The sequence below is a fragment of the Astyanax mexicanus genome, chromosome 14, assembly GCF_023375975.1.
Source record: "Astyanax mexicanus isolate ESR-SI-001 chromosome 14, AstMex3_surface, whole genome shotgun sequence".
In the NCBI taxonomy this organism is placed as follows: domain Eukaryota; kingdom Metazoa; phylum Chordata; class Actinopteri; order Characiformes; family Acestrorhamphidae; genus Astyanax; species Astyanax mexicanus.
In genome coordinates, this window is record NC_064421.1 from 31322108 (window position 1) to 31466286 (window position 144179).

General features: G+C 40.0%; 1 protein-coding gene across 1 annotated transcript; it reads right to left on the minus strand.

Annotated features, from left to right (window-relative positions):
- Positions 1-5609: 5609 nt before the first annotated feature.
- htr1d (5-hydroxytryptamine (serotonin) receptor 1D, G protein-coupled) lies at positions 5610-78713 on the minus strand. The gene is made up of 2 exons (XM_007244597.4): positions 78361-78713; positions 5610-8408 (listed from the first exon to the last, which is right to left on the minus strand). Exon 2 carries the CDS (start codon positions 7647-7649, stop codon positions 6486-6488), a length of 1164 nt encoding a protein of 387 aa, XP_007244659.3. The 5' UTR covers positions 7650-8408; positions 78361-78713; the 3' UTR covers positions 5610-6485.
- Positions 78714-144179: the final 65466 nt, after the last annotated feature.

The following is a 144179-nucleotide window of genomic DNA, read 5'->3' on the forward strand; positions in this document are numbered from 1 at the left end:
TCAAACACAGTTTGGAAAGTTTTGAAAGCATAAATCAAAAATCACAGAGTTTCTAAATGTTTACTTTAACTTTCATTAAATGTCAGACAGTATCTGAACCCAAGATGTGTTGTGTTTCATCTGGTCACCTTCATTTCATTTAGTAAAAAAATAAAAAAATCATTCCTGCAATTTAGGCCTGCAACACATTCCAACACCTTCCAAAAAATGTTTGGATGGGTCAATTTAGGGCTAGTATTAAAGAAAAAAATTAAGTAATGACGTATTTCCCAACAGGTTAGACCAGCAGGTGACTAATAAAGGCTACTGGAGAGACTTTGAGGAACAATGAATCTCTAGCTTGTAACAAATATGGGAAGAAAGGATGAAAATGTTTTAAAACAATGTTCCTTAAGGAAAGATTGGATAGCATTCACAAATATCTCCATTTACAGCCAATAATGTAATTAAATAATTTAAGGAATCTGGCGGATTTTCAGTTAGTAATGGTTTAGGGCACACGCCTAAGCCACAGTGGAAATGTGTGTTGTGGTAGCTACGCAGGTGTGCCGTGCGTATGCATCCCCGCTCCTTACACATATGGACGTTACACAAAATAATACACAATAAAATAACATTGCTGTTCCCATAAATTACCTGCTGGCCTACATTCACAGGTCATTTTCCTCTGCTGAGACACACAAAAGCACTGCGCAGTTAAAATAGCAATATAATCTGCCAAAGTCAGAGCACATCTGCCTCTTAAAGGTATTGGCAAGTGAAATGCTGATTGGTTTATTTCCCGTTATGCCCAAAACAACCCGATGATTAATTAAGAGAATTAGTACATGCATTTTGTGCATTTTGCATCTCTATTATACCAAGGACACACCAACATGCCCAAAATCAGGGGTGTCCACGCTTTTTTTGTTGGGGGCCAGAAGGAGAAATATATTTGAAGTCACGGGCCACAGACTCTGAACTATACCATTTTAAATAATACTTTTTTCCTGATTATTTCATTTACACACCATTTTACTTGACTTACTATCTTTATCTTTGACAGTGTTGTGTAAACTAAGATTTTTCAAATTGATGTTTAATTTAATGATGTCTCTTAATATTAAACTCCTTAATTGCAGCAACTTTTAGACTTTGTTTTTCTGCGCTAGAAATGCGCACTCTCTCCGCTTTTAGACTCTTTGGCCTGATTTTTTGTGCTAGAAATGTGCATCCTCTCCGCTTTTGGACTCTTTGGCCCGTTTTTCTGCGCTAGAAATGCGCACTCTCTCCACTTTTAGACTCTTTGGCCCGTTTCTGACACCTAGCGTTCAAACTTTGAATCTCACATTATTAAAACCTGCTTAACAGCGGGCCAACTTTCATTCTATTTCTAAAATACCTCGCGAGCCGCTCCAAAAAAGGAAACGGGCCGCAAATGGCCCACGGGCCGTAGTTTGGACACCCCTGCCCTAAATTAATCAAGGCGATGCACAATTGATATCTCGCCTATAGATCACTACAATAGGGCCCTAAAAAAGTTGTGTCAGTACACTTCTGTGATGCAGCATTAATGCAGAAAATCAGGGCCGTGCAGAGACATTCGGAGAGGCAGGTGCTCAAAGTCGGAGGGGTTTGGGGGGGTCGTTGGGCTGTCGAATGTTTTATTGAAAATGGGGATGGTTAAAAATGAATAAATACATTTAATAATAAGGCACTTTGGGGGCTGTAAGGGAACTAAGACCCAAACAGCCAGGTTCTCAAGCAACCTCTTTGGAATCATCTGCGCCGAGAAGTCTTTTAAGGCAACATTACACAAAATTAATAAATTAATTTTAATAAATTAATTGAAGTTGAGCAGATAAAACATGAAATATATTGGCTTCATTCTGTCTGCAATCAAATAAAATTCAGCAAATGTAAGAAAAACATTATTTTCTCATCTTTTTTTAATTTTAATGCTTAAATGTTCTTGTAGTTTTATAATAATAATAATACTGATAATAATTCATAATTCTGGGTGCTAAAACATTACTATTGCATTTGCTATGTTGCTCAAACAAATCACATACATTGTATTTTTAGCACTATAAGGCACACTTAAAATTACTTAAAATAATTTTCCCAAAAATGATCAGTGTGCCTTATAATCCAGTGCACCTTATGTATGAATTTTAACAGTCAGGTTGTAAAAAGCAGTAAAGGCACTCCACAGAAGTACAGCATTATACAGGAGCTTCAGTTTAGCTCTCCAGCACTGAGACTTGAGACTGGAGCAGCATTAGCATTCCCCGCTAATCACGTTAAGTGCTATCTCTTTCACCATTCAGAGGAGAGCAAATTGGACTGTAGTCTGTGTGTTTACAGTGTTAAAACAAGCTACGTGGGACGAACCGGTAGCTAATATCACCCTGGCTTAATTGAACACTCAGGGTTCCTCAGTGCAGTGCCCTGAGGTGGCATTAGCCACTAACTGCTAGCAGTTAGCTGATAATGCTATGCTGCTGCACCCAGTGGAAATCTGGGAATCTTGGCTTACTGTAAATAAACGTAAAAACACTTTACTCGCCCAAATAAACAGGTTTCAAGAGAGAAATCTGTGTAGATTAACATCCATCACTTGTTTGACTTTAAAAGTTACAGTTTTGTTTACCTAGCTTATATTCATATAACGGTGAAATCTGCTGTATTAGAAGAAAAACATGGTGACACCCCTGTTTCTTACTAGTGTCGCATAATGTGCCTTATAATTCAGTGGGCCTTATGTATTAAAATAAATAGACCAGAAAATAGACCTTTATTGATAGAGCACTTTATTATCTGGTGCGCCTTATAAAAATACGGTATCTTAAAATTTTTGGAAAGACGCTTTTGCGGTTTCAAGGGCCTTCAGTGTCCATGCAAGATCAGCTCCATCACAAGCAATTACACCTGACACTGATCCCTCAACAGCACACATGTTTGGACACCAGGTTGAAATGCCTGAAATAGATCTGGACATGATATCATTCGCTAAAATGACTAATGTTGCTCAAATCAGATCAGGTTAGATACGGACGGGAGATTGGACTCAGAGGTAAAGGCCAGATTCCTGTCATATGCTGTACAGTACAGGGAAATATAATCAGACTTGACTGCCTGCCCAGAGGATCCTCTGCTTGGAAAACATTCTTCACCACATGGATCTTTTATTAATTTGTGGCTTTATATATATACCTAGACTTTGTCTCTGCGAGATATTGCCACTCCGTGACTTTTATTAAGCATTATTTTTCCTGTGTTTCTGGTTTTTGACTCTGTTCCTGTTCTTTGCTATTAACCCTTGTGTGGTGTTCAGGTCTGTGGGACCCATTTTCATTTTTCATCAAATGATACAAAAAAAATATTTCTTCTAACTCAAACTCATTGGCATTGGCTCATTTTTTGTGAAAAACATATATCAAAACACATTTTCGATAAACACACACTGTACACCCACCACCCCCCCCCCCCCCCACCACACACACACATTTATATTACATACAGTATGTTTGGCCAAGGGCTAATAAACATTGCTTCATTTGTAAATTTGAAACTAAAGAAATTTTCGACTCATATCTTGAGTTTAATTCATTTTCTTTTACATTTTATTTAAAAAAACTAATAAAAAAAAGAGTAGCACTTTTTAAAAGAAATGTAACATAAGAAAGGTAAAGGGCAAATATTAACCATGTAAACTGTGTATATTGCTTGCAATTTAGGTGAAGCAAGCATGTGTAAAGCATTTTAATGTAAAATTGCTTAATTTTGCTGAATTAAATACAAGTAACAAAGTAAACGAGTAACAAAAATATGAACACCACACAAGGGTTAAATGTCTCTGCTTTTGCAACCGACTACCTGGTCCAAGTGTTACAAACAGTTGTGAGATCTTAACCCAATATAAACCAATATACTGCCCGACTTCTCAGAGAATTCATTAAACTTCTGCAACCTATTATTTTACTTTTTTTGGTTAAAGACAAACAATATGTCAGCAACATCCTGTTACCCAATTATAGACTAAAAAACAAACTATCGAATCTACTCTATATATTTGAAGCAACAATTTGCTACTCAGTTTAAGTAAATAGGACCTAAATTGAACAGCTGAGACACTAAAAAAAAGTAACCTGTCATTTATTATTACATGTAAATTTCCTATTGGCTCATGGCATCTTTTAATTGCACAATGGCCGTGTCCCCCCAAGCCCTAATTCACCATCATTTATAGAATGGTTGTTTGCCTAGCCACCGTGTTGTAGGCTATAAGAGCAAGTTACCATTTTTGGTATTGAAAAAGTGCGACAAAGTGTGACAAAGTGCTGCTAATACACTAGAAGTACAACACAGTAATCCTGTTCTAGATTAAATTTCCCATGCAATGGGAAAATGTACTGTCAGAGAGGAAGCAGGCACGTTTTTTCCAGTATTAAAATCCAAAAAAAACAAAAGCTAACTTTTCTGTAGAAAGCAATGAAATAAGTGAGCAATGTTTAACAAAGCACACACAAGATGGCAATAAAAAAACTCCTTCAGAGTGATGCTGAAATGGAAGAATTTTATATAATCTTCACCTTCTTGCTGGTCAAAAGTTTTAGAACACCCTTTTTTTGTTTAGTTTTTTAGTCCAGTAGCTGCAGTGCTGTATGGCCCAGACAAGCTGCTATTTTTTTTTCTCATCTCAACAATGACTTTATTACTGCACTTCACCTGTCAGACCTCTAATTCTTCTCTTCACTTCTTAAACTAAGACTTAGTCCAATGAATGTTAAGATGAGCTAAAGGATAAAGTCTGAGCTGTTGCCATGTGGGTCAGCCAGATGTGACTAATCACTGCAGCCCTACTTGATATGTTAAAAAAATCTTCAATATATACAGCTCTGGAAAAAAAATAAGAGACCACTTAAAAATGATAAGTTTCTTTGATTTTACCAAATTGAAATCCTCTGGAATATAATCAAGAGGAAGCTGAATGATCACAAGCCATCAAACCAAGCTGAACTGCTTGGAATTTTGCACCAGGCGTGGCATAAAGTTATCCAAAAGCAGTGTGTAAGACTGGTGGAGGAGAACATGCCAAGATGCATGAAAACTGTGACTAAAAACCAGGGTTATTCCACCAAATATAATTTTTTGTACTCTTAAAACTTTATGAATATGAACTTTGCATTATTTGAGGTCTGAAGGCTCTGCATCTTTTTAGTTGTTTCATCCATTTCTCATTTTCTGCAAATAAATGCTCTAAATGAATATTTTTATTTGGACTTTTGGAGAAATGTTGTCCGTAGTTTATAGAATAAAACAACATTGTTCATTTTATTCAAACAGGTACCTATAAATTGCAAAATCAGAGAAAGTGATTCAGAAACTGAAGTGGTCTCTTAATTTTTTCCAGAGCTGTATTACTGCACTTTGCCTGTCCGACCTCTAATTCTTCTCTTTACTTTTAACACCAATCATGTTAAACTAAACATTTTTTAGGTGTAGGAAAGAGTAATCATCACTCTTTATCTTCATCTGTAATTTTATTTTTGCAGACACGGAGAGCAAGAAATTCTGTGTCAACATATTTTTACAGTCCATGTTGACGACTAATCATTGCAGCCTTACTTGATATGCTAAAATATTTTTGATATATTTATATATCAACAGTTCCCTAGCAGTCCCACTGTGGCCCAGAAGTTGAAAATCGTTTTTTCCTCAACCTATAACAGAAAGAAAACCAGGGACCATTCATGTTTCTAAGAAATATAAAATGTTAAAATCTAATGAGCCATTTCCTAAATTAGGCCTGGACTCAATGGTGAATGACTACTGGCATTTCAGCTGAGCTCATGCGTGTAAACTGATGCTGGGAAAAGCAATCTCAAATCTCATTATCCAAATGACCACAGTGCACAAAAAAACAAAAGTAAATGATATGTATTTCATATTCTTTGAAAAATGAACTCTTTATATATATATATACACATTTTGTCTTTGTAATTCCATATACAGGGTATAGATCCTTTTTTTTTGAGAAAACATTGCATTTTCTTTCAAACCGTTTCAAACTGTTCCAATTGCATTACTACAGTTCCAGTTCACCAGCCTTCCAGCTTATAGTCCTGTTTCTACTTCTTTTTTGGAACAGTCTCTGTAATTGCTTGTAGACACAGAACAAATGTTTCCTAAGGGAGAAGCCCTCACTATGCATGCATACATAAATCTACTGGGTAACATCAACAGTTTGGCAGAAGGTTTTTTTTTTTCTTTTCACAAGCTGTTTCATGGGATTTCAATTGTACAAATATGTACTGTGACCAAACACATATAACCATGGTTTTGTATTTTCAAAGACACTAATACGAATGCCACAGTAAAGGTTCAAGATCCTTCATGGTGTCCTACATCCCAAACATCATTGGTTTTGAGTTCAGATTGGGACTGTTAGAGTATCCACCTTAACAGGCCAGAAGTTCAATGCTTGTTTTTGCAAGGTTCCTTCAGTAGCACTTCTTGAACTTGATGAGTTTTTGGAAGGCCTGCTTGAACTCGTCGTTGAAGGCAGTGTAGATAACGGGGTTGATGAGTGAGTTGAGATAGCCGAGCCAGGTGAAGAAGTCGAAGAGGACCGGATGGAACCAGCAGTCCTTGCAGATGGCCATGACCAGAGTTACCACGAAGAAGGGTAGCCAGCAGACGATAAAAGCCCCCAGGATGATGCCAAGGGTCTTTGTGGCTTTCTTTTCCCTTGCGGCGCACAATCGTTTCCGCTCCAGTACGCTGTCTGCCAGCTTCACCTTCACACTGTTCATGAAGAGTGGAGACCCTCCTCCACCTCCCGATCCTCCAGGGTGAAGATGCCCTTCCTGATTGGATGTGGAGTTGAGGGAGCAGAGGGATGAGCCAGCTGATGTCTGGATCAACTGTGCCGTTGTGAAGCGCTTTCCACAGGACGCTGGAGTCTTGAAGATCCTAGAGCGGGCGGCCACGTAGATGCGCCCATAGAGGATGACGAGAAGAATGGTGGGCACGTAGAATGCTCCGAAAGTTGAGTAAAGCGTGTAAGAGATCTGGTCCGTGTTGACTAGACACTCAGTCAGCTCCTCGTGAGCCTTGGCTTGCCTCCAGAATAGTGGCGGAATGGAGATTGAGATGGAGATGACCCACACCACCCCGATCATCAGTGCTGCCCGCCGCGTTGTCCGCCTCTTGGAGTACTCTAGCGCGTCTGTGATTGCCCAGTAGCGGTCCAGCGCGATCACACACAGGTGCAGGATGGACGCTGTGCAGAAGGTGATGTCCGAGGACAGCCAAATGTCGCACATGATCTGACCTAGGGTCCACGTCTTGCTTACTGTGTAGACGATACTAATGGGCATGACCAGGATGGACACCAGCAGGTCCGTCAGAGCCAAGGAGCCTATCAGGAAGTTGGCGGGGGTGTGCAGTTTCCGCGTCAGGAAGATGGTGGCGATGACGAAGGCGTTAGACAGCATGGTGGCCAGGGTTACGACAGCCAGAAGGGCCGAGAGGGAGATCTGGAGGCCTAGGAGGGTTGCTTCATCCCAGGCCTCGGAGTCCTCTGAATCTCCTGTGATGTTGCGTAGGAACGTGAACTCGGCAGAGCTGTTGTATTGATCCATTACTGCGAATCCGCTGCTCATTGCCACGCTACACTGTGGTAGTACCCTCAATTGACCCAGAGTTCTTTGGGTGATGGGTTAATACGTAGCTTTTCTGTGCTTTTCTTGTCAAACAAAGTCTTTCTGCCCATTTCCACTAACCCTTTTTGTTTAACTCGAACAAATGTCAAACAACTGGGATTTAAGTTCTAAAGATGAATGTCTAAAGTCCAATGTTAGCTTCCCATGAATCTTGTGTAGGAGATTCTTATAGAGTTTGATCTTCTTAGAGTTTGAGACCCTTTGGATATCCCTGATAATCAGTGCAGTCAGAGAAGAGTTTATGGCATTCCAAACATTTCAAACATTTCAACTAGAGGTTAAGCCACTCTTATGCCACTCTTGTTTATTTTTGTGGTGATATTACCCTAGTCCTAGAGTGCCTTTGTCAGTCTTTTGTCTGGGTTGACAGCACACTTTGTGTACACAAAGAACAAACAGTCCTTCAGCGGTTGTTCAGATTAAAAGCTCAAAGAGTCGCCGCATGCCCCCGCCGCTGTTTCAAGTTGAAGACAATTGCTTTTTCCTCGCTCTGTTTAAGATTCACCACAGGCGAAGCCTCCCAGGTGGAGAAGAAGACGTAAGCTGGCATCAGGACTGATCTGCGGTGTTCGCCACACGCGTGCAAGTTGCCGGGCGGCGGCTAATCCTGATGGAAGGCGCCAAACGGCACGCTTGGCCAGAGCAGGATAGGGCTTAGCTTGCAGGAAGCCTGGATGAAATCCATATCGCGGTGAAGATCTAGACAAGAGAGAGAGAGGGACAGGGAGGAGACAGGAAGATAAAGAGAGACATTAGGATTTGGCGGCGGATCCGGAGGCGTGCATGAATAAGCTCATGATAGCTCACATCTCAGTGTAACTGATGTGCCTCTCTGAAGATGCAACAACCCATGAGGCACATGCAAGGCACACTGGGAGCATTATAATGAGGGGCTTAACAAGGCAAACACTTTAATAAAATGCAAATGGCCTGCGTTATCGCTGCTCTTATTATCTGCCACTGCGAAAGCACATAGATGCGAGTGAGCACACACACACATGCACACACAGATACCGCACACACACACATACGCACACGCCCGTCAAAACATGCTATCATTCATCTTCTTCTGCCCCTCAGTGCTTCTCCTCAATGACACAAACATGCACACACACACATACACACAAACATGTTCACTATAGACCACCCACAATTAATTTCCATTTCAGTCCGACAGCCATTCATCAATGCCAGTAGAGGCCTCAGATTGATAACGTTCCACTGTAGCCGCATTCAGAATGTAAATGCATCGTGAAGTCAATGTGCAGCGCTGAAACTAGCAGGGATAGACTGTTAGAAACAGTCTTCAAACACGCTGGTGGTAGTTTCCTCGATGTCTCACAGTGAGCTGAGGCGTACTTGGGTTCTGCAGCAGGACAATGATCCAAAGCGCACCAGGAAGTCCACCTCTAAATGGCTCAAACAAAAAAAATAAATGAAGGTTTTGGAGTGGACCAGTTAAGGACTGATTAAGATGCTGTGGCATGATTTTAAACAGGCAATTTATGCTGGAAAACCTTCCAATATGTCTAAATTTAAACAATTGTGTAAAGAAGAGTGGATCAAAATTTCTCAAACAGAGATATGAAAGACTCATTATCAGTTTTAACCACTTGTGCTTGATTGCAACTCCTCAGTAAGGAAAGTAGCTATTGGCTTTCCTAAAAGTCGCTGGAAGTCGCTAAATGACGTCATCGCCTAATTTGCATAATACATGTTTTTGAAGCTGTAAAGGATTAGGGTTGTGGGAGAGAAAAAAGTGAGTAAAAACACCATAAATGTGTTAGAAATGTTACAAATGAACAACATATGTTGCTGTTTAAATAGGGAGGTCACCAAAAGTCTCCAATAACACCACAAAAACTCGCTAGATTTGTCGCTAGTCGCTTTTTTACAAAAAAAGTCGCTAGAGGGTCTGAAAAGTCGCTAAATATAGCGACAAAGTCGCTAAGTTGGCAACACTGCTTGATTGCAGTTGTTGTCACTAAGGGTGCCTCAACCAATTTATTAGATTTAAGGGGAAATACGTATTCACATAGATTGGTTTGGAAAAATATTTTCTCTTAAATTATCATTAAAACGTTCTTTCTATATTTACTCAGATTATATTTGTCTGATATTAAAAAATGAAAATGTGTTTGGTAATCTGAAAAATGTAAGTATGATAAAAAAACAAAATAAATCTGTAAGTGGGCAAATTCTTTTTTATTATTTCCAAACTGTTTTTGGCAATACAGATATAGCTAGGCTACAATTACTGCTAACCAATTACTGGTTGTTAAGATGATGCTGTAGTAACAGTTAGAGCATGTTTAACAGGCTTGTAATTGGAGTTTAAAAGCTTTAGAAAGATTTTTTTAATCGCATTAAAACATCTAATATTGTTCTGAGCTGAGAAAATAAATAAAAGTTTTAATATAAAAATGTTGAAATATTTAGAACTATGCTTTTACTCAAATCCTCCATTTGAACCTGTGCATTTTCGACTTATGATTCTCTTGTGGGAATTTTCCCCTCTGTGTTTTCTAGTACAGTCTCGAAACATGGTGGAGGTAATTTCATCCAAACTCACAGCCAAAACTATATAATCTAAGTACAAACATGGTGGTGGTATTTTTATCAACAACAAACACCCTAAGCTAGCTAGCCTAAGTATAGTCTCAAAACATGGTGGCGGTAGTTCCTCAATAACTTACAGTGACGGTTAGCCAGAGTAAAGTATAGTCTTCAAACATGGTGGCGGTAGTTCCTCAATAACTTACAGTGAGAGCTAAACTTGATAAAGTGTATCCTCCAAACATGGTGGTGGTACTTTCATCAACAACTCACAGTGAGAGCTAGACAGGTTAAAGTGTACCTTCCAAACAAGGTGGAGGGAAGTTTCATCAACAACTCACAGTGACAACTAGCCAGAATAAAGTATAGTCTCCAAACATAAAATAAAATAAAATAAACCCTTCAAACATGGTGGCGGCAGTTCATCAACAACTTACAGTGATGGTTAGCCAGAGTAAAGTATAGTCTTCAAACATAGTGGCGGTAGTTCCTCAACAACATACAGTGAGAGCTAAACGTGATAAAGTGTATCCTCCAAACATGATGGTGGTACTTTTATCAACAACTCACAATGAGGGCTGGACAGGTTAAAGTGTACCTTCCAAACAAGGTGGAGGGAAGTTTCATTAACAACTTACAATGAGAGCTAGACAGGAAAAAACATAGCCTCCAAACATGGTGGCGGTAGTTCCTCAACAACTCACAGTGACAACTAGCCAGAATAAAGTATAGTCTCCAAACATGGCGGCGGTAGTTCCTCAACAACTCACAGTGACAACTAGCCAGAATAAAGTATAGTCTCCAAACATGGCGGCGGTAGTTCCTCAACAACTCACAGTGAGAGCTACACAGGGAAAAATAAACCCTTCAAACATGGTGGCGGTAGTTCCTCAACAACTCACAGTGACAACTAGCCAGAATAAAGTATAGTCTCCAAACATGGTGGCGGTAGTTCATCAACAACTTACAGTGAGAGCTAAACGTGATAAAGTGTATCCTCCAAACATGGTGGTGGTACTTTCATCAACAACTCACAATGAGGGCTGGACAGGAAAAAACATAGCCTCCAAACATGGTGGCGGTAGTTCCTCAATAACTTACAGTGACAACTAGCCAGAATAAAGTATAGTCTCCAAACATGGTGGCGGTAGTTCCTCAACAACTCACAGTGAGAGCAAGACAGGATAAAGTGTAGCCTCCAAACATGGTAGTATCATATTCTTGTTAATATTCCCAAAGTTCACACAGAACAACATAGAACCTTGCTATTATTAATCGTGTTTGTGTCAACACAGAACAGACTTGTAACAACTCAGTTACACTTTGCATTGTCACATTTTGACTGAACATATTTTTCTAATTCATGGCTGAAATGCTCAGGTTGCTTATAAAAAAAGCAGATGGACCATCTTTTATTCAGCAGTGTTCTATTTTCTACAAACCCTGTATACATATACCGAAACTGTTCAGCAATACACCATATAAATGTTGTAGGAACCTTATCACCTTTTGCAGTGCACTTTTTACCTTTTGAACTCTGGCTTTTATTCACAAGCACTGCTGTACCTTGTGAACTGATTTGTGAGCGTGTACTCTTTCATGCCCACACATTTATTCTTTAAAAGAACTCAGTAACTCGCCTCTGTAGCTCAGAGCAAGACTCTAATGCTTTCATCAGCTGATGTATGTATATATTATAGGCTTTTTTTTTCTCTACAAACAAGCTTTACAATCAAAGTCATCATTACACCAATTCACAGCTGTCTCTCTGAGTATGACCTACTTTTTGGCACCTCCTCTTTTATCTGTGGCCTGATCTCTTCTGGGTTACTCTATTGTTCGAAGCACGTCATAGTCTATTGTTCTGGATCTTTTTAGTGGTCCTCAGGCACATATATATACAGCTCTGGAAAAAAATTAAGAGACCACTTCAGTTTCTGAATCAGTTTCTCTGATTTTGATTTTGCTTTTTTTTATAGGTTTATGTTTAAGTTAAATGAACATTGTTGTTTTATTCTATAAACTCTGGATGACATTTCTCCCAAATTCCCAATAAAAATAGTCATTTATTGCATTTATTTGCAGTCAATGGAAATGGCTGAAATAACAAAAAAAGATGTAGAGCTTTCAGACCTCAAATAATGCAAAGAAAACAAGTTCATATTCACACAGTTTTAGGAGTTCATAAATGTATATTTGGTGGAATAACCCTGGTTTTTATTTACAGTTGTCATGCATCTTGGCATGTTCTCCTCCACCAGTCTTACACACTGCTTTTGGATAACTGTATGCCACTCCTGGTGCAAAAATTCAAGCAGTTCAGCTTGCTTTGATGGCTTGTGATCATCCATCTTCCTCTTGATTATATTCCAGAGCTTTTCAATTTGGTAAAATGAAAGAAACTTATCATTTTGAAGTGGTCTCTTATTTTTTCCAGAGCTGTAGACTCTTTCTTTCAGTCTTTATTCCAGCAGACTAACTTCTGCTCCTTGATAGTAAGCATAGTTTGTGTGAAAACACACAGTTTTTTCAACCTAAAGCCCCAATATTCCAAATTACAGCCCTTTTATTCAATGCTCCCAACAGACTTACAATGCTAGTGATAGGAGCATAGAGTTGCCCATGCAAAAATGGTGTATGTTTGTTAATACACCATTAACAAACTCAAAGTAGCTCCACATTTCATTGGTAGATTTCTGAGGCCCTGAATTTTGTATGATCTCTATAGTCTGGTATGTTGATTCTCTAATTTTCACACAGGGCCAGGTTGCCTTGGATTGCTTTTCTCTCTAATAAATACAACTATATTAAAAAAAAGTGTTTTTTTATATTTACTCAGGTCATCTTTGGCTGGTACTAAAGCTTGTTTGATAATCTGAGAAATGTAATTATGACAAAAAAAGCAAAAAAAAAAAAAAAAAAGAAATCTGTAAGGGGGAAATACTTTTTTACAGTACTGTTTCTTAGTTGTTATGAACGGCTTATGTAACGCTACAAATGCTACCAACTTAAATACATATTTTGAATAAATACTTCAGATTACCAAAACTAGACATAGTTCCCAATCAGTTATAGTTACTTATACTTATAATTAATAGTGAGATCACCCCAATCCTGACAATCTTATTCCCATAACAGAAGCCAAAATATAAAATAAAAAACAAGATCTCCACTGAATAATCTGCTGTAAAGCAGCTGTTGAGCAGCTGTAATCCTCCCCATCGGGGCTGTGTTTGGGAAGGTACTGGGGAAACAGCTGTGTGTGGCTAACTGGAGCAAATACACTCCACTGCAGGTGCTGACAGCTCACAGGTGAGAAATACAGCACCGCCAAAACACACAGTCCTCGTCTGTCAGAACACACAGCTAGCACCTGTTCATCATCGCACTCTGCACCCCCAGTGACAGTCCGTACACTGTGTGTGTGTGTGTGTGTGTGTGTGTGTTTGTGTGTGCTGTCAAATTTAAAGGTTACAGCTCTTTTCCCTTCTAAAAAATGAGCAGGCGTTAAGATCTGAGGCGCTTAAACAAGAATCAGCGGCCTCGTCCCATTTCACCCCTTGGCCCCACCACTCAGCCCTACTCCTCTGTTTTGTGCGTTTATGTGTCTTGTTAGGCTGGAGGGGTAGGTTAGGGGAAGTGTTGAAGCTACATGATACTTCAAACAGAGATTTTTCAGAGGAACACTCAAAGCAGATGCCTACGAGAATTACTAGCAAGATAAAGCACAAGCTACCAAATAATAAAAATACACAAGTATTTTCCTTGTTTTCCTATTTTCTTACATATTTTACGTGTAGTTTCAATGTTTTACTGCAATTTTCTTCATAACAAGTATTAAAAATCACTACTAGTACATCTTAGTAGTTTGCTAGCTTGCTAAATTTCTTTTTACACCTTAAATGGTGTAAGAATTATTATTCATACATTTAGAAAACAGAGAACAGTGGTGAATCTTCCCAGGGAGTGACCGGCCTACCAATATTACCGCACAAGGACATGGACAACTCATACAGGAGGCCACAAAAGAACCCAAAAAAGTGGGGCTGCTTTGCTACTTCAGGACCTGAACAACTTGCTATAATTGATGGACACATGAATTCTGAAGGAGATTGTCCCTCCATCCAATCTAATCCATCAAGCTGTGTTATTATGCAAACCCTGGTAAAAAAAAATCTATACTTAATTGTACTTAAAACATATTGTCTAATGTACTAGAGAGCTATAACAGATTTCTGTACTTACCTAACATATACACACTAAGAAAAATAAGTACAGATTTGTACCTAAAAGAGTACAAAGCTTGTCGCTGGGGCTGTACCTTATATTGAGGTACAAAAAAATACCTTTCAGTGAAAGTCCTTTGTTGTACCCATGGTTTTTGTGCCAGTAAAGATTATAAAGATTATAAACATTATCAGGGGCGTAGCAGCAAATTTTGGGCCCTGTACACTCTCAGTGTCAGTGGGCCCTTATCCATGCCAGTACACAAGGAACATGATTTTCATGGGCCCCTCCCCCTACTTGGGCCCTGGGTAGTCAGGTACACTTTTCCCCCCACTACCACGCCCGTGAACATTATCATCAACTGAATATGGCTAAAAAATGATCCAAAATTGTCTGGCTTTCAAATAAAAAATGTGCAATTAAAATATATATTGTTTATTAGTATTAGTACAGTGATACAGAATACAGAATGTACCTTTGGCTGGTTAAATGGTACACATTTTACTTATTGCTGTTAGGAATTACTTTGTACTTCAGAGGGAACAAATCTGACCCTGTAAAGACCAATATTGTACCTTTGAGTGAACAATTATAAAGAGTGTACCTTTGAGTACAAAAAAGTACTTATATCATACCTCTGTTTTTTTAGAGTGTATTAAAAGTAAATTAATATTGTGCTTTTATCAAATGTTTGAAAGTAAACTTTGATCGTACTTATACAAAAAAATACAATATAGTGTATTTTTGAATAAAAAAAATAGACTGCTATGAAGTACACTTTTAGTTTAATGCAATTCAATATACTTCTAAAATACTTATTTCCAAATATACTTTTGTATATTTTTAGCAAAGTGTGTTAAAAAATCTGTTACAGTAATTCACTTAAGAAAAAATGTATCATGTAACTTTTAGAAGGTAAATTAAATGACTACATTTATAACATTTTAAGAAAATTGCTAAAAGAAACAACATGCTAAAAATTGTAGGACAGTATATTAAAATATATTTTTATACCCAACAAAGTATACAAGATGTGTCCTACTTACAAAAGACAGGAACAAGAAGCCTATTTGTATTCTAATGTAAATAGATCACATATATTTAACATCAATTCTTAGTGAATTTCGAATATACTCGATGTATACTAGTGATACAGTTGTTATACACATTAAATGTATTATATGTATTTTACTGTAAGCATATTTTAAATATGGGGTTCCACACATTTTAGTACAGTTAAATACACTTAGCACAATTTAAGTAAGACTTTTGTACTATTTTTTTTTTTTTTTACAATTAAAGTATATTAAGTACAAAAAAAGTTGTTCCATTTTAGCACTCTTTAAATATACTGATTAATAATTTGGCTACAAGAACACTTCAGTGCACTATAGCATAATAATGCTTGGTATACTAGTATAACCTATTTTTTTTCACAAGGGAATACTGATGAAAAGGGGATATAATAGTGTGATAAGTTGAAGCGCCATGTTACAAAATGAACCAATCGCGCAACCCCACACGTGGCACCAGGAGAAGAAAGAGGTTGGTACTGTGGACTGGTCTCGGGTTTAAAAACAGCTTTTACGCTTTCACAAAACGTACCTAAACAATGGAGCAAGCACACCTGGGTCTGGAAAAAAAGGCTAGATAGCTAAAAGCATTAATTAGAGGTGGTGTCCAAAGACAGAGAATGGGTACTAATTGGAATGGAATGCAGCCATTGTTGTGTACATACAGGACATGAGACGTGACTCTACATACAACCATCCCAATTTGAAGGTGGAAAAATGCAGTTTGCTCTAATTAGCCCGAATTCTTCTCCTGTTTGGTCACTGCTGTTGCATTGTGGTATCATAATTCTTTCAGTGAGGGTGCATTCATAGCCACTGAGGCCCTGAGCCGTGGTGGCATTATTAGGAGTCCTGCGGGGGGCAAAGAGAAAACAGCAGCATGTTGTGAGTATAGGCCTTCAAAGGTTAGCTAAATGTTTGTGCTTGTTTTTTTGTTCCGTTCAGAGTAATTGGTTCTCCAGAAAAACAAAAAGAGGGTAAAAACAGGCCGACTGGAAACTCCGGTCATTAAACTGGAGCAGCGCAGCGCGGAGAGAGATAGAAGAGCTTCGTTTTTCACTCAAATTGCTTCTCCAAAGTATCTCTCCTGCTGTATCTGGACAGCTTTGAATAATCAGTTCCACAACACTGACAAGAGTTCCACAACAAGTAAATAATAAAGTTTTATTTAAGGTTTATGGTAGGTGTTGTTGTTTTTACTGTTTTTTTTACTGGGACATCCTCTGATTGGGAATTATTAAAATAGTAGGTTCCACTTTATAATAAATGTAATACCTGCATAGTTACACACTAACAATCATAAGATAACAGTGTAACTACATGTGAAATAGGAATTGTTGAGCAGAAGTTACACATCTGCACGTGTCAGCATCAATTTTGACTTGTGTTTATTATAGCATAGTGTGTGTGTGTGTGTGTGTGTAGATTTTCCCATGTATTTTTTTTGTGTGTAAAATAAGTTATGTATACATTTTAATTTCCCCAGCAGCTTGTGTATGGTATGTAATTAGGGCTGTATTGTTAAAAAAATAAATAAAAATCCAAACCAGCCTGGCCCTAAGCTCAGGTGTACTCTGCGGTGGGTTCTGCAGCAGGACAATGACCCAAAGCACACTAGCAGGTCCAACTCTGAATGGTCTAAAAAACAAAGCAAAGGTCAAAGGCTGTTCCTACTGAAAAACCCTCCAACGTTTTGAAATGAAAACAATTCTGCAAAGACCTAAAAAAAATTGTGGACCAAAATTCCTCCACAGAGATGCAAAAGGCTCATTGCTCACCAACTCACCAACGCTTGATTGCAGTGTTTTGCCGACAAAAGGATTGATTTTAAATAGATGTTTTCCCATAATAAATGAAATTATTGTTTAAAAATTAGTTTTTATATTTACTTAGGTTATATTTGTCTAATATTAAAATGTGTTTGTTACTCTGAAAAATATAAGTATGATAAAAAAGAAATCTGTAGGGGGTGAAAACTTTTTAAGAACTGTAATTCCTCTGTAAAAGCATTGCTCAGGTTTTGCTCTATACTGTAATTCGTGGATAGGTGGGTGCATGCTTAACTTCTACAGTGTTTATGACTGTCTATAGAAACTGGTGTGTTTTGCATTCATTTCTGATGTAAGCTAGCCGAAATACTAGCTGATTCAAAAGAGTGATTAGAGCTTATTTATTGGTGAGATAACATTAGATAATGCTTTTAAGATCATGGGCCCTATAGTACACACTGCGCAAGGACACACTGCGTCCTTTGCTGTCTTACACCCTGCCAACAGTCTATTTTCACACGTTAACATAGGGTCATAGTTTAGTAGTATAAATCCTCAATGATGGGTGTAGTGATCTGGAAGTAAGATTTGTTCTGGCATGTTTTTAATTTGGTGGTGGAAAACACTGATGTCGGTCAATCATCAAAGTCCATTTCTATAGGTGCACATTTTAATAATTTTATTTCAGATTTTTCCCCATTTTCTCCCAATTTGGATATCCAATTGTCCCAACCCTTTGTGCGTCCCCATCACCGGTGACGCCCGTGACCTTCGGAGGATGCGGACGAGCACACGCCTCCTCCGACACGTGTGAAGTCAATCACCCCTTTTTTCGAGCTGTTGCTGATGAATCATTGCCTGAGCAGCTAGCGCGCTCGGAGGAAAGCACAGCGGCTAGGTCCCGATTCATCCGCTCACAGACGCCTCGTGCTGCCCAGCGCTACCTTAAGTGTGATGGGGAGAGAGCACCATCTACCCACCCCAGAGGGAGCAGAGCCAATTTTGCTCCCTCTGAGCACCGGCAGCTGATGGCAAAGCTGCATGAGCGGGGGTTCGAACCTCCCGCTCATAGTGGCAGCGCATTAGACCGCTGGACCACTCGGCGCCCCCTATAGGTGCACATTTACATTAAAATTTAAGGTATTTAGCAGACTTACAACAGTGCTTCAATGTTACTTCAAATATCCAAAGCTAGTTTGTAGACTAGGATCAAGAGATACACAGAGCTTGATCATGTTTAGAACCCTAGGAACCTTTTTTTATGATTAGTTCAGGAACTCTTTGAAAAGATGTGTCTTTAGTCGACGTTTGAAGACCGCGAGTGACTCTGCTGTTCTGACAACCAGTCGAAGTTCATTCCACCACCCTGGTCCTCTAGCACAGAGAAGAGTCTGGATGTCTGTTTTCTGTGGGTTTTGAGGGATGGAGTTTCGAGCCGAGCCGTACTGAAAGCTCTAAGAGCTCTTGGTACAGATCCGGCTTTGACCATTGCCATCAAGTATGAAGGAGCTGGTCTGTTTTTTTGCCTTGTAGGCCAGAGTTAGGGTTTTGTGCACCATAGAAGCGCTGCGGAGTGCAAATCTGACCTTTAGCTCAACAACAAACAAAATAACGAATAAAATAACATTGCTGTCTCTTAAATGAGCTGCTGGCGTACCTTCACAGCATAAACATGCAGGTTAGTTTCCTCTGCTGAGACGCACAAAAGCACCACGCTGTTAAGTTACGAAAGTCAGAGCTTACCTGACTCCTAGGGTGCTTTCACACCTGCCTCGTTTGGTCCGGACTTTCGGACTTTTCAGTTTGGTCCGAACCAAAGTAGCAGGTGTGAAAGGGGCCGCGAACCACGGTCTGGACCAAAGGACCAGATTTTGGTCCGACCAAGAGAGGTGGCCTCGGTCCGGATCTTCTGAACCATGGTCCGGTTCGCCTGCAGTGTGAAAGTGCTTTTCTGGATTGTTCGAACTTTCGGACCAAATACAGGAAGCTGAGCAGCGTTCCTCAACATTGGCAGCAGAAGAAAAATAACCAACTACTGCTGACTGCAGCCTGCGGGAAGGTGGAGTTGGATGTCCAGCGCGTCCAGTCCCACCCACTTTGTCCACGCCACGCCTGGTCAGTCTCGCAAGCTTGTAGTGTATACACAGTATTTAAGCCGGACGACGCGGCACATTATATAAGTCCGCTAACTGCCCGGTACATTGTTTACTTCAGAGGCAGGGCTAAGACAGGATGCTGACAAAGTGGGCGGGACTGGACGGCATGACCCTAACAAAATGGGCGGAAAGGCTTCCCGCCGAATGAACCACCTTCCCGCTGAATTATCAATACGCCGAAGTCAGACGCATGTCCCTCTAAAACCAATCAGCGTCAAGTTAAGGAAAACGCATCAATACGTAAATGATGATGAAAGGATGTTGGAGTATCACACAAAGATCTTTGGTGCGCTCTCTAAACTGCAGTGTGAAAATATATATAATAACCAAATATATACAATGTAGCAAACACATGAACCTTGGTTCGGACCACAGTCCGGACTTTCAGGTGTGAAAGCACCCTTGAAGGAAATGCATCGTGAAAATTGACAAACGACCAAGTCCAGGACGCTGAAAAAAACTTTGTTTGTACAAGTATCAAAAGAAAAAAGGTATAAGCAAGAGTCAGAAGAGTGAGCGCACTGTCACCTCCTCTCAACAAGTCACTTATATACTTGTAAAAGGGTGCGAAAGCGCATATAAATGAAGTAAGCTTCCTGTCTTTAGCTGCCTGTTTCTGCAAGATATTACCATAAATGGGAATGAGTTGAGCCCCCCACTGGAGTTAAGAGCGTAAACACCCCCCTTTGGTCCGATGCATGTGCCCCTAAAAACAGGAATTGAAAACTTGCACATACCAGGACAAAGATAAAGATGCTGTATCAGTGGGCCATTGGATGGCCCTCATCTGTCTTTATGAAACATACATTCACATCAGAGATCAGGAGTAAAACACATAAAAGTAATATAATGAATAATAAAATTCTGATTGGACCATCAGAATGATAATAAGGATTTAATAATCAATAAGAAAGGAGTAAACTGCTAATTTCGCTCACACAAGTGACACACTGATTGTTTTATTTCATGTTACGCCCAAAACCAGGGCCGCTGCTCTGCATACGCAGACAACGCAGCCAGCGTTAGGCCTCAACCATTTTGCAGTTGCAGGGAGCCAAATTGACTGAGAATGAAATGTGTTGAAATTATGACATTATTAAATTTAAAACCCAATGTGAATTATTTATGATACGCTCATCTTTTTTGTCTTTAAACATTGCATGGGGCACCTACTCTACTACTTAAAAGCGGCACGTTATTATTTTTGTGCATAATATAATGCCCCCACCCCTATTGCCTGAAATGGCACGGCTCGGTTTGCTCTGTTGGTTGTTGCCAGATGTGACATTTTCCAGTCAAATAAATAATCAAAAAATGCATGGAGGCGCTAAATCTTGCGCATGTTTAACCATTTTTAAAGTGTATGTGGCCATTCTATACAAAAACTTGTCCAGTGCAATATTTGTGTAAGTTAAAAACTTAAAATAAAATAAACAAATAGGATGAAAAATCGTAACTTATCTGGCAACCTTAGTCCTAACTAAAGTAGCAACGCTACCTGACCAGTTATGCTTAGGGCCTCCAAAACCTTAGCAGCGGCCCTGCCCAAAACATCATACTAAAGAAATTGACCAGCGCGCTGTATATCGTTTAAATAGGACCCCATGTATTTGGGTGAGAATCCTCACTGTAAAAAAAAAAAAAAACTAATCTAAAGTGGTTTTTGGTTTATCGACTCCAGCAGCCGGACACTGTATTTACACACTGGATTTACTGCTGTGCCGATCTGTATATCTATGTGTACTGGTAGCTTTATCCCCAAGGGCAAACGCAGACTGCAGTCAGAGAGAAAGAGAGAGAGATAGAGAGAGAGGGGCTGAACAAGAGAGATTAGAAGTCATCTAAACGATAAAAAATCACGTCAGTTTGTACCTTAATCAAGATTGAAGGGCAAACTTGCGCGCTCTGTTCCAATCGTGGCAGCACACGGCCAAGCAACAGAATGTGATTAGCGTTCTGGCAGATGGGAAACTGGTCTAATTTAGCCAAAAGATCTACAGGTAGTGCTGGAGGAGCCAGGCACAGCTAACTCACGACCAGCGCAGTGCCCGGTGACGCCCGCTCTCAGGCTCCCTATCTCCTTATAAAGGCATTTTTTCACGGCCGAGTCCCAATTCAACAGCCGGAGCAGCGGGACCGCGACCCTGACAACACGGGTTGGATCCCGCGTGAGGAGCGGTGTGTTTATTTATTAATTTTTTCCTTACCGCATCTGCACAGATCTGATTAACTGAAGAGAGCGTTTGGTGATCTTACCCCACATGTGATTGGTCTGTGAGTTTACTGCGGCTCAAAGCGTGTATACAATCAAATCCTTCTCAGTAGGTTTGGGTCCACATTGGACAACGATTGGGTCTGGACCCGGACCGCGGTCCGCCCATTAGTGACCTCTGTTCTAGAAAATGAATAAATTCACACTCTCAGTTTTTTTTACAAAATCTAGCAACCTCTTCTTTCTTTACCATTTTCTACCTCAGAGTTACCACCTCTGTCCATAGACTGACTAATTACTGAGAGCCATTATTTTACTTAAAGTAGAACTCTGGTGTAAAATGGACTTTTTAGTGTAGTAAAATATGATAAAAAGATAGACTCTGCATAGCGCAGCAGCCGGCACCAGGAGTAATGGCGGCGCTCGGAGCTGAATCTCGCGTTATGTGATGTAAAGAGTGGTTTTTAATAAGCTTCTTGTGCACTTTTCAAGTTATTAATGCCTCGTTTTAAATGTCAGGGCTCTCCAGATTCTAGCAAGGAGGTGTGGAGCTACTTTGAGCTGGATAACGGTGAAAAAAGCGATTTATCGGGGGAAATTATGCCCCGTGTCACCCCGTCTGAAGGGTGTTTGGACAAACGGTTCAAATTTTTGGATCTTGGAACACTGTGGGAGAATGGAGGTGTGCTATTCATCAAAGGTAAGTACTTTTTATCATGTTTTACTACACCAGAAGTCCATTTTACACCAGAGTTCTCCTTTAATTACTTATATAACCAGATCAAATATCAAAAGCAGTTTTTCATCCTAGAACACTAATGAGGTATTTGAGCGCCTGATTTAAACACACAAACACTAACGTCAGGTAAATTACACTCATAAAATATGTTACTCTCTATCACTAACGTTGAATGAACATTACATAGATGGGAGGAGGGAATCAACCATAACGGTAATGACATCAATGAGCGTCCTGAAGCTACCCAAAGTCCCATGCAACTCAGAAAGCAGCAACACAATGAAAATCGCATGAAAAAATTGTGTGGGTGAAAATCACCCGGTGTTGGCGTTCTAGGGTTAAATGATGATTTCATTTGTTAAGGGGAAAAAAAGGCAATCCAACACCCCTTTAGCCTCCAAATGCATTCATTAAAAGTGGTGTCCACAAACATTTGTACATAGAATATCAAAATATCCATATAGTGTATTAACTACCAGTGACAACATTTAACGTGCACAGAACCTTTACTAAATGTATATTTTTAGTGCTGATATCCTTCTGCTTAAACAATATTTGTACAGCTGTCCATTGGGCAGTTCTTTGAGGAACCCAACATGGCTCTTCTGTGCTTTTGGTCTGAAGATCTGCTTCACTTCTCTCTATTTTTAAGAGAGTATGTGGCTGTGAAGATATGGCTGATGTCCCCCAAGACAGAAAGCTGATGCTGCTTTCATCAAGTTGTCTCCACAGGGGAATAGCTGTCGGTTTGAGCCGCCACGTCCCTAAACTGCACAGACTGAAAGTCCCCAAACCCTTCCTTCCCTCCAGTGTTCTCCAGAGTTCAGTACTGCAGCTGCCACTCTGATTCTTCACAATCTGTGAAAATTACGATTGAGGGTTTTAGGATTCTGGTAGAAAAACAACAACATCCATCCATCCATCTTTGCCCATTCAGGTCATCTACTGCACTTTTGAGACCCACTGTAATAGAAATTGTGTGCTGATGTTCATAGAAAAATAAAGAACACCCCCAAAACATCAGGCAGGTCTTGTAGGGCGTTCCTGGTATGCAGTGGTCAGTTCTAACCAAAAGTGCCAAGTACCAAAAGGAATGGCAACCAAGGGTCATTGGTGCCTAAGGCTGATTAATGAGATTGGAATTGAGATGAAATCCACACCTCAGAATTTACAATACTAATGGTGTGTTTTCCACCTGAAACTTTATAAAAAAACTCAGTACTTTGCTTCGTCCTTTCATTGTAACCTATTGTATGCGGGCTACATCTTCCCATACTTTATACTGGTTGCTCTGTAGAAGGGTGTTTGGTCACCAGTGTAATCTGTTGATGCCAAACTGCCAAATTTTGTGTTGACAGTTCGCTGCCGAGATAGCAATGAACATCTGACTGTTGACGTCTGTCTAGATAGTTTTAGGTTTGTTGAGCGCCTGTGTTTTTTTTTTTTGCCAAGATATCAATACATCAGAAATGTATCTGGACACACCTCATTTCCAGACCCCCACACGCATCGGCCCAGATATATTTACAAGAAATGTTGCTATTTTAGTTGTGCAGATGCTTTAAAGGCATGAAAACAAACTGTTGTCAGGATGTAAGATAGCAATGAGCATTGTGAAATGCCTTGAGCAGGGTGTAAAATAGGGCCCTCAGTGCAAACTAAATTGTAAACTAAATCCCAACATTCTGTGTGTTTTTAATCATTATTAAAACCAATTATTCAATAAAAAGCTATATTTTTAGGAGGGGAATAAAATAATAGGGCAGTGAGAATAAGGGGAAGGCTAAAGAGTAGACAAAAATACAGAAATAGTTAACAAAAAGGCAGAAATAAAAATAATTTAATGAGCTGGGTTACTAAGTTTAATAGAGAGCTTTAATAGAGAATATACATTATTTCTTTTTAGACTATAGTTTAGCTCCATATTCCACCTTTAAGAACTTGGAAAGAAAAAAATGTGCCATCATAAAGAGGATAAATTTCAGGAAAAAATAAAAAGTAATGTACCTCCTGAACTCTGCAGTAGAGACGCTACTTTTTATCCCTAAATAAAACCACTAAGGCTCTGTAAACTTTGTCATGTACTGTAATTAGTTTGTGTATGCGTTAAAGTTTCCGCATTAGTCATATGCATTAGAGCGATAAGGCTAACAGCCCTAGTTATGACTGATTGCTACAGTATAATGTGATAATTGTTGACAAGTGTTGGAGATAATCAAGCCGGATCAGATCAGAGTCAGCTCGCTGAACCTCCCACAGTGACCATTACTGTACGAGTGATTCATCAGGTCAGCCTGGACACCTCCGAACACGACTCTCCAGCATTCTCTGTGGGAGTGTTTCACAAACTTGTTTAATGGGGTCTGAGAAACACCACTGGTTTCAAGAGCCCTGAAAGCAGCAGCTCGAAACTTCGGCCCCATCTCTCAGCAGAGAGCGAAGGTCTGACACTCTTTACGGCACGGCCGGGGTCTCGTCCGCAGCTTTGGGGCGGACCTGAAGCAGCAGCTCGGAGAGGAACATCGATCTGATCCTGGGAGGTGAAGAGTGTGAGTCATGCGGAGCACTGGGGCGAGGAGTGTCGCGCTGATAGCCTGGCTTCTACTGCTGATGTCTTTCACTGAGAACATGATGGTGTTCTCTGTTCCAGTCACTGGGAATTTATGTGGACTGACTGATTCCGACAACTAAAGTAAGGGAGTTTTCACACCTGTAGGTCGTTTCTCTGGTTTGAATCTGTTGATGAGTTCGTTTACATTGAACGCTTTCATCCTTTTTCCGCGTAGTTTGGTTTGGTTTGGTTTCACACACGAAAAACTGCAAGGAAAATCATTATGAACCACATGAACATGGAGCTAGAAAGTAGGGCGTAAGGTGTAAGCACGATGTGACTGGCCCCTGGGGTAAGGGGCGTGGCCACTGTGACCCGGTAGTCCGGAAGCTCACAGATACACAGACACAGGGAGTAAATGAAACTCAAAACGTACCTTTATTTGAATTAAATACCCTCCACTACACCCAAAAGAACTCAAAACGAAAGTGCTAGCCCCTCCTTCTCGCCCATAGTGCTCTCTCCTAGTGAGGGCTGACGCCGAGTTTTTAAGCCTGTGCCAGCTATCGGCTTAATCAGTCCGGATGCCGACCAGCTGGGACAGGTAGGGCTGTGCGTCCCAACGTGGGGCAGACCCCCGGCTCCCCCCGCCTCCTCACGCCACAACGATGTGACCACATGACCTCCACATGGTTGGGCACATGCTTGTAAACGCTGTGAATATTATTGAAAATCTGTGGTGTGATTTAAAGCGGACTGTTCATGCTCAGAAACCATCAAACCTGACTCAACTGGAGATGTTTTGTAAAGAAGAATGATCCAAAATACCTTCAACCAGAAAAGCCAGAAAGCATTTAGAGGCTGTTATTCCTGCAAAAGGAGGATCTACTAAATATTGATGGAGTGTTTCTGATGGGATGCCCACTTTCTGTAAATCCTCTAAACCTAATTTCGCTTCTCAAATACCGCTGTGTTCACCTGCTTTATGATATATTTAACTGAAATTTATGATCCAAACAACCAATGATTTAAAAAGAAAAATCATGAAAATTATCAGGAGTGCCCAAACTTTTTCATACCACTGTATAGATGGGATTAGTTGGGGATTTGGGGATGATGAGGTGGGTGGTGATCTTATGAATGCAGTGATGCAGTGATGACTTGCCTGGACAGTAGAGACAGTTACTCCAATACAAGCATTGAAAAGGTTTAATAAAATGTCTGCAGATTCCTGCACTGTAAACCCAGAAGTTTGAACTCAAATAAATTAAGTCTGTTTTACATCAAAATTGAGATTTCTAAACAATACTCAACTATTTTGGGTTAGATGAACATTTGTGGGCACATATATACATTCAAACTGAGGTCTTTGAGTTGAACCAATTTATAATAACTGAGTTTAGTCTGTTGCCATTGGCAGCCTCTTTTCCATTGGCTTCTGTCACAATCGATTTGCATACTGGGTGTGTCCACCAGTTTGTAGCACTCACCATCAGTGTGTAGTGATTCCTCCCAGGCTAGGTTAGGTAAACTTGTAAATCATATAATTAAATACTTGGTCTTTGTGTTGTAGGCTGTAGAATAAGCATCATTTACTGAGCTGCAGTAACTCTGTGTTCTCGCTGTGCTCTCAGTACTTTGAATTATTTACTGTTTTCTTTCATCTACTTAAAAAAGTAGTTGAATGAAACCAGAAAGAAGACTAAATACAAGTTCAGGAAAATATTAATTTTAAATATATATATGTATATGTATTTGTTAAGTTCACTGTACTTAAAAATTATATTACATGGACTTAAAATTTATTAGGTAATCGGATACAACAAAAGTTTTGAATATAGTCAACTTATCGGGTTTTACACACTTAAGAAAAACAACTTGCATTTACATGCTATTTAAAAGTAGAAACAACTCAAGTAAACTGTGTAGATTTAACTATGATTTGAGTACACTTAAATAGCAAGCATAAAGTGAACTTAACTTGAAAATAACAGTAATAATTGCTTAACTTTTTCAAGGCAACCGGTTTCCTCATTTTTTTAAAGTAAGATCAACTTATCACATTTTACAGTGTGCAGAAGACTCCTGAGAAGAATGGAAGCTGTAATGAAGGATAAGGTTGGGCTCTAAACATTCAAACATGTTAGATTGAGATGTTGAGGCTTCTGTGTCATTTTCACCCTGTTGAGCTGATTCTACCTGACAGTGTGTCAAACAGCGAGAGCTGAGCGTGACCTTTTCTGTAAAATGGAGAGAGAGCAGGACGGACTCGTCTTGAGGGCAGAAAGAGAGAGAGTAAGAGAGAGAGATGCTGCTGGGAGAAGGTCAGGAGTTCTGGTGAGGTACGGAGGGGTTTAGAGGAATGCCTTTTCCAAAAATGCTGTAATATGAAGGAATTTCTAAGAAAGGTTTCAGAGCTTTAAAGGGAATTCCGGAGTGGAGGTTTGGTGTGAGACTGTGGTTTATTTTAGAGAACTTTATTTTAGAGATCTCTCTACAGTGGTGCTGAGTTGAACCAGATGTCACCATGACAACGAGAAAAAAATATTATAATTTTACTTTCTGTCCAAACCCACCAGTAAACCTACTAGGGCTGCCCTCTGAATATTGTTATGCGATATGACCATGTGTTTCGTGTGACAATAGAAAAACATCTAAATCCTCTATATTGTGGCAAAATGGAACAGTTTTTTGTTGCCACCAGCAAACCAATCAATTACCTTGGGCCCCGAGCTGGCCTGGGGCCCTCAGAAAACGACTGGTTATGAAATGAATGCAACGACAAGTGCAGGAAAAGTTTTGGTAACACTTTACTTGGATGGTCCATTTGATGGCCACATTGATGCTCAACTGACATTCAACCAACATTCAACTGAGTGTCTATTAACTGCAACCTAACCCTATGTTGAATGTAAATGATTAAAAATAGAACGTAACTCTACACCTAACCCTAACCTTAACCCCTAATTAACCCTAAAATCTAACCCTAACCCTAACCTAAACTTTGAATCTAACCCAATGCTAAAAGGTTAAGATTGGAGTTATAGTTGGATGCAGGGTTACATTCAATAGAGAATCATTTACTTTTACCTTATAGTTCAATTGCATTAAATAGACATGCAGTTGAATGTTAGTTGAATGTCAGTTGAGCATCATCAAATGGACCATCCAAGTAAAGTGTTACCAAATTTGTATCAATGCAGGAAAGTACAACGACACTGTTATCAGAATCCCCCTCAAAGGGGCTCCTCCCACTAGTTACTGACAGCAGCCAGACAGGTTAGTGATTCCTGCAGCCGGCAAAACATGAAACGCCAGTAATCATAAAGCCAGAAAAAAAAAGAAGAGAAAAGAAAAATAAGACAGAGGTAGGTGATCATTTACACTGGATAAATTAGTCCGATATATAGGTATATATAGGTAATGTTTTTGAAGCTACCTGTCTGGCAGTCAGTGCTAATAATAAACTAGAACAGTAAGTGAAGCGTTTTTGGGCATTTTTGCTCGGGACGCCCAAATGCCTTAAAACGGCACTGGTTCAATGTTTTACAATTACAATTATTTGAATTTATATCCAACCTGTCAGTCCTGATGCTTTCAGTCTGCCTGCTCAGGACTCTGATCACATGACGCTACAGCGCTCCCACTCTCCGAGTTACTAATTGGCTCCACCTGTCCTCCCTAGTATACATACCCCCCTGCTTGCTCAGTTCAGTGCTGAGTATTGACTCTAGTTTTCCCAGCTCTTTTACGATGTGTTCTATTGTTTTTTGCATGTTTGTTACTGACCCTTTTTTCTTTCAACATTTATTTCAAACCGTGTCAGGTGTTCATTAATTTACACTTCGGTTTCAATGTAAAAATGTAAATAAAAGAACAAATAAAACCAGCTGTATGACCTGATCTTAAACATTACAGAATGTCGGTAATTAATTTGGACTGCAAATCAGATCATAAATCATATGTTGCAGTGGGTTTTACTGATTTTTAAAAGCTCAAAATTAGGTTTCTGTGACTGCTGACTTTCTTCATGTGATGGAAATCAGCACCGGAACTCATTCCATGTAAATAATAAGGTTAAAAAAATGGATATTGTGCCTTCAGGTGGTACTAGTGGTTAGTGCTGAAGAAATTTGGGAATCTAAGCTTACTGTAAATAAATGGAAGCACTTTACTCAGAGAAATCTGTGTAGATTAACATCCAACGCTTGCTTTACTTTAAAAGCAAGTTTTTTTTTTTTTTTTTTTAGAATTACAGTTTTGTTTACTTAACTTAGCTTTACTTAACTTGGATAGCTATCCAACCACCAAGACCATCCAACAGCAAGACCATCCAACAGCGAGACGTGCTGATTTAGAAATTAAACATGGCGACACCCCTGTTCCTCACTAGGGTTACATAATGCACCTTATGATCTAGTGCATTTAATGTATCAAAATAGACCAGAACATAGACATTCATTGATAACTTGCCTTATAATCCGGTAATACTGTGATATACTAAATAACCACTATATTCAGCTGGTACATTAGAATCACTGGTGGGTTTGGACAGTAAGTACAGTTGTTTTATGTGTGTATTTGTGATGGCTGATGATCTACATCTGAAGTAAATGTAATGTAAATTGACCAAACGTTTATAGGTCTTTTTCCAAGTTGTTATTCAAGCCAGTTCATGTGAAGCTTCTCTTGAGGTCTGTGCTGTGTTGTGCTGTGCTGTGAGCTGCAGGAGCTTCACAAAGTGTTGAGAAATTCTCCACATCACCTGGCAAAACAACCCCCTCCAATACAAAATAACCCCACTCTGTTTGCTGTCGGCACATCCAATCCACCCTACAGAGCATCACAGTTCATCCATATGTCTGCTGGGGATTACGGAAAAAAACATGACTGACAATATGGCACAAAAAAAAAGAATGAACAAATTCATACAATACAATATATATATTTGCAATATATCTGCAGAATCATTGTGACAGGTGCAAAAACTGACTTGCACTATTTTCACCTAAAACAAATTACATCTCTATTGAATAAATCTGGGTGAAGAGTGAAACTGGCTTCTGGAATGATGGTGCTCTGCTCAGTGGAATGATCCAAAATACAGACCGCACTTAGGTTTACCTTGTTGCTGAATGCAAACAAAGCCTCACAGCAATGTTCTGAAATCAAGTATAAAGCCTTTTATGGATGCTAAAGACAGTTACTCCATCAAAAGCAGGATAAACTCTCTACTTTCTTTGATTTCAGAAGATACAATGAGGTGGATCCCAAATATCATAAAGTACTGACCCAAGCTCAGTTGGCGTATGGCAGCATCGACTGAGACGTGACAATGACTTTGCAGAATTGGGCTAAATATGTTTTATACCTGGAAAATTTAGAGCTTCTTGTGCACATTGCTTTATTATACTACTCAGCAAACAGGGTGTTAGCACAAGCAGTGTGGCCCAGTTGTCATATTATACTCAAGTTGGCACACGTGACTCAAACTGACTGTCATACTATACTTGGCAACCGAGGTGTTGGCACAAGCAGTATTCAGCTCAGATGTGAGCTGAGCATTTGGACCAGAATCTGGCCTAGATTAAAACCAGACCTGGGCCGATGCAACTTAGGGTGCTTTCACACCTGCCTCGTTTGGTCCGAACCAAAGTAGCATGTTTGAAAGGGGCCGCGGACCACGGTCCGGACCAAAGGACCAGATTTTGGTCCGACCAAGAGAGGTGGTCTCGGTCCGGACCTTCTGAACCATGGTCCGGTTCGCCTGCAGTGTGAAAGCACTTTTCTGGATGGTTCGAACTTTCGGACCAAGTACAGGAAGCTGAGCAGGCGTTCCTCAGCAACGGCAGCAGAAGAATAAAAATAACCAACTACTACTGACTGCAGCCTGCGGGAAGGAGGAGTTGGACGTCCAGCGAGTCTAGTCCCACCCACTTTGTCCACGCCACGCCTTGTCAGTCTCGCAAGCTTGTAGTGTATACACAGTATTTAAGCTGGACGACGCGGCACATTATATTTAAAGTCTGCTAACTGCCCTGTACATTGTTTACTTCCGTTCAGAGGCGGAGCTAAGACATGATGCTGACAAAGTGGGCGGGGTTGGACGCACTGGACGTCCAACTCCGCCTTCCTGCAGGCTGCAGTCAGTACCCTCTCAAAATAACTGGAAAAGCAGGAAAAATGAGCCGTGGATACAGTTGCTTCAGGACGAGCACGTTCGTTTGGCGAATTTGAACTAACCTAGAGTACTGTGCCTGAAGTTGCTGCTGCTGGTATTAAAACCACAATAGCAGCACTACTATGGAGAAGAAATGAATCTGTTCATTCATTTTATCCTTATCCTGGAAAGGCTTTCGACCGAATGAACCACCTTCCCGCTAAATTGTCAACACGCCAACGTCAGACGCATGTCCTTCTAAAACCAATCAGTGTCAAGTTAAGGAAAACACATTGATACGTAAATGATGATGAAAGGATGTAGGAGTATCACACAAAGGTCTTTGGTGCGCTCCCTAAACTGCAGTGTGAAAACAAAAACAAGCGGACCAAATATATACAATGTAGCAAACACATGAACCTTGGTTCAGACCACGGTCTGGACTTTCAGGTCTGAAAGCACCCTTAGACTCAGCTTGTGGCATTTGGCCCAGAAATGGCTTTAGTGATTTTTGATATGTCCAAAAACGTAATACTTAAGTCTTCCTGTGATAATAATAAACCTTTTTAAGTAAAGCAGCCTCTGTTTTCACCGCCCAGGGGCTGACACAATGAATCACTGACACACAAAGCCTTTCTGACCTACATTCAGAGGAATCTCTCTTTAAGGCACCAGCAATACCCAACGGTCACCTGCTGTCCAGGAAGAGGTCAGGCTCTCCGACAATATGAATATGCATGAAGTCAAAACCGGAGTCATCAGAGCGGAGCCAGTAGGGACAGCGCTGTTTAAAAATGAGCTGTAAACACACGCTAGCCTCACGCCGGCGTCCTCGGGACAAACAGCAGCTCTAATTAAATACAAGATGGGCCAAGTGCTAATAAAGCATTCAGAGCTGTTCTGCTGCCACGCTTAATTAGTGTCACAAGCCCGAGACGTAAGAGCTAGAAGAAGAAAATGAAGAAAAAGAAGAAAAAGACTGGGGTGGGGGTACAGTGTGTGCTTTTTGTTGTATACTTCTGATAGGAGCTGTACAGGGAAAAATACACTAGCTCTTAAAAACTGTATTACACCTTGACCCAATGTCCTAATATAGCAAACCTGATGATCATTAGCGCCATTACTGACATAACATGTTACTGCTTTTGTATGTGCTACTCATTTATGTTTGTACAAAAATATGGGTCCCACTTTATAACAAGTGTCCCTAATAACTGTGTAGTTATATATTAACAATTATATAATAACTCTGTCTGCTGTCACAGAGCTGCTCTACAGACAGACTCAGGAGATCCTTTGTCCCAAGGGCCTACACTGCACTGCATGTGATTCTATTGACACTTTACTGTACATCCTGTACATTCACACTCCTGGACACTATTTACACTTAACTTAAATACAATAATTGCAGAGGTTTATATTCAGTATTATCAAATCTGCTGATACCTGCTTTCCCTTTTAGCTCATGTATTTTGTATTACTGCACTACCTCATATCTTTAGTTAGGTAACGTTCATACTTTGTATAGTTTTGTATTGTTTGGATTTATATATATTCTTGTATATATTATTTGACCACTGTAGTAGGTGAGATACTCATCTCGAGGTTACAGCATTTTTCATTTTTATTTATTTATTATCTTATAGTAAATTTTTCAAGCCTCAGTTATCATCTTCAATATTTTTATATATTTGTAATATTTTCAATATTTTATGTGTGGTGTGTAATTAGGGTTGTGATTGATTATGATTTCTAAAAATCATTATTCCTATTTCCTATAAAATAACATAATATTCTGCTATGTCTAACTGACATTTATACCCATAATCTTATAACCTGCACAATTGTAATTGATCTGTAATATTGCATACTTAACTAACTGTTAACTAACATTGTTATTACATGGATTGTTAATGTGCAACTGCACAGTTATTAGAGACACTTATTATAAAGTTGGACCCAAATATATTCCATATTTTAAAATTGACTATTTTCAATAAGAAAATAAATGTCCAAAATACTTACTTATTTGTCTAGCACTGCTGGAGCAGTATTAGCATTAGCTGCTAATTGCTAACCGCTAGCTAATATCGCCCTTGGTTACTGGGGCACTCAGGGTTCCTCAGTGTAGCGCTGTCGGGCGGCATTAGCCGCTAACCGCGGCTAGCCTAAGTGAAAATCTGGAAATCTAAGCTTACTTTAAATAGAAAGAAGCAGTGAACGTGAAAGTGCAGCATATTTAGTGCATGTATATACATATAAATAAATATATATGCTTTCAAGGTTATTGAGAGATGTACCGATTATTGTTAACTGTACCGCGGAGCTCACCTACTGTCGCGCTCAGCTTTTTAACTGTACCGTGGAGCTCATCTACTGTCGCGCGGAGCTTTTTAACTGTACCGCGGAGCTCACATACTGTCGCATTGAGCTTTTTAACTGTACCGCCGAGCTGACCTATGTCTATTAATGTTTTACCTACCTACCTTAAAGTATTTACCTACCTAACCTACAGCCTAGTGAATAAGCATTAATGAATTCCTTCATAAACTGTTTATAAAGGATCAGTGGCGATTGCTCTAAGACAGCAAGGGAAGCTCAGCTTCCCCTAAAATGTAAAAAAAAAAAAAGTGATTAAATATATACTGTTGTGTACATGTCACTGATTAAATATGCCTTACAACGCGCTGAACTTAGTTCAGAATCAGCTTCTTATCACTGGTAACGCCGCGGCTTTCCTCTCACTCATTCCCGCAGCTTCACAGCGCTGCTTTAAACAGTGCACAGACTTCTATAGCGGATCAAAGCGCGCGGCGAAACGAGACGAGTCATTGGATAAACGCTGGGCTTTGTCCCGCCCATCGGACGCTCAGCGTCTCTGGGGGTCTATGGAGCAGTGGGCTGGCCTCGGTCGGCCCGGACGCTCAGCTTCTGCGTGATGATTGGATGATCTGTCTGAGGCGGAGTCCCTTTTTGATTGACAGCGAAATGAGCAAATCAGCGATCTTTTATTGTAAAAATCCATTTGATAGTCATACCTGTCAAGTTTTAGATTTAAAAATAAGGGATATTTTCCTCTGTCCACTTAAAGCCGTCCCACCAGCCCAACGAAGGTTCAGTATCCCTTACATTTTAAAACAGGTTTACAAAAAATCTAAAATAACCACATGTGAACCACTTACACACTACAATTAGATTATCAGAATCTGAACATGTTGTGGACATTCCTACATATGTCATTCTTTTAATACAGCCAAATTAAAAACCCTTTTCTATATCTTTTTTTATTTTTTGTAATAAACGCACTCTTTTATATGATATATTTTTATTTATTTAATGGATTTAAAATTGAACAAAGGGTGCACAAATTCTGCAAAATGACTGTTGGTGACCTAAAAATGGTATTATGAGCTTTTACTAAAAGGACATGGACCAGATATATTCCATCAGTAAAAATTAGTCCTAAGGGGCCTACACAATAATTTTTAATTAATACTTCTTCCTTTTGATCACTCCACCCCTGATCAGTTCAGTTAATTTCGGTCCTCTCCACATTTCTAGTTAAACTGAGTCACAAGCTGTAATTTTTTTTATTTTAAAAGGTTTAATCTGTGTGTTTTATTTCGGAGTATTTTTAAGCAGCTATCAGAAAAATCTCATCACAGTTTCCATGATTAGACTACCGTTACCTTTCTTTTAGAAAAATCGCTGCATGTTTTAACATCAGCAGCTCCAACTAGCTGCCTGAACTCACAGCGAGGAGGGCGGGGCTTCCCCACACTGACCCTCCTTGCAAGCTGATTGGCTGTTTCTCCTGAAAGGCGGGACTTTCTCCTTGAACCGGCTCCACGATTGGTTAAGAGACACAGAGAGGTCAGTGCCCTGTATCCTCAATAATATATATTTTTTTAGTATAATACGGGAAATTTACGGGAAAATACTAATACGGGAGGACGGCGGGAAAGAGGAGTAAAATACGGTAGTTTCCCGGCCAAAACGGGAGACTTGACAGGTATGTTGATAGTCTTCCTTACGAAGAAAAACAGCAGGGCAGATCAACTGCTCAGATTTATTTGGTGTAAAGGTGGGGAAAAGTAACAGGTATTTTTAGCTGTTCTGGTATGATAAAGTGAGCTGGCTGACTGGAAGTACTGTAACAAATAAAATGTACTGATGGCCATTCTTCTTGATGAAACTATCTCAGGACATAAATGAACAGGGGCCAGTAGTAAGTATTGTGTTATTATTCAAAATAATTTAAATAATTTAAATTAATAAAGGGATTATTTAAGGAAATTTAAAAGGAAATAAATTTACCTGCATTTTTTTCCTTTACCAACTTTAAAGATTTTGCATAATGTTTTTTTTACTGATCATGTCATGTTTATTCATGTCATAGAGTCATTTTTTATGTAATTGTTCAATGTAAAGAATGGGTACCTTTTTGTTGTGTAGTGAAAACTTGAAAATAATGCCTTTTGTTTACAAAAAAAATAAATCTCAGGGAGAGTAGAATTTTTGTATAAATAAAACTACATATGTTAAGATGTAGGCCGAAATTGAGCTTCCCCTCTTTGAAAGACCAGCATCCGCCACTGAAATATATATATGGTGCATCCCTAATATATTGTATAAATCTGCTTCTTAGCACAGTGTAAAGAAACAGTGTTTAAATAGTGATCTGAACTCCTCAGCTGGTTCTTATTGAAGAGCATGACTTGCAGGATATCCCTGCCCCCAACACTCCAGCTGTTTGATTTTCTATATGATCTATAACTGGGAACAACTGCAAAATTGGAAAATCTGGAAAATCCAATTTGGTTTCCAGCAGTCAAATCTTATTCCCAGCTGAAGCAAATATCAATCTCCTATGTATCTTCTGGAGTAACACTGGGGGGCAAATTGGTTAAAGAGCAATGAGTAGATAAGGAGCAGTGTGGGCTTAGATTTTTAATCTTGACTGCTATCAATATCTGAACCAACGCAGCTCAACCCTACACGCATCAGCGCCTGGTTTTCTTAGAAAGGTCTTACCAGAGCAGAGCTCTACTCTCTATTGAATGGGGTTGAAAGATTAAAACTGATAAACAGGTTTCAAACATTTTATAAACAGATCAATAATGTATGTCCATTTTTTCCAATAACAGAAAGCAAGGTCTTTTTTTTCAGCTAGCAGATGGCAACATATAGCAAACCAAATGATTTTATGTCTTCTTATATGAACATGTCTCTGCTAATTGTATAAAACAAGTCAGAACTGTTGCAAAAACAAAAAAGTATCCAAATTCAGTGTACAGACGAGTATATTACAATCTCACATAGTTCTGTAAAAAAGTATTAGCCTCTTAAAGATTTCTTTTGTAGAATCAAGAAACCATTTAAATAGAAACATAGATAAAATATATAAAAAAACAACACATTACGCCCTGGTCTTAAAAAAAAAAAAAAAATCAAGAACAGATGAGAAAACAAAGCACACAGTGAGATTTAACCACAGTGAGGGCTATTATTAACAAATGGAATAAACATGGAACACTGGTCAGCATTTCCAGGAGTGACCGGCCGAACTTACTCCAAAGGGGCACGGACAACTCATCCAGGAGGTCACAAAAGAACCCAGAACAACATTCTAAAAACTGCAGGTCTCACTTGCCTCAGTTAAGGTCAGTCTCACATTTGCCAAAAAACATCTTGATGATCCCCAGGTAAAGAACATCATACTTAATGTCAAACACAGTGGTGGCAGTGTGATGGTCTGTTTACTAAAACATAGTGTACTACAGCACAGTGTACTACAACACAGTGTACTACAGCACAGTGTACTGAAACAGTGTACTACAGCACAGTGTACTGAAACAGTGTACGGCAACGCAGTTTACTAAAACAATTATACAATTTAATATTACCACTACATTCACACACAGTAATAATACAATGTTAATGCACAGTGTACTAAAACACAGTGTACTAAAGCACAGTTTACTAAAACACAGTGTATTAAAACACAGTGTACTAAAACGCAACTTACTAAAACACAGTGTACTACAACGCAACTTACTAAAACACAGTGTACTAAAACACAGTGTATTAAAACACAGTGTGCTACAACACAGTGTGCTACAACACAGTTTACTAAAACACAGTGTACTAAAACACAGTTTACTAAAACACAGTGTATTAAAACACAGTGTACTACAACACAACTTACTAAAACACAGTGTATTAAAACACAGTGTACTACAACACAGTTTACTAAAACACAGTGTATTAAAACACAGTATACTAAAACACAGTGTATTAAAACACAGTGTACTACAACACAACTTACTAAAACACAGTGTATTAAAACACAGTGTACTACAACACAGTGTACTAAAACACAGTGTATTAAAACACAGTGTACTACAACACAGTTTACTAAAACACAGTGTATTAAAACACAGTATACTAAAACACAGTGTACTAAAGCACAGTTTACTAAAACACAATTTACTAAAACACAGTGTACTAAAACACAGTGTACTAAAACACAGTTTACTAAACCCCAGTTTACTACAACACAGTATACTATATCACAGTTTATTAAAACACAGTTTACTAAAACAGTATACTACAACACAATATACTACAACACAGCATACTAAAACATGGTGTACCAAAACACATTGTACTATTACACAGTGTACTACAACAAAATTTACTAAAACACAGTGCACTACAACACAGTGTCCTAAAACACAGTGTACTACAACACAGTATACTATATCACAGTTTACTACAACACAATTTACTAAAACGCAGTGTACTACAACAGTGTCCTAAAACACAGTGTACTACAACACAGTATACTATATCAGTGTACTACAACACAGTATACTATATCAGTGTACTACAACACAGTATACTATATCAGTGTACTACAGCACAATATACTAAAACACAGTGCACTACAACACAGTGTACTAAAACACAGTGTACTACAACACAATATACTAAAACACAGTGTACTACAACACAATATACTAAAACACAGTGTACTAAAACACAGTGTACTACAACACAATATACTAAAACACAGTGCGCTACAACACAGTGTACTAAAACACAGTGTACTACAACACAATATACTAAAACACAGTGTACTAAAACAGTGTACTACAACACAATATACTAAAACACAGTGTATTACAACACAATATAATAAAACACAGTGCACTACAACACAACTTACTGAAACACAGTGTACTACAACACAATATACTAAAACACAGTGCACTACAACACAGTGTACTAAAACACAGTGCACTACAACACAGTGTACTAAAACACAGTGTATTAAAACACACACAAAAAGCAATACATTATTAAACTTACAGTCTCTGAGTGTGTCCTCTCTTGTAGAAGTAGTTACAAAGTGCTCACAGCTTTGATACTGACGGTAGTCTCATGGCACGCATATTCACATGCTTGTGCACACACACATACACAAACGCACACACACACACACACACACACACACATACACACACACATACACAGTGCATGTTGAAGGCAGTCGGCAAAACCACAGTGGGGGGGCCTTTCATGTTCATAGATAAAAAATCTGTTTCTGTCTGTGAAAAAGAGACACTATGGTCTCACTATTCACTATACACACACTGTACTGTCTTCTGAACTACACACACTGTACAGCACTAAAGTACATGTTTTAACTACTTAAATCTTGAAGGTTTATTACCTACTTGTGTTGTATGTATTTCTGTTATGAAACTATAGAGTTATTTGGAAACAATTTTATGATTAAGCAGGTTCTGCATGGCTCTAAATTAGGACTAATGAAGTTAATTATGGCAGTTATTTTACTTAGAGCTGGGCAATATGAAAATATTGTATTGTATCATGATCATGTTTATCCCGTGTCTCCGCCCCTGTCTTCTGTGTGCATAACAGATTTTTGAAGCTCCGCCCCCTTGTTACCCGGTCCCAGGTGTTTCTCGTTTCCTGTCCCCGTTCGTGTGTATTTATAGTCCCTCTTGTTTTAGTGTTCCTCGTACGTCCTACGTTTATTTTTGTTTTAGTTTTTTGGTTCTTTGTTTGTTGATACTTTTTCAATAAATACTTGCAAGTGCATCCTCTCCTGCTCCCACCTGACACCTTTAATTAATGAAATAATTAAAAAACTGATTTTTGTATTTGTAAGGAGGCAAAATGTTTTTCATGGCACTGTTTATCATATTGTCTGAAATTAAGAAATATATATTTTTTTGATGTAAATTTGGCCTTATTGTCCAGCTCTAATGTAATAAGTTACAGTGGGTCTGAGGTTTGCAAACACTTCTACAAGCAAAAACAGAAACAGAAATATTACTACTTATTAAGTTTCAGTAATTAATTAATTTTTTGTTAATGAAGCCGTGCTTTAATTAGTTTTTGGTGTTTATCATTGCTGGAGGTCTCATAATTTAGTTTAGTCGTGCACGCTAGATTGAGATTCAGAGTGAAGTCTGCATGAAGATTGGGTGTTTTTTTTCTGTTTGTTAGGTTGGGAGATGGACGGCAGCTGAATACCAAGAGCTCCTTGGGTCGTTGATGCAACCCTCTGCCAGGGTAACTTGAGGCGAAATCAAATTTATACAGATATCTCAGTTTGCTTAAACGTAGTTGATATGCCAAGAAATGTTTGATGTCTGAAGTTCGAGCTGAACTTCTTCGCGCACACTTGAAATGTGTGAAAAAATGTTAGGACTGGGATGTTGGTGGGTTTCCTCACATTAACTTCCACAACATTTCCATTGGATTAAGGTCAGGACTTTGACTTGGCCATTCCAAAACATTACCTTTGATCTTCTTGAATCATTTTTTGGTAGGGTCGTTGTCCTGCTGCATGACCCACATTCTCTTGAGATTCAGTTCACAGACAGATGTCCTGACATTTTCCTTTAGAATTCTCTGATATAATTCAGAATTCATTGTTCCATCAACAAGAGCAAGCCGTCTTGACCCAGATGCAGCAAAACAGGCCCAAACCATGATACTACCACCACCAAGTTTCACAGATGGGAAAAGGTTCTTATGCTTGAATGCAGTGTTTTCCTTTCTCCAAACATAACGCTTTTTATTTAAACTAAAAAGTTCTATTGTTGCCTCATGCGTCCACAAAACACTCTTCCATCAGCCTTCTGGCTTATTCATGTGATCTTTAGCAAACTGCAGATGAGCAGAAATGTTCTTTTTGGAGAGCAGCGGCCTTCTTCTTGCAGCCCTGCCATGCACACCACTGTTCTTCAGTGTTCTCATGATGGTGGACTCATAAACATTAACATTAGCCAATGTGAGAGAGGCCTTCAGTTGCTTAGAAGTTGTTTTTGATGTTTTTTTTCGAGACCTCATAGACTATTACAGGCCTACATTTGTAGACTGTAATCTGTCTGACTGTGGATTGGTGGAATCCAAACTTCTAAGATAAGATAAGGTTTTGTTTGTGCATATGAAAAACATCCAACAACACGTGTTGGTAAGGAGATCCCTGTTCTCTTTTAAAAAAACAGGCTCCGCCCACTCATCGCATTGTTTGAAAACGCTTGACTCTACACTGGAAAAAGCGTAAAAACCATGTTATTAATTAATTGATTAAAGTGCATTTTATATTGGTCTAATAAAAAAATATGATTTCTGGTTCAAACCTGTTTAGAGAGGTCCAAAGTATATTTTTTTTCAGTATAATTCTAATTTTACCTTCAAACAAACTGCTAACTCTGGGGGTTCACATACTTTTGCCACTCACTAATATGTTACATTAGATCATTTTCTTAGTAAATAAATAAGCAAGTATTGTATAATATTTGTGTCTCATTTGTTTAACTGTGTTTTTTTAATCTATTTTTGTTATTTGTGTGAAAATCTGATTCTGGTCTGATGTTTTAGATTATATTTATCCAGATATACAGACAATTCATACAGGGTTCACAAACTTTCAAGCACCAGAGTGTGTGAATAAACTCACACAGGAAACAGAATCGTTGGCTGTGGTCTAGACATGTTTTGTTTGAGGTTAATTTGATCTGATCTAATCTGATAACCTAATAGTCACTGATAGCAAAGTAGCAAGTTTTTTTTCTTTTCTCACGGTTTTAAGGTGCAGCTGTGTACAACTTGGGTTATAGAAGTCTATGAGTCTAAAGTTTGCCTCAAAGTGACTCCAAGTATATCTGTTTTTTTCTTTCTCCATTTCTTCTTTTCTGTGTCGTTCCGCTGCATATTCAGGTCAGCCTGGAACGTCCCCGCAAGGTCAGCGCTCCTCATCTCTGTGTTTCTTTTGCTAAAACAAGTCATTCCTGTCAACCTGCTGACACAAATGGGGCAGGAAAAAAGCCTTTTTCTTAGACACACACTCCCGGTCAGGACGCAGAGATCCGACCGGTCTCCTCCGCACTTGTTTCCTGCCACTTCCTATGAGCTTTACACACTGGCTTCAGAAACGCCGAGTGGAAGGAACGCGTCTCGTGGTGAAGTGAGCCGCCAGGCCCGGCTTGTCACTTTGATATCGTTTGACCTCTCTGCTCTGCCCTCTCTCCTCCACGTCTCATCCCTCGCTCTGCTGTTTCTGGCCGAGGCGCTGCAGATGTTTGTGAAGTAGGGCATTAGGGACACACACACAGACGGGATTTGTGTGTGTGTGTCTGTGTGTGTGTGTGTGTGCTTGTATTTTTATCCTTATGGACTGAAAGCTCCACACAGCAGGTAAAGTCTCCAAAATCAGATTCTTTAAGGCTGTTCACACATCTTTTTTAATGTGACCTAATTTCTATTAGACATTTATGTTCAGTTCATGCTGTCACCCACTTGTTCAGACGAAATAATTAAAACCCAATCAACATTTTTATTTGTTTTATTTTTTTATTATTTATCTCAAATTTTTCCCATTTTCTCCAAGTTTAGCTAGGCCAATTGTCCCACAATTGTCCCATTTAGCTGCTGGTCAGCTGTATATCCCCCATCACAGGTGATGTCACAACCTCCTCCGATACATGTGAAATCAGCTACTGTCTCTTTTTGAACTGCTGCTGATATAACTTTGCCGAGTAGCATCACATCGCTTTTGGAGGAAAACACAGCAACTCGGTTCCGATACACCAGCTCACAGATGCCTTGTGCTGATCGACATCACCCTTTGGAGTGATCTACCACCTAGAGAGAGCAATGCCAATTGTGCTCTCTCTCAGGGCTCCGGCAGCTGATGGCAAGCTGCATAACCGGGATTAAAACCAGCAATCTCCCGATCATAGTGGCAGTACTTTAGACTGCTAGATCACTCAGAGACAAAAATAACAGGCAAACAAATGAAATATAAATAGAAGAATAGAAGACCTTGAAACACTGTTTACAGACACAGGGCCCTAAATAACACCATGTGCAAGGCGTGTTGCGATGCTCATTGCTATCTTACAGCCCACCTACAGTCTAATTAGTACACAGATGGGCGTGGTGGTCTGGAAGTGAGGTTTGTTTAGGTAAATTTCTAGCATATTAAATTTCGTGCTATCATGTAGGTGGAAAACCCCTGGTCATAACATACACACAAGAACGTGCCGCAGTGCCCAAACACAACTTTTACATCAACAATAAACAGAATACTGAATAAAATGAAATTGCTGTTACTGTAAATGAGCTGCTGGTGCACCTTTACAGTGTGAACGAGTGGGTCAATTCCACTGTTCAGAAACTCAGAAGCGTTGCACTGTTAAAATAGCAATCCAATGACAAAGTCAGAGCGCACCTGACTCTTAAAAGGGATGGCAAACAGTATGCTGATTGGTCTATTTTATGTTATGCCCCAAAAAAACACAGCTATGATTAATTAAAAGAATTAGTTAATGCCTTTTGTGTATCTTGAGCCATGCAAAGCATATTTTTCGTGTCCTCATGACACCAAAGATACACCGTGTCACAAACACAAATCATATATAATCAGATAATTCACGTTGCCATGAGCACACTGGCCAGTGATTAACCTCACTCACAAGACAACACCACACAGCTTATACAGATGTGTCCATTTCCAAGCCGTCTCTTGAAACCTCACTTTTACTCGCAACATATTGTACTTAGTGCTACCCCATGAATTTTGGCATGTCAGTGTACATACAACACATACAATACATTTAACCACCTACACTCTAGGCTTATTATTCAGGTTCTATTAAATGAAACAGACCACCTGACCTTTTAACCCTATTCCCACTAATGCTTCCTTTTATAGCAGGTTAGCAGCTGTTGTAGGGTTGGATTAGCCTTTCGGGACGTTAGCATGTTCTTATTTAACATCATGTGAAGGTTATTGTAAAATATCTATGTTTAGAATGTGTTATTATACTCATGTGTAACTTCACAGTATTAGAATAGAACGTTATGAGCCTAATTAGCTTATTATTTAATTAATCTGTAGCATATGTTCTGTGCCAATTAGTGCCATGCGGGGTCATTTGTTCACACTGCTATTAGACGCACTAATGAGTCACCTTATGGCCGTGGCAGCACAGCCCCCCTGCAGCTGGAGTGATTATAAACATGGTCAATAGTGCTATAGTGATAATTAGCACTGTTGTAAACCATGTGGACAAAAGTGTTGGGACCCGCGCTCATTTATTGTTTCCTCTGATGGAGGTTGGACGATCACCACCACACCACCTTATCTCCAGCTCATCCCAGAAGTCTTGGATAGAGCTCTATCTGTGCTCCACACAGCAAGAGTGTCAGAATTATATAAAAAAGTAGACATTCACTACTTGAAGTATCCACTTCTTTAAGTAAAAGTGTAAAAGTACTGGTATCCAAAATACTTAAAGTATAAAAGTAATGTAATGGGGGAAAATGCCATTATGGACGAATGATTATAATATTCCAGTGGCTTGCAAAAGTATTCATACCCCTTGAACTTTTCCATATTTTGTCACATTACAACTACAAACATAAACATATTTCATTGGAATTTAATGTGAGAGACCAACACAAAGTGGAAGTCACATTCTCGTCCTGTCTCTTGTCTGTCTCAATATTTTTCTCCGTTCTCCACCCCAGTGATCAGTGTTTTCAGTGTGTTCTTATTACCACGCCCCCTTGTTACCTGTCCCAGGTGTTTCCTGTTTTATGTTAACATTTGTATTTTATTATAGCCCCTTTGATTCTAGCATGGTTGATCGTTACTGTGGGTGTTTCACTTCGGTCAGGTTGTTTCTTTGTTTTTTTGTTCTTTGAGTGTTATCCGTGTATCTATGTTGTTGGTTATCGTTTTTATTTCTATATAACTTGTGTTTACGTCCTCCTCCTCGTCTCCCTGCTGTAAATTTGGGATCCCATCCATAAATTTGGGATGCCCTGCTACATATGCACATTTAAAATGAATGTATTGTAGTAGAATGTAAATATATTAAAGAAGCTTAGTTGGACGTTTGGCTCAGGTTCTCTTGAGTCTCTGCACGGATCATCTTCATACTAGGCTACAAACAGGGGTTGGACAATGAAACTGAAACACCTGGTTTTAGACCACAATAATTTATTGTCCCGACAGACAGTTCTGGTGGAAACAGGAGAGTTGAGGTGCACATTGAATTCTGCCTTGATTTGGGCAGCCGTGGTTTTATGTTTTTTAGATACAAACTGGGTTAGCACTTGAACATCCCTTTCAGACAGCTTCCTCTTACAGCGTCCACAGTTAATCCTGTTGGATGTGGTTCGTCCTTCTTGGTGGTGTGCTGACATTACCCAGGATACCGTGGCTCTTGATACATCACAAAGACTTGCTGTCTTGGTCACAGATGCGCCAGAAGGATGTGGACCAACTATTTGTCCTCTTTTGAACTCTGGTATGTCACCCATAATGTTGTGTGCATTGCAATATTTTGAGCAAAACTGTGCTCTTACCCTGCTAATTGAACCTTCACACTCTGCTCTTACTGGTGCAATGTGCAATTAATGAAGATTGGCCACCAGGCTGCTCCAATTTAGCCATGAAACCTCCCACACTAAAATGACAGCTGTTTTAGTTTCATTGTCCAACCCCTGTACATCTGCTATAGTCTTGCTGGAGTGTGACGGCGTGAAGTGTGCTGGTGTGATGGATTGTATATCAACCAATAGGGAGTCGGAATGGTATATATTTATATTTCTCTACATCCAACCAAAGTTATATTCACTGTATCTGGATGGAGAGATTTATCTGTATAGGTCTGAATGAAAACAAGCTGAAATGAAATAGGAGTAACGAGGCTCTTTTTAAAAATGTAAGGAGTAGAAATTTCAGATAACTGTGTGAAAATCTAAGGACTAGAAGTAAAAAGTCGCCTGAAAAAAAAAAAAAACTATACATAACCTACATTTCTCCTTAAGAAGAAGAATTTGTACTTGGTTATTTGACGCCTCTGGAACACAGTTCCACTAACAGATAGATAGATATATAGATCAGTCTCTCTTTCAGCAGTGTTCTGCTGCTCTTCATGTTAATCCCGGTGCTCCGCGCCCTGTCTTAATGAAAGCAGTAGAATTGATTTAGCTGGAGCAGATCAGGGATGGAGCACGCTCCCAGATCCTCCACAATAATCATAATCATGGAGATCTATCGGCCAGCAAACACGCTCTAACACTCACCCTGCTGTTTAGTTGCACCCGCATTGCTTTCAGTACACCAGTATCCTCTCTACAGCTGCCCAATGTATGTGATTATACACGTACAAGCAGTTCACAGCTAGACTCGAGTGTGTAAGTGTGGGGAGGAGGAGGAAGCCAGTGTGAGAATCAGGTTAGCATAAATAACAGGTTTAGCCATATTTAAGCATATATTTCCAGTTCCAGTTCATATATTTGAGCAAAATACACAGTGATCTACAGGTAAGCCAACAACCGTGCAGTGTGCAACTTGATTAAGGGCGTGTCAGTGTGTCTTTGCTATCGAAACGACAGGAAAAGTACACCTTGTGCTGCTCGAAACATGAAAAAACAAGTACTAATTTTCTTAATTAATCTTAAGTGTGGTTAGTTTTGGCCATTACATGAAATAAACCAATCAGTGTGTCACTTCCCATGCTCTTTAAGAGCCAGGTACACTCTGACTTTGTGGGAGATTGCTATTTTAATGGGGCAGTGCTTCTGACCTGCTCGTTCACACTGAGCAGCATTGATTGGATAGTTGAGAAATTTTAACTGTTATTGACTGACATTCTTTCCAGAGAGCTTGGCCCTGTTGGATATTTATTCATTCATTCATTCATTCATTCATTCATTCATTGGTTCTTCAGCTAAATTTCTTTTTTTTTATGGTACAGTAAAATAGAACAGATACATGAAATTAAAATGTGATTCATTTAAACTAATTAATCACAGAGCATTTAATTAATTTAATATTTTTTTTGATTGCCTGACAGCACTATTAAAAACCTAAAAATCCAAAATGCCATGAAAAACAGATTACATAGTGCCCAACATATAACCTCTTTTCTGATTGGCTGCTCTGTTTTGTGCTTCATTTAAAAAGCAATTTGAGCTGCAACTGTACTGTGTCTTTAAGACTGACATATGTACTGTAAATGAGGTCTGTTCTGAACAATCATTGGCTCCTCATTCATAATTCATGAATTCATGGGGCTCCATGCAAAATCTCAAATCGTGGGGTGTCCTTGATCATAAGGAACATGAGAGATCAGCCTAAAACTACACATGGGGAAAGTTGTTAATGATCTCAAGGCAGCTGGGACCACAGTGACCAAGAAAACCATTGGTAACACATTACGCCATAAAGGATTAGGATTCCCCCAAACTTTATTGAGTCCCCCAGACTTACAAAATCAGGAAGGGATCAAATAATTATTTCCTTCAATTTATATATAAACGAAGTCTGCTCTGATTGGCTGCCATCTTTTGTGTCCTGTGCAAAGCACAGTCAAGCTTGAAACACCGCAGTACTCATAACTTCAGTGTTGGAGGATTGGACGAAACTTAAACAGGATGAATAGACACAGATATGGATGTTAGGTGTTTTGATATGACAAAAACAATGAATATAAAGTAAGCTCTCTCTGCAGTGAATTTCGTAGATATGGAGCATGCGAGCTGGAGGGTGAAAGGTATGCTTTAAACAATGTTCGCATGCTATGTCAAAGTGTTTTCCAAAAGAGAGAAACTGGGAAATAGTCTCTTTAAAAGGTACGCAGAGAGTAAATCGCTCCTCTCCTGGGTTTTAGTGTCGGTGTAAGGACTTTATCAGTGAGTTGGCTAAAGCTGTAACACACTGTAAGTGCCCTGCATTGTGTTTCGGGTCTATAACCTCAGCATTAGCTGAAGCAGGCAGATGCAGCGGCTCTGAGCTGCCTGAAGAACGCCTCTGGCCTTTTCACCTCGTCTCTGAATGCGCTGCGTGGTCCTGGCTGATCACAGTTCAGTACAGCTCCATACAGCGCGGTACAGGTCCGTACGGCCGGCTGTCGGAATGAAAAGCCGGTGGGGGCTGAGAGAATATGGATCACAGGTGGAGCTGGAAGGCTTGCTGCTCAGATGCATTAAGTAATAATGAAGACCCACTACAGTGACTGACTTGAGTGAACACCTAGGCCTCGCTGCAGGCTATAAAGATGTCAAGCACTGGGGTGCATGTTTAAATTCCAAATGTGTGAGGCTTCACCATCAGTCCATCTAAAAACACACTTTTCTTTCCTTTAAAAAATGCCTAAAAATTTGTAAAACAGCAGCTTTAGAATTATATTGATGATGTAATATATGGATGTATAATATGGACGATATGTAATATTCAATGTGCAATAAAGCTGTTGGATATATCAATGTTTTTTGCGGGCTTTTGTATTTCTATTTAGGTCTCGACTCCCCGTATAAACACACCATCCATACGTTTTCTGCAAAACAGCTGAAAGAGTTTTGTGTCAGGAATCATATGCTTCTATGAATTGTTTGAATGCTCCTCCCTTATTGTGCCATCACAATAAAGAAAACCTGCATAGAACCATTCTGGCTCCACCCTTCACCCGTCAACCCCCACCAGAGCTAGACACACACTAGATCAGTTAAACAAATGCCATTTTGGTCTGCTGGTTGAGAACCTCAGACAGTACACAACAAGATTAGCCTGCAGACTTTCTCTGAGGGAGGGATCTGTACCTAATGTCCGCGTCAAGTCAGCAGATGAGGGAGATGAGGCAGAGAGTCAGTACTTTTAAATCATTTTTAAATGTTGTAACTGCTCAGCATAAACATGCCGTGGCCAGTAACGGTTTATTTGCGTAAAAGTGACAGAGCCCTTAAACTGATTATTCTGTAATAGGGATAGAGGAGTGAAGGACAGGAAGAAGGAAATGAGGTTAGAAGTAGTTCGTTTTTTAGAGGTGTTAAGAGAGTAGGTGCTCTTTGAAGAGCTCTGTCTTCAGGAGTTTATTAAAGATAGCGAGGGACGCTCCTGATCTGGTAGTGGAAGGAAGTTTGTTCCACCATAAATATGTATATGTATATATATAATATGACCCATTCAAGATTTTGCTTTTTGTTTAAGCTAAATTACTTTTAGTCTTTTTCCCAGGGTAAAAAAGACATTTGGTTCACTAAAAAAGTCTTTGGACATATTAGAAGTTGCTTCCCTTTAACACAAATTTAAGAAAAGCCTCTAGTTCTTACAAGAAATCCCTGAAAATAACTAAACCACGTCTTAATTGCTTTATTGTCTCACCGTGCAAATACTAATGGACTGTATACACAAAGAAAAGCATAACATTATGACCACCTCTTTGTTTCTACACTCCTTATCCATTTAAGTCTTTGTATGACATTTCTTGTCAGTGTTATTGTATTCCCTCTAATTCATCAGGTCTTGCTGCTGGGTGGCAGGACCTGTAAAGCTAAGCTAAGTAAACAAACTGTAATTCTTAAAAAAACATTTTCTTTCATATTTAAATGAGTGCTGAATGTTAAGCTACACAGATTTCTCTCCTGACAATTGTTTATTTGGGTGAGTAAAGCACTTCCGTTTGTTTACAGTAAGCTTAGATTTCCAGCTTAGATAGCCGTGCTAGCGCTAGCCATGGTTAGCGGCTAATGCCAGCACTATATTGAGGAACCCTGAATGTACTTGTAAGTTAGGGTAATATTACCTAGCAGTTAGTCCCACTTAGCTTGTTTTAACACGGTTTAACACGTAGGCTACAGTCCAATATTACTCACCTCTGAGCGGCGAAGGAGCAAGCACTTAGCGTGGTTAGTGACTAATGCTAATACTGCGCTAGCAGTGCTAACCGAGGTTAGCAGCAGGCTACAGGCCGATAATACTCACCGTTGAACGCTGCACTTCAGTGGAGTGGCTTTACTGATTTTTTTTCTCCTAAATGTTACATTAAATACATAAGGCACATCAGATTATAAGGTGCACTGGTGATTTTTAGGAAAATATATATTTTTTAATGAGCATTATAGTGCAAAGTGTATGGTATGTAACTCAGCATGAGCAGTTGTAGGCTAAGTGCAGTGCTGTTTGCTAAGCTAAGCTATCTGATTGCTTGCTTAGTGCTAAGCTAACTTGGCTTTGTATTCAGTCCATTGACAAAGCTTTCAGCTCCCTCAGTCTCAAAGCCTTAACTTCCCATAATCACCTCAAACTCTCACTAAGTGCCAACACACACACACACACAGCTACTCCTCCTTAAATATCACAGGATAAACTATTGGTAGTTATTAGCCTGTGGCTAGATACCATGTTTAATTGAATATGGGCATAAAGGTTAAAATGAGTGCTATACTACTATGCTATCAGGTTCTAATGGGCTATCTGCCTGGACAGAAAGCAGAAGGATTTAGGGAAGAGGCCAGTGTTGATTTTCCTCCTCGTTCTGGAAGAGTGGGTGGGTCTGTCACAGATGGTGCTGCCACAGAAAAGTAATCTGGTGCCACAGACACAGAAATCTGGACCAATCTGGAGTAGATAATCTCCGCTCACAGTTCTAAGAGGATATAGAGGCGGGAGAATGGAATTTGCAGGGTGTAGATAAGTGTGCCGCTCTATCTGATTGGCAGACTGGAAGTATGGAGGCGCTTCACTTCTTAATAGTTATATCGAGGCTGCAGTATTCAAACAAGCCGCTAACCAATCACATCAGAGGTTTGAATGGGTAAAGCCATTCACATTAGCCATGAGTAACAGCACAACATATACCGATCAGCCATAACATTAGCACCAGCATTAGCATATCATCGCCACAACATCACACTACCATATTTTTCGCCTTATAAAGGTGCACTTAATATTCTTTAATTTTCCCCAAAATTATCAGTGTGACTTATAATCTGGTGCACCTTATGTATGAATTTTATCAGTCAGGTTGTAAGAAGCAGTAAAGCCACTCCCCTGAAGTACAACGGCGCAGTATTAGCATTAGCCGCTAACCGTGCTGAGTGCTAGCTCTTTTGCCATTCAGAGGTAAGCATTATCGGCCTCTAGCCTGCTGCTAACCCTGGCTAGCACTGCTGTAGCAGTATTAGCATTAGCCGCTAACCATGCTAAGCTCTAGCCCTTTGGCTGTTCAGAGGTGAGTACTGTAGCCTGTGTGTTTACCGTGCAAAAAAACAAGCTACGTGGGACGAAGCTTACCGTAAATGAACGGAAGCTCTTTACTCACCCAAATAAACAGTTTTCAGGAGAGAAATCTGTGTAGATTAACATCCAGCACTCGTTTGACTTTAAAATATATATTTTTAAGAATTACAGTTTTGTTTACTTAACTTAGCTTTAGCTGAATTAGAAAGAAAACTGGAGACACCCCTGTTCCTTACTAGTGTTACATTAATCACCTTATAATCCAGTGTGCCTTATGTATGAAAATAGACCAGAAAATAGATGTTTATTGATAGTGCACCTTATAATCCAGTGCGCCTCATAGTGCGAAGGTGCGTGAGCAGTTCATTGACGGGAACAGCAATACTATTTTATTTCAAGTTGGGTTTGTGCAGTGCTGTGTGTCCTTGTGTGTGTGTGTGTGTAAGGAGTGGGGGTGTATGTGCATGGCGCACCTGTGTTGCCAAGATAACAATGAACGCCTGACTGGTGACTGTTGTCAGGGTTTGAATCAGTCAGTGAAGCACCTGTGTTTTCCATTGCCAAGATAGCAATACACCAGAAATTTACCTGAACACACCTTATTTCAACCATCGACATAGATATATTCCCAAGAAATATTGCTATTTAAATGACACAGGGGCGTAAGACTATGGAAGCCCATTCCCGCCACCTAAAAAAAAAAATAATCCAGCAATTTTTTTTTATTATTATTAAGTAAATTGCTATCTCAATATTTTGAGATACTAAGTCAATATTTTGAGATACTATCTCAATATTTTGAGATACTAAGTCAATATTTTGAGATACTAAGTCAATATTTTGAGATACTAAGTCAATATTTTGAGATACTATCTCAATATTTTGAGATACTAAGTCAATATTTTGAGATACTAAGTCAATATTTTGAGATACTAAGTCAATATTTTGAGATACCTTAAATGCTGGCTGAATATACATGCGGCCACCTGTAGATAATGACCTGGGAATTAGGCCAAAAGTGAGAGCAATAACGTTTTAATTCATATTTAATTTTATTTACATTATATTTCACTCAGAGTTAAACTCTGTCCCTCGCATTGTGTTCTCCCCTTTATTCAGAGCGTTTTCACAGCACTTTGCTTACATGCTGTTTTTTACTGTTAAAATGCGACATCTACAGGCGGCCGCATGAATGTTCAGCCAGCATTTAAGGTGGAACGGAAATCTGAATAAGACACTGGCGAATAAGAAGCTAACTTCAGCCTCGTCCAAGATCCGGAGGCTTATTTTGATATTGTGTGATTCCTCTAAAAGTTCCAGTATTTCATGATTTGTGAATCCACGTCTGAAGTAGTCCTCAATGATGGTATCCATTTTGCATCTTTGTCTCACCTGCTTCTGTCTCTGTACAGCCTACTAGTATCTCAAAATATTGACTTAGTATCTCAAAATATTGACTTAGTATCTCAAAATATTGAGATACTATCTCAAAATATTGAGATAGTATCTCAAAATATTGACTTAGTATCTCAAAATATTGACTTAGTATCTCAAAATATTGAGATAGTATCTCAAAATATTGAGATAGTATCTCAAAATATTGACTTAGTATCTCAAAATATTGAGATAGTATCTCAAAATATTGACTTAGTATCTCAAAATATTGACTTAGTATCTCAAAATATTGAGATAGCAGTTTACTTAATAATAATAAAAAAACATTTTGCTGGATTATTTATTTTTTTTAGGTGGCGGGAATGGGCTTCCATATAAGACAGAGTGTAAGATAGAGCCCAAAGAGTCCACAGACAGTAAACAGTCCACCCCTGATACGAACTCTGATTGGCTGATGTTGTTCTGACATCACATGATGATGGTAAGGAAATTATTATACGTCCAGAGAGTAAAACTAATCTGTTTTTTTTTTTTTGTTTCAGCATCAATTTTAAGTGTGCTTGTTTGGATCCAAGTTGTCCTTCATGTTTTTTATAATTAACTGTTAATTACTGAAACAGCGGTAACAAAAATGAACAAATAAACAAGTACTAAACATCCTTGTAAATGATTTCCATTTAAATCTGCATCTTTTCTAAAGTAAATAAATTTAAAAATGACACACAACAACAATTCTGTGATTGATCATAATTAATCATGATTATTTTTTTAATACTGGTATTTCCCTGTATAGAGGGGAGGGAGACAGTACTAATAGTGTAGTGTTGTTAAGTCCAGGCAAACTGGATTTAGATTAGACTTTTTTTTACTGTATTATAATATCTCATGGCTGGTTTAATGCATTTAAAATGAGAATATTCGATCACATGATTGGATCAGGGACATCCCTAAAAAATGGTATTGATGCATGCCTAGTCAAGACCATCATTCCAGAGAACACAGTTCCACTGCTCCATAGCTAATGTCTGGAGAGCTTTACACCCCTCTATCCGAGGCATCTATGACACCAGGCCTGTTCACACATCTGGACGGATAGAGAAGCGAGGAAACGTAGCTACTGTGTATGCAGATTTTTAAACTAGGATCTTAAATTCAGTCTATTTACTATTCAATATCCCAGTCAGAGTTTCTGCTGATCCAGCCTGAGATCTGTTCCCACTGATTCTGATACGCTCAATCTCAAAAGGAAACAGAATGAATCTCAAATTATATTTTTCAAAAGCAGCACTGGGTGCACTGGTTCACTGCTGGTATCTTTACTGGGAGTGCTTCAGGGAAGACCACACCAATTTCACAGCACTGTGATGTATTCTCCTATTTCATTCCCCTCTCATTAACTCCAGCTGTGTTAATATTCTTATCCTCCATAATGCCTGGAGGAGCCTTTAGAGGAGCCTCTTGTGTAGCTCTCTCTCTCTCTCTTTCTTTCTCTCTCTCTCTCTCTCTTTCTCTCTCTTTTTTTTCTTTGACAGGCTCTGAGCTGAGAGAGAGACAGCAGAGTGCAGGGAGCAGAGCAGTCATGAAGTGAAGGAACTTGTGAAATATTAACACAACAGTGCAGCGCAGGGCACAGTTTTTCCCACTGCTGATAACAGCTAGCCGACTGCACCAACTCTACGGCAACTCGACATAGGCTAGTGCTGGGCGGTATGGCCAAAAGTGCATTTCACTGTATTTTTCAAGATTCTGACGTTTTTACGGTATATCACTTTTTTTTTTTTTTCGCATGACCGGGCTTTAATATAGGTTTGTGAGTTACTCTACTGTTAGCAGTACATATAATATAAAACACTAAGGCTTTAATTAGTATTGGGTTTAATTTGTCCCACAAAATTACTCAATATATGAAAAAATCAGACTTTATTATCAGAAAAAAATAGCTAAAGAATGTAAACAATAGACCTTAAAAATAGATATGCTAACAAATTTAACACAGCTCCCTTTACAAAATTAAATATTTTAATAAATAGTTCCATAAACACTGTAAACAAACCTAAAATACTTAAAGTTTAAGTATTCAAAGAGATATTTCTCAAAAGTTCTATTGCACAAGTTAGATACAAGTTTAATATCAATTTACTATGTTATTATCGAAGCCATTAAAGGCATTACAGTATTTAAACCAGCCACAATTCCCTTCTTTCTCCAGTCAAGAAATACATTCAAATCATCCTTCAAGCTTCAGTATTAATATTTTTAAAAGAGCTGTAGTTACTGCTCTGTTTTACTGGGATAAAAACACTCATACAGCAGAAACAGCAGCAGGATTGTTCTGATTTCTCTGCAGGACGGAGCTAGACCAGCGTTTGATTCTCTTCTCTGACGGTGCTGTTCCGCACGGAGCTCCACAGCGCCCTCTAGCAGTATGGCGGTATGAGAGAAGCGCAACCGGTATAATGCCCAGCACTCATTTAGGCCAAAGCTACACTGCAGTCCAACGTCAAAACAAGTTTTCTATCCGTTCCAACACAGTTCAGTAATACAGGCCAGCACCTTATGACTATTTTAGCAGTCAACTAATCTATAGATCATTTTTTTTAATCAGTCAGTTGTCAATTAGTTAATCAGTTGCAAATATTATTTTTATCATGTCCTCTATATGTACTTTCTACTGTTAAGGCTCTCGATCCAGTGCATGTTTTTACTGCATACTAACAGCTAAACATTAAGGGCCCTAGACCACTTTTGCTGTACATTTTGATAGATTGACGTAGCTACACCTGTCTAAACTTACCTAAACCTAAAATATTACAGGAAACATTCACACAGCCTGGATGATATTTTCAGGAGATTCTTGTAGGATACTTTTTACGATTTTAGCTCAGTTTTTCAGTCGCTGACAGTTTTTCGATAATCGCAGACAAAAAAATCTGCTTAGAGGCAAATCAGGGACCACTCAGCGCTCTACGTGAACTACTGAAAGACGCTTGCCTGATCTCCGACCAGTCGCATATGCCTAGCAAATATTTAACATGTTTAACATCTGACTCAGTCAGCGACTGGGAGTCAAGAGCAGCAGCTACATACAGCCAATGGGATCACAGAGAAAGAGAATCACAGAGCTGATCACAGAACTCACCAGAGCTGTTTATAGAGAGTCTGGCCATTTTCTTTTTGTGAGCTTGCAAGTAAGTGCAATATGTATAGCACTTGTTCTGAGTATTTCTTAAATGTTTGAAAGTAGAAACTTTATCTACAGAAAACAGGTTTTACACTGTTTCAGCTTTAGTATTACTGCTACTGTGAGCTGATTGGTTGGTGAGCTGGTCCATGAGATACAGGAAGAGCATGTTTAAAAGGCTTAGAACTGGAGTTTAAAAGAAATTGTGTAATTTATAACCCCGTGTCGTTGATCAGTCGTGTTAAAGTCTCAACAACTAAAGGGCTCACGATTACAGTACAACCAGTCATGAAGTGTGAACAGGACAACGACTGACTATTAAAAAAAAGTATTATATTATATTATATGTCTTAATTTGAGATGTACATATTAAAATATATGTTTATTTTATTTTATTCCAAGGAGATACCTACCTGAAAATGTGGTTTTGCCAAAAAATAAATGATTTTAATAAAATCTGTATTTACTATATAATATAACATAATTTAATAATGCAGGTGACAAACTAAGTACAGTATCTCCCTAACACTTTGCTAGCTAGTTTAACTAAACAAGTGAACCCTGTTTAAACTCTCTGAATGAGCAGGTCAGCTTCCTCGGCTGAGAAGCGTTGAACATGTTCGGGTAGCTGCGCCATTAAAATAGCAATCCCCCAAACTCAGAGCACACCTGGCTCTTAAAGGGAATGGAAAGAGACATGCTGATTGATTTATTTCACGTCACACCCAAAATACATCCATGACACGCCCTAATTCAAGCTGCGCAGTGCATGATTGACAATCTTTAAGATCACCAAAATAGGGCCCGCAATCTCAGCACCCTAAAATTTTTACGTTTCACAACATTCCCAAGCCGCCCCAGAGATAACACTTCATAATTAATTTACAAACTGCTATTCCATGACTTCTGGCATGTCCGTGTTTTCGCCCACACTAGAATTAGCGATGTGCTTGCCTCTGATTGCTAACCAACAGGCGTAGTGCTGGAGATTACAGCAGTTCTTACCACATAGTGAAGTTATATGATGCAATACTGTGAGAATAGAGAGCCGTCATACATTCACCATGATGTTTTGAGACACCTAAGATCCTCACTGATTCCTGTCTGACCTGCTATGCAGTTTTAAAGCTTCAGGAGGGCAGGAAATAAGGAGTTTTAGGTTTTGCTGTGCTTGTGGACTGAAGGTTAATGGGTTTTCTACAGATTCTCAATTAAAGGTGATGCACTGAACAACACCAATACCAACACCAATCTTTATGGATGTTCCCATCACATTTTTTGCTCCTAAATCCGAGTCATTTGATTTTGAGTATCTGCAGATACAGAATCCTAATCTGATAGTTTGGCGATGCAGTAAAAAAAAAGAAAGAACCCATGCAAGTTTTTCCTTAAGGTTGTTTAAAATAAATTTTTATTATTAAATCAATATTATTGTCACCAGGGCCAGGACAAGGTGAGACAAGTGCTGATTAAAAAACACAGGTTTATTGTTAACACAGATCCCAAAGGGAACTAGTGAACAACAGGACAGCAATAAATAACAACATACCAGAACGTAGTGCGCCAGAAGCAGGGTCGGTACACGGGTAAACAATCAGGAGTATAGGGATACGGCAAGAGAGTAGAGAGAGAGGAAAGCAAGGCCAGTAACTAAAGATCAACAGCAGAACAATAGGGCTAGACAACAGAGTAAACAAAGAGCAGGAAAGGGTCGGTAACAATAAGGCAAGAGAGCAAAGAAAACACGTAACAGAGCTAGAAAACTAGATAATACTCGGCAGAAAACAGAAGAAACAGAGGACTATTTATACTAATGCAAACAGGTGTGGGAAATGAGTAATCAGAAGGTGGGAGAGGCTGAGCGCTGCAGAGTCACGTTTTCAGCTGAGTCATTGTAGTTCATGGGCTGAGAATGCTGGGAAATGGAGTCTTTAGGAGAACCATAGTCCCGAATGGGAAGACTGACAGCGTCAGGACTGACAGTTATCAAAGTAGCCAGTTTTTAGCACAAAATAAACAAGTACTAAATGGACTATTAATTATTTCCATTTAAATATGCATATTTTCTTAAATAAGAGAATGTATAGTGTGAGTGTACCAAGGACGCTTTAGGATTTACATGTTTTACACACAACCATTCATACTAAGAACTTATTCACACACCAGACACTTATTCAAACTCTCAACTGGACACAACCTTCGACCTGGAGGACTGCAGCGGGCACTACAGCATTTACCCAGGACAGAGTGCCGATCCATATCTGGGCACAGTCATACATACATTTTTATACACATACAATCATATATATATATATATATATATATATATATATATATATATATATATATATATATATATATATATATATATATATACACATATACATATACAAATCAATTTAGAGTATTCAATTTACCAGATCTCCATGTTTTTTGACTGTGGGAGGAAACCGGTGTCCTGGGAAACCCACGCAGACCTGTGTTAATTTTGTTAACGAAAACTATGACAAACATCTTCGTTGGAGACCTTTTTTCATGACGAAAACGAGACGAAAACTAAATAAAAATGAATACTCAAAAATGAAAACTAAGACGAAATGTATAACACTTTTCGTTAAATAATAAAAACTAAACTAAAATGTCAAAGACTGACGAATGGGGGATTTACTTGTAATAAATGATATTATTTAGCAGTGATTGGAACACAGCCGCTCAGCGTCCTTATGACCGGTGTTGTGCCGGTCCGTTGTTTATTTTTGTCGACTAAAACTAGACTAAAACTAATAATAACCAAAAGGCTAAAATGTGACTAAAACTATTACACATTTTAGTCAAAAGACTAAAACTAAATCAAAATCATCTGTCAGAATTAACACTATGCAGACACAGGGAGAACATGGAAACTCCACCCAGATAGGGACTTGAACCCAAGACCCCAGTGCTGGGAGGCAAACGTGCCACCAATATACAGGGGTTGGACAATAACACTGAAACACCTGATTTTAGAACACAATAATTTATTGTGGTGCATCTGTGACCAAGACATCAAGTCTTTGTGATGTATCAAGAGCCACGGTATCCAGGGTAATGTCAGCATACCACCAAGAAGGACGAACCACATCCAACAGGATTAACTGTGGACGCTGTAAGAGGAAGCTGTCTGAAAGGGATGTTCGGATGCTAACCTGGATTATATCCAAAAAACATAAAACCACGGCTGCTCAAATCACGGCAGAATTCAATGTGCACCTCAACTCTCCTGTTTCCACTAGAACTGTCTGTCAGGACAATAAATTATTGTGGTCTAAAACCAGGTGTTTCAGTTTCATTGTCCAACCCCTTTATATACAATATGTAGAGTATATATATCTTCTATTGCTATTCCCTTTACACCAGTCTTGCGCTTTTTTGCTGGCATGTCTTCTCCTTATCAAGTGATTGGAGGACGCACATCTCTCCAGCTCAGTCATTTCTGCACACCAGCGCACTGCGAGAGATGCTGTGGCTGCTGATTTGAACTGCTTACAATCTGCAGGTTGGATACAGATGCCTGCTGTTGGTCCACAGGTTAAGCCGATTGTAGCTGCACAAAAAAACGACTGGTGGCAACCCACACACAGGCAAACCTCTGTCCTTACTGACAAGGACCGGTATTGATCTGCTGAGTGCTTAGCTTTAGGTTCCATTCCATAACGACAAGTGGGAACTAAAATCTTTCATAACATATGGTTGTATGGCTGTTCAGGTCCCTATGGACTCTTTCTTTTCTTTCTGTTGACCTTCTGCGCATCTTTACCCATTCAGACCTGAATTATGAATTAATGTATTATGAAAAATGTATTTTTTATTTACTATGGCTGTTCCTAATACTACTATCCTACTATTAAATATATATTAAAATAAATCCAATTAACTAAATGTTTAATTCCTAAACATGATGAAAAGTGTCTGAGTTGCTGATTTATTATTTTTTTAAGCTACTGTTTCATTGGCTGGTTTATGATCTATTCTGATGGACAACAGGTCTCGATTAGTGTTCAGTGCAACAAAACATAAAAAAAAACTACATGATGTTCATTGTAATTGATGAAGGTTCTGAAAGGGTTCAAAGGACATTTTGGTGTCCAGAACTACATTCCCAAAACCAAATCAAAGAAAAACTGTAGAAAAAAATAGATATTGTTTCTTAAGTTTAATGTCACTTTGTTTTTTACTTTTTTCCTTGCAGGAAGCAAGGTGGACATTTAAGACTAGGAATTGGAAATACATTAATTTGCTACTGATTAGAATTTTCTGTGCTACATTCTTTTTTTAAAGCGAAGACAAGTCTTACTCTAAAGCTGATCAGTAAAAATATGTGTCACTGTCCAAAATGGTGGTGGTAAATTACCTAGCTATGGTTAGCAACCTTACTGAAGCTCAGTGATTACCTGTTCAGCTGAAAAATAGCCAGCTCACCTGTTTCCATGGTGGCAGCACACTGTTTGTGTGCAGTGGCCTATACATGGCAATCCTGAGTGTGGAAATGGGACTGGGGGAATGGACCACAACCCACACAGATTACTGTGACTAACAGTAAATTCTCTAATAAGAAATTACTGTCTGAAGCACTGCTAGCAAGAGCTATCAGGTTCTCAACTTATTGGTAAGTTGGTAAAAAGGATCAATGTGTGCCCTAGAGCAAAAAATCATTCAGGACCATTCAGACTGTTATCAGCAACAAGTGCAAAAGCAGCGTCTGTCATAAAATGTATTTTTATATCAGTACACTTCTGTGATGGCAGCATTAATGGAGAAAATACTTACATACTACATACTAGTGCATTTTTAAAAAATAGAATACCATTAAAAGTTAATTTCAATTATTCAGTTCAAAATGTGAAACGTATTATATATTATATATATTATATAGATGCATTACACACAGAGTGATCTATTACAAGCAATTCTTTTTTTTATTGTTGATGATTATGGCTTTATAATGAAAACACAAAATGAGTGACTCAGAAAACTCAGAAAAATAATATATGACCAGTTGGTACTTTTGGCAGTGTGCCAAGTCCTGCTGGAAAATGAAACTGCATCTCCATAAAAGTTGTCAGTATATATAGAGGGAAGCATGCAGTGCTCTATCTACTCTTCCTCCAGACTCTGGTCTCTTGATTTTCAAATAAAATGTAAAATTCACTGATGATAGGTGATGGTTTGGAGAGACATGTCATCTGCTGGTGTTGATCCACTGTGTTACATCAAGTCTAAAGTCAGTGCAGTGTTTTCCCACAAAATCTTACAGCTTCCCTCTGCTGACTACGTATATCGAAGATACGGATTTCATTTTCCAGCAGGACTTGGCACACTGCCCACACTGCCAAAAGTACCAACTGGTCTTATATAATATTCAAATTTCCTGAGACACTAATTTTTGGGTTTTCATTGGCTGTAAGCCATAATCATCAACAATAAAAGAAATAAACACTAAAAATAGATCATTCTGTGTGTAATACATCTATAAAAAATATAAGTTTCACATTTTTAACTGAATCACTAAAATAAAGTAACTTTTTAAGGACATTCTAAATTTTGAGACGCACTAGTAGAGATCTTGGTGCCTAAGCATGTTTTAAGTGTTGTGAGAAGGAGCTCTGGATGGCCTTCATTGGCTACAGTCTGTTATCTATGGTAAAGAAGTCAATTTAGGCTGTGTTTTCAGAAGACATCAATCATCTTCTTATTATAGTCAGGGTCGCGGTGGGTCCAGTGCCTTCCTGGAATTAATGGGTGGAAACCAGAGTAAAGATCGAAGGTCAGCAGTTCCTACAGCAGGACCCTGGAAGCTTCTTAGCACAAAGACTTTTCATAATGGTCGAGTAAACATTGTTATGAACACTATGGGTGGGCGATGTGGCCCTAACATAATATTGCGATATTTCAGGGTATTTTTGCAATAATGATTTTCTTGAAGATATGACAAAACATTGATTATCAAATATGAATTTCAAGAATATACTGCTGCAACAAAACAAACACAAATAAGTTTTATTTAATATAAATATAGCAAAAAATAAAGTTAAGTAAAAAATATCTACCACAAAACTAAAGTGCAGCATATTTATTGCATACATATAATTTGTAAACAAACAACTAAAATAAATTCAGTAAAATAAATACAAAATAGATGCCTTCAATAAAATTGCAATATCACGATATGGAGTTTTTTTTATTGTGTGAAAAAGGTTTGTGATATTATTGCGTACAATACGATATGACGCACCCCTACTGAACACACTCTACACGTGGGAGATGCTCTGGTCACTGACAGTTATAGGGCGAGGTCAAATAAATTATTAACCATTAACAGACAAATTCTAGTACAATATAAAACTTTAACAAACACATTTTTGAATGCTCAGTTTTTTGTTCCAAGAAGATGGTGCAAGAAATAATGGTGTAATAAATACATTGTGTGAGAATAATTATCACTTTTTGTATTTTAAATCATAAGTTAGCCTTATAATCGGGTGTGCCTTATGTATGATTTTTTATGTATGAGCCAGTCAGGTTGTAAGGAACAGTTAAGCCACTCTACTTAAGTACAGTATTATACAGGAGTTTAATTCTCCAGCAATATTTACATTAGACGCTAAAGCGCTAGCCTATTATTATCAGCCTGTAGCCTGCTGCTAACCTCGACTAGCACTGATGGAGCAGTATTAGCATCAGCCACTAACCACGCTAAGCACTAGCTCTTTTGCCGGTCAGAGGTGAGTATTATAAACCTGTAGCCTGCTGCTAACCCCGGCTTGCACTGCTAGAGCAGAATTAGCATTAGCCACTAACTGTGCTAAGCACAGCTCTTTCGCCATTCAGAGGTGTGTATTATCGGACTGTTGTCTGCGCATTTATTGTGTTAAAACAAGCTACGTGGGGGGTGCGGGCTAATATCACACTGGCTTACCGGAACGCTCAGGGTTCCTCAGTGTAGCGCTAGCAGTTAGCTGCTAATGCCTTAGTGAAAATCTGTAAATCTAAGCTTACTGTAAAAAAACGGAAGTGCTTTGCTCACCCAAATAAACAGTTTTCAGCAGAGAAATATATGTAGATGAACATCCAGCACTCTTTTGACTTGCTGAATTAGAAGAAAAATATGGTGACTCCCATGTGCCTTACTAGTTTCGCATAATGCGTCTTGTGATCCAGTGCACTTTATGTATCAAAATAGATCAGAAAATAGAAGTTTATTGATAGTGCGCTTCATAATCCGATGTGCCTTACAGTGCGAAAAATACAGTATGAAACAAATATCAAAATAACTATAATTTGGGTATCAAATTTAATTATAATATTGCTATCAGTATCGAATTTTTTAAAACAATACCAGCCCTAAATATTAAATATTATAATAAGTAAATTAGTCATTATTCTGTATAAATTATTTGCCTTTTTTCACTTATTTGCAATAAAAACAAGAGTTTTTTTTCTCATTTTCAGGCAAACATTTTTAGTTGCCAAACAAGTTTTTGCTAAACAATGTTTTGGTTGCCAAATATTTTCAGTTGCCAAATATTTGGTGTATTCCTAGACAGAAGTGAAAGGAGAAGTAGGCCAGTTTCTCTTTTCCTTTTCTTTCCCCTCGCCAATGTAGAGTAGATACCCATGCTGGAGCTGTTGTACTTATATGTTTCTATGTGGAAGTGTGTTAGTGTGTGTGTGTGTGTGTGTGTGTGTTAGTACACGGGTTGGGGGGTATATTTGCATGTGTGTGTGGGGTGAGGTTGTCAGTGACTCAGGGGAAGGGTACGCGTGACAGAGACAGTCGAAGGAGTGAAGGACATTAAAACTGAATGTTCTCAATGCCACCTGAGACTCCCCAACACGTAACACTACCTAAGGCGTCCCATCGCTCCTGAAAACACACATACACACACATATATACACACACACACACACACACAAACTACACAACTTGTTTTGCTCTTTTTCTTTAGGCACTTTCGCTCCGTTGAGGAATGTGGCTTGACACTAATATAGTTGGGTTTGGGAAAAAGGCTAGTAGGTTCTGGAGACTCAGGCACTGAGTTCTGCTACAGTCTATAGGGCTGTGTTTAGACTCAATTTAGCTCCCATACAAATGAATGGGGTGCAAAAGTTCGTGCACCCTTCCAAAGTCAAAATAATTAAAAAATACACTAGTTCTTACAGCATACCACATTAGGAATAGAGATCACAATACAAAACCCTAGCAAACCACCTGAGATACTACAGAAGCCTAGCAACCACATAGCAACCATCTACAACACCTAGTGACCCAGTATATCACCCATCTGGTAACCCTACAACACCCACATAGCAACTCCACAGCAACCACCTAAAACACCTTGCAACACTATAGTATAGCATCCATTTAGTAACCCTACAGCACCCACATAGCAACTCATTAGCCACCACCTACTTACACCCTAAAAACACCTAGTAACACTACAGTCAGAGCTGCCAGAGCTGCTTTCTATTAGCATGGACTGTTCAGTCATAATCATTATCAAGCTACAGGAGTATGATATGAGACGATCTGCTAAATATTAATTAAATGTAATATTATTAATTGCTGAACATGCAGCGTGAAGTGTCTTCAATCCCTTAAAACTAAAACAGTATGAAGGTTATGATGTCACTGTTGTCAAAGTTTTTTTTTCTTAAAGGGATGAAGCTATCCCAAAAAACTGTAATAAAAAAAGGCTTTCTTTTACAAATTAAAAAAGCTCTGAAGGTAAATCTACAGATTTCTCTTTTAAAAACTTGGGTGAGTAAATCTACAGATTTCTCTTTTAAAAACTTGGGTGAGTAAAGTGCTTTCATTTGTTCACATAAGCTCAGATAACCAAATTTCTGCAGCAGGCTACAGTGCGTCATACTCACCTCTGAATGGGGAAATACCAGTTAGCGGCTAATGCTATCCAGCCCTGGTGCTGGAGAAATAAGCTGACTACCTGACTGGTAAAATTCATACAGAAAACACACTGGATTAATATTAATTTTAATATTATATTAATTTTAATTAATATTCCTCTATGCTGTAATCCCAGTAAATCTGGGAAAAGGTATTAATACACAGTGTTTGTCTGAAATTTAAACAATCATTCTGAAGACCCAAAATGCAAGACATATAGATATTGATCCTGTAATAAATTACCATAGAGGCAAGTGAACAGGCTTGTCTGTATATCTGAACTGCACACATTGCTTTATATTCCCCCTTTAACCCCTATTCTAAGGATAAATCAGAAAAGGCAGCAAACTACAGGTCAGGCTTGACTTTGATACATCTGGACCAGAAGCTCCGACCAAGAGCCCCACAAGAGCACACCATCCACCCGAATATTCAATAACTATCATTAAAGCGCACCGTCCATGTCCTGAAGCCGCTGCCATTTCAGCACGGCCTGACTGAGACTTTAATGGACTTTTATCTGACTGAAGTCGAACGTCAATGTGTGTATAATGAAGACGAATGGATGCAGCCGAGAAACTAAGCAAAGGATACAGACTAACTGCTTAGACCTGCTCCCAGTTTAAAAACTCAGCACAGCTCAGGCCAGTCCGTCAGCAGGGTGAGTGATTGATAGATTGATCTAGTGAGTTTGACAAGCTTATTAAAGCAGCTGACTGCCCGCAATATTTCACCATCTGCAGCAGAAATAAACATGCCATGATAGGGGAGTTAACACTTTCACACCCTGCATTTTATCAATGACCAGATCAGATCAGTCCAAACCACTTCATCATAAGAGTCACAAATAACGGTACTTACTTAATAATATTTAAATATTGTTAATTATACCACAGTAAGTTCCAACAATGCATTTTGATTGGCTGAGAGGCATTTTATGAGTGACATTATTAGCCGATAATGCACTGTAACTGAAGCTCTCCATGTATTACTCTGCCACATACAGGTAACCTAGCGTTTACAAACCAAATGCGATATCATTAAACACCACGGGGAGGCGCTAGATCCCATAGGCGCAGTGCAGAAACGCCATGTCTCCAATAGGCGGCGCAGGGAAAGACGCGGTCCACACAAATAAATAAGCCCATCTATCATCTGTCATCACCTACATGGGCTACGACTCCCTATACTTCACACTGATTGGTTTGTAGAAGTTCATCACTTCAGAAATTTGTCTTTCCAGGTGTTGTGCTGAATACTGCTTCTCTGCCAGAAGCCAGAAGTCAGAATTTGACTCCCCTTCATGGTCATTTTCATGGTTATTTAATTTGGCTCTGAGTGGTCCTGCTGGCTTAGGCGCTGCTGCTGTAATCTGAGGATCGGTGTTTCGAGTACCGGGTCATCCTGGCTCACCATCAGCAGCCGGAGTCTGAGAGAGCACTGCTGACTAGTGCTGTGCGATATGACGATATATATCGTTTCTACAGTAATTTCAGCAATTATTCATGCAAATATATAAAGTAGGGTACGATGAAATGTATTGCCGTGGTCACTTTGCATAAACTCAGTTTATATAAGTGATAATAAAGTAATCTTCGCAAAAAAAGCTTCATAATGTGGTTTTGCGACATGACGCTGCTTTACGTTATTTGATGGACACGCCGGTTTGCGACATGCTTTACGTTATTAAACTCATGAGCTGAACAATGAAGACGCATTGTTCTTTTGAAAAAATTACCTACTGCATCTACCTCATCTGTTTTCATTTGATACATATATATTGCTGCACTAAAAGGTAGTAATTCTCATTTGTGAATGTTTGGTTTAATGTCACTTTGAAATAAAGTTGGAAAAAAGTAAGCAATGATATTATTGTCATATTTTTCGGAGAATAACTGAAAACATACTTAAATGTGATATATCATGATATATATCGTTATCGTTATATAAAAAATTCCATATCGTGATATATGATTTTTCCCATATCGCCCAGCACAACTGCTGACCTTGCTCTCTCTCTGGGTGGGAACACTCCTAGTGTAATCTTGGTCAGCACAGGCGTCTGTAAGCTGGCGTATCGGAGCTGGGTCGCTGCGCTTTCCTCTGAACACGCTGCCTATCCTGTAATGATTCAGCAGCAGCAGTTGGAAATGATGTGGTGGCTGGCTTCACATGAATCAGACATTACTAATGAGTGGGTTGCATTGTTGGCCTTTTAATTCATTTTCTTAAAAAAAAAAAAAACATTAAAAAAGCTATAATTTAAAGAGTACAGTTTCTTGGACAGCAGTTCTGCCTAGTCCTGGACTATACAGCCTTGTGAATAAAGACTCTACACTAAAAGCACTGAGAGATATGTAGTCTAGGACTAGGTTTAATTCCTAGAAAGCCAGATCAAAGAGGTTAAAGAGAAGTAGGTTTGTTGATTGATTCTATAATTAATTGAATAATCTTTATTAAAAACCCACTAGAAACCCACATACAGCCTCACACACATTCCAAAATATGGAAAAACACATCTCAACATGATTGAGGAGATGGGAAAATTCACTGGTGGAACCACATCAGCAGCAGCAGCAGCTCTAGATTATTCAGGCTTATAGAGGATGTGTGAGTTGCCAGATCCTTTTTATCCATTCTAGTGGAGCTCACAAGTCAAGTGAGTGAGTGAGCGGGCGAGAGAATAATTAGATAGGGCTGATGGATGGATGAGAGAGAGAAAGAGAGAGAGAGAGATTTGCCTAAAGCATAAAACTAGATAAAGAAAGAAAAAACAGCGAGTGAAAGATGAACAAACGAAAGAGAGGTAAGAAAGCAGTAAGACAGAAAGACAGGAGTTCTGTGGGTTAAGCATGTTTTTAAATGCGTCAAAGAGAGAGAATTAATCAGCGGTGGAGGACGAGAGGAAGACGGGATTAGTTGGCTGAAGCAGGCCGTGTGTTTGTCTCTGTCAGGGATTCTTAGATCTTAGATTAAATGTCAGTGAGGGTTGTGAACACAGTTTACTCCCCCTGTACAGAGTTCAGTCTGGTGGGTAAAATGCTAACGGCAGTTATTTAGGTGGACACACTTTGGCCCAGACCCTGTTGAGAATGTAGAGATTATGCTAGGATTGCATGATGGGACAGTAGCTCCAGATACCTAAAGATGTGGGTTTCATTCACAGATAAAAGGGGAAGAAATATAGAGTTTGGACACACCTTAAATTCAGGGTTTGTTTTATTATTAAAAATAAAACTGCATTGCAGATTAACACTAGTCGTCTAAAGTCATCTAAACTATGGAACTATCTAAAACATATGGAATTATCTATTGAACAAAAAAGTGTTAAACAAGCCATAATATGCTTTATATTTTACATTGTTTAAAGTAGCACCTCTTGCTAAGACACTGTCAGCTTTTTGAGGTAGTCACCTGGAAAAGCTTTCAGTTAACAGCTGTGCTGAACTTGCCAAGAGTTAATTACCTGAATGTATTGCCTCTTAATGTGTTTGAGAGCATCAGTTGTAAAGTTGTGAAGAGGTAGAGTAGAGGAGAGTAATGTTATAATCCATATTATGGCTTGTCCCAGCACTGAAAGTGACGTCACGAGGTTCTCGAACGCCTCACTACTATAATCTAAGAGTCTACCGTAAATTAACTCCTCAATAGATAATAAAATCCAAACCAAAACTCAATGCAGAGTGGGGGAGCACTTTTGTATTGTCCCTGTGTGTAGTAATACTGGGAGTAGTGAAATTTAAGTAGTGTGAGAATCCTCCGGTTAGCTGCAATGGTGGGGGTTAGGAGCGAGCACTTTCTAGACCAGGACTATATGAAGGAGAGGGGTTTGGGTCAGGAGCATTAGTGCCGGACAAATAAGCTGAAGTCCGAGGCTTTTTTCCTCCGTTTTTATTTTTCCTCTGATCAGCTGGGATGTACAGATCACCCGACTGAGGGTAACGTTACTATTAGAGCAGCAGCTGTGAGCCGCACGGAACGAGTTAGCTAACTAGCTTACTAGATGAAGCTACCCAGTAAGCTTTCTAACTTCTAAACTGAACGGTTTATCAACCAAACAGCGCCTGGGTGTTTCAATATCCACTTAAATCATGTACGTTTCATTCAGTCTTAATGAACTCTGGACTTTACATGTTAAATAGCTAAATGTATATAAACTAGCTGGTTAACTGGATGGCAGTAGGTTACCTGCTGTTGACGGGCTGCAGGGTTTCTGCACGGCTCCACGTAGAGAGAGAATAAACACTCCCAAAACGTCTCTCTCTCAGAAAAGCATCTGAAAAGTTCTGCTCAGGTTTCTGCAGGAAAGATCTCTGAGTAAATGCTCCATGTTAGCCTAGTTTAGCTTCGTCTTCATCCATAATCTCCACAAACAACAAGCTCTTTTCCTCTAGCTTTATACCTGTTATCTTAAACCAACCAACCTCGTGACGTCACTAGTGCTGCATGGGCAACATGGCGGAGCCCTAGCTCAAACGTAACAAACATAAATATATTATAATTTAGTGTGTAAACATTTTATATTAAAAATTCCCCTCCAAATAAATTCCATTATATTTAATCCCTTAGGAAACTTGTACAAACTGAAAGGTTTCATGTCGTCTTTAAGAAAAAAATGAAGGTCAATCAATCTAAAACATTTCAAGAAATGTGAAAGTATCCTCAAGTGCAGTCACTGCAAAGACCATCAAAAATGTTATGATGAAACTGGCTCTCATCAGGATCGCGCCAGGACATAAAGTGCAAGATTTCCCTTTGTTGCACAGGATAAGCCATTGAGCCATCAACTCTGCAATACTGCATAGGTTGATTTAGGGCGTGTCAGCGTGTCTTTGCTATGGTAACACTGGAAAAGTACACCTTGCACAGCTTAAAACATGCAAATGGTATGTGCTAATTCTCTTTATTAATCATGGGTGTGTTTAGGGTGCAACATGAAATAAACCAATGAGCGTGTCACTTGACGTTTCCTTTAAGAGCCAGTTGCGCTCTGACTTTGGCGGATTAGTATTTTAACAGAAAACAGACCTGTTTGTTCACACTATAAAGGTGTGCAAGCAGCTCATTTATGGGAACAGCAATGTTATTGTATGTTGTATTCTGTTTATTGTTGTTGTTGCAAAGTTGGGTTTGTGCACTGCTCTGTTTCTATGTGTGTGTGTGTGTAACGAGTGAAGGTGAGTGCAAGGAGCACCTGCGTAGATAACATAGGAATGGACGTCTAATGGGTGACTGTTGTCAGGGTTGAAATCAGTCAGTGGAGCACCTGTGTTTTTCGCCAACAAGATAGCAATACGCCAGAAATTTACATTAACATTTACATTACATTACATTTGGCAAACGCTTTTGTCCAAAGCCACATATAATAGTGAAGTACAAAAGTAATAGAAGTCAAAGGTAAAAACATCTTTAGATAGGGCCTAAAGGAGATCAAAAGGAAACAATGGGAAACAGAAGGGAAAGAAGGAAATAAGGTTAGAAGTAGTTAGTTTGTTCTAAACTCATTTCCTTCTTTCCTGAACACTAATTTTCTTCTTACCTGAACACACCTCACTTCCAGACCACCACACCCACTAATGTAGATATATTCATAAACTCTGAGGCTATTGAAACAGCACAAAGATGTGAAAGAAGTAAAAATAGACTGCTGACAGGGTGTAAGATAGCAATGAGCATCACAACATGCTTTGCTCAGGATGTACGATAACGCCCAAACATATTTTGCGAGGGGGGGGTACATCATTGGACTTTTTTTTTGACAAATTGCTCTCCATCTATACTGTCTGTCAGCCTGCTACCATCCACCCTTACAACTTAGCAATATGTGCGGGACATCCTGCAGCCATATGTGTTGCTACCCCTCATGGCAGGGCTTCTAACTGGCATTTTTCAGCAGGATAACGCTCACCCACACACAGCAAGTGTTTTCCAGAGAGTTCTCCACCATATTGGAACACTTTGTTGGCCTTCAACACCAATCAAGCATTAATGGGACCAGCTGAGACTGTGCAAGCTTTGTAAACTATGACTCTGCAGGATCTATAGGCACAGCTGCAACATCTTTGCATCATCTGCCATCTGTATGACCATGTTGCAGGTTCACTGGATGTCTTCTTTCTTCCCTACAAGACCTGTCTGATATTTGTGAGATGTTTTGACCCAGTCTTCTATTCTGTCTCTAATCTTCCAGCAAACTATCCCTCAGTCAAAGCTCATCCCAATTCATTTTCGGCTCTGAAAAGTGCAGTTTCAAAAAGATCTCTGGAAGAGTTTCAAAGCAATTTAAAACTCAAATGAAGCCTTCAGATAACCTGAGATTGTTAGATCATCAACTGCCCCAAACCTCAAGCATTTGCAGATTTTCATATAACTTATTTCTAGCTCAGGCAAAATGCTGTGAATCTGCAATTTCAGAGGTTTTTAATCTGTGTCTTGTTTCTCATTTCCAGAAGAATAAAAAAAACCCATAGCATCGGAGCAGGACGTCAGAGAACAATGCAGAGTTATTAACTGTTTTCCCATCTGTGAAGTTTTCCCATTCTGTCCGCAAAAAAGTCCAGCTGAATTTAAGAGGAATGCATGTCTCACACTCTTTTAAATTCCCTACAATATTGTCTGAAACCTTCTTAAGAGTCTTTCCACAGGCATTTGTTTCATTTATGGGCGACTGACAGAGTTCTTCTGAAGCATTATCTCTTTGAGGAGTTCCGACACGATCTGCTTAAAAAGCCATCCTGAATCCTTTAGAGGTTTCACCTCGTTTTTCTCCACGGATTCAATCTGGCATTTCACTATTCTCAGGCCAATTCCACAAGTCGTGTTTTATAGTCAGACCTAAGTCTCGTCAGCTCACACAGGCGCTTCAGTTGATGATGATGTCTGAAAGGCAGTGGATAAAGCTTCTGAGACTGGGACTGATAGACTTCTACCTATTAGATCAGATGTGCCTTTTGGCGATCAACCAGGTCCAATCAGATAAAACTCTAACACACTGCCCATTTAAAATGCAATATAGGGGTGTGAAAAAGTGTTTTCCCTTTCATGATTTCTTATCTTTTTGCTTGTTTGTTACTCTTAAATATTTCAGATCATCAAACAGGACAACACAAGTTAACACAAAATGCAGTTTTTAAATGAAGGTTTTCATTATTAAAGGTCACATTCCATAGTTTTTAAATTGATCTTAAAATGTCTAGTTGTGGTCTTTAGAGTAAATAAATGCCATATGAGCCTTTTTTTGAGAAAAAAAAGGGCTCTGGTGTTTCTATTTAGGCCTATTTAGGCCTGTTTTAGGCTCATGAATTGGCTCATTGGCTAACAGCACTGCAGCTACCTGCCTCCCCCCAATCGCCCCCCAACCACAGTCAATTTTACAGCTCTAAAACTCAAAAGACATAATCACAAACCCCCATCACCTCCTTACTTCTAATATAGAGAATCATTGAGAGGGTGAAAGAGACAGGTGAGAGATAGAGAAAGAGTGAAAGCGACAGGTTAGAGATGAACCCCTTTTCTTTTACTAGCTACTGCAGACAATGAAGGTTGAGAAACTGTTTCATATGCAGCATGCATGTACAACTCAGAGAGACCTATAATATTTTTATAGTATTTCACAAAGAACAAGAAAAAGTAGATTTTAGCGGAAGGAGACATTTAAGGGAGAAAAACATCAAAACCTACATGGCCCTGTGTGAAAAAGTGCTTGCCCAATATAATGAATAACTGGTTGGTCCACCCTTAGCAGCAACAACTGCAATCAAGCTAAACTGCAATAAAACTGAATACGAACATCATACCTACAGTAAAACATGGTGGTGGTAGTGTGATGTTCTGGGGCTGTTTTGTTGCTTCAGGACCTGGAAGACACGCTGTGATAAATGGAATCATGAATTCCAATGCCTACCAAAAACTCCTGAAAGAAAACTGCTCAGGTGTTTCTATTTAGCCCTGTTTTAGATCACTGAATTACTGGTCTCTGAAGAAAGACAGGTTTTAGGTTTTAGTTCATGAATATGTCCGTTTATCACAGCAAGTCTTCCAGGTCTTGAAGCAACAAAACAGGCCCAGACCATCACACGCTGGTGTGTTTTTGGATCATTGTCCTGCTGCAAAACCCAAGTTCCTTATTAGCTTAAGGTCACAAACAGATGGCGGGATATTCTCCTTCAGGATTTTTGGTAGACAGTGGAATTTAGGGTTCAATATATCACAGCAAGTCCTGAAGCAGCAGAACAGCCCCAGACCACCACACTACCACCACCATCTTTTACTGTAGGTATGTTGATATTTTTCTAAAATGCGGTGTTACATTTACGGTAGATGTAATGAGACACACACCTCCTAAACATTTAAACTTCTGTCTGGTCAGTCCACAGAATATTTTCCTAAAAGTCTTGAGGTTCATAAAGATGGTTTCTGGCTAACTTAAGACAAGCCTTATTTATTTATTTATTTTTTTTTGCCTTGGCACTCTGCCATGCAGGCCATTTTTGCCCAGTCTCTTTCTTATGGTGGAGTCATGAACCTGCAGTTCTTTGGCTGTTCTTGTGTGGTCTTTTGTGAACCCTTTTTTCTCCTTTAATAATAAAATTCTTCATTGAAAATCTGCATGTTGTGTTTACTTGTGTTGTCAAATATATATTTAATTTGTTTAATGATTTGAAACATTTAAGAGTGACAAACATCATTCGCAACAAAAACATGACAGTTCTGCTGCTCTACAGCTCAATGCTGGGAGGCTTTATATCCCTCTAGCCAGCCAATGCCTGGCATTAGACACGGTGTCAACAGGATCATGTTTATCTGCTCCAGAGAGGAAGTGTGCATTTGCACATGTGTGTCAGCAATGGGTAAAACTTAAGTTAGCAGAATGCCTTTATTTGAAGAAGTGAACTGGTGCAATGCAATCAGATTCTCACAGTTATGCTCTAGTAGAAAGCTAGTAGAAACAATCCATGATGTGTGCCAATAATGTTGTTCATATAGTGTATCCTGATTTATAGTTAGGATAGTTAGGATACATGCGGTTGGTATCGGTATCAGTACTCAGCATCAGCTGAGAGAGAGAGAACATTTACATACATGAGAAAAGAGGGAAATGGTGATGTACAGTGTGTGTGTGTGTGTGTCATGGAGAGCAGTAACTGGACTGGCTTTACAGTGTGATAAGATTACAATGCCCTGTAAGTACGCCAATCATACACACACACACACACACACTGTGTCTGAAACACCACACACCATCAGTGAAACCCCCTTAACACTGTTTCATTTAATTACAGTCAAGAGACAGAAAGACAGACAGAAAGAGTAAAACAGAGACAGATACACCGATGAAAAGAGAAAGTGAGAGAGACAGGTGAGAGAGAGACGGGTAAGAGATGAAGAGAAAGAGAGACAGGTGAGAGAGAGAGAGAGTGGGAGAGACAGGTGACAGATGAAGAGAGAGGGAGAGAGACGGGTAAGAGATGGAGAGAGAGAGAGACAGGTGAGAGAGGGAGTGGGAGAGACAGGTGAGAGATGGAGAGAGAGTAAGAGAGACAGCGAAGATATGGAGAGAGTTAGAGAGACAGGTGAGAGATGAGAGACAGTGAAAGAGACAGATAAGAGATTAAAAGAGATAGAGTGAGAGAGACAGGTAAGAGATTGAGAGTGTGAGAGAGACAGGTTAGAGATGGAGAGAGTTAGAGAGACATGTGAGACATTGAGAGGGTAAAAAAGACAGGTGAGAGATAGAGAGAGAGTGAAAGAGACAGGTTAGAGATGAAGAAAGATTAAGAGAGACAGGTGACAGATAGACAGAGATGGAGAACAAGTGAAAGAAGTACGAGATGGAGAGAGAGTGAGAGAGACAGGTGAGAGATGGTGAGAGAGAGTAAGAGAGACAGTGAAGATATGGAGAGAGTTAGAGAGACAGGTGAGAGATGGAGAGAGAGTAAGAGAGTCAGGTAAGAGATGAGAGACAGTGAAAGAGACAGATAAGAGATTAAAAGAGATAGAGTGAGAGAGACAGGTAAGAGATTGAGAGTGTGAGAGAGACAGGTTAGAGATGGAGAGAGTTAGAGAGACATGTGAGACATTGAGAGGGTAAAAAAGACAGGTGAGAGATAGAGAGAGAGTGAAAGAGACAGGTTAGAGATGAAGAAAGATTAAGAGAGACAGGTGACAGATAGACAGACATGGAGAACAAGTGAAAGAAGTACGAGATGGAGAGAGAGTGAGAGAGACAGGTGAGAGATAGACAGAGATGGAGAGCAAGTGAAAGAAGTACGAGATGGAGAGAGAGAGTGAGAGAGACAGGTGAGAGATTAAGAGTGTGAGAGAGACAGGTTAGAGATGGAGAGAGTTAGAGAGACATGTGAGACATTGAGAGGGTGAAAAAGACAGGTGAGAGATAGAGAGTAGGGTTGTCACGATACCAAAATTTTGACTTCGATACCGATACCAACTGTAGTATCACGATTCTCGATACCAAAACGATACTTGGAAGAAAAAAAAAAACAATAAAAATATCTGAACATAAAATGTTTATTTTTGACTGAACTGGATTGAACACTGAACAATCGGTGCAAACGTTTTTATTCTAAAATGAAACATTTGAACAAAAAACAAGTTTCGTTATTATAACCTTAACTATAACATAATTATCTACTTCCACTTCCTAAAAACTAAAACTAAAACCAGAGGTAATGGTAGCCTGACTATGTGAACCTGACGGGCGGGCAGAAGTTAAGTTCTGAATAAGGAAAATAAAGAGACAGAAGAACATTACAATGTTATGTTCATTTTAACACTCACTGCTCCGTTTTATTAATCAACCGTTTACCGTTTTTAATAAGCCCATGTTCAGTGTAACGATCAAGCAGGCTACGTGCCTGACCACAGATTTGCGATGGAAACGCGAAAACGTGAACATCTTGAGTTCATGTTTCACAGCCAATGGGATAATGGAGAAATAGAGAAAACCACGGGTCCAAAACAAAACTCCTGCACACTCCTCTCCGTGTTAACGTGATTTACTAGCAGTCGCTAGTAAATCTTAGTAAAGCTACAGACAGAGTGTATCTTGACTAACTCCACTAACCTGTCGACTTCTCAGCTCTTTGTATAGATCAGGGTGCTTGTCTGCTAAATGAATGAGCGAAATATGATCAGAATTATGTTAAATAACACTGTAACATAGAAGCATAGAACTATTATTTAATTAAAATGATTTTTAAGAACAGCTAAACACAGTGCTGCAGGTCAAACGCGGAGGCGTTCACGTGCGAGAGAGAGAGACAGAGAGAGACACAGCGAGAGTGAGAGAGAGATTTGCGTGTTCTGATGTGAGCTACTCACAGGTAAAGGTTCTCTTTGATCTCCTCGTGCTCATATTCTAGTCCCACACATAAGTCTGCAGCTCCCTCAGTGTTTTCTGTCGTATTTTGCGGCTAGCGCGAGCGCTTACAACTAACACCGCGGACCGCGAGGTGCCGCCGCGCTTGTGCCGAATCCGCTACTGAATCCGACTCCCGCTTCGCGGACAGAATCGGCACAACACCCCCCGCTGTACAACTGCGGGAGTGAAAACAGCGCTAATAAATAAAGTAGTTTAGTTTCACTTTCAGTTTTCGTTATTTTATTTAAAAATATAAATATAAATAAAAAACAGATGCCTACATCTCAGACTATTTTCCCACACTTCACTCCTCGCGCCCGTTTTGTCCACAAGTCGCGGACGAGAGACATCTGTTATTTTAGCCGTCGCCATTCTACACTCGCTGCTGCACTGCTGGCTTGCGCGTGAATCGATTCATTTGTTCAGAACACTAAGTTTATCTGAATCCTGCCACACCGACTGCTGCGGTGTGAATCAGTTTTCTTATGAACTGAATCAAATCGCGCCTACTAATTTGACTCATTTGAAGCTAGTGACTGGGCTATATACAGTATCGAAAGCATCGGACGCTAAAGAACCGAATCGTTTGTGATGACGTAGTATCGAAAAAGAATCGAACCTTCGGTACACCGTGCAACTCTAATAGAGAGAGTGAAAGAGACAGGTTAGAGATGAAGAAAGAGCAAGAGAGACAGGTGAGAGATGGAGAGCAAGTGAAAGAAGTAAGAGATGGAGAGAGAGTGAGAGAGACAGGTGAGAGATAGAGTGAGAGAGACAGGTGAGAGATAGATAGAGATGGAGAGCAAGTGAAAAAGTAGTAAGAGATGGAGAGAGAGTGAGAGATACAGGTTAGAGATGGAGAGAGTGAGAGAGACAGGTGAGAGATAGAGTGAGATAGACAGGTGAGAGAGAGAGATTAGAGATGGAGAGAATTAGAGAGATAGATGAGAAATGGAGAGAAAGTGAGAGAGAGAGAGAGAGAGAGAGAGAGAGAGAGAGAGAGAGAGAGAGAGAGAGAGACTGAAATTGAAAACTGAAATTCAATATAATTGCTTCATTAGTGTTACTGTTCCCCTGCTTAACTGCATTGGTTGTGTGCAATACAGCACTCTGTGTGTGTGTGTGTGTGTGTGTGTGTTTCAATCTCTGGAGCATTGCCTCCTGCTGACACAGCTTTTATCTCAGGCTGTTCAGACCTTCCATCAGCCTGTGTTTCCAGCAATCAGATCATGTCCAGAATTCACTGGACTGTCGGTGTAAACACACCAAGGACACACTGCAAACACCAATTAACCACTAACTACACCAGGTGTACAAGGGTCAAATAAGACGTCGTCTGAGGGAGGAATCTGTACCTACTGTCCAATTCAAGTTAGCAGATGAGGGAGATACATGTACTTTTAAATAATGAGTTTTGTGTTTCAATCGCAGCTAATCATCTTGTCTGAATACAAAGCTTCTAACAGTAAAAAACAAAAGGGTGAAAAGTAGTCTCATAAATTTCTCAGTTAGACGTATAGATATTAGGGTTTAAAAATAAGCTTTTTACTCTTTAAGTAAAAAAAAAGTAATGTAAGGGGAATGAATGTTAATATTGATACATTTGAAATGCACTATGCTGCGTGTTTCTGCTGCATACATTCCCATTGAAAATGAATGTAATTTAGTAGAATGTAAATATATTAAAGAAGCATAAATGGACGTTTGGGTCTTGTTTTTTTTTTCTCTCTGCACGGATCATCTTCATACTAGACTACATACGTCTGCTATGTTCTCTGCTAGGTGTGATGGATCTTGTATGAACCAATAGGGTGTTGGGATGATATATATCTCTGAGACAAAATAAGAGACCACTTAAAAATTTAGATTTTCTTTGATTTTACCAAGTTGAAAACCTCTGGAATATAATCAAGAGGAAGACGGGTGATCACAAGCCATCAAACCAAGCTGAACTGCTTGAATTATTGTACCAGGAGTGGCATACAGTTATCCAAAAGCAGTGTGTAAGACTGGTGGAGGAGAACATGTTAAGATGCATGAAAACTGTGATCACAAACTGTGAAACAGTGAACCAGTGTTATTCCACCAAATACTGATTTCTGGACTTTTAAAACTTAATGAATATGAACGTGTTTTCTTCTAAAAGAAAAAGCTCTAAATGACAATATTTTTATTTGGAATAAATGTTGTCTGTAGTTTATAGAGTGTTAATTTTACTCAAACTTGTACCTATAAATAGCAAATTTGATTCAGAAACTGAAGTGGTCACTTATTTTTTTCCAGAGTTGTATATATATTTACATAGATCATTATGTTTTGTTTAATAGTGCAACCATTTTCAATGGATGGTTTCTTGAAGAACAGTTAAAATTACCTCAAGGGCTACAGACCCTGTCCTGTCTGTGAGAAAGTGTATACAGTTACTGTTATGTCCAATAAAAAAACATCTATATCCTCATCTCCCAAATTTACAGGAGAGAGATAACACCTTCTTAACTTTAAATGGAAATCAATGTAAAAATAGTTCATTTTAGGTAATTTATAGGGAATTTCTATTGGTCCATCCATCAAGAAATGTTGAGACGGTGTAAAGCACAGTTCGTGTGTTCAAATTATGTAGCAAAGTAAAAATCAAACAAAACAAAAAATGGAAATGCTTGTTTTTCATTGGACAGTCATAGGTGCATCTTCAGATTTACAGTTAAGTGTAAAAAGTAAAGTGAACTGACCTCAGCAGGTGGAGCAGATCTCCAGCCCTCTTCACTCATTCAGTCCATCAGAGCAGCGCAGGAAGTTTCCTCCCCCTGCAGTCTGAGATCAGCTGCTTTATCTAGTCCATTTCACATAAACATCCCACAGAGTCTCGCGGAAACACCATAACCACCGTCAAAACAGATAAAAGTGCTACAGGTCTGAGAGCGCGCGCCAGAAACACTGAAACAGGCTTCACTTTATACTGAGAGAACAGGAAAAGAGAGGGGAGCGCGCAACTCCCCGGCACGCGCAGCTGCAACTGTTCAGCGGAGCGCGAGAGGAGCTTCCAGCGCCCCGTGCGCGCGCTCGCTCTCCTTCTATCACTCGCGCGCGCTCTCTCTCTCTCTCTAATACTTAAGCTGAACTTGCCGGTACTGAAGCTGAAACCAGTCCCATTCGTGTTTATACAAGCCCCGCCCCCCTGCGCTAGACTGGGTAGTAAAGACTCAGGATGAGTCCGTCAATCAGCAATACTACCAGCCAATCCTGACACAGGAGGTGGTATACTAGTAGCCAATCACAGAGCAGCAGGCGAGGCACTACTAACACAATTTTATACAGCACTACTACATTTAATTTTAATGTATTATTTTTCAATTTCTTACTAGTTAAAATAAATTTAATTAATTATTTTAAGTAAAGTAAAACCCTATTTATTTTGAACCTGTGAAAAAGTATCTGTGTGTTTACAGTCATCGTATCAGTTTTAAATAAAGGAAACTGTCCTCTAGCAGCATCAAGTGGTTTTCTCCTGAAGAAGTTCAGAAAAAGCCACATGCTTATGTAGCTAGCCAACAGCCAATCAAAAAACAGCACTGCTGCATCCAGATAAAAAAAAAAAAATAATAATAAAATAAAAACTCCCTCAAAGCTGGAGGACGAAGAAAAAATGAGAGGAACCAAGGCTCAAGTGTACCTTATATTATCACATGTACTATTACATGCACTAAAGGCTAATATATAAAAGGGGGACCCATCCTCCTCTGGTTAGACAACAAATAAATTAATTAAAAAAAAAGTCATTATACATCCACACAGGTCTAATATATTTAGATGAATAGCTACACCAGCACAGGAAGCAGTTAGAAGAACACTTCCACAGAAGATGACACAGGAGATGTGGGGCTCTAAATGGTCCAGCGAGCTAAGCCTTGCCACTATGTTCGGAAGATTGCTGGTTTGAATCTGGGTGGGTATATGGCGTTCTTTCCCCTCGTCACTTCTTGGGTGATGTTGCTCAGAACAAGGCATCTGTGAGCTGATGTATGAGAACTGAGTTGCTGCGCTTTCCTCTGAATGCGCTGTGATGCTACTCGGCAACAGTTCACCAGCTTGCCCATTCTGATTGCTCAGACTTAAAGAGAGGGCGGAGCTTTGCTAGAGCCTTTTGTGATTGGCCAGAGTTCTGCTGATGTCAGCCTGGCCCACCTTTAAACCTGTCTATTAGACATATATCCAGAGGAGGGTGATATTAGTGTAATATAGCCGAGATTTATTTACCCTTTGGGAAGATATTCATAAGAAATACTTTATACATTTACACAGAGGAATCGGGATTAACTCATTTAGAAAAAAAGAATCCTAAAGAACAATTGAAGGAACTCCTTTTCATCTGGATCAGGAAACCCTTTTAAAGCAGTTTGTTTAACTATAAACATATATCAATTTATGCATTCATCAGGTAACATATAAAACTGTTGCCTTTATTAAAAATGCATAAAAAACCCCACTTACCCTCTGTTTGATTTCCTATACACTTTTGATGGATGATTCCTCGGAAAGCCCTTTTTTGTAAAAAAAAAAACGAAAAAAAAAACCTGGAAGAACCTTGTTGAAGTGCAAAAACTTGTCTAACAACCTAATTGAAAACCATCAACCATCAACCCTGGAGCAACCATGGAGCAATCACCTAGCAACCATCAGGAACTGCTTAGGAACATTAAGACAACCATATCCAACTTTATACGGAGCCCTATTTATATGGGACAGTTCGATGTTGATTGATCATGAAGTTGTACCTCAGGTGATAGCTTGGGACTGCCTACACCTGTATAAGTTGTGGGTGTTATCTTGTGAGTGAGGTTGAATACTGGCCAGCATGCTCATGGCAAGACAAAGTAAAGTGAATTATGGAAGTTATGAGTGATGTCTGCTGATAGTGGGTGCCAGATGGATGGTGGGATATACTGGATATGTCTTAGAAAGTATTACCACTTGAAGTGGACAGCACAGTGGGTGGCAATTACCATGACCTGCAGCATCTGGCACCCATTGTCCACAAGGACAGACAAGCAACTCCCGTTCAGGAGAGCCCACATGCATATCCTACATTAAGAAAGAGAACCATGGGTCTAAAGAAGTTCTAAGAAGTTCAAAAACACCACTTAATTAACCCCCAGAGAGATCAGCTTATTTTGTGATACCCTCAGGACACGTCCCGAATTAAAACGGGCCACATCGGTGAGAAAAGGGGAGAAAGATTAATGTCTATAACTCATCAGGAACATTAAGTAAGAGTGACGTGGTCAAACATAGACTCTGTGCTCAGCCGTAGAGCAGGCTAATCCTTCAGCAGCGCTGCAACGTTTACACAAATATCCACTTCCCCTGCGGCGGGGTGATGTTTGCGCACTGGGAGACGAATAGCGCTACAGATAAGGGTTCTGCGGAGACAATGGGCTGGTTTTAGCGAGGTGTCATGCTCCTGCCAGGATTCATTACGGCTCCCGGGATGAGATTAAAACACAGCGCCATCCTGTTTCTCATCGCTCTGTTCACACATCTCTCGCTTTCGCCCTGCTCCTAATGAGATGATAACTGCATGAAATAGAAATAGAAATAAATGGGAAGAAAGAAGCTGGTGTGCACACGTGGATATGTGTTTGCGGACATGTGTTTGACTCTTTGGATGGGGGTTGGCAAACATCCCCAGAATGAGGGCAATCTGTTCTTGCAAGGAGACGTCATGGTGCGTTTAGCACCATACTGAAGTTATCTATTGTTTTATTTGCGTTTAGCACCATACTGAAGGTACCCTACTAATTTCATCCCTTAATTAAAAACTTTGCAGTACAGTATATCTGAGAATGACTGGGAACATCTTATTTGCTGATAACCTATTGCAAACTACCTCAGTAGAGCTTGGGATTTATACCTTAGTGTGGAAGCTAAGAAGTGGCAAGCCTCTTATTAGGCTTTAAACTTTAGAATAAAGATGCATTGTTGTTTTTTTTTTGTTTTATCTCTTCCCAACAGCTGGTATCTCAAAACGCATGATCTGATTTCCTCGGGTTGCTGTTTACCAAACAAAAAGTATGCAGACTTCAAGAGCAAAGAGATGCAGGCTTTATTGCAGTGAGATAGTAACGGTCTTGCCAATGGTTGCAAACTCCCTCGTCTCCTCGGACCAGGAACATTTATGTATTCTTGTGTTGCATTGTACGGACATACAGGGCACAAGTCTTTGTGATGTATCAAGAGCCACGGTATCCAGGGTAATGTCAGCACACCACCAAGAAGGACCAACCACATCCAAAAGGATTAACTGTGGACTCTGTAAGAGGAAGCAGTCTGAAAGGGATGTTTGGGTGCAAACCCGGATTGTACCCAAAAAACCTAAAACCACGGCTGCCCAAATCAAGGCAGAGATTAATGTGCACCTCAACTCTCCTGTTTCCATCAGAACCGTCCGTCAAGACCAAAAATGATTGTGGTCTAAAACCAGGTGTTTCAGTTTCATTGTCCAACCCCTGTACATGGTCACTTGCATGCACAAAGCTATTTGTACACTTAAATTCACCTCTACATTAGGACAGACCCCTTTTGTTTTTTTCCTCATAAGGACTGACCACATTGTTTCTCCACAGATAGATCACCTAGGTCATAGGTCAGCTTATTTCTACTCGCTGGGCCTTCTCTGCAGCTATGTGATGTCCTAAGTGTGACAGCTGTACCTCATACACCAAGAATTCTCTTTCTCTAAAAGGTCTTCATATGCTAGTATATTTCTCATGCATGCTTAAACTCCAACAGCATCATATTTGAAAATAAGTTCATAGTTGTTAAAAGCCCATTGTATCCAAACAATTCTAATATTTAGGTGCAAGTCAGTAATTGTGAAAAAGAAATCCAGATTTAAGAATATAAATTGCCAATATTGTCATCATTAAGGAAAACACTTGTATCTTAATTGTTGTTGTGTCACATTGGCCAGACACACAACAGACACACGCAGATACCACAAAACACACAGTTTATTAATTAAGGGGCTAGGCTTACAGGAGTAGTAAGGGGCAGGGTCAGTAAGAATATAACAGTAAATATAAACAGTATAACAGAGACTAGTCAGGCAAAACATGGTCATACATGGTAAATACCCTCTTACCCTCTTAACACCTCTAACACACTTAATTCCTATTACTTTTGTACTTCATTATTGTAATTATATTACTCCAGACGGTTATGAGTACACTGAGTTTTGGATCTGAAACCTGTTTTAGAAAAATTAAATATAATGAAAATAGTGGACAAATACATTCATAACTTTGTGTTTGTGTTTTCAGGCCCGTCAACACTTATACTCAAGAAATGTTAGTAAAACAGCAAAGTCTGCAGTGCTAAACACAAGTTTCCTTGATTACAGCAGCTTAGCTTTACTCTCTACTGTTAGAAAAGTTGGACTGTTATTTTGGAGCTTCAGCTAAAATGGAAAAACGTCTGTGGGTTTTTAAATCATCAAAACGTTTAGGTTAATTAAACATCAGGTCAATTAATTACAAGATATTTCTGTTTATTTAGTTGCCCTTGCATCAGATTTATTTACACACACACACACACACACAATCATTCGTCTGTATTATGTATTACCCTACAGTGCTGTCAAGGTTTCTGTGTACTTTTGTTTTTTCTTTTTCTCGCTATGTCTGCTGCTTAGCCCCTTTTCCTCGTAATTGAACAACACCAAAGACTCTCCCTTCTCTCTCTTTCACACACACACACACACACACACAGACCCCAGGGAAACCTCAGTTACTGAGCCTTGTATCTCTTTCCTCTCCTCCCTCTCCATTCTAATGAACAGACACCTCGGCTACCCTGTGTGCTGGAATCTTTCTGCGTGTTTGTGCTGGATGGGATCTATGCGCCGAGACCTTGTTAAAGCAGCGCAGTGAGAATACTTTGCCAGTAAGGTCTTAGCAAGCAACAATTTACACGTAATTCGTCAGTTAGGCGCGGGCTGTGAGAAGCCACCCAATAGCGCTTTAAGATTTTTTAAAACATATTCTTTATCATTTATATAATTTTTTTCCCATTTTCTCCCAAATTAGCAAGGCCAATTGGGACCACCCATTCAGCTGTTAGTCAGCTGTATATTGCCTATCACTAGTGAAGCCACAACACAAGGAGGGTAAAGTGACTAGCACATGCCTCCTCTGATACATGTAAAGTCAGCCACCGTCTCTTTCTGGACTGCTGCTTATGCAGCACTGCTGAGTAGCATCACAGTGCACTCAGAGGAAAGTGCAGCGTCTCGGTTCTACGGTGGCCCAGAAAGGCACATGAAACGCAAATACTTTAAGAAAACACACTAAATATAAAGATGACAACGCAACTACAGGGGTTGGACAATGAAACTGAAACATCTGTCTTTTTAGCGTGGGAGGTTTCATGGCTAAATTGGAGCAGCCTGGTGGCCAATCTTCATTAACTGCACATTGCACCAGTAAGAGTAGAGTGTGAAGGTTCAATTAGCAGGGTAAGAGCACAGTTTTGCTCAATATACTGCAATGCACACAACATTATGGGTGACATGCCAGAGTTCAAAAGAGGACAAATTGTTGGTGAATGTCTTGCTGGCGCATCTGTGACCAAGACAGCAAGTCTTTGTGATGTAACAAGAGCCACGGTATCCAGGGTAATGTCAGCACACCACCAAGAAGAACTAACCACATCCAACAGGATTAACTGTGGACGCTGTAAGAGGAAGCTGTCTGAAAGGGATGTTCGGGTGCTAACCCGGATTGTATCCAAAAAACATAAAACCACGGCTGCCCAAATCACAGCAGAATTCAATGCGCACCTCAACTCTCCTGTTTCCACCAGACCTGTCCGTCAGGACAATAAATTATTGTAGTCTAAAAACAGGTGTTTCAGTTTCATTGTCCAACCCCTGTACATTAAGAAAACGCAGCAAACAACTCCGCAAAGAACTCAACTACATTAAGAAATGTAGATAAGAAAACGCAGCATTTCAGAAAAGCAAATACATTTGCCACACCGAAATGCTCCCGGCCTCTAGAGGGCACTGTTTAGCTGTTGACATGAACAAACTTCTGTCCTCCACTCACCTGTCTAGGCTCAGCCAGCACAGCAAAGCAAGCTTCTGTCATGGGCTTTTGGTAGTTTTTTAGTAGGTGTCCTCTTTTTGTTTCTTGCGTTTTCTTAATGTAGTTGCATTGTCATCTTTTTGTTTGCTTTGTAAATGTTGTTGCAATGTGCCTTTCTAGGCCACTGTACGTTTGCGATACATCAGCTCACAGACGCCTTGTGATGATCAACATCACCCTTTAGAGGGCCGAGGGAAAAGAGTGTCATCTTCCCACCCAGAGAGAGCAAGGACGATTGTGCTTTCTCAGGGGTTCGACCGCTGATGGCAAGCTGCATGACCGGGAATTAAACCAGCAATCTCCCGATCATATTGGCAGTGCTTTAGACTGCTGGACCACTCGGTGCCCCAGAACAGATGTTTATTAGAGCAATGCCACTCTACCCTTAACAGCAGCACTCTTCAGTTCAAAGGTGTGTTGTTTGACTGGGATTCATGTTTGAGTACTAATGAAAAAGAGGCCTAAGGCTGGGCCCTGTGGGACGCCACTATGATGACAAATTTTATAAAGTGCTCCTCAAGTTCAAGACTGAAGATTCATAAGTTTTAAGCAAAAAAAAAACATAAAGGCTTTTTTTTACCCAAAACACTGAGAGGAATTTGAATATAAATTGGAATTCCATTTTTACACGGTGAAATCCAAGCAGGAGAGTTTCCAACTGAGAAATTGGAACACATTATCCTCGAACTGCAGCTTTTAGTGGAATGATTCTCCGTGGCCTCTTTTCTCTTTTCTCTCTGCAGAGCTAACATGTTTCTAAAGCTGCACTGCACTGTTCAGCACCGGATCTGACTTGTCAAACAAGTGATGGTGTCCTTTTCTATTTGCTGTGTTGCTGTTAAATCAGGATGAGGAAGCGCATGGCAACTTAATAAGTATACAACAGTTTCTGTCAACCAGATGTGTCAAGTCTTATATTCCTGTTCTGATTTCATAGTTATTTTAAAAGAGTTAGCACGTTAGCATGCTAGCTTGTGAAACCGTGCACATTAATTTAATGTAAAATGGAAAACTTCAACTGGCACATCCCACCTGGCACATTACCAACCCTAAACATCGGAATGTATTTGAAATAATACTAATGTTGGAAAAGAAATGTACATTTTTTTTATATTAAATGGTAGAGAAAAGTTAAACACAATACTTATAAATCAACATTGAAATGTTAAGTTTACTTAACATACTGTCTGTTAGCAACACCCAGAGGTACCTCATGCCTCCATCAGAGAACCCTACAGAGTGTGTATCATCAGTCTTTAATAGGATCTCTTTGATTGCTGGAGAAGCACAACCCAAAAAATCCACTTAATGGCAGAAATTCAATTTGTTAAGAATGTACACCAGCCCAGCAGTAATCAGATGCTAAACTGACAACTATGCAAAGAACTATTTATTTGGTGGCTTTCTTACAGTAAACAATCCCAAGTATCGAACCCTTAACCCTTTATTAACAACTTGGTGACTTAACTTAAAAACCACCACTGCTAAGACAGCCGGGGTCAGAGCGAAGTATGTTTTTTTTTTATTTCACAACTGTATTCTCAAAGTAATTACAGCTTTTATCAAAATTTTATATTTTGACAATAAAGTCAAAATATTATGGCTTTATTACTTTATCAAAATATTTTAACTTTATTCTCAAACTTTTTATAACAATATTCTCAAAGTATTATGACTTTATTCTTGAAATATAATTTTTTTATGTTCTTCAAATAATGTGATTTTATTTTTATATTATATATTAGTATTTCATTATTATACTTTATATACTATTACGACTTATTACGACTTGAAATATTATGACTATTCTCAAAAAATTGTGACTTTATTAACAAAATAATCACAACTTTATTCTCGAAATATTATGACTTTATTTTGGAAATATTATGACTTTATTCCGGAAAAGTTATGATTTTATTTTTTTAATATTATGACTATTTTTTAAATATAATGACTATTTTTTTTATATTACGACTGTATTTTCTAAACAACAATTTTTTTTTATAATAAATATAATGACTTAATTCTCAAAATGTTATGACTTTATTTTGGAAATATTATGACTTTATATTTATTTTTATTTTTTAAATATTAAGACTTTTTTCTTGAAATGATTACAACTTTATTGTCAACTTATCATGACTTAAAATATGACTTTATTTCTGAAATATTTAGAACTTTATTCTGGAAATATTATGACTTTATTCTCAAAATAACTGTATAGACTGTATTTTTGAAATATAACAAGTTTATTCTCAAAATATTATTTATGTAGGAAAAACATGCCTTTTTATGACTTTTTTACATATTATGACTATTTTTTAAATATAACAACTTTTTTCTTGAAATAATTATAACTTTATTCTCAAAATATTATGACTTATTTTCAAAATATATAAGGTCTCCAGTTGCAAAATTGAACAGTTAATAATGACCCTTAAATGTGGTGTAGAATAGAACAGAATAGAATAGAATAGAATAGAACAGAAAGAGGCAGTATTAGCTGTTGACTGGATTGGGTTGGTGTTACGCTGAGCTTTAAAGGAGGGGAATGAAGAGCAGAAGAGCAGAGGTCAAAAGATGGAGAGAATCTGTTTAATAATGTAGAGAGAGAGAGATCTGCCCCCAGCAGTGACCAGTCTGAGTTTAAGGAGGGTCAGAAGTCCAGCAGCTGAAGACATGGGTGGAGAAGTGCTGAGGAGAGGCACTGAATCCTAATGCATGAGGAATAATTGATATGCGGGAATGGCGGGGCTTTACTTGAACCAACTACATGACTGTGACAGTTACGACAGTCACAGCAGGATATATATATATGTCTAGTTGTATTGCAGGGTCAGGTTACCGTTACTAGAAAACCGTTACTGGACACAGTTATTACTGGATATAATGTCACAGATGCTTCCTGTGTGATAACATAGAATTTTGTCTTGTCCTTCTATTTCTGCCTGGGATCATTCTATTTTATGGTGTCTATTTATTTACAGCAAGGTAACTGACCCTGCAGTTATACAGAGGTTATATAGTTTTATCTATATAGAAAAATATTGCCAGTACAATAGGATGCCCAATCACTACAAGGGCTGTTCCACCGAATAGATGGCATTTCTGTCCCCAGGTAATTACATGTATAAATGTGCACAAAAAATAACTTTAAATACTTCTTTTTTTTATTAAGCATAGTATCTTGTATACTGACCTAATTGCAAAAGTAAGATATGTAATTTAAGAAAATATAAATATAAAAAACAATGAGAGTGAGCGTGTCCCCACTCTATCTATAAACTTCAACATGAAATATAATTATTAAAATCCTTCAAAGAAGTATTTTTGGCATTGTTGTGTGACTCCAAATCCCATCTATGCTTTATATATATATATATATATATATATATATATATATATATATATATATATATATATATATATATATTTTTTTTTTTTTGTTCATAATAAATCCATAATTCTTAAGGTAAAAGACACATTTTACTTGTGTCTCTGTGTTTCACTCAGTCCTGTTACAGTAACACTTTACCACCTCTGAAACACCTGGAACAACAGGAAGTGACATCAGTTGGTTCTTTTAAAGATCATTGGAAGACCAAAATTAAGTTCCCTCATTAGTTTTTCTGTATATCTGATCTTTTCGTAACTGAGATGACTGAGGAGGTCAATCTCAACACTCATTCCTGTCACCTTAATTAATTCTTAGATATTATTTGTTTAATTTTAAGATAAACATTTTGGGAAAACCACTAAAATGAAGCTATTTTTCATGTTTTTGCTAATTCTATGCTAAAAACTCAGTAATGTTGCTTTAATTCCTGTTACTTAAACATAAAAAGTAACAGGAGTTAGTTCCAGTAACAGGAATGAGTGCCATTAACAGGAGTGATTTTTTTTTTGTCTTAAATATCAATTATTTGAACATGCAGTCAACCATTTCTTTAAAATATAGCCTTTCTTGAGAGAAAATCAAAGGAATTAGTGGACTTGCTTTTAAACATGCTTTTCAAATGTCACATGAGTTTTGTAAACATCTTTGGCTTATAAACCTTGTAAAAAATTAAGTAAAGGTGTCTGAGTTTGAATAGTTAAATACATGTGTTATTAGATTCAGAGTTGAAAAAAGATTTAAAAAATAAGTTTTTGCAAGCTGTGATTTCTGCCATAGAGGGTCTTTCTAAGTCTGTAAAAATCCCCTGACCACAATACTGTGTTCACTGCTGCACTGTGGAACTGCTGTGGGTATCAGAGATTAGATAAATGTATTTCTCTGCCCAGTTCCTCTGCTAGTAGATAATACCTGCTATAATAAAGCACCTGGAACATTCCCCATCTCCTCCACTTCACACCTGCCTGAGCTCTGCTGCTGAGACCAGCTGTGCACACAAAACACACAATGCTACATCCTCACAGTGTGAGACTGAAAATACACACACCCCCACACACACACTGCCAAGAAGGAGTAGAAGCCAGTGTCAGGGTTCAGTAAATATTATGTCATTGCTGTATCACCTTTATTACTGTATCCAGGTTTTACAGTGGAAAATAAATATACAGCACTGCTGACCACTGCAGAGTTTTCATTTATCTACTCATTTGGTTTGATATGATTTATAATTAATTCATAAATGCTGTCCTTCAGTAAGCTGTGCACTGTTTTATACTAGTTTTTTTGTTTTAACTTTAAAATTATTTAAGTTCTGTTTGTAGCTGCTTTAGTTGAATAGTTCATGTTTTATATGAAGTTATTTACTTATATATTTTCTAATTCTTTACTCTGTATTAAGTTGTAGTTTTATACAGTACCAGTACACAACTCTTCACATTCAATGTTTTTATTTATTTTCCTACATAACCTAAACCTAGTAAATAAATAGTGAAGTGATTCAGACTATGAATGAACACATAAGGAATCATGTTAGTAACTTAAAAGTGTTAAACATACCATAATACTAATTCTGATGAACTTATCCTGTGCAATAAAACAGGGAATACAGGAAACTGACAAAACGATAGAACCAGGAAGTAACCAAAACAATAGAACCAGGAAGTAGTCAAAACAATAGGATCAGGAAGTAGCCAAAACAATACAATCAGGAAGTAGTCAAAACAATAGGATCAGGAAGTAGCCAAAACAATAGGACCAGGAAGTAGCCCAAACAATAGGATCAGGAAGTAGCCAAAACATTAGGACCAGAACGTACCAGGAACAGAAAGCAAGAAACTCAAGTAATTAACTCTTGATATATTTAGCACAGCTGTTAACTGAAAGCCATGAGGTGACTTTACCTCATGAAACTTACTGAGAAAGTGATGTGCAAAGCTGTCATCTAAGGGGGTAAATTGAAGAATGTAAAATATAAAACATATTCTGGCTTGTTTTACACGTTTTATTTACTAAATAATTCCTTATGTTTTTCTTCATAGTTTAATGACTTAGTATTAATCTACAATGCAGAAAATTAGTGCTTGTTTTGTCGGCGTCTGGTTGTGGGTTTGTGAAATGCATACAAACTGCCCCTCCCAAGCTAATGGTGTTAAATGATCTGCACGACTAATCAGTAATCTCACTCGTTTCACTGTTAGCACCTCATATTGCCTTAATAATGAAGGCGTGTTGGGAAGTGTTTGTCAGATCCAAAGCAATTCTCCTCACATAATCAGGAGCTAATTCTGTCCCACCTGATTTTGAAGAGCACAGCGCTTTCTAAATTGCCATTGTCAGGCAGACTGTAGGGGAGGGGGGGTTCTATAGGGGCACGTGAGAGAGACCATGATGGAATACAAATGACCAGAGTTAGAAACCTTGACCTGTCCATTAAACATTCCTTTATGTTTTTTTTTTGTGGTCAAAAAATGCATGCAGTTCAGTTATCACTGTACATTTAATTTTTTTTTTTAAATCCAGAAAAGAGTGTTTCTATATATTTTTCAGACTATAAAGCACACCAGATTATAAGGTGCATTAAGCGGCACTACTTAGGATGCATACTTGAAGTGAACAAGTGTGTTGCCATGTTTTGCTTGTAATTCGATGGGAGGGGCCTAAGTAAAACTTTAATTCTTTAAAAAAATATTATTTTAAAGTCAAACAAGAGCTGGATATTAATCTACAGAGATTTGTCACCTGAAAACTGTTTATTTGGGTAAGTAAAGCATTTCTGTTTATTTACAGTAAGCTTAGAATTTCTGTTTTTTTTTTTTTCCAAGAGTGAGTACTAGCCGCAGTTAGCAACTGCGTTTAGCAGCGCTAGCCAGCCTCGGTTAGCATGGCTTAGCTAGCCCCAGTTAGCAGCATTTAGACAGCCCCAGTTAGCGGTGCTAGTCAGCCCCGGTTAACGGCACTTAGCCAGCCCCGGTTAGCAGCACTTAGCCAGCCTTGGTTAGCATGGCTTAGCTAGCCCCGTTTAGCAGTATATAGTGTGGGCCCTAAATTGGTGATCAATATATGCTATATTACCTTTATAATAATATATTTGGATAAAAAGTCAGAGTTCTGTTAAAACAGGTGTCTGACCCTTTCTCTGAGGCCTGTACAGTCTGTACCAAGGCGCGAGGTGCTGGTAGAGGCGACCTTGGTTTTGTCTGACTTGTGCCAAAAGCCCCCACCGTTGTTCACCCAGACGTTGCTGACTTAGCTTTCTCTCACGAGAAGAGTGCCCAAGTGAAGGACAGGTGTGCCAAAAGCCCCCACCGTTGTTCACCCAGATACTGTATAAAAGAGCATGTATTCCTGTGTGTTGTCAGAAGACTGAAGCTTGTACCATCAGAAGACTGAATCCTTCTGACTGAATCTGGCTGACTTCAAGACAATAAAAGATTAACTTAGAACTTCGGAACGACTCGTCTTCTCCTTTCTTTGACTCAAGGCACTCGTCTGATGTTTATCTTCTTTCTTTTGAATTTAAAACTTTTGTAGTGATGCATGACTAGATAATCTTTAAGAGTCTATTTTAAGCTAGCCCAAGGCTTCCCTTTAAGGGAGGCCTAAGAGTCGTCAAATTACGAACGACAATAGCCAGCCCTGGTTAGCAGCATTTAGCCAGCCCCTGTTAGCAGCACTTAGCCAGCCCCGGTTAGCATGGCTTAGCTAGCCCCGGTAAGCAGCACTTAGCTAGCCCCGGTTAGCAGCATTTAGCCAGCCCCGGTTAGCAGCATTTAGCCAACCCCGATTAGGAGCATTTAGCCAGCCCCGGTTAGCAGCACTTAGCCAGCCCCGGTTAGCAGCATTTAGCCAGCCCGGTTAGCAGCATTTAGCCAGCCCCGGTTAGCAGCACTTAGCCAGCCCCAGTTAGCAGCACTTAGCCAGCCCCAGTTAGCAGCATTTAGCCAGCCCCGGTTAGCGGTGCTAGTCAGCCCGTGTTAGCAGCCCCATTTTCATTGAAATTCCCTCATAACACTGTATTTTAGCAAAGTTGCTTAACTGCTCCTTACAACCTGACCAGATTATAAGGCGCACTGACAAATCTTGGGAAAATTTAAGGATTTTAGATGCATCTTATAGAGTAAAAAATACTGTAACATATTTATAATATACTTGTATTTGTTTTTTGTAAAAAAATTGATTAAATATTTTAACTAACATGTTTGCTTTCAGAGTCGTAAAAGTAGAAATGTAATTACATAATTAACAAAAGGATGGGGATTATATAAAACTAGAATAAAATATTTTTGTGAAGATGGTTGTTATGGCACTGCTAAGTGGTTGCTAAGCTGCTGCTAGGCGACCACTAAAGAACAGGATGAGAGAGAAATAATAATAATAAAGTATGCAGAGAAACAGATACAGGACTGCAGTCTGTATTATAGAATACACAGTGCTCTTATGTGGTCAGTGGAGCTGATAAGATTTATAATGTTCAGTATGTATTTTAACAAGGAGCTCGAGTTAATATTCTAAATGGACTGTGTACAAAACATTCGCTCAATTCACCATGTTATGGGAGAAAAAATGAGCAAATGAGAGCAGATTGGTTCATTTTTATTCTTGTTTCTGTAGGTGTTGGTTGAATGGATTAAATTATGGCATTCATCCCTACGTTACTTCATTCCAGTGAGCACAACATGTTATAATTTGTCTGCTTTAAGATAAAATACAGCTTAAACCGAGTTTTTCCACTACTCCTCCACGCCTCCCTCCTCACCACAGTGATTTTCATTCAGCTTCACCCTGAGGAGAAACCCGGTTTCACCAACAGTTCATTTCCAACACCTTAGATTGCTTTAAATCCACTACAAAGCAATCAAATTCAAATTCCATTCCTATTGATTGCGGCAGTCAAAGTCATCGCCCAGAATCCTTCACCTCATTACGGCCCTTAATTGATCCTTCTCGTCTCTGTCTAATCAACTCCCAGACATATTAACGCCTCTTTTTTTGGGAATATGTTTCCCCTATGATCTACCCATCCCGCATCCAACCCCCACTGTCTGAAGGCTCAGAGCTGATTCTCAGTCTTATCAGTATCTATCGACTGTTTCAATACTCCAGGCTCGTCTGGGGTGTCAAGTGTTTTTTTTTCCAATTTCTCCTCTCTCTGAGGAATCTGTTTCAGAATATTCCATTTCTACACTTTTTTCAGTGTTTATTTTCCTGCAACGGCCTTAAAGCCTTCCCCCTCTCAGCGCTGGGGGTGGGATAATAAATATTTCACTGTTGCATTGTACAAAACGTGTATGCTGAAACTTCATTTTCTGACTTTCAGGGCCAAAAACAGCTCTGAGGAAAAAGTAAAGCAGAAAAAAAGCAAAGGATAAACACAAGACTTTCACAGATAGTAGGTTGGCACCTTTGGAGTTGAGCTGCTCCAGCAGAAGATAAACAAATATTAGTGGACACTGCTTCTAATGAATGCATTCGGCTACTTTAACTTTCATCCATTCGTGACACAGATGTGAAAAAGCACACAAGTCAGCGCCAAGCACTCAAAACCCAAAGAAAACAGCAAAACAACAGTAATCACCCCCTAAATGGCTTAAATGGTAAATTAGAGTGTTTCTTCTGGGATTAAAAGCATTAATTCAGCTGTAACTGGAAATATCTGCACAAAACTGGGCTCGACTGATGTGCACAGCTTTCGTCATGTGCATTTACAAGCACGTGCCCAACCATGTGGATGGAGGCCATGCTTACTCCGCATGTTTACATGTTTACTCCTACCGCCCCCCACCCCTCTTGCGCTTCACCTCCCCCGGTGCTTCTTAGGCAGCACACAGACACAGAGACAACGCTGTGTATCTACTTCTTGTGTCAAGAATCAAAACATTGCAACATAACTTGTTTGATTTAATTGCCTTAAGTGACATTGCACGTCCTGCAATGTGACTATAGCGCATGCGCACAACGCAGTGACGATGCTTAAACGATATATCGTACAGCCCTATCTGGATCAGATTACATTACATTACATTACATTTCATTTGGCAGACGCTTTTGTCCAAAGCGACTTACAATAATGAAGTACAAAAGTAATAGGAATTTAGATAACCCATTTTTAGATAGGGCTTAAAGGAGGTCGAAGGGAAATAAAGGGATAGAGAAGTAAAGGAGGGGAAGAAGGAAATGGGGTTAGAAGTAGTTAGTGTGTTAGAGGTGTTAGGAGAGTAAGTGCTCTTTGAAGAGCTCTGTCTTCAGGAGTCTCTTAAAGATAGCGAGAGATTCTCCTGATCTGGTAGTGGAAGGTAGTTTGTTCCACCATTGGGGAACTCTGTATGAGAACAGTCTGGATTGCTTTGTGTGAGTGTTTGGCAAAGCGAGGCGACGTTCATTGGAGGAGCGCAGCGGCCGGGAGGTAGCGTAAGCCTTCAGGAGCGAGTGCAGGTAGGAAGGAGCCTGTTCTGTCATCACCTTGTAGGCGATTGTAAGAGTTTTGATAAACATGAACCATTTGGCTCCATGTATGAAGCCCACCAGCATTAAACTGTGGAGCAGTGGAACGGCACTCTATCCAAAACCTTTAGAATGCGATGAGGGACGTTCCCTTGATTTTACAAGAAACAATGAATGTGCCACACCTGGTGCCAATGGCGCTTCTATTCCTCCTGCACCAGCGTCTACCTGTGCTCTCCCAGCTCCGGACTCCATTGCCCACAATGCACTACACACTGACATCACTCATTCACTCCCTCACATTACAGATCACATGACACCTCCCAGACCACAATCACCCTAGTATTGATTTCACCTGTTCATCTCACTATATATACCCCTCTACTTCACTCACTCCCTGCTGAGTATAAGTGGTTCTGTCTGTCTTTACAAAGCATTCATGTTGCCTATTGTTTTCTTTGTATATATTTGTTTTGTTTATCATTCAAGATTTTGTCCTACCACATTCTTTCGTCAAATATGACATTTTCCTGGAGCCTGTCCACTGTATAATATTGCATTGGAGAGTTCTTTTTTTTATAATTGTATATTCTACTTTTCTATGAAGCCTATAATACTTGCAGGTAGGCGTAAATATGTGTGCTTGGATTGTAGGTTAAAGCATTTACAAGATCATTTTGGCAATATCAGGCTGCTACCAATACTGAGTAACAGATCAACACACCTGGGTATATAATGTGTTAGATATTGTTAAATCCTTTCAGTGATTAATAGAGAGTACTTTGTATTATTATTACTTTCATTACTAGAAAGCTGCTTTGGGGAAATATGCATTGTGGAATAAAGCAGCTTCCATAAAACTGGAGTGAATAAACAAACTGCTGAAAGAAACAGCACTTATAAGCTAAATGCCTCCAGTTGTTTTTTCACCCGTTTCTGGCAGCCTGATGGAAAACAAAGCCTTCTGTAAAAATATCCGAAGGAGGCTTTTCCAAAAGTGTCATGGCCCGATGACGGCACCATGCCAGAATGCGCTGGAGTGTGTTTCTCTGTTTCAGCGATTTTAATATTTCCACAGAAAGGCTGATTAAAATACAGCCATGTTTTTTTCTGTCTTTTAAGACATTGCTTAGACCTCTATCAGAGACCTGGAGAGAAGAAACTAATTCAAAGCAATTTCTTTGCTTTTTTAGTAAAATACATTATTCTACTTTCTAAAGTGATGCATTTTATAAAATAAGAATTTCACTTTTAACTCCGTTCACCTTCATTCATAGAGAACACAGAACTCCCTGAGTTTAACAGTGATTTCCTGATATAAATGGGGGAAATAATTGGTCAGAAAGTGGTCAGACTCTCTATAAAGTCATGCAGGAGATGCACTTTGGAACCGTGGTTCTACCAGAAAGACTCCAGAGGCAAATGTACAATAATAACAGCTTTAATTTAGAGTAATAATATAGTGTAAAGTAATTACAATGTATTAGATGACAATTTATGTAAAGTTAGTCTTTGGCGTAGGCCCCGTCATCGGCCCAGTTATGCAGCATTTAGACCCTCATAGATCCTGCCATCTATAGGAGGTAGGGGAAGAGACAACCCCCGAGCAACCTGCGGGATCAAACCGGAGGCGGTGCAGAGGAAGGAGAATTGAAACAGCACTTGCAAGCAGAGAAGGGCAGCGTGTAAGGGGAGGTCTTATAAAGAAAGGTGGAAGCTTGTGATTGGTTGAGATATGGGTGATAAGCATAGGACTTTCCTGCTAGAACTAGCGCTGAAGCTTATAGTTCTCGATTTCTAAGCAATCTCACTGGCTGTAAGTAGTAACTGCTCTGGATCCAAGAAAGACAGAGGAAAACAACAGGAGTACCAAGCAATGAACTACAGTGTTTACTTAACATTACTTTTCTTAGTTAGCTCTTAACTGTAATGCAGAAACTGTTGTGAACTGTTGGTGACTGGTTAATATAGCTAGCAGTTTTATATTTATTATCTGGTGTTAATTATTATACCACTGTAGTTCTGAGAGTGAAGGACTGAAGTGTTTATAGATTTTAATCTTTATTACTTAATAAATGGGGGCTAAGCAGGCTAAGCACTGCCACTATGATCAGGAGATCGCTGGTTTCGAATCCTGTTCATGTAGCTTGCCATCAGCTGGCAGAGCCCTGAAAGAGCACGATTGGCTTTGCTCCCTTTGGGTGGGTAGATGGTGCTCTCTCCTCACATCACTCTAAAGGGTGATGTCGATCAGCATCAGTCTGTGAGCTGATGTATAGGAACCGAGTCGCTGCGCTTTCCTCTGAGTGCACTGTGATGCTACTCGGCAATGCTCAGCAGTAGTTAGAAATTAGGCGGTGGCTGACTTCACATGTATCAGAGGAGGCATGTGCTAGTCTTTACTCTCCTGGTGGTTGGGTAATTGACCTTGTAAATTGGGGAAAATATGGGATAAAAATTTGAAATAAAATGATAGAAAACAAAGAATATTCAATAAATGCACTTCATGTCACTTATTACATCAAGACTAATGCTGTAAGAGGAAGGGGGGAAGGGGTTGTTTTCTACTCTACTGTATGTAGGAGTTTCCCAAGCAATTCTGTCCTTCAATAAAGGACTCCGCATCCCAGGAGGCTCCTCATGAAGCTGCTTGAGGGAACACAGAGAGTGTGTAAAACTGCACCCGAGCAACGGTGGAGGCGGCTTTCCATCTCTGTCTTATTTAAAAAGACGGATAGCCCTGTTTACTCAGTTCTGTGTAGCCATGCAGCAATTTAATGCACTTGTACTAAGAGTGTTTTACACTGGAGTAAGTCTACTTTTTTGAATATTGAACATCAAACATAAAAAAAATTAATTCAGTAGTTGGATTTCCCATTTTAAATCCACAGGCAAATATGGAGCTGATCTCCCCTTTGCAGCTCTAACAGCAGGACATACTGTATCTAACCTGTGCAGTGAGATCATTCTATTACCAAAAATCTATATAAGTAATAGTATAATATATAATAAACAAATTTGCTTGGAAAACCATTCGCATCTGGACTAATGTTCTAAAAGCCTACTGAGGCCAGATTAACCTGGCTATACTGTTAGCTAGCATTAAGCTGATATAGATACAGGCCGCTACTCAATAATAGGTACTCACATTTATATTGTGGCTAATCTGCTATTGTTGGCTTCATAATAAAAGTCCCAAGACCACATCATATTAATAATAAGATGTTCAGTACCAGTCAAAAGTTTGGGCATGCTTTTAATTCAATGTTTTTTTTAATTACAGTATTTTTCACACTATAAGGCACATCAGATTATAAGGCTTAATATCAATAAATGTCTATTTTCTGGTCTGTTTTCATACATAAGGAGCATTGTTCGACATTAGTAAAGAACAGGGGTGTCGCCTTGTTTTCCTTCTAATTCAGCACCTGTAAAGCTAGGCTAAGTTAAGTAAACAAAACTGTAATTCTTAAAAATAAAAATATTTTAAAGTCAAACGAGCACTGGATGTTAGACACAGATTTCTCTCCTGAAAACTGTTTATTTGGGAGAGTAAAGAGCTTCCGTTTCTTTACAATAAGGCTAGATTTACAGATTTCCTCTAATGCTGGGGGCTGCGGTCCGTCCAACGTAGCTTGTTTTAACATGGTAAACACGCTGTCATGCCTGACTAAACAGGCAGAAAGGAAATAGGAGACACTGCTGGGATGTAAAAACGAAGCAGTAGAATTTATTAAATATTAACAACAAAACTACAAAATAAACAATAATCAAGGGGTGAGTGCAACACACTAACGTTGGGCAAAATAAAAAACAAATATAAAAATTGGCGAAGTAAACTGGACTGGGCCAAAAGAAACAGGCACTAAAGAAAACAAGGAGTAAATGAAACCAGGAAACCAGGAAGTAGTACAGGGAATGGGGAAAAACAAAGGGAGCACTAGACTAAAAAATGGCAAACAGAAAACTGCTAAGCAGAGCTTAGGAAAACAGCTAGACTAAAAGGTAAACTGGGCAAACAAACAAAACCAAATTAAACAGGGATACTTAGGCAGGGAGGAGTCCAGGGAAACACCAGGTACCAGGGAGGACAGGCTTGGGAATAAGAACGCTTTGTAGAGTAGCAAACAGGCTGGAACCACAAGGAAACACAGACCATGTGAGTGTAGCGGCTCAGTGGTTTAATACCTGGTGCTAATTGAGATGTTGAAATATTTTTTTAATTGGGCGCCAGTTATTAAATTAATTTAATTAGATTAATTAATTAATTAATTAATCAAATTAATTAATAACACAAGACATCTCAGGGTGTGGTTTCTACAGGTAACAGAAATTTTCATAACCAAGTTATCCAGAAAAACACACTGAAATGACAGGTTTTGTAAAATAAAAGTATTTATTAAATCACACAGATATGAGTAAATAATTCATTAAAAAGTCATAATGTAGCCATTATATATCAAATCATAGTGTAGAATAATAAATGAGAAATAAAAGAACAAACACGTTATAATGCTGATATGAAAGGAATAAAGATTAATAGAACTATAAAGTGAATATTTCTAAATAAGGGTCTAAGGCATTTTAAGTCTACGAAACCAATTCTTATTTCCACCCAAGACACTCAAAATGAGTCATCTATACTAAAGACGCTCTATTAAAGACCCGACCCAGACCATGACCAACAGAACACCATCTGCCGAAAGATTAAACCCAGCTCTGCCTTACTCTGAGTTGTTGAAATGGGCCTTGGTGACGTCCGCCTGGGTTGGTCGTCTGATGCTTCACCCCGAAAAAGGATCACGTGAGCCTGCCTGCAGGGTGGGTTGACTTCCTGTGTCAGCACGGAGCCCCACTAGAACCCACAGGGGAAATCCCTTCGCTCTCAGGTGGCTTGCTGGTGGCCTCCGGACTGCAGGTTTCTGGGTTGGATCTGGCGGATCTCTTTTTCAGCTGTACTTTAGCTAAACTTAGATGGAATAATGCTTGGCTTCGTAGATTGTAAAATAACCTTAGATATTTTAACTAGGATAGCTAATATTAATATACTTGAAGATTAAATGCACTAGTCTAAGAAAACTAACTTAAGATGACTAAACTAACAGTCTATCCTTTCTCCATCTCTGGGCTCCCTAACCTCTCTCCTCTCTCCTCTAACTCCTTCTCTAACTGAACTGAACTGAACTGCAAACTCCTCCAACCGCTCTGACCTGAACTCCCAAAACTCAACTGGCAACTGAACTGTGTCTCTATTAGACTCTGTGGCCTGTTTGGCCTTCGAGCTATGATTGGCCCTGTGGCCCAAGTGTCTGTGTTTTGATTGGTCTAGGAGCAATTTCAAACTTTGGTGGGGATTCACAAAGGGCCATAAAACCCCCCCTCGCTCACATGGTCAGCATGCTTCAGAATTTTTCTAATAGATCAAACCAAAAGAAAACTCAATTAAACAGTGGATCAAAATACATTTTTCAGCATATCAGTTTGTGATGATAAATTCAGGAAACACAATCTTACAATTGAATCACAATAAATGTAATATATATATATTGCCCACAAACAGTTTTGTAATACTCAAGATAATCTTAGAAATACAATGATGGATGGTACTCTGTCAGAAAGAGATCAAGAGTCATGATATTATTTAAACCCAATTAAATCACTTAAAAGAAAATACATGATTAAACCACTGATAACCAAATAAAGCTATATTATCAAATGCTAATTAAACCTTGTTGATTCAGACTTGAATGTGTAGGAGAATTCAATCAGGACACATCCAAACACATATACCATATACCAGACACATATACCATTATTTAGTAAACATTCTATAAAACACCTTTTTTATATAGTCAATATATATGTATTTTAAGCAAAATCTTCTCAGTGAGAAATTCCTCTTCTCTGCTGAGTGTTTAGATAAGCGGCTGTCGTCGGAATTTACGACCGTGGGGGAAGTTGGTGAAGTTGGTGTTGGGAATGTAATTTCCAAGCTAAGAGCATTCATTTTAACTTCATGAATCTTATTTCTAAGTGGTTGCAGAAAGCACAAACCCCTAAATTGGTATAATATATTTGGTGAATTTACAATTTCCAAGGCATTCATTAAGTTTTGAACCCTCTCTCAAGTCCCGTAGTCCCGTCCTTGTCCTGGTGATTGTGCTGTTGGCAAAACCACAATTGTGCACAGTTCCAGATGTTTAAACATTAACGGTCCTAAATCCAGATTTACGACTGACAGCGTCTGAAGGAATGTCAAAAAAGAATTTAAAAATGTTTACCCTGACTTGCATTTAGGGTTCTCGAGCGAGGCTGAGTGAAGAAATAGTCAGGAAATGTCATTTTGAAATTTAAGGCTGTTTGAAAAAGATAACTCCAAGGCTTTTAGAGTGTTCTGGGGGTTGAAGTTCCTTATAGACCATAAAGTGGGGGTAGTATGTGTGTGTGTGTATGTGTGTGTGTGTGTGTGTGTCCAAGCGATGCAGGAATCCTCTGTTTAATCCACTACATTCCCCCCCCATCGATCGATGGGCCACTGGACGTTGGGTCATCGGTCGATGTCAACGTGGATTTCTGTAGACAGAGCATGTTAGGGTACATCTTTCATGCAATTGGTGTCCTGTTGGTCATGCTTTCTTAAGACAAACTACTACAAGGTCGCTGACAGAGTTTTTGGTCTAATGGATATACAATTTCTCTGATGATCAGTTTTTTTTTTTTGTTGTAGCTATTGGCTTTTGGTTCTGAATAGAATAGTTAATTTAATGTGATAGTGTGGCAACAAGCATATGAAAGGGTCACAAATAGTTTGCTAGCTATTTGTTCCTTTATAACTTTATCAAGACAACCTACCCATAAGGTATGCTTCAATAATTAGCCACTACTTAGTCAACAATTGAGAACAATATAGCGGAGCAAACGTAGTCAGAAGGGAAACAAAATATGTTTTGGGCACCTGAAGAGAAGAGAAAAAAAAAAAAAAAAATTGGCACCCCCCCTTCTCAATGTATTTATTATACTGCTATGCTAATGGTTTGAAATGGTGATTCAAACACTAGGTTTAACAAAATATCCAATTTGTTGTGAGTTATGCTACTTGGATAGGTGAGTTCCAGACAGTGAATGTGTGGTACGTTCTCAATTTAACAATTGCGTCAGGTCAGAATATGGTGGACAATGAACACTCAGTGTGTCTAGGTATTTAGCCCAGTATTATGATTTAACCTAGGGCATTATTGGTCCCGACTTGTCCCATGGGGCTTTTGCATAGTTTAATTGGGTTACAGTGAACTTGTTTGAGAATCGGTTTAATAAAACACTGACGATGCGGGATTTGGTTCCAGATGCGAGGCAGTTTGTCTGCCCCTGCATGAGGACCAAACCAATGAGACCTGAGCTCGCGAATTGTTTTGCCAGTGCTGTGCTGGGACCTCACCAGTAGCTTGTCAGCAGTGTAGCACAATGGTTGGTAGCCAAGCGTGCTTTTTCCCAGTTTTGGGTGTTTCCGCAGTTCACCGCTAGAACGGTGAGATATACCAACACCTGAGAAAGTGTGGTTCAGCGAAAAAGTTGTGGCCTGAGCCATTTCAATAGGGTCTGGGGGACGTCCCCTCCATCTGGCAAATGCACCTGCCACAGTGATGAGATGTTTGTTCCTTCGAACAAATTTCATGAGTCTTTCGACCCAATCCATTTGTGGAATTGGCCATACACCACACAGATCTTCTGAAGATTGGGGCTGAAAACACACTAGCCTTTTTCCAACAAGTGGCAGATATGTCAATTGTGGGAGTGCTCTGTGTGTTTTCCCCATCATTTTGTGGTCCACCCATGGGTGATCGAGGGCCTGGGCCAGGCTCTCCCCCCCATGGCTCTGAGGCACCACGAATGAAGATGAAGCGTGTGTATCTGGGGCATAAACAAACAGGCCCTTGAGCATCCTGAAAGACGCACAGTAAGTGGCAAGTGGATCAAATTGAAATGCCAGTGTTCTGAAAAAAGTGTTGCCACATGCACCAATTGTCATGTTAACTTTCCATTTGATCTGAGCATTCCGAAAAGCACATCCATCTGTGTAGATGGTGGGAATGTTTTTACATTCATAAGAATCCAAGGGACTGTGTTTGTCTGGAACCACTGGTGCAGGAACAAGAAGAGAACAATCCTTTTGGTGCACGAACAGAGGATCACAGTTAGTCCGTGGCAAGGAACCTGCAGGTGGTCTGTGAACAGCTGACTTGTCAGCCCATGGAACAAAGATTTCACCGTTGACCGTTGTGTTAAGAGTGAATGACTTTCCAGCTTTTGGGTTGTACTCATCTACAGCCATAGAGGGAGTCAATGCCCATGAACAGGTGTTTTGTTTTAGAGTCATGCTAGGGGACTCTGAAGATGGTGGTTTCAGAATCCTGACTGTGAGCTTCTCATTGATTCCCGTGGAATTTGAAGGTTCAATGAGCTTGTGTGGCTCAATGTTGCTAGCAACATGATAGCATTGAACTCTATCCTGTGCCTTAGGACAGGGCAGGGGTTCGCAAACCTGTGCCCAGATTCTACGATGCTGAAAGTCAATCAATGGTTTGAACCGGTCAAGGAGGTCTTTGCCAAAGAGCAATGGGACGTTCTCCAATGGAGAAATGTGAATTGGATGGGTGAGGCTCATTGGACCGATGGCAACGTGCACCAGGGCTGCAGAATGCAGAGTGATACCAGTGTGCGAATATGGTTGAAGGTGAAGAGCACACTTTTTCAGAGGTATCTCTTTGTTGTTTCGGCGGGCTGTCGCCCTCACCTGGTCAAAAAGTGAATTTGACATTAAAGAAATGTCTGACCCCGTGTCCAAAAGAGCATCATACCCGAACACATCTTCCAGCCAGGTGGCTAGGTAGAATTTTGGTGTTGAACCTTTCTTGGTTAAGAAACCCAAGAATTGTTTAGGTGGTGGATCCTCCAGGCTGAGGGAAGGAGCTTCCTCAGTGTGGTTGTCTTCAGCGTCTGGCTGTACAACCAAGGCTGCGTTGGAGTGGATGGATTTCGCACCCCCCCAAGCAGGTTGATCTGGAGCATGGACAATTGGCAAGAATTCAGATTCAGCATTGTCCTGCTTGCGTATTTCGTTACGAAATTGTCTGAGCAGACTGCCGTCTTTAGTGCTCAGGTTAGTTGGATATGTCTTATCCTTGTGCCCTTTAGGTGGACACCAACGTTTGTGGTGCTTTGGGCTCTTTCTCCTGAGCGGAGATTGAAGTTTGCTGGAGCTCTGTGCTCGAGCATGGTGCTGTGAGTGTTTGCCATTCCAACTGCGTTTTATCCTACCTTTCCTTCGATAGGAGGGCTTTTGGTCACTTTGCTGGGCCCAATGTAGGGACGAGCGACGCCAAGAGTGGAACACTCTCTGGTTTTTGTGGTTTAACTGGGTCTTAGGTGGCATTGGAGCCTTGTGTGCCCCTTTTTGCTTGACGTGGGAGGACTGCTCATTAATTATCAGGACGTCATTTGACTCTGATTTTTTATTAATGTTTTGTTGGAACTTAGCAAATCCTCTGAGAGCCAAATCACGCAGCTGCCGGCTTGTTAGCGTACGAGGGCAGGCTGCGACTCCAAAAGAGCGACTGGTGGAGGGATGGAGGTTTCTCACGAACAATGTTTTGAAAACTTCCTCTTCCTCCATTCCAGGCTCATTTCTATAGCCGAAATAAGCTAGCCTGAGGCGGTGATAGTACTGTAGGCGTCTCTGCTTAATTGCAAGAGCTGCAGCAAGGCCGGTTTGAACAAGGTGGTTGGAGAACTCATTCTCCAAAGCCTTGCAAAGAGCAGGATAATCTCTCTTAACCTGGGGTGGTTGGCGCTCAATGAAACGTCCAACTTCCCGACTAGAGGACACCTTAATGAGGTAGATTTTATCATGTACCGTGGCCTTGGGGAAACGGCGTAAGAAGAAGTCAATGTCGCGAAGATACTGGTGGACATCATTAGAACCGTCCGGTTCTGGTTCAAAGCGTGGGATGTTACGCGCAATTTTGTCCAAATCTCTATCAGAGGGTGCTTGAGGTTGCACAGAGGTCCCATGTGGCTGGGAACGCTGAGTGAACCTTGGTTCTACTGGCGCTTCAGCACCTTTAAGGGAGACTAGAGGGAATGTATTTGTGGATGGTTGTTGCTTAAGATCAGGAACCCCATGGGTTCCTGATTTACCAGCTGGATTGATGGGGGAGTCTCCCTCCATCATCAGCTCAAATGTTAACTCTGTTTGGTCTCGAGTTAATTTGACTGCATTGTTAGCATGTGCTAATTCAGTTTGTAGCTCAACCTGTTTTGCAATAGCATGTTTTAGTTTTTCCTGTGACTGAGCTGCAAGTTGGGTAGCTATGTTGGCTTCCTTTTGAAGCAGCTGCACTTCGGTTTTGAGGTCTCTTTGGTTCATTTCAGACTGTACAGTTTTGTTCTCTAGGTCTGCAACTCTATCATTTAAAGTCACAATCTCTGCTTGGAGATTTTGAATGGTTTTGGAGGAAGCAGCCAGTTGATCCTGTGACAACAGTAGTTGTTTCCACAGTATTAGGGAAATCGGATCCACTTGTTGCTTGCTCTCAAGGATTTTAGATACACACTCATTGAGGCTTTTCGCAATTAGTGCATGGAGACCCCCACTGTCCATTTGTTGGACTGGGACGGTAAGTCCTGGGGGTAAACCAGCTGTAAGCTCTAAAAGAGCTTTTTCGGTGACACACATTTTGATTTACGTAAAGCACGTGGAATCAACCAATTTTGATGACAAACAAGTTTACTTTATGTTCGAGTCAATTAGCATTGTGCCTTTCTAAGAAGAAAATCTGTTAAAAGGGAGTGACCTAAGGTTACAATTAGCAGATTAATTTTAAAAGGATAGTTAGATTTGTTGTCAGTGGTGCTAGTGAACAGTTTAATAACTGTAGGCCACTATACGCAGTATGTCTAAATATGGGTATAGGTATTAACTATGTACAGGATGGGAGAAATTTAACTTGTATTAAGCACAGGTATGCTGGGTATATGGTTGAGTAACTGATAACTGGATAGGTTTTTTTTTTTTTTTTTTTTTTTTTTTTTTTTTTTTTTTTTTTTTTTAATGGTTAATTAATTAATTAATTTCAATCAGTTATTAATAATTGATCTTAATCGATCAATAATTAAGCTTAATTTATTTGAAGATGGTTGAATTAAATTGAAAATAATTAATTAACAAAAATTTAATTAACTTTACTTAATCAAATTGATTAAAATGACCAGTTAATTATTTTATGTTGTGATTAGTTACTCAATGGAGATAGCTATTTAGCTTGGTTCAATGTAACATAAAGAGTAATGTTTGAGAGAGCAGACCTGAAACTTAAATTTAACTATTTAATATTAACCGATTAAATGAATGCAGTTATTTGTTTACTTATTTACAAACCATTTAACCAAACCACAATGCAAATTCCCTTTATTAACTTAACGAAAAGTTTGTTTGAAATTGGCACCCTCTGGCGACAGAAACTCTAAATGCACTCTACAGGATGATAGCAATTACACAAGTACAACACCAGGTGGCGACACAGCTATGTGGCTAAGTGGCTCCCTCTGGTGGTCAAACAAATGAGATGCACCTTTCTGCACTGTATGCAGTTACCCAAATCAAACACCAGATGGCGATGTGGCAGTGTACCCCCCCCTAGTGGTGAGGGGTAGTAAAACACCCTTTGAGTTTGAGTGTAAATAGTCAGGCTGTCCACCAGATGGTGGCAGAGGCCGACTGGTGGGAGTGGTCACGCCCACTGATGATGCCACGTTAAGGACCGCCCCTTGGGTCTGGGACCTGGTCAGCAGATTTGACTGACTCAGTCGACTGTGAATAGCAGAGGAGAAGGACACGGCTGTCCGAAAGTTTAACACAGCAGCAACACACTGACTTCACAAGATGAGCAAAGAGGATTTACATGGCGTGGTTAGTTTAATCACGCACACAATAAACTTCCTGCCACTCAGGGTGGTGTTACGTAAAAGTTAGCTACTCTTTTACGCACGTGGAAGTGTCCAGTACTGCAGGATTTTACGGATTTCGCGCAAAAACCGGCAGTTTTAACTGGAGCGCGGAGTCGATGAGCCGGAGATCCGCGACTCAAAGCTGCGCGAAGGCCTTATCAGATCAACACTGGCAAAATATGTCTATTTTACCGGAAACAGTTCGAACTTTATGTAAGTACACATGTATATACACGTATATACACCCGGGTTTAAGGTTGCCCACACACGGCGGTGTGTCAACCAAGCTTATTTTACAAATAAGAGTAATGTTTTCAAGAGCGCTCACGTACCACGCACACAACTGTACACGTTATACAGACACACAGGGGACCGTGCGGGCGACGCACACACAGCGGGGGACTGTGCGCGTGACACAGACAGGGGACTGTCCAGTCCTGAATTGTAAACAAAAACACGTGTGTTTCTAACACGCTGGGTTTATGCAGTTAACTCCAGCTAGGCCAGCTAGCCAGCAGCTAACGCATTTAATAATAACAACAAAATACACTTTATTCTGCAACTTACAGCGCTATTTTCTGGAACTGGTTATGAAATGTGTATATATTCTGGTCTCGCGGCGGAGAACCAATAAGAATATAATCCTGCCCCACGTTGGCGAGCCAATTATGTAGCGGCTCAGTGGTTTAATACCTGGTGCTAATTGAGATGTTGAAATATTTTTTTAATTGGGCGCCAGTTATTAAATTAATTTAATTAGATTAATTAATTAATTAATTAATCAAATTAATTAATAACACAAGACATCTCAGGGTGTGGTTTCTACAGGTAACAGAAATTTTCATAACCGAGTTATCCAGAAAAACACACTGAAATGACAGGTTTTGTAAAATAAAAGTATTTATTAAATCACACAGATATGAGTAAATAATTCATTAAAAAGTCATAATGTAGCCATTATATATCAAATCATAGTGTAGAATAATAAATGAGAAATAAAAGAACAAACACGTTATAATGCTGATATGAAAGGAATAAAGATTAATAGAACTATAAAGTGAATATTTCTAAATAAGGGTCTAAGGCATTTTAAGTCTACGAAACCAATTCTTATTTCCACCCAAGACACTCAAAATGAGTCATCTATACTAAAGACGCTCTATTAAAGACCCGACCCAGACCATGACCAACAGAACACCATCTGCCGAAAGATTAAACCCAGCTCTGCCTTACTCTGAGTTGTTGAAATGGGCCTTGGTGACGTCCGCCTGGGTTGGTCGTCTGATGCTTCACCCCGAAAAAGGATCACGTGAGCCTGCCTGCAGGGTGGGTTGACTTCCTGTGTCAGCACGGAGCCCCACTAGAACCCACAGGGGAAATCCCTTCGCTCTCAGGTGGCTTGCTGGTGGCCTCCGGACTGCAGGTTTCTGGGTTGGATCTGGCGGATCTCTTTTTCAGCTGTACTTTAGCTAAACTTAGATGGAATAATGCTTGGCTTCGTAGATTGTAAAATAACCTTAGATATTTTAACTAGGATAGCTAATATTAATATACTTGAAGATTAAATGCACTAGTCTAAGAAAACTAACTTAAGATGACTAAACTAACAGTCTATCCTTTCTCCATCTCTGGGCTCCCTAACCTCTCTCCTCTCTCCTCTAACTCCTTCTCTAACTGAACTGAACTGAACTGCAAACTCCTCCAACCGCTCTGACCTGAACTCCCAAAACTCAACTGGCAACTGAACTGTGTCTCTATTAGACTCTGTGGCCTGTTTGGCCTTCGAGCTATGATTGGCCCTGTGGCCCAAGTGTCTGTGTTTTGATTGGTCTAGGAGCAATTTCAAACTTTGGTGGGGATTCACAAAGGGCCATAAAACCCCCCCTCGCTCACATGGTCAGCATGCTTCAGAATTTTTCTAATAGATCAAACCAAAAGAAAACTCAATTAAACAGTGGATCAAAATACATTTTTCAGCATATCAGTTTGTGATGATAAATTCAGGAAACACAATCTTACAATTGAATCACAATAAATGTAATATATATATATTGCCCACAAACAGTTTTGTAATACTCAAGATAATCTTAGAAATACAATGATGGATGGTACTCTGTCAGAAAGAGATCAAGAGTCATGATATTATTTAAACCCAATTAAATCACTTAAAAGAAAATACATGATTAAACCACTGATAACCAAATAAAGCTATATTATCAAATGCTAATTAAACCTTGTTGATTCAGACTTGAATGTGTAGGAGAATTCAATCAGGACACATCCAAACACATATACCATATACCAGACACATATACCATTATTTAGTAAACATTCTATAAAACACCTTTTTTATATAGTCAATATATATGTATTTTAAGCAAAATCTTCTCAGTGAGAAATTCCTCTTCTCTGCTGAGTGTTTAGATAAGCGGCTGTCGTCGGAATTTACGACCGTGGGGGAAGTTGGTGAAGTTGGTGTTGGGAATGTAATTTCCAAGCTAAGAGCATTCATTTTAACTTCATGAATCTTATTTCTAAGTGGTTGCAGAAAGCACAAACCCCTAAATTGGTATAATATATTTGGTGAATTTACAATTTCCAAGGCATTCATTAAGTTTTGAACCCTCTCTCAAGTCCCGTAGTCCCGTCCTTGTCCTGGTGATTGTGCTGTTGGCAAAACCACAATTGTGCACAGTTCCAGATGTTTAAACATTAACGGTCCTAAATCCAGATTTACGACTGACAGCGTCTGAAGGAATGTCAAAAAAGAATTTAAAAATGTTTACCCTGACTTGCATTTAGGGTTCTCGAGCGAGGCTGAGTGAAGAAATAGTCAGGAAATGTCATTTTGAAATTTAAGGCTGTTTGAAAAAGATAACTCCAAGGCTTTTAGAGTGTTCTGGGGGTTGAAGTTCCTTATAGACCATAAAGTGGGGGTAGTATGTGTGTGTGTGTATGTGTGTGTGTGTGTGTGTGTGTCCAAGCGATGCAGGAATCCTCTGTTTAATCCACTACATGAGCGACCAATACTCGGCAACAGCAGAGAGAAACAGCGTGCTTTTAAGCAACTCTGCCCAGGTGCCTCTGATCTCTAATCAGGGCTGGATGGCTGCGTGTGCGTGCCCTGATTAGAGGAAGTCCTTATTTGGGCATGGAGTGCTTCTCAGAATGTGTGTGTGTGTGCGTGCTCTAATTAGGGGAATGTCCTTATTTGGGCATAGAGTGCTTGGCTTGGCTGGACGGGCCTGACAGTACCCTCCCCCGAGGCGGCCAGGAGGACCCTCGGACGGGTCGGCCCGGACGATGGCTGACAGAAGCAGGGTCAGGTCCAAGTGTCGGAGGCACCAAGGGGCCAGATGAGCTGGGAGTGGTGCCCCGTGAGCGTGGGCCAGACTGTCCGGGAAGGGATCGGGATCCCCGAGGGCGACCACGGGGCCTGGGAGCCGGCCGGTCGGGGTGTCGAACATGAAAGTCACGAAGGAGGTCGGGGTCGAGGACTTGGGAGGCTGGCACCCAGGAGCGTTCTTCGGGACCGTAACCCTCCCAGTCAAGAAGGTACTGCAGACCACCCCCACGCTGCCGGGAGTCCAGCACCTCTTTCACCTTGTAGGCTGGGGCACCCTCCACTTCTAGGGGCTCCAGAGGGGTAGCACGAGGCGTAGCCTCGTCCAGCGGACCTGGGACAACAGGTTTGAGCAGCGAGACATGAAAACTGTTGTGAACCTTTGAGTATCGGGGTAATTGAAGCTTATAACACACATCATTGATTTTACTGAGAATGAGGTAAGGACCGGAGTACTTAACTTGGAGCTTCTTTGATGTTTTTTCTCCGGTCCTCAGGTCCCTTGTGGCCAGCCAAACTCGGTCTCCGGGTCTGTAGTTTGGATCTGGACCCCGTCGACGATCAGACTGGGCCTTGTAGTGTCGCAGGAAAGCCTGGATATGTTGGTGGGTGGACGATCAGACCTCTTCACAGCGCCGCATCCAGTCGTCGACAGCAGGTACAGGAGTCTCCACAGCAGTCCAGGGGGATAGAGGAGGCTGGTAACCTAGATAGACCTGGTATGGTGTCAGACCTGTGGTGGTGCATCTTAGGGAGTTCTGGGCCATCTCTGCCCAGACCAGGAACTTGGGCCAATCCTCTGGATTTTGGTGACAATATGAGCGCAGAAATTTCCCTAGTTCTTGGTAAGTACGCTCACACTGGCCATTGCTCTGGGGATGGTACCCTGATGTCAGGCTGACACTCACCCCAAGATGTTGACAGAATGCCCTCCAGACTCCGGATATAAACTGGGGGCCACGGTCGGATACAATATCCTCAGGAATACCAAAGTTCCTAAACACATGGTCAACTAGGGCTTGGGCAGTTTGAAGGGTGGACGGCATACTGGGAAACGGGACAAAGCGAACCCCCCTTGAGAAATGATCAACAATAGTTAGGATTGTGTTATAGCCCTGGGAGCTGGGGAGATCGGTAACATAATCTACGGCAAGATGGGTCCAAGGGCGTTCTGGGATGGGAAGTGGCATGAGCTTGCCTGTGGGTAGAGTCTTAGGGGTTTTACATTTGGCACAGACACTACAAGATGACTACATTATGAATATCAGCCCTCATACTCTCCCACCAGTATTTTTGAGAGAGAAGGTGGTAGGTCCTCTTCTCTCCTGGGTGACCCGATGAGGGCGAAGTGTGAGCCCAAATGATTAGCCGGACCCGAAAGGGGACAGGGACATAGGTCCTACCCTGGGGACACGCCTGGGGAATGGTGACACCTTTAAGGGCCTGGGATAGTTCAGTGTCTAGGTCCCACTGGATAGCCTTGATGCTAACACTAGTTGGCAGGATGGGTGCTGAACTAGAGGGAACAGGGCAGTCTCTCTGGAAGACTCGAGACAGGGCATCAGCCTTTGTGTTCTTGGACCCTGGTCTATAGGTTATGGAAAAAGAAAAACGTGAAAAGAAAAGGGACCAACAAGCTTGACGAGAGTTGACAATTTTGGAGTTTCTGAGGTGCTCCAGATTCTTGTGATCAGTAATCACCTGAAATGGGACGACAGCACCCTCTAGCCAGTGCCGCCACTCCCCCAAGGCCAATTTCACGGCTAGAAGCTCACGGTCTCCTATGCCATAATTTTGTTCGGCTGCACTTAACTTGCGTGAAAAAAAGGCCACTGGGTAGAGTCTGTCACTTTCCCCATGACGCTGGAAAAGTACAGCCCCTACTCCAGTGCCAGAGGCGTCTACCTCTACCACAAATGGCTTCTTTGAGTCGGGATGTTTCAGGATAGGAGCCGAAGTAAAAGCCTGCTTTAGGGCCTGGAAAGCCTTATCTGCCTGAGGGGTCCAAACAAGCCTTTTGGGAGTACCCTGGCGCCGCCAGGGTGCTGAAGTCCCTAATAAACCGCCTGTAAAAGTTGGCAAACCATAGGAAGCTCTGGACTGCCTTCACCAAGGTAGGTGTGGGCCAGTCCAGGACTGCCTGCACCTTCTCCTGGTCCATGATCACCCCCTCAGCACTAATAAGATACCCCAGGAGGGACACTTGGGACAGATGGAACGCACATTTTTCCAATTTAACATAAAGCTCGTTCTCGAGCAGGCGGCTTAGGACTTGACGGACATGGCATATGTGGGACTGGAAATCTGGGGAATAGATTAGAATGTCATCTAAAAAAGCAATGACAAATTTTTCTAGGAACTCCCTGAGAACATCATTAATCAAATTCTGAAATACAGAAGGGGCGTTAGCTAAACTGTAGGGCATAACCCGGTACTGGTAATGGCCAGAGGTGGTGAGGAAGGCAGTCTTCCACTCATCTCCCTCTTTTATCCTGAGAAGGTTATAGGCGCTTCGAAGATCAAGTTTAGTAAAGACCAGGGCACCCCTAAGCTGCTCTAAAGCTGATGGGACCAGAGGCAAGGGATAAGGGAATCGCTTAGTTATAGCATTAAGGGCCCGGTAGTCAATACAAGGGCGGAGCCCTCCACCATTTTTCTTGATAAAGAAAAAAAACAGAGGCCACTGGGGACCTGGATGGCTCTATGAAACCCTGAGCAAGGGCCTCCGTGATGTATTCCTCCATGGCCCTCTCCTCACCAGTCAAGGGATAAACAGGGGCCTTAGGGAGTACTGGATTGTCTACAAGGTCAATGGAGCAGTCATAAGGACGGTGAGGAGGAAGTTTGGTAGCCTTCTCCTGACTAAAGGCCCCGTGGAGGTCTTGGTATTCTGGGGGAATGGAAACAAAATTTAGGGGTTCAGGACTCTCTACACTAGTAGAGCGAACTCGGACTGGGACTCGGTCTAGGCAGTGGCGTTGACAGTACGGGGACCAGGCTATGATCTCCTTCTCAGGCCAGGAGATGTGAGGATTGTGAGTCATCAGCCAGGGAAGACCAAGGATTATGTCATGGTCGGTTTGGGGCAGGACAAGGAGACGGATCTTCTCAGTGTGAAGACTTGAGACTGCTAAAGATACGGGCAGTGTGACATTGGTGATCGGTGCTAGGCCCAGGGGTTGACCATCCAGAGCGGTAACACGGAGAGATGGTGTGACAGGTTCTGTAGGGATCTGGAACAGCTCCACCACCTCCGCACCGATGAAGTTGCCCTCTGCACCACAGTCTATCAAGGCTAAAACAGAGAAAGTCTCATTTACACAGCGAATCTGAACAGACAACAAAAATGATTTAGAGACCAACCCCCTGGTTGAGGCAAGCTCCACACGCTGTCCAGGAGGTTAGGCATGGGCTCCTAATGGACGCAGTCCACAATCACGCCTTGCATGATTTGAGCCTCCACAATACAAACAGAGCCCCTCTCTGAAGTGCCGCTGGCGCTCCTCAGGTGACAGTCGACGGGAGCCCAGCTCCATAGGCTCTGGAGCAGGTGGTGTAGACATGGTGCCGGGATGCAGGGTGCTTGACCTGTTACCAGTGGCAGTACCAGGGGTTGCTACAGTGTTACGTGCCTGTATGGGATTGTGAGCTACTGGGCGGCTCAAAAGCTGATCCAGTTTTATGGACAGGGAAATTAGCTGGGTAAGATCTAGCTCTTCATCTCTACATGCCAGTTCTCGCTGGACCCGTGTGCTCAACCCATGACGGTACATAGCTAGAAGAGCGTGTTCGTTCCAACCGCTTCCAGCAGCGAGTGTCCGGAACTCAAGCGCATAGTCAGAAACAGAGCGACTGCCCTGGGTAAGGCGTAAGAGAAGCTCTCCTTTAGCCAGCCCTTTCCTGGGGTGCTGAAACACAGCACGGAACTCCCCTAGAAATGACTGCAGGGTTTTCCCTTCATAAAGGGGGTATACAGCGGTAGCCCATTCCAGAGCTCTTCCAGCGAGACAGGAGACTATGAAGCCGATCTTAGCTTCCTCAGTGCCGGTGGGTTGGTTCTTAAAATAAACCGCACACTGTAGCAAAAACCCCTCGCAGAGCTCAGGGTCACCCTGGTATGTATCGGGCCTACTGACCGCATATGTGTGGGCTGTGACTGGGACAGGGTCAGGGACACTAGGCAGGTCTAGCGAAGTTCTGATTAGTTTCGCTAGGTCTTGTACCTCACTGGCTAGACCAGCGACCTGCTGTTGTTGGCCTTCTTGGTGTTGCGCCAATGTACCAACAACCTCTGAAACGCAAGACAGCGTTTCCTGCTGTTGACCCAGGAACCGTCCCTGGGTCTGAACAGCTGTACTCAAGACTTCCATCCCAATGGAAGGGCAGAGTATTCTGTCATGCCTGACTAAACAGGCAGAAAGGAAATAAGAGACACTGCTGGGATGTAAAAACGAAGCAGTAGAATTTATTAAATATTAACAACAAAACTACAAAATAAATAATAATCAAGGGGTGAGTGCAACACACTAACGTTGGGCAAAATAAGAAACAAATATAAAAAATGGCGAAGTAAACTGGACTGGGCCAAAAGAAACAGGGACTAAAGAAAACAAGGAATAAATGAAACTAGGAAACCAGGAAGTAGTACAGGGAATGGGGAAAAACAAAGGGAGCACTAGACTAAAAAATGGCAAACAGAAAACTGCTAAGCAGAGCTTAGGAAAACAGCTAGACTAAAAAGTAAACTGGGCAAACAAACAAAACCAAATTAAACAGGGATACTTAGGCAGGGAGGAGTCCAGGGAAACACCAGGAACCAGGGAGGACAGGTTTGGAATAAGAACGCTGTGTAGAGTAGCAAACAGGCTGGAACCACAAGGAAACACAGACCATGTGAGCGACCAATACTCGGCAACAGCAGAGAGAAACAGCGTGCTTTTAAGCAACTCTGCCCAGGTGCCTCTGATCTCTAATCAGGGCTGGATGGCTGCGTGTGCGTGCCCTGATTAGAGGAAGCCCTTATTTGGGCATGGAGTGCTTCTCAGAGTGTGTGTGTGTGCATGCTCTAATTAGGGGAATGTCCTTATTTGGGCATAGAGTGCTTGGCTTGGCTGGACGGGCCTGACACACGCAGACTTTTCCTGATTTGGGGTTGTAATAAAAATTCGGAAAAAGAAAAATTCCCAAGCAGATGTGATCCAAGGTCAAAAATGTATTTATGTTTATAATTCAGGTAGAAGTATAGATACTAGGGTTTAAAATACTTCTGGAGAAGTTTCAGTATCAACAAAAGTACTGGTTTTAAAACTACTTAAAGTATAAAAGTAAAAATAATGTAGCTAAAAATAATGTAGCTGGAAAAAATAAAGCCATTAAAAACAAAAGTTTATGCCGCACTCTTTTTCTAAAAGCCATAATGACTAAAGTGTTATAATAACATGTTAATATTGATAAATATGGGATGCACTAGGCCAGGGGTGTCCAAACTTTTTTTGTTGGGGGCCAGAAGGAGAAATATATTTGAAGACATGGGCCACAGACTCTGAACTATACCACTTTAAATATACTTTTTTCCTGATTATTTCATTTACACACCATTTTACTTGACTTCCTATTTTTATCTTTGACAGTGTAAAATTGATGCTTAATTTCATGATGTCTCTTAATATAAAACTGCAACTCTAGCGTTTTTCTGCGCTAGAAATGCGCACCCTCTCCGCTTTTAGACTCTTTGCCCCATTTTTCTGCGCTACAAATGCGCACCCTCTCCGCTTTTAGACTCTTTGCCCCGTTTTTCTGCGCTAGAAATGCACACTCTCTCCACTTTTATACTCTTCTGCCCCGTTTTTCTGCGCTAGAAATGCGCACTCTCTCCGCTTTTAGACTCTTCTGCCCCGTTTTTCTACGCTAGAAATGCGCACCCTCTCCGCTTTTAGACTCTTTGCCCTGTTTTTCTGCGCTAGAAATGTGCACACTCTCCGCTTTTAGACTCTTTGCCCTGTTTTTCTGCGCTAGAAATGCGCACTCTCTCCGCTTTTAGACTCTTTGCCCTGTTTTTCTGCGCTAGAAATGCGCACCCTCTCCGCTTTTAGACTCTTTGCCCCGTTTTCTGCGCTAGAAATGCGCATCCTTTCGGACTCTTTGGCCCATTTCTGACACCTAGCATTCAAACAGAATCTCACATTATAAAAACCTGCTTAACAGCGGGCCAACTTTCATTCTATTTCTAAAATACCTCGCGGGCCACTCCAAAAAATGAAACGGGCCGCAAATGGCCCGCGGGCCGTAGTTTGGACACCCCTGCACTAGGCTGTTCCCTGTTTCAGCTGCATATATGCCCATTGAAAATGAATGTATTTTAGTAGAATGTAAATATATTAAAGAAGCTTAGTTGGACATTTGGCTCAGGTTCTCTTGAGTCTCTGCACGGATCATCTTTATATTAGACCACATACGCCTGTTATGTTCTTGCAGGAGTGTGACAGTGTGATGTGTGCAGGTGTGATGGATTGTGTATAAACCAATAGGGTGTCGGAATGGTATATGTTTATACTTCTCCTCCAACCACAATCAGATTCACTCTGTCTGGATGGAGAGATTTATAGGGATAGGGGTTTTATTGAATGATGAGAAGCTGGAATGAAAACAAGCTAAAATGAAATAGGAGTAACGAGGCTAGTTTTAAAAATGTAAGGAGAAAACGTTCAGATAGTTAGAAAATGTGAGGAGTAAAAGTAAAAAGTCGGCTGAAAAATAATTACTCCAGTAAAGTATAGATAGCCAACATTTCTACTTAATTTATTTACCTGATACCTCTGGATGTGATCAAACCTTTGAGTGATTCATTTGGTTGTAGGATTAACCCCAGTATGCAGTGTTCTGTGGATGGTTCACCCAAACAAATGGTTTAATTCCGGGGAGATGATGGGATTGAGACAGTGTTATGTAAGAGTGTGTAAACGTGTGTGTGTGTGTGTGTGCTATTGGCAGTTGTTAATCCAGTCCACCTTTGAGTCCACCTGGCCTGCAGGGTTTTCCCTTCCACCTGTCTGATAGCATTCACTCAATATGCCTATTCAGTCCCTCTCTCTCTTTCTCTCTCTCTCTCTCTGTTCTCCGCAGTGGAACTGATAGAAATCAGCACACTCCACTACTCTCCTGCTCTCTTGGCCAGCTGTGTGACGGAGATGAATCGAGTGAAGTTCTGAGTCTTCAGCGGCGCCTAAGGGGTTGCCAGTTCCAACTCAGCAAACTCTCTCTTCTCATTCACACACACTCTCACACTGCGTCACCTCGCACTCATCACAGGAGCGCTGCGATTCTGAACAATCAATTGAATCAGCTTCTGTTAACCGTAACTGACGTGTGGAGGCTGGAGGTATTATTGTGATTTTTTTTAATGCTTTGAATTGATCTAATTTTATATTTATATATACAGTATTGCTTGAAAGTTTGTGAACCCTTTAAAAAAAAATTTATATTTATGCATAAACATAAATGACACTGTCAGTCTGCCTGCTCTGGATTCTGAGCCAGTCAGCAAAGACTCCACTTCCCAGAATGCACTCACACCGCACTTCCCTGACTTTGCTGATCACGTGACACTTCGGCATTCCCGCTCCCCCACTTACTGATTGTTTCCACCTTGCCTGTCTAGTATAAATACCCCTTTAGTTTGCTCTGTTCCCTGCTGAGTATTGAATCTAGTTTTCTAGCTCTTCTACAATGCGTTTCCGATTTTTAACAACTTCTTTTTAATTTATGCTCTGCCCTCTTTATTGTTTTTTCCTTTGCCGCCCATTTTTGTATTTTTGACTAATCATTTGCCTTAGCCCTCTCTTAGCTGGATTTACTGTGTATGACCCTGTTTTGCCTGATTATGCTCTGATATGTTGTTTATATTTGCTGCCTAACTGTTACTGAACATGCCTCTCCCTAACTACTCCTGTAAGCCTAGCCCTTTATTAATAAACTGTGTGCTTGGTATCTGTGAGTGTCTGTCACATGTCTGGCCAGTGTGTGTCCTAAAACATCATCAGGGTCCTAAAGGAAGATAAAGAGAACCCAGTTAAACAAATGAGAAAAAAAATGCGTACTTGCTCAATTATTTACTGAGGAAAATGTTTTAATATTACAGATCCTTAAGTGGTAAAAGTATGTGAATCTTTGCTTTCAGTATCTGGTGTGATTTTCCCACTTTTTACAGCAATAACTGCAGCTAACCATTTCCAGTAACTGTTGATCAGTCCTGCATTCTGGCTTGGAGGAACTTCAGCTCTGGGATTTCATTGGGTTTCCTCACATTAACTGCTTCCTTCAGGTCCTTTCACAACATTTCCATTGGATTAAGGTCAGAACATTGACATTAACTTTAACTTAATTATTCTAAAAACATCCTTTGGTTGAATGTTTTTTGTGCTTAGGGTCATTGTCTTGCTGCATGACCCACCATCTCTTGAGATTCAGTTTATAGACAGATGGACCATGACGTTTTCCATTAGAATTCTCTAACAAAATTCAAAATTCATTGTTCCATCAATGAAGGCAAGCCATCCAGGCCCAGATGCAGCAAAACAGGACCAAACCATGATACTACCACCACCATGTTTCTCAGCTGGGAAATGCTTCTTGTGCTGGAATGTAGTGTTTTCAAAAAGTTATTTTTTGGTCTCTAATGATCTTTAGCAAACTGTAGACGAGCAGCAATGTTTTTTTTGTTGTGCACCATTGTTGTTCAGTGTTCTCCTGACACACTTTGCTCTTGGCATGATCTTTGTTGGTCGACCACTTCTCGGGTGGACAATGGTCTTGAAATTCCTCCGTTGGAAATACTGTAATCTGTCTGACTGTGGATTGATGGAGTCCAAACTCTTTAGAAATGGTTTTGTAAATGTTTAGGTCCTCAGAAATCTCCTTTGTTCGTGCCAAGATACACTTCCACAAACGTGTTGTAAAGAACAGGCATTAACAGATCCCTCTTCTTTAAATAAAACAGGCTCCACCCACTTACACCCAATCAATGTCATCCCATTGACACTTAAAAAAAAACAACTGCTAATCCTAGAGGTTCACTTACTTTTGTGACTTACTAATATGTAAAATTGGATAATTTTCATCAATAAATAAATGAACAAGTATATTTGTGTCTCATTGGTTTAACTGGATTCTCTTTATCCACTTTTAGGGCTTTTCTGCAAATCTGATGATGTTTTATGTCAAATTATGTAGAAATATAGAATATTTTTACCAATAGGATGATAACTCATAGCACAGATGACACCATCATCACCATAATCACAACAAATTCCTACTCCTACACAATTTGAAGGGTCTGTAACACTGATAAAGCAATCCAAGGGTTTCTTAAAGGTGTCCTAAAATCCACTTTTTTATTCTTTGTGAAATACAATAGGTCTCTGAGTTGTATATCGTCGCTGTCCAATGAAAAAGAGAGAAAAAACCTTGTAAACCTTCAATGGAAGTCAATGTAAAAAGAGTTTATTTTAGGTCATTCTGAAGAGTTTCTTTTGGTCTGTTCAACTTCTCCAGAATTTTGGCACAAGGGACAGTTTGTCTGTTCAAATTATATAGTAAACTAAAAATAAGTGTTTTTTTTTTTTTTATAATTTTATTTCTAATTTTTCCCATTTTTCTCCCCAATTTACACGGCCAATTACCCAACCCACTCATTAGGACTCCCCATATCACTAGTAATGCCACAACACACCAGGAGGGTGAAGACTAGCACATGCTTCCTCCGATACATGTGAAGCCAGCCACCGCTTCTTTTCGAGCTGCTGCTGATGCAGCATTGCCGAGCAGCCAGTGCGCTTGGAGGAAAGCACAGCTGCTCGGCTCCGGTACATCAGCTCACAGACGCCCTGTGCTGCAGACATTACCCTAGGAGTGATGTGGGGAGAGAGCGCCATCTACCCACCCAGAGGGAGCAGGGCCAATTTTGCTCCCTCTGACGCCGGCAGCTTGATGGCAAAGCTGCATGAGCTGGGGTTCGAACCTGCGACCTCCTGCTCATAGTGGCAGCGCCTTAGACCGCTGGACCACTCGGCGCCCCAAAAATAAGTGTTTTTGATTGGACAGCGATGATATGCATGCTGCATATGAAACTCTTCCTAAACCTCTATTGTCTTCGCTTAGCTAGTAAAAGAAAATATTAGGAAAAAATGAGTCAATCAGGAAAAGCATCTTGCACATCAACCTTTTAATTAGTATTCATGGCCTCGCCCACCTTGGCTTGGGCCAACCACAGGCAGAGCTGATGACAGACAGCAACAGTGTCTCGTCAGCAGTGTTGGGAAGGTTACTTTTAAAATGTAATCCCTTACAGATTACTGATTACATCACTCAAAATGTAATTTGTAACGTAATCAGTTACATTACTTCAAGTGAGTAACGTAATCTGATTACTTTGGATTACTTACAATATTGTCATTTTTTTAAGCCTGAATGAATGTAGCAACCACATATTGCATATTATCCTTTTATTTTTCTTTCCAGTTAACAAATAGATAAACAAATAAAACAGCCTTTTCAATCACTCTATAAAAATACTTATGAAACCATTTCATCAAACAATTTTATGAAACACTTCTATAAATTGATGATAAAACAATTTAAAACCAAACAATGTAACAACAACTGTAAGCTATCTACTTGCAGGTTTGCCACCAGTGTTAATTTTGACAACAAATTTTGATTTAGTCTTAGTCATAGTTTTGTGACGAAAATAGCATTTAGTTTTAGTCACAATTCAGTAATTTAGTCGACTTAGTTTTAGTCGACTTAATGTCATAAGAATATAGTCTACTAAAATTACAGTAAATTTAGTCGACTAAAATGTAAAGGGTGTAAATGTAAATGCTTTTTCATCAGTTCCCTTGAATTATTAACTATACACTTATATGAAACGAAACGTTTAATAACCACTTGAGTAATATTGTTAATGTTTGAATGTGAAATATATTTATATATGATTTAATGTATATTATTATTATTATTATTATTATTATTATTATTATTATTATTATTATTATTATTATTATTATTATAGGTGTGTGACTATATATATTTTACATTTAAAATTTTGCTCTAGAAATCAGGTCATAAAACAACTGAATAGTTAAATTATAGTTTAAACAGAGCTGTAGATGCAAAAACAGCTTTTAAATGATCTAGTTTTATCTCCAGCAGTAACCCAGCATACCTACTGGAGCTACAGTCTATAAATGAGATCAAAAACACACCTTCACACACTGTCCTGTAGAGATGCTCTCAGGATGTACTGAGAGACTTCATGAGTTAAAGTGAGAAACTTATGAGAAAGTGCTGTAAGGAACTTTACACAGACTTTTGGGTTCAGAGATTGACTTATTTTATTGTTTTATTTTGGATATATTATTGAGTTCCTTTCTGACCTGCTGCTGCTTTAACACTAGCTATATCTTTCCCACTGTGAGACTAAACAGATGATCTGATCTTAATGAGTGAGTTCTGTATCAGTTCTGTGTTTTAGTGCACTGCCGAGTTAAACACATCAGCTCATGAAATAACATCAGTATTAAAACGCGGATCTCTGCATGGAGATCTGTGTGACTCTGGTCTGCAGAAGCTGAAAGATTAGTGGTGTTTTTACCGGAGATGGAGTCGCTCCACACGGTTTACACGTTATCTTGTTTTTTGCGACGTCAAAGGAGAAATATATCTCCCCTCTCTCTCTCTCCTTGCTGAACACTGTCGAGTTAACTTCCAGTCGAGCTCCGTAACCTGTCAAGTATTGACAGGTTAATTCCCGGGTTTGTAACTGAGCGCGCAGCGCTACTGCAGGAAAAACAGGTACTGTCCCGCCTCTCCACCTTCGCTAAAGTAGCAGTGATTGGATCTCTTCCTAACTGGTCACTACCTTTCACAGAACTAAATCAGTTCTGATTGGATTTCGTCCCTGCCAAACATTTTCGTCTCGTTTTTATTCGTTGACCAAAATGTCAATTAATTTCGTCTCGTTGTGTGTGCGGAGCCACTGTCTGCCCCTCCTCCCTGTGTGTGTGTGTGTGTGCGCAGCGAGATGGGAGAAGGGGCAGACAGTTCCCTGTCATATCAGAGCGATTCACCGCAAAATGTTATTTGCGTTTTGTCAGTGTTGGAAGAGCAAAAATAGGAAAGTACCGCAATGTAATCCTTTAATTTTAGCAGAGTAACTGTAATCTGATTACCATTTATTGAAGCAGTAACTGTAACGGATTACAGTTACTTCTAATTTGTAATCTGATTACGTAACGCCGTTACATGTAATCCGTTACTTCCCAACACTGCTCGTCAGATAGGAGCTAACAGCGCTAGGAACAGCATGCCAGTTCATTCCTGTGTTATTTGTGAAAATAACAAATCAGTGTTATATACTTTGCCCAGTTTTTCAGAGCTAAGCAAAAAATGGTTAGAATTTGTTGGTTGAACACCACCGGCGAAGTATGATTGAGATAGGTAGGTGTGTATTTTTAGAACAGTTCTGTTTACACTAGTTAAAAGTATAACTTTCTGGACCTGGACTACAAACGTCTGTGTTAGTAACTAGGTTTACATAGGATCTCCGGTGGATTTCACATTTTACAGACTCTAAGACTAGGTCAGTGGCTGAACTGCACTTGTTGTAAAGACTGTTATTAGTGTAAAAAGTGTCTTTATTGTAAAATGTTTCTAACTGCCTCCTGGTGTCGCAGTGCTGTTAGCTAATCCGACATGATATGTTTTCATGTATGAATATTCATGAGCAAAAGCTGAATTTTTAAATCTTATCAACCCCCCCCCCCGACTCCACCACCGGACTAAAGCAGTGTTATAATGGATCACCGGAGCACTTTTTTTTCTCACAAAAAAACAGCTCACATGGCATTCATTCATTCTAGAGACCACAACTAGACATTTTAAAATGAATTTAAAAAAGCGATGGAATGACACCTTTAAGGCAGAAAAATAAAATGTTCTCAAATGGCCAAGTTAGTCACATAAGCTCAACCCTAACCAAGTATTTATTTTTACTTACTGAAGACAAAACTGAGGTAAAAAAAACACTGCAAACACCAACACCAACTCAAGTTGGCTGCAGTAAAGGACTGGGAAAGCATCCCAAGGGAGAAAACTCAGCATTTTATGTTGTCCATGCGTTCTGGACTTCAGGCAGTCACTGGGGGAACATGCAGCCACTGCTGCTTTCACTGAATGCTGATCATGAATACTGGAAACTGTGTTCACTCTCATTGTTATAAGGTTCATATTGTTTATAAGGGTTTAAACTATTATTATATGTTGTTAAAATTACTAACTATAGCTAACAAAGAAGAAATAAATCAATAAATACATTCTGATGAAGCATATTTTCTCCACTCACAGCAGCAGCTCTGTGGTCAGAAACTGACCAATGCTGAAAGGGGTAGTTTGGGGGGCTGTTAGCACTGCAGTAGGTGGACTCCAGCCTGTAATTGTACACTTATACAGTGAACCTTTAGGGAAGGTGGAGCTCATAAAATCGGTGAGCGGTGAGTGGTCAACTTACGCCACTAATGAACTGCTTTCCATCAAACCAGCCTTCCTGCTGCAGACACCAAGAAACTTCCGATGTGCTGACAGCAGCAGCTCCATCCGCTCATTAATAAAACACACTTTAATGCATCTTCATCAGTTATACGCATCGTAAATTAGCATATGCTAATTAAAAAGGGTTGCAGAAGCCTTTAGCGAGCACTGCTGTCGTAAATCCTCGAACATCTGTATGCTTAAAAAAGAACAACTGACATTAATGATGCATGTAAGTATATTATTTGATAAATAACTTGGTGGTTCAGTGGTCTAAAGCGCTGACACTATGGTCGGGAGATCGCTGGTTCCAATCCCGGTCATGCAGCTTGCCGTCAGCTGCCAGAGCCTTGAGAGAGCACAATTACCCTGGCTCTTTCTGGGTGGGTGGGTGATGTTCTCACCCCTCATTACTCCTAGGATGCTGTCCATCAGCACAAGATGTCTGTGAGCTGATGTATCAGAATCGAGTTGCTGTGCTTTCCTCTAAGTGTGCTATTCATTTAACTTTATGCTAACTAAATGCTAATAAATCATAAATTAACAGTACATGTGTGGATTTTACACTAATATGGATTAGTATTGCAATAAGCCACAAGAGGCCTTAATTTATTACTGATATTTATTTACAGTTAAAAAAAAAACGTCAAGATGAATGGACCAATAGAATTGCTACAAACTTAGTTATATTTAAATATAACTATTTAAAAATATTTAAATACTTAAAAAACGTTTTCCTTTTCCTCTAAACTTTGCAAGGTTTTTGCTTAAAAAACACGTTGTGGGACAGAAAGTTGTATGGTGTCCTATGACTTTTGCCATGTCCCATGTGATAAGGGTAAGGAATGATCCACTGACTTGTAGGATATGTGTGTGAGGACTCTCCTACATTGAATATCTTAGTTTTTTGTCTGTTTACACGGACAGTTCTAGCCAGAAGCAGCCAGTCACGACCATTACCACCCATTGGCTATAGCCAGTACAACTGTAGGAATGTCCTAAAGAAGAAATTCATCACTGGTGTACTAAGTAACAGATGTTGAACAGGTAGAACAGTTGAAGATAGAAACACTGTAAAAAAGGAACCTCCAGAAGGAAGGAGTGAATGTATCACAATCTATAGTTCTCAGAAGACTTGATGTCCACTGTGGGTGGTAATGCCTTCTGTGTGGATCAATGAATGTTATTTGTCCACACAACTTCAGAAATGGAATGTCCCATCCATCTGACACGCACTATCACAACACAACTGAGCACACAGTTTTCAACCTCGCTTACAAGATAGCACCTCACAGCTTAAACAGATGAGGGCATTCCCAAGCTGTACCTTGAGGTAACATTTCATGATCAGTTTATACATACTGCTGTCCCATGACTACTGGCCAAAGATGTATTGTATAGAAGTATTAGAACTTCACTACTGTTTAAGTACTAAAATGCTGTATCTGTACTTAACTGGAATATTAAAAATAAGAGACTTCTTAAAAAGTATGAGTTTCTTTGATTTTACTAAACTGAAAACCTCTGGTATATAATCAAGAGGAAGATGGACGGTCAAACCAAGCTGAACTGCTTGAATTTTTGCATCAGGAGTGGCATAAAGTTATCCAAAAGCAGTGTGTAAGACTGGTGGAGAACACGCCAAGATACATTAAAACTGTGATTAAAAACCAGGGTTATTCCACCAAACATTGATTTCTGAACTCTTAAGTCTTTATGAATATAAACTTGTTTTTTTTTGCATTATTTGAGGTCTGAAAGCTCTGCATCTTTTTTTGTTATTTCAACCATTTCTCATTTTTTGCAAATAAATTCTCTAAATGACTGCTATATTCTTGCTGGAGTGTGGGTGTGACGTGTGCAGGTGTGATGGATTGTGTATAAACCAATAGGGAGCCGGAATGATATATGTTTATATTTCTCTACATCCAACCACAATCAGATTTATTCTGTCTGAATGGAGAGATTTATCTGAATAGGGGTTTTATTGAACAATGAGAAGCTAAAAAGAATAGGAATAACGAGGCCATTTTTAAAATGTAAGGAGTAGAAAGTTCAGATAATTGTGTGAAAATGTAAGAAGTAGAAGTAAAAAGTCGTCTGAAAAATAATTACTCCAGTATAGATAACCAACATTTCTACTTATTAATTAGTTAAGTAATTTTTTAAGTAATGTAACAAAGTATATTTTCTTTGTTACTCGACACCTCTGGCTGTTTTAGTATAATGTTTAGAGATTTCTGAGGTAACAAAATCAGATCTGCACTCGCTGAACTGACCGCATCGACTTTTTTCCCACACACCAGTTCACCTGCATTAAAAATCCATTACACACCCACACCCAACATGAACTGTGTTAGCCAGAAAAAAACTAATAGTTACATGTGGACAAAAAAAACTTTTTTCTTGTGAAGTCGTTCTAATCCTCATAAAAAAACACATTTAACACAAAATATTAAATAAAAGTATTGCTCTCTTCCCACACGCACACACTAAACACATAACAAAACAAACCGCTCGCTTCCTGCTGCATGTAAACAGCAGTGTTAGCGCTTTGAAAAGGCTAGCACTATTTCGGCTGGGCTTCATTTCGTCCAAAGCTTACAGATTAATCCATCCCAACAAGATGAAACACAAAAAAAAAACGCTAATAAGCTCCAACATCCCGCTTAATGAGATCTCCCAAAATTAGCTCTTTCTATTCGGCTGCTTTCTAAGCACTGCTAGCCCTTCACTCACACTCGTTCATACACACACACACACACACACACACACAAACAGACACACACACAAATCCCAGCGCTCACCGCCTGGCACAATTTAGCCAAATTGATGAAATTAAACTTTTACTGCTGCCTGTCTGTTCCTGGGGAGATCAAATAAGCAGTGCTAGCTGAATGTAGCAGGGGGTCTCAACATAGCTCATGGTGTTAGCATGCTAATTATGCTGCTCTTGGTTTTGCTCTAATGTTTGTGAATTTGTGGTGTGGACCACCACCACAGGCGTAAAAAAGGGTAATGGAGGAATTTAGAAAATGTAACACTGTATGTGTGCATGTGTGTGTGTGTGTGTAAGAAAGATAGAGTATATGTTTTTGTACCACAGGGGTGCCCAATTCATTGATTCACAGTACATGTTGGTAGATACTGTCTCCACAGAGAGTTGTCTGCCCCGCCCACCCCTCCCCAGATGCAAAGCTCGCTCCTGTTGCCAAGTTGAGGAGGCTGAATCTACACAATCCAGTTCAAGACGGGTTCAGTAACTTCTACTATGGCACGAAACAAGTCATACTCTGTAAGTAAGTTAATCAGCTAATGAATACAATTAGAGTGTTTTTATTGTTTGCTCATTCTTAACCAGCTCATGTGATCTTTATCCGTAGTTAGCTAACCTAGCTTTATGCACCGCTAGCTGCGTTAGCCTAAGCTAAGCCTGTTATACTGGAAATCCATTGCTCCAACAACGCACACCCCAGAGCTGGAGTTACCACTTTACAAGTCCTAGTAATATACTGCTTAGTTTAGCAGATAACATTTACCTACCGTTTTATCTTGCTTTAGCCTCATCTAGATCTCAGTTGTCACCGCCAATATTTACTCTTGTTTTATTCCTTTTTTGGTCTCTTAGATTTTTGAGACATGTCAAGGCTTTTTAGGCTGTGTAGCAGTGAAGGTTTCAGCTGAACCAGCTTGCTAACTAGCTTCCATGCTGCAGCACCACTCGCTGTTGTGTACTGGCCACCCTGGGGGTGGAGTAAACATTGGGGAAGGAGCAGCAGGCGGAGTCAGAGGACAAAACAAACACAAATACTTTGACACATGGCACAGTACAAATAGAAACGAACTGGCTGAAGAGCTGCTGACAAGAGCTGCCAGTGCTTTAACTTAACATGTTTCTATAATATCTGATGATGCATGCTGATCATTTTATTATTTACTACTAAAAATATATATATTTCTTAATGGTTCTTTAAACAGTTCATAGTAGTGAGCAGGTCAGTGTATTACCGTAAAAGCCAATGAACTGCAGCTGTATATTAACATAGCTACGCCCACCCCACAAAACCATAGCCTGCATGCCTCGCAAAGCATTTAACTTTCTTTCCTTTCTTTTCGCAAGCATTATTGGTTTCCATATTTCAATTGACTCAATTACACAAGATGAGTGCATGACCTAAAAAAAATGTAAAACCTACCACCTCCGTGTGGAGTGGGAGGAGGATAACTTTTTACAATGTCAAACTCAAATGCATCTGTTTGATTTGCCAAGTAGCCATCGCACTCCCCAAAAAGGGTAACCTCAAGAGTCAAAAGAAGAGAAAAGTGAAAGAACTGAAATTGCAGCTAAGTTCTCAGCAGTTTATCATCATGAAGCTCAGCTCACAAGCAAAAGAGGATTAAGGGTAGTGTGATTTTTTTTCTGTGTGAATTGCTCTGTATTGCGGATAAAATCAACACTGTTGTAGCATGTAGCTATTTGTACACTGGCAGTAATACAGGTTTTCGAGGTCACTTAGACCCAATTTCTGGAACTTTCTCTTTTTTGTCATTAACAACATGCTGAATATCTTACACTTCTGGATAAAGCAAACACTTCACCCAAAGTCCTGTAAACTTTTTCGCATCTATACTCAACACACAAGCTTAAATCCCACCCACAGAAAACACTAATAGGCCTGCTGAGCACGAGAAAAGACCAATCAAAATATAAGTCCCGCCAACAGACAACACTGATAGGTCTACTGATTACAAGAAAAGACCAATCAGAATGTAAATCACACCAACAGAAAACACAGATGGATCTACTAAGCACAAGAAGAGACCAATTAGGATGTAAATCCCACCCACAGAGCACATTGATAGGTGTACTTAGGACAAGAAGAGACCAATCAAAATGTAAATCCCGCCCACAGAGTGCAGTTGTAGGTCTAACGTGTACATGAATAGACCAATTGCAATGTAAATTCCAACCACATAGAGCACTGATAGATCTACTGAGCACAAAAAGAGACCAATCAGGATGTAAATCTCACCCACAGAGCACAGTTATAGGTCTCCTGAGTATGTGAAGAGACCAATCAGGATAGAAATCCAGCCCACAGAGTGCAGTGATTGGTCTACTGAGCACAGGAAGAGACCAATCAGGATAGAAATCCAGCCCACAGAGTGCAGAGATTGGTCTACTGAGCACAAGAAGAGACCAATCAGGATAGAAATCCAGCCCACAGAGCACAGTGATTGGTCTCCTGAGTACAAGAAGAGACCAGTCAGGATAAAAATCCGACTCACAGAGTGCAGTGATTGGTCTACTGAGCACAAGAAGAGACCAATCAGGATAGAAATCCGGCCCACAGTGTGCAGTGATTGGTCTACTGAGCACAAGAAGAGACCAATCAGGATAGAAATCCGGCCCACAGAGTACAGAGATTGGTCTACAGAGCACAAGAAGAGACCAGTCAGGATGCAAATCACACCAACAAATAAGAAGTGACCAATCGGCTGGTAAATCTTGCCCACTGAGAGTACTGAGAGTACTTTTACTGAGTAAAAGAAGGGACCAATCTGGACCTAAATCCCGCCCCCAGAGCACAGTGCTTTTTAATTGTTGATACAGTAAAGTGCTTTATGTTGTATTTCGCTTGTTTTGTCCTGCCCTGAGCTCCCAGCAGTCCGCCCCAAAATTCTCAGGTTTATTACTTTCAGAACCAGTAAACCTCTCGCTATTATTATTGCATTAGAGGCTCTGTTTCTATCTAAAGAACCACCTTTAGTATCCCTTAGTAAATCTGACCCAAATGGTTTCATTTTTATCAGGATGACTGACCTTGAAAGACCACTTTTGAAAGTGGGTCCTTGGCACAAGGTGGGCTCTATGTAAGTCATCACAGAAATCCATCTCAGAAAAGCTCTGTTTATATGTATAACAGATTTTAAATGTGTTCTCAGCATCTAAAAGCGCAAGGACTGTGTCTGTCTCAGGGAACATCAGTGTTCCAGCTTTCTCCTAATTAAACTAATGATCTACTACAACTAATAACAGCGCAGTAATGGATGTGTGCAGACAGCAAATTGGGTTTAATTGAGCCCCTCATCTCTCCGGAGCACCGTTTTATAGCAATTACTGAATTAATGCTCTGAACAAGCAACATTTACCTTCTTTATTACCACACTGGGCAAATCCTGCAAATGTGTAGGATTTACACTTCATCACATGGATTTACTGCTTGCAATTAAATATTTGACACCCAATAACACCTGTAACCATGTTAAACAGATTAGTTTAAACCAGTTATACAATGGCTTGCAAAACTATTTATTGTAACGCCAGACAGATAGGATTGACGCTTGCCGAGTAAAAGGTAAAGACTGGTTTATTTACAGGGCAGTAAGCAGGATAACACAGCCAGAGAACAGGTTGAACAACACTCACACTGAAAACAGGAGACGTAGTACAGAAAACAGTCCAAGATCCGAAGCCAGAGAGACAGTCCGATAATTCAACAAATCCGATAAGGGCAAAGACAAAAGACAAAATCTGTAATACAGAAAAATGGATCATAACAAAAGGGCAGACAGAAAAAGGTTGGAAAAAAGCTCAGTACACAACAAATACCTCGCAAAGTACAGATGCTAACAGAACCCTATATATACAAAACCTAGAATTACTATGAACTGGAACAACTTAGAACACAGGTGACTCAGAACGGGGGACGTCATCGCCAGTGGGTTTTTGGGAAATGGAGTTCGGGAGTGTAAGAGGAGAGTCTACAGACGTAACATTTATAACCCTTGACCTTTTTCACATTTTGTCACTTTACAACCCACAAACTTAAATGATTTTATTGTAAAAGACCAACACAAAGTATCACATAATTGTGAAGTGGAATTTGGGGAATTTTAATCAAGTAAAAATCTGAAAAGTGTGACGTGCAAAAGTATTCATCCACCTTTACTCCAAAACCCCTAAATAAAATCCAGTTTAATTAACTGCCTTCAGAATTCACTTAATTAGGTAATAGAGTCCAACTGTGTGTAATTTAGTCTCAGTATATATATATATAAACACCTGTTCTGTGAAGACCTCAGTGGTTTGTTAGAAAACACTAGTGAACAAACAGCATCATGAAGACCAAGAAACTCACCAGACAGGTCAACAAAGTTGTGGAGAAGTTAAAAGTTTTTTTGGTTCACAAAACTTTTCGGAGACAAAGTTTTTTCGGGTCCCAAAATATTTCGGAAACAAATTTTTTTTCCGGTTCACAAAATTTTTTCCCAAAAGTTTTTTGGGGTCCAAAAATTTTTCGTAGATAAAAGTTTTTGGGTCCCAAAATTTTTTCAAAGACGATGTTTTTTTGGTTCCCAAAATTTTTCGGAGATGAAGTTTTTCCGGTTCCCAAAATTTTCTGGAGACAAAGTTTCTTGGGTTCACAAAATTCTTCTGAGACAAAATTTTTTCGGTTCACAAAAGTTTTCCCCAAAAGTTTTTTGGTTAACAAAATATTTTGTAGAAAATGTTTTTTTGGTTAACAGAATTTTTTGGAGACTAAGTTTTTTGGTTGAAAAAAAAAAATTCAGAGACAAGTTTTGTCGGTTCACAAAATTGTTCGGAGACAAAGTTTTTTCGGGTCAAAATTTTTCCCCAAACGTTTTTTGGGGTCCAAAAACTTTTTGGAGACAGTGTTTTTTTGGTTCCCAAAATTTTTCGGAGACTAAGTTTTTTTGGGTCGAAAAATTTTTCGGATACGAAGATTGTCCGGGTCCCAAAATTTTTCGGAGACAATATTTTTTCAGTTTACAAAATTTTTCTGAGACAACGTTTTTTGGTTAACAAAATTTTTCGTAGAAAAAGTTTTTTTGGTTAACAAAATTTTTTGGAGCCAAAGTTTTTCGGTTAACAAAAATTTTCCCCAAAAGATATTACGGGTCCCAAATTTATTTCGATTCACAAATTTTTTCAGAGACGAAGTTATTTTGGGTCCCGAAATTTTTCGGAGACTAAGTTTTTTTTTTTTTTTTTAAACAGTAGCTTTACCAGTGGTGATTTGCACAGGTTGAGCAGTTTGAGCTGTTTTCCAGAAGCTGAGAGCTGTCGGTAAAGAGTGTCTGCACTGAATACATAGTTTTGGCTTGTCTGTCTTCAGTGAGAATGACTGAAATGTGTTTGGCCTTTTCGTGAGGACGGTAAGGTAAACCTGGGTGAGGATGAAACGCTGCTGTGGCCTCATGCAAACCTGCCCTGTTAAAATATTAGATGATAGCTTTCATCACTGTTGCTCATCCCGAGTTTCTCCCTCCCTCTGTCCTAATATCTCTCTCTCTTTCTCTCTCTCTCCCTACATCTGATTGAACCTTTCTGTCTCTGTTTTTTACCATTTCTCTCCCTCTGGCTGAATATCCTTCTGTCTGACTGATTGTCTCTCTCTCTCTCTCTCTCAGCTCTCTCTTGGCCGTGTCCTTCCTCCTCCTGTGAGTTCACTCAGCTCACATATAAGGACAAGTGAAAGCATGTTAAAGAGAGGGGTCAAACCCCCTGTAGTGAGAAAATTCCTTTTTATTTCAACCTATTCACCACGTCCACGAACAGAGTGAAATTCTGCAGGGTCCCCAATGGTGGACGTGTACGTTCTCCAAGACTTTTCCACCTCTTAAATTTAGCAGAAGATCAGAAATGCATAGAACGAATTATGCAAATGCATGAAATATACATGCAGCACAGCAGTAGAATTTTCAAAGCCATGATCCACAACCATCACATTAAAGCCCTTATCTTACAGAAAGAGAAGCAGAAGGTGTTGCTGTTGCTGTTCACACTCAGGTAAGACTCTGTAACTATAGGACCCAAACTTTCTCTTTTTTATTTTATGTGATACAGATTTGTCATTTGTGTGGCAGTGTGAATGAAAAAAAAAACATGTTCACCTTAATTTTTTAATTCCAGTTTGGATCACTTCAGTATGTGGTATTGAAATCCAATACAAATCTGATTAATGGCAATGCAACTCATCGGAACTTGATGCAGTTTTTTTCACTTTTCAAATTGAATGTAAAAAGGCCATAAGGAGAAAGAAAATGGACATAAGTAGACAGGGAAAGGAACGAAAGCAGTGAGTAAGGGTTTCAGTATTGAGGTAACACAAAATATTTGGACTGATATATTTTCTTTTGGCTCATGTCGCAATCAAAAAATCCAATATAAAGGCGAAACACAGACAAGAACGCTAAAACTGAATGTGCTCGTTTTACATGAAACAGAAATTTAATATCAGAAGTTGGCAATGATGGGAGTAACGGCGTTGAAATAAACGCCGTTACTAATGCTGTTACTTTTTTCAGTAACGAGTAATGTAACTTATTACTCTGATTGTAACTATAACGCAGTTATTTCCGACACCCGTTATGTTACTGCACGTTACTTTAGCTGCATACCTGTCAAGTCTCCCGATTTGGTCCGGAAACTACCGTATTTACCATTCTTTCCCGTGGTCCTCCCGTATTAGTATTTATTACCGTATTAATGAGAGATTATTAAATCTCTTAACGTCAATCATGGTGCCAGTTCAAGGAGAAAGCCCCGCCTTTCAGGAGAAACAGCCAATCAGCTTGCTGGTTTTGTGGAGCGCAGAGGAGGATCAAAACTGGACAGGTACGCAAAAGTAACGCAATAGTTACTTTTACTGGTAACTAGTTACTTTTGTAGTGGAGTAACTCAGTTACTAACTCAGTTACTTTTTTGGAGAAGTAACTAGTAACTATAACTAATTACTTTTTCAAAGTAACGTTCCCAACACTGGAAGTTGGTCAATAAAGAAGCCTAAAATAGTAGGAGTCAAGTGATACAGCAGTCTAAAGTGCTGACAATATGATCGGGAGATCGCTGGTTCAAATCCCAGTCATTCAGCTTACCGTCAGCTTTTAGAGCTCTGAGAGAGCCCAATTGGCTTTGCTCTCTCTGGGTGGGTAGATGGCGCTCTTTCTAGGATTTCTAGGATGATGTCGATCAGCACAAGGCATCTGTGAGCTGGTGTATCGGAACCGAGTCGTTGTGCTTTCCTCTGAGCGAGCTGTGATGCTACTCGGCAATGCTGCATCAGCAACAGCTGAATAGGTGGGACAATTGGCCAGATAAATTGGGATGAATTGGGAATATTAGAAATAAATTATAAAAGAAGCATAAAAAGCATAAAATAAACATCTGATTTGGAAATAAATTCAGTCTTCTTTCATCTGCTGTATTTAAACAAAGGCTATGTTTAAACTAATCACATCTGAAGGCTCAGGTTCCACAAGAACTCTGAAGAAGTCCTGCAACATATATTTTAAAGGTGATATACAGTACTATATCGCTTTTTAAACAAATTACAATAGGTCTATTGCAGGGGTGTCCAAACTACGGCCCGCGGGCCATTTCCTTTTTGGAGCGGCCCGAGAGGTATTTTAGAAATAGAATGAAAGTTTGGCCCGCTGTTAAGCAGGTTTTATAATATGAGATTTTAAAGTTTGAACCCTAGGAGTCAGAAACGGGCCAAAGAGTCTAAAAGCAGCAAGAGTGAAGTTGTAGCGCAGGAAAAGGGGCCAAAGAGTCTAAAAGCGGAGAGGGTGCGCAGTTCTAGCGCAGAAAAACAGGCCAAGAAGTCTTAAAGCGGAGAGGGTGCGCAGTTCTAGCGCAGAAAAACAGGCCAAAGAGTCTAAAAGCGGAGAGGGTGCACAGTTGTAGCGCAGAAAAACGGGCCAAGGAGTCTAAAAGCGGAGAGGGTGCTCAGTTCCAGCTCAGAAAAACGGGCCAAGGAGTCTAAAAGTGGAGAGAGTGCGCATTTCTAGTGCAGAAAAACAGGACAAAGAGTCTAAAAACGGAGAGAGTGCGCAGTTCTAGCGCAGAAAAAGGGCCAAGGAATCTAAAAGGGGAGAGGGTGCAAGTTCTAGCGCAGAAAACCGGGCCAAAGAGTCTAAAAGCGGAGAGGGTGCGCAGTTTTAGCGCAGAAAAACAGGCCAAAGAGTCTAAAAGCAGAGAGGGTGCGCAGTTCTAGCGCTGAAAAACGTGCCAAAGAGTCTACAAGCGGAGAGGGTGCGCATTTCTAGCGCAGAAAAACGGGCCAAGGAGTCTAAAAGCAGAGAGGGTGCGCAGTCCTAGCGCTAAAAAAAGGGCCAAAGGGTCTAAAAGCGGAGAGAGTGCGCATTTCTTGCGCAGAAAAACGGGCCAAACAGTCTGAAAGCGGAGAGGATGCACAGTTCTAGCGCAGAAAAACGGGCCAAAGAGTCTACAAGCGGAGAGGGTGCGCAGTTCTAGCGCAGAAAAACAGGCCAAAGAGTCTACAAGCGGAGAGGGTGCACAGTTCTAGCGCAGAAAAACGGGCCAAAGAGTCTACAAGCGGAGAGGGTGCGCAGTTCTAGCGCAGAAAAACAGGCCAAACTGTCTAAAAGCGGAGAGAGTGTGCAGTTGTAGCACAGAAAAAACGGCCAAAGAGTCTAAAAGTGGCGAGTGTTCAGTTGTTGCACAGAAAAATGGGCCAAAGAGTCTAAAAGTTGCCGTAATTAAGGAGTTTAATATTAAGAGACATCATGAAATCAATTTAAAAAATCTTAGTTTACACAACACTGTAAAAGATAAATAAATATAGTGAGTCAAGTAAAATGGTGTTTACATAAAAATAATCAGGAAAATGTATTTTTTAAAGTGGTATATTTCATTATTTTTTTTATTACAGAGTCTGTGGCCCGTGACTTCAAATATATTTTTCCTTCTGGCCCCCGACAAAAAAAATTTGGACACCCCTGATCTATTGGCTATACGAAACATGTTTATGAGGATATTGCATAAAATCCCTCTCACACAAAGAGATCTACACCAGCTTTAGTCTTACCAGTTTCAGTCTTTTTAAAGTAAATGGCACAAGACACGCTGATTGGTTTTGAGACACGTTTTGAGCCGCGCAAGGTCTACTTTTCCCATTGTTACGATAGCAAAGACACACAGATTGCCTATAGATTGTTAAAACAGGGCCCATAAACTTGTCTTGCCTTGCAAGAAACTGAAAGAAGTTGAAAAAGTGAGGAGGCGATCTGGCCGAGTCAGACTGGGCAGTAAAAATAATTCATTGTGTAAGTAATTATGTAACTTGGTCATTACATTTCAATAGTATACCAAGATAGTAAGTCAGCGTCTCTGGATTAAAAATTTACACCCCATACAATCAGCTCCTTTTCCACCTTCAAAGAGACAGGAGAAAAGCCATCCTGAAAATAAAGCAGAATTATTGATATTTTTTTTCTCGGTTAGTGCGCTGGCTGTGACCTTGTGCCGCTGCGGTGGGAAGCGTGGGAGTGTTCCTGCACCCTCTGTGATCCGAGAGAGGTCCTGAGTGCTCTTCTGCTGTAGCAGGTGGGAGGAACACCACCGGGCCTAAAAAGAGTTCTCAAATATCTTGCTCAAGTGGAAGAGCCTTTCCTTTAATATAAAATAAAAATAATGTTACATAAAAGAATGACTGGAGCACAGACTGCCGCAGTTTGTCGTGCTGCAATAACTGGGCAGCAAAGACAACACACCAGAGTTGATCAAATGAATGAGATCTACTGTACACTCGCTGTCCACTTTATTGGAAACCACCAAAAAGCTCCACCTACTGTGTAAAAAGTGGACTTGAGTAGTAGCTGAAGTAATATATTATTTTGAATGAGAACAATGTGAAGTTTGGGATCACTTTGTGTTGATAATCAACATTTTTGTTGAGTTAAATTGGTAAATTGATTCACTTGCGTTACACTGACTGTTGTTGTTGGAGCTGAGTGGGTGGGGTAATTGGCATAGCTAAATTGGGGGAAAAAGCATAAAAAACGTAAGCCTATATCACAGACCATTTTCTTGAGTTTGACAATGGGGCCTGAGGCAAGTGGTGGGAAATCTCAGCCCAAGTTCAGGTTGGGGTCTGGCTTGGGCATCTACATTGACCCATTCACCATTGAATGTTGAATTTGGACAATTGTGGACATGAAGGGATGCATATGGTCAGCAACAGTACTCACTATACTGTATGTTCAAATGTTTGTGGAGACCCCTTCTAATGAATACATTACTTACTATTACTTTAGGTTGTCTTGCCAATAGAATAGAATGTTCTGGACCTGGATAATAAACATAAAACTATTGGCACCATTCCTAATGCCAGCTGTGGAGCAGTGGATGAACTGTGTTCTCTGGAATGATGGTGCTCCATCCAATATTTTTGGACGGGATGAGTTGGAGAGTTGGAAGGGTTGAGGTAGAGTGGGGACAATCCAACATCCTGACTAATTTCACTAGCGCCTATCTTGGCAATGAATGTAATCAAATCCTTAGAGCAATTCTTCTTCCAAATTTAACAGTAAGCCTCCATTGGACAGTTGATGCAGTTACTTCTAGTAAAGCAGAATAAGCTCTAAACTTAAAAATAAAAAAGAATGATGAATGACAATGAATGATCAGTAAATGCCCCAATACTGTCTGTGGCACACAAGAAATGATTGACTGGTATAAACAAGCCTAAAATGTGCCAAGAAATCATTCACAACAACTCGTACAGCCTGAACAGGACTGTTGACACAAGGCAGGTTGGGCTGGATTCATGCTGTTGGTGCCAATTTTTGAGCCTTTGATCTGTGAGCCTCAGCAGAAATCCAGATTCATCAGAGCAGGTGGTATTCCTGCCTTGTGCCCAATTATTCCGGGTAGGCTCAGAGCCCACTGCGACCCTGACCAGGAAGAAGAGGATAAGAAGACGGATAGGCGGAGTAAACTACAGGGACATCAATATGAAGGTACGTATACAATATAGGAACTCTCAGGGGCTCTCAGTATACATCCAAACGTGGATATTTCATTTGTGTGTCAGAATCCGTGTCTGCAGCCGCTGACGTGATGTGTAAAGACCACCCCAGTGTCCTTTCAAGTCCTGATCAAAAGCTTTGTGTACTGCGGTGAAAGGACACTGAGAAGCCCTCCTTCCCGTTAGAACTTAGTTTGCATTCTGGACTCCAGCTGCAGGAGGCACACTCTGAATCCCACCAATCTCAGCTTTGCTGTGTTAAAGCTTTGAGACGTACACACAAAAAATGCCTGGCTTTGTTTACTCCCTGCAGATTCACTCCAGAAACCTTTCACAGGGAAAGAATAGGAAATTCCACTCAGCTAGAGATAATGTAACCCCCTGCGTACGTGTGAACAGAATGGGAAATAGCTGAGATGCTCCATAGTCTGAACACACAAACACAGAGGCCAAGACCAGAGTATGAGAATAATGGGTGCATCCATCTGTGTATACTGTGCTTTTACCACTGTGAGCAAGTTTGATATGGTAAAAATATGTACAGTAAAGGTACAGTAATTGATAATTATATATATTTTTTTTATTAATTTTTTTTTCCATTTTCTCCCCAATTTACATGACCAATTATCCAACCCACTCATTAGGACTCCTTCTATCATTATTGATGCTCTAACATCAGAAGGGAAAAGACGAGCACATGCCTCCTCTGACACATGTGAAGCCAGCCACTGCCTGTTTTTAAACTGCTACTGATGCAGCATTGCCGAATAGCATCACTGCACGCTCGGAGGAAAGCGCAGCGACTTGGTTCCGATACATCAGCTCACAGAAGCCTCTTGCTGATCAACATCACCCTTTGGAGTGATGAGAAATAAGAGCGCCATCTGCCCTCTCAGAGAGAGCAAGGCCAATTATGCTCTCTCAGGGCTCCGGTAGTCAATGGCAAGCTACATAGACAGGATTCGAACCGGCGATCTCCTGATCATAGTTGCAGTGCTTAGTCCACTGGACAAGGGATTGCTTAAATCTGCTTAAATGAACAACCTTGTCCTGTTAATCGTAAAGCCTCCAACTCCCAGCATGCACTCACAACGGACCTTCCAGACTGGGCTGAGCATGTGACACTATGGCATTTAAGCTCTCCGAGGTTCTGATTGCCCACACCTGGTCTTGTTAGTATATATACCTCTCATTTTCAGTATTGAATCTAGTGCACTAGATCTTTTACTAAGCATTTCTTTTGTTTGTTTCCTTTAGTTACTACTATTTTTTTACAACTCTTTTGCCTTGCCCTTTTGTACTGTTTGTTTACCATTGCCAAGCATTATTTTTGTAATTTGACTTTTCTTTTTTGCCTAGCCCTTTTCCTTTTGGATTTCCTGTGGATGACCCTTTGCCTGCTCACTCAGGGATATTGTTCACTATTGCTGCCACTTTGGTTCTGACCCTGCCTGTCTCTGACTACCCCTATAAGTCTAACCCCCCCCCCGTGATAATAAATTGTTTGATTGGTATCTGCGAGTGTCTGTCATTGGTCTGGTTTGCGTGACATGTCCATGCTGCCCCCCCCCCCCACCACCTTGCCACTGACAAGATCAGGCAGGAGCTGAAATAACACCCCCCTCAAGCAAGAAGGAAAAAGGTGGGAAAAGCAAGCAAAGGAAATGCCACATGCTATTGTTTAAACAAAGGAAAAACAAACAAACTTGAAAAAGTAACTTAGTATTTTTTGTTTTCATGTTTTCTTGTAAGACCTTTTCTTTTGTGTGTCTTTCTTTTAAAATCCCTTTGCACTTTTTATGAGCCTTTTGCTTTCTTTTGATATCTTCTTTTTCTTCCTTTTTTGTTGTTCGGCCTTGTCTTGTCTTTTTTTAATTTTGGATGAAGGGACATTGAATACTAGCATTTGCCTCCTCCGATATGTGTGAAGTCAGCCACTGCCTCTTTACAGTGCCAAATAGCCAGTAACCAGCATTCTCGGAGAAAAGTGCAGCGTCTCGGTTCCAATACATCAGCTCACAGACGCCTTGTACTGATTGATATCACCCTTAGGAGTGATGTGGAAAGAGAGCGCTATATACCCACCCAGCAAGAGCAAGGCCAATTGTGCTCTCTCAGGGCTCTGGCAGCTAATGGCTAGCTACATTAACGGCATTCGAACCAGTGATCTCTCGATCATAGTGGCAGCATCTTAGTCAGCTGGACCACTCGGCACCCATGTCTACAAAGGTGTGATAAGGGTGTGCTGCTTGCCATGGTCTTGTATACCAGTACCAACAGGTGTGTCTGGTTTGCAATCATCACCTTTGGAAACTTTTTTGCCTCTGCCCTCTGCAGCCCTACAACCCAACATCTCCAACCTTATACCAGGAGACGTAGAGCATGTACAAAAGCCAAACAACAGAATTCGAGTTCTACCTCATTTAAATAATCCCACAATCAGAGTAAAGTAAGAACATCCTAACTGCCCACTTGTAACAGTTATTTTTACATAAAAGCCCACTGTTGCTTTGCATACATTAATATGCATAGGCGTGGCTAGCTACATCCTAGTGTGCCCAGGAAGCTCTCCCATCTGGGAGTCTCTCTGCTCGTCTCCTCTCTTACTCTTCAGAGCCGTAAAATGACTCTCCATTATCTGCGAATCTACGGCTCCAGCTAGAGGCAAGACGGTGCCCGGTAGTAGCCCGTCGCCCACGTAAATGATTCACAGCCCGTATGATCGCACAATGCGCCGCTTGTGTACAGATAAGATTCAGTGTTGTGTTAACACTCAGGAAGCAGACAGCCTATTAGTGCCTGAAGTGCAGAGCTCGCAGCTCAGTGGTTCAGGCCACTCAGCGTCCAGCTGATGAACTTCCACGGCCTCTCCAGCAGAGCGGACCGGCTGCTGCGCAAAGTGCTTTATGCTAATCAGCTCCACAGTTCTGCATTACTGATTTTTTTTTCTGTATTGAGGCAGATGAGGATGGAAAAAATGCTTAGCACAAGAGACAGTGGCAGACATCACACTTCTGCAAGAAGTCATTTTAAGGAGTAAGGTGCACCACACCACACAAACCAATCCCCACTGCCCCCAAACCCCACTGCCAAGAAAAATACACATCAAACTAAATAAAAGGAATGACAGCATATAGTGTACACCATTTCTTCTCACTATAAAGCACACTTAAAGTCCTTTAATTTTCCCAAAAATCATCGGTACACCTAATGTATAAAAATACTGCTGGAGCAGTATTAACATTACTTGCTAACCGCACTAAATGCTAGCTCTTTCACCATTCCGAGACGAGTATATCGGACTGTAGTCTGCATGTTTACCATGTTCAAACAAGCTACTTGTGACAAACAGAAAAATGGGGCAAAAGAGTCTAAAAGCGGAGAGAGTGTGCATTTCTAGCGCAGAAAAACAGACCAAAGAGTCTAAAAGTTATCGTAATTAAGGAGTTTTATATTAAGAGACATCATGAAATTAAACATCAATTAGAAAAATCTTAGTTTACACAACACTGTCAAAGATAAAGATAGTAAGTCAAGTAAAATGGTGTGTAAATGAAATAATCAGGAAAAAGTATTTTTTAAAGTGGTATATTTCATTATTTGTTTTATTATAGAGTCTGTGGCCCGTGACTTCAAATATATTTCTCCTTCTGACCCCCAACAAAAAAAGTTTGGACACCCCTGGACTAGATAGTCTGTGTGTGTATTTACAACCTGTTTCATCAGTGGATGCTGCAAGTAATATAATACAGGAAATTGACAAATCCTGCACCTAACAGCTGGGGTTATGCATAGGGCTCGGCCAGGATCTACTACTCACTCAACTAACAACAATAGCCAAAACCACCTCAATCTGATACTGGCTCGACAAGGATCCAGAAGCACAGCCTAACACTATGTTCATGGTCCATTGCCTCAACTGCCAAGTAACAGACCTACCGAAAAATAACCTATGAACAAACAGAATCCCTCCTTAATCTAAGCTCACTTCCTTAACCTATGGCAACAACACACCGCATAAAGTAGTTTGATGCATTTACTGTAAAAGGACATATATATTGTATTAGGAACCATAGGGTACCGTATTATCCACCTACTAAGCATCCCCATCCCACATCAACTCAGAATACTCTACAAGCTGCTTTGTAAGACCAGAGCAACCACTTCAAACATCTCCTTGTGTGTTTTGTATCATTTCCAAGTTTATATTGGTCCAGGAAATTATTGCAGACCCTTTAGCTCATTGACTCAAGAGATCATTACCTCTCTAGGGGCTCCAGATTCCAAATGTTCTTTTTTTTTGTTTTGCTTTTAGGTTTTGGCAAATAATCACACAGATGCACAAACAGGTGCGCAGTAGGCTTTGTATAATGTTCTCTGAAACTATAAATCAGCTTATGTGAATTGATTTGATGGATATTACCTTAATGAATTCTGAACTCGGCTGACCGATACGTTTCTGACGTAAACTGATGTTCAGATTTTAGCCCAGAGGATGAAGCTAATGCCAAAAAGCCTGGGTTATGCAGGGATATCTCTTGCAGTCTTGCATAACCACACATGCTATGCACACCAAATGCTGGTGCACCAAGCAAGCACTAAATATGTCATTAAAAAGCATGAAAAAAGAAATGAAAAAATGCTAATCTAATCTAATCTATCATAGCAACACCTTGAAAACCACAACAACTACAAACTACATACCAAAGATACATTAGCTCATGCCCTGCAACCACTTAGAAACACCTTAGCAATCATAGCAATGAATGGGCGTAATGTTCAAATGCACAGCACCCATTCTCTGTATTGTTCTACAGTACTATTTATGTTTGGAGGAGCTGCTGGATAAATCAGGTTTAGGTCAAAAGTTCATAGCAACCACCATGGATATCACCTCAATACCTTATCCAACACCTAGCAACACCTTAGCAATCCCATAGCAACCTCTTAGTACCCCATAGCAACTACTACGAATACCATAGCAGAAGAGCAGCACACACCTTCTCTAATCTAATCTTTCTAAAAGTTTCATGCAAACTTTTTTTTTAACATATAGTAGTCAAAATATAGTAGTAATTACTTAAACGGCCTAAAAGTCATCAGATTTGTCTAGATTACAAATTAGACTAACATTTAAGATATCGACATATTTAAAACTCCAGACGTGCAGTTTTCGTACAATTTCGTTTAAAAAAAGTGTGCCCCATAGGAATGAATGGACAGAATGTTCAAATGTAAATATTCCACCCCCACACCAGCTGAGTAAACGCAGGGCACCCCTTCTCTGCATTGCACCGTAGTACTGTCTGTGTATGGAGAAGCTGCTGGATAAACCAGCTTTAGTTTAGAAGTTTGGGTACCCCATAACATCATAGCAACCACCATGGATCTAGCAACACCTTAGCAATCACCTAGCAACCTCTAAACAACCCCATAGCAAGTTTGGGTACCCTTTAACATCATGGCATTCACTTAGCAACCACTAACTATCTCCAGGATTTGTGACGGACCGCCTACTAACAACAGCCGGAGTAGGGCGGAGAAAGAAGGACAGCAGGAGGGTTAGCTAACTGGCTATGCTAACATCCAAAGAACCCGCTCTCTGGCGTGCCGGCTCTGTCTGCCCGGTTTAGCGCCTGGAGAGACCGGCTCTCCGAGCGTACAGCAACGTAGAGCCGGATGCTCCAAGCACTGAAGCCGGGCTAACAGCGCCGGAGAGCAGGTTGTTTGGATGTTAGCATAGCATCAGCCAATAGCATTAGCTGAGGGAGGCAACCTTGACCTTGCCCTCAAACTGTCAAAACCACAGCCACCTCTAAAAGTATTGGAACTGTGAGCCATGTTTGACATCAAAAGCTAAGATCGATATGAGACAAAATATCTACATTTTAGCTTCTATTTCCAGGTACTTACATCTAGATCTGATACACAGTTCAGTAGATAGCACCTTTTATCTGAACTCACCCTTTTTTCTGTTTGTGTCATAAACTGCTGCTGTTTTTCTTGTTCTACGTGTTCGACATCTGTTATTTAGTACACCAGTGATGACTTTCTTCTTTTGGGACATTCTAAATGATGGTACTTTTCATCTTCTCAGCTTCACAGTTGCTTGTTTTTCATGTGTAGACAGTTCTCTGGTTTTAATGTTGGTTATTCACCAACATTACACCCCTTTCAAAACATGAGCGCAAAAAACAAAAGCCGCATGTAATTTGCATGGCAATTTTTTTCACCTGTTGTTTTTGCGCCCCTGAGTTTTGACATTGATGTGACGCCATATAGGGGAACTTTCAGCTGTGCATACTTGTAAACTTCAGGTGCAAAAGTTTCATTACTGATCCAGACAGAAGAGGTTTGAATACTTTTGCCAGTCACTGTATGCAAAAGACTCATGAAAAAGAAACCAATCGGTTCTAGTTTAAAGGCACTTGAAGGGAAACTTTCCGACACCTCTCCGATCTCGTCCCAGTTTTACAGCCTCCTTTATGAACGTCCTCCAAGTTCCCAAATTACCTGGTGCTTTTTTTTCCCTCCCTGCTGCACCTTCCGGCGTAAACAGACGAAAAGAACTCGGCCTTTCCATCTTCAACACCCTGTAAAAAGAAAAGTACAATAAAGGAAAAAGTCCACTTTGAGCAAGATTGGATTCTGACAAGCAGGAGATGACAGACAGAGTGATATTAAGGTTGATTAGCGTCTGCAGGGGCTGTGCTCTGTGTCCATCCTCTCGCATGGCTGCCATTTCTAATTTCACTAGGAAGTGAAAGGAGGACAAAAGAGAGATAAAAAAAACAACAACCGTAAGTCACCTTAAATATGACGGACTCAAAACCTTCTCTGCATC

Bases quoted from the DNA above. Each gene is read 5' to 3' on its own strand.
- htr1d (XM_007244597.4), bottom strand. From the start codon at position 7,649: ATGAGCAGCGGATTCGCAGTAATGGATCAATACAACAGCTCTGCCGAG.